This window comes from Abramis brama (genome assembly GCF_963993115.1).
Source record: "Abramis brama genome assembly, chromosome: 16".
In the NCBI taxonomy this organism is placed as follows: domain Eukaryota; kingdom Metazoa; phylum Chordata; class Actinopteri; order Cypriniformes; family Leuciscidae; genus Abramis; species Abramis brama.
The window spans coordinates 29565723-29677104 of NC_139978.1; the positions used below are offsets into that span (position 1 = coordinate 29565723).

Here is a 111382-nt window from a genome sequence, read left to right on the forward strand (position 1 = left end):
ATCGGTAACGATGTTCAAACACAAAAGCAAATATTTTTGACCAAATCAGATCATGTGGAACCCTTTAATCCTAACCCCTCTTTTATACTTGCATACAAATTAACTAAACATTTGCATTTACCATAAATGTATTTATGCATCTCACTGCATTATTCCAGTTCTTTCTTAGAACAGTGCACATACTCTGCCGGTCGGAGATCGGTTTAGTATTTTAAGTTATTTAATGTCCCATCCATCAGATTTTAATTAAAAGCTAATTGCAACTGCAATTTAAAGCAAACATGATTTTTTATTTTATTTTTGCAATATTTCTCTGTTTAAAAAATAGTAGATAGATTAAAACTATTCTACAGTGTTTGCTTTTTAAAAATGTAATTGAAAATTGCCTGTTTTACATTTCTGTTTGTATTATATTTTCCCAGCTGAATGATGAACACTTACAGGCAATCAGAATCCACCCGACCTCGAGCATTTAAAGCGCCAGACGACATAACAGCAGCGTGCATTGGTGTGTGGACGCTAATATAGTTATTTACAATGATTAAAACAGTGAGTAAAGGGGTAGATGACAATATTTATATTTTAAATGAACAATTAATTTAAACTTTACCAGCCGTTTTACTTTGTGTCAGCTTCTATATCGAATTACATTAAACTTCTGTCTAACAATGACTTTTATTTTGACATGAAGACCAAACTCCGGAAGTTTTCTCCGGAAGTCCCCGCTGAGTGCAGAGAGCGAGAGAGGGGTGCATGCAGATGTTCGAGAACAGGTTTATTTAATTGAAAAACAAAACGTATGAATTCCATTTGTGAGCTTTGCTGTGGAGACATGACTGTACCGCTTTTGCCGCGATTGAAGTGACCAATTTTAGGTATATGACAACTTTTGTTTTTAGTTTAATTTGGTAACGTTAAACGTTTCCTGTTGACGTTTGTCTATGGTCCTTCCTAATGACAAATTCACAAAATTCACAATGGTAACGATACTTTCCGAAAAATACCTTCAGTTTAACACTAGAAATATTTAATAAGTTAAACAGCATTGTTTTTAAAAGTGATTGTCTCTCTGTCATTTTGTTTATTATTTAAAGGAGCTATATGTAGAATTTAGAAACCATTATTATTGGCGACACCGGTGGCCGTTAAGCGAACTGCAGCCAACTTAAGTTAATGCTCGTGCTCTTGCACACGTAATGTACAAGAGGACTGAACGTGATCCGATATATTATACATACTGCGAAGTTGGCAACAGAGAATATTTATTCTGTACAGCTTTTTGTTTGTCTAATTTTTATGTTTTTTTTTTTTTAACAAAATGGACTGTGGAAAGTTGTCCAAAAGTAAACTTAAGCAGGGGACACACTTAACGACTGTAAGGCAGATTATGGATGTAATTTGATGTTTAAGACTGATCATGCCCAATGTGCCGAGTCAGAGACAGTTGCGTTCAGATGGTGTTCACAGTCGGTGTTTAAAATCTGCTGCAGTCGTTGGAAACAGTCTGTAAGTGTGTTCGGTTCAGTCTTAGAATGTTTTAGCTAGTCGTTAAGTGTGTCCCTGGCTTAAGGGGTAAATAGAAGTTGGAAATACCTTTGCACCTAAAATTATCAGCCAAAAACGGCATTCTCGGATTTTGGCTGAAAATATACTGCCCCTCCCCTGGGCATATTCGTCACATCCTTTACATTTTCCCGGCAAAAACGTCCCGAGTCCATTACATAATAATCAGTCAACTCAACATTCTTTCATAGAAAATATAGGATGTCGGGGAAGGTCTAGTTTTTTAAGGTTCGTTAGAAACTGTTCACACAATGGCATTAATACATGAAAATTCTTATTTATAGCCCCTTTAATTGTAGTTGTTAGTAACAAAAACTTAAGTAGCTAGGCTGTTGGATGAAGCTATTAACAATGGTAAACTTTCTTTAAAATCAATTTTATTGAACTTAAAGGACAAATCCAGTGAAAAATGAACCTAGGGGTAATTAACACATGGTTACCGAGTCGATCGTTCCCTGCGATGCATTTTCATGAAAATCGAATGTATAGAGTTTTATCTTTAAAAACAGATTAGCTCATAACACTAGTATATGGGGCACAGAGTAAGTAAAAGTAAATCGCTAGTTAATACCACTAACAAGGCTCAAAATAGCCTCACACTAACATGGTAGCATAATGAGGGTCCCTACATGCAAACCGAAGCATTGAGAACTTTGTAAGTGTACAGACAGTTTAATAAGAAGATACTTTATAAAGACAGTACATTACGCGTTTACAGACAGGCGTCATCTTGGAAAACAGTCTCGACTAATCGAGTCACGAACGCCGTGCTACGTTAGATTTCACTATGCGTAATTCCTATCGACCAGCTCACTTAGCACCAGAGCATGTGAGCGGAGTGGAGTGGTGAGAATCTCCGCTCATCGCTCACGGAACTGTTCACCTCTCCGCTCCCCCGCTCAAAGCTACATCAGGCCGCTCCGCTCATTATCGCTCAGCGCTCAACGAGGTTTGCTTCGCGCTCCACTCAAATCGCCCCCCGCTCACTCCAAAAAAGGAAAAAAATCTACATGTATATCACTTTTAGCTTAGACCACAGCCTTACCTCCTAAAGAATGAGTAACAACAACATTTTTCAAATAGAAATGTTTTATTTCAAATTACAGGCTTATGTAAGAAGGCTACACAAAAAGTCCTGTAAAATTAAACGAATAAATGGGCCTAATAATCTAAATAAAAATTATATAAACAAAAATATGATACATTTTTTAAAAGTAAATTAACTATAAGGCCAGAATTTTGATAAGTGAACTTCTGCGCAACGCGCACGATTAAAATTTAAATTGGCTTCCATACACACAAACTGCTGTAAAATTAAACGAATAAATGGGCCTAATAATATAAATATTATTACGGACGACACAGATTCGGCTAAATAAAACGAACCATTAGGTCTACTTGAATGAAAAAACGAATTTGTTTGAATATTACGCTATATTTAATTTACACTTTGTTACAAGTTACCGTATTCAATTTGCTAACCTTTTGTTTTCTTCCCAGCGTTTTCTTCCCCCATGTGTCTTTTGAGATTCCAAAATGAATCTTTGCTGACTGAAACGATGTCTCCACATTCGTTTTCTTGTACCACATTATCATTGTTAGTTAGTTATATTAATAGTACACCTGACCTGTATGACTTCTCATTTTCCTTTTTGAAGTAGCCTACTTTTTGAACTCCATTATTGAGCCGAGTTTTGACTGAAAATAGTCTACTGTTGATGACTGTGCAAGACAGATGGATCCTGGTTTAGGTTTGACTGAGCATGCTTCAGACTCGTGGTGTGAGCGGAGCGAAATTGGAGCGGGAAATAAGGCGACGCTCCGTCCTTTTAAAAATGCCGCTCTGCGCTCTGTCCAAGATCCGCCCGCTCGCTCCCGCTCCACTCCGCTCACATGCTCTGCTTAGCACGGCGTTCGTGACTCGATTAGTCGAGACTGTTTTCCAAGATGATGCCTGTCTGTAAATGTACTGTCTTAAAGTATCTTCTTATTAAACTGTCTGTACACTTACAAAGTTCTCAATGCTTCGGTTTGCATGTAGGGACCCTCATTATGCTACCGTGTTAGTGTGAGGCTATTTTGAGCCTTGTTAGTGGTATTAACTAGCGATTTACTTTTACTTACTCTGTGCCCCATATACTAGTGTTATGAGCTAATCTGTTTTTAAAGATAAAACTCTATACATTCGATTTTCATGAAAACGCATCGCAGGGAACGATCGACTCGGTAACCATGTGTTAATTACCCCTAGGTTCATTTTTCACTGGATTTGTCCTTTAAGTATTTTATGAGCTAAGGTCTTTAGTTTAAGTTTACCACCTCTGTATGTTGAGTGGGCTATTTAGCCTAGTTGTTTAGTAATAATAAAATGCAGAGACATATATATAAAAGCTCAGCAGACTGCAGTAATATGAATGCTTTATTCAACCAGTCCCACAGGTTCAAACTCTTCCGTGATTCAGCATGTCCTGCATGGAGAACATTGTTGTTTACATTCCCAAAGGAACAAGCGTCAAAAACATCCCCGTACAGTCCCTGTCCAGCTCCACGGCCAGGAAGATCCGTGTCGCTCTGTCTCAGCATGAATCAGAGAAACAGATGCCACAGACAGTCACGTGGATCTGTCCGGTTGAGCTGCGGGAAAAAGAAGTGGCTGTGGGCAAGGACAGCAGAGAAACGCTTCCACAGGGCCAGAGGCCGCTGGTCACCAAAATAACTCCAGGCCAGTTTTTTCTCCCTGTTGTGAGTTCCAGCATCACTGCCTTTAAGGTCTTAAGAACAATTTTAAAAACACATAAGTCCAAAATACAGTTTTCAGGGCTGGAGACTGAAGCGGCCCTGTTTCCCAGCATCAGGGATTCTGTTCAGCGAAATGCCATCATCGTGTTTAATGGCCAGATCTTCCTGTCAGTGAGAAAGTCACGCTACAGGCGAGTGAGACTGCAAAACACTCCCTCGACACCTTCAGGTGTGTGTCCGGTTTCTCCCAGTCAACAGCACCAGATAAACACCCCACCTAGTTGTCAAGCACAACCGCTCCCGGACCCTTCACCCAGATCACAACAGAACAAGGTGGGATATTTCACAATTCATGTTCAGTAATATTGGACTGCACTTACACTATCGGACGAGATCAAAATTTGAACTGAATTGAGCAACAACACTGACTTGGCAACATCGACACTGAACTGACTTGAGACACTATTATCTTCTCTAGAGTTGCTTTACAGCTGAATTTAACTTGTTTTATAATTGATGAACTCTAACATTATTCAGTTATTGAACTGATTTAAAGCAACATTGAACTAAATTAAGCCGGATTGTGATGAATTTTACAATATTTGCACTGTTATTTTCATCTTTAATAATGTGAAGCTGCTTTGAAACTATTTATATTGTATTAAATGCTACATAAATAAACGGAATGAAATTCTCAGATGAGGTTTCTTTAATTGTAACAAATTAACTTTAAATTTCAAAAACTATTTTTAAATTAAAACCTATTTAGATTAACTGTAGATAGTTAAAATTAAACCAGTTTATTGATACTCAAAGTAAAAAAAAACTATAAAATAAAAACAAAATTATAATTGTTCATTGATACTCGAAGAAAGAAATATTAAAAAATATGACACTCCAAAATCACTTAACCGGCTTCTTGCTGAAATATACTTGTTATAACCTCTTTCTCCGTTGTCATCACTCTTAAGATGATTTCAATTTCATGCTGCAAGGAATCTTGAAAGCAGCGTTATATAATAAAATGATGACATTTCAAAGCTGAATATGCTTTTACATTATGAAGGATCTCTTAAGAGAAAATATCAATTAGTATTCAACATCCCTTTTACATTACTTAGCTATAAAGGTTCAGAAAAATACAATATTTTGTGATTCTCTTCACTTTATATATTGAGCATTATTTGCTTTAGGTCTTTTATTTGATTTCTGATTGTTGCATGTCTCTTTCCAATCCACAGACTCAGGATGGTCAGGCTCCAGTTACAGATCTTGACATTAACCCGCACATTTCACCAAAATTGCACAAAGTCTCTGAAGAAATGCCTGAGCAATGCTGTACGGGCAAAGAGTGTCAAAAGGTCAAGCTTCAGTCTTTTATTTTACTCTGTGTAAAGTAAGTCTTGAAGATGGGCATGATAATCTTACACGATTAAAAGTGCTGCAAATGTTTTTGGTTTGAAATGCCATGCAGAAAATGCCGTGAGAACTAAAATATGACCTGAAAAACTTTTTTGGCTAATTGAAAAACAAATGTTCACTGCCTGCCTGTCAATCATTTTACCTGGCTATTTGTTGGCACCCCCTGGTAGCATTTCTTGTTTTTAAGCCAGAAAGACAGAGAAAATAGCCGATTTCATTGATGATTATTAATGAACTTTACCTTTGAATTAACAGGAAACCTCAGAGTCCAGGTCAGCGATTAGCCCACCCAAATCTCCTGAGGATCTGGAGTCCAGTCAGGAGCCCAATATCCTCCAGCAGTCCCAGATCATCCACGCATCGGCCAGCGTCACAGAGCAGCCTGAAGCAGCAGCTGGAGAAAGAGAGGCGCACGAGGATGACAATGAGTGTTTAGAGGCCGCATTGCTCCCCAGAGCTGAGAGCTGTCTTGCTTTTGACTTTGAACAGTTGGCCCAGGAGGAGAGAATCAACAACCTACGAGCTCGGCTGAGGCAGAAGGAAGCCGCCCTCAGCATCTTTAACTCAAAGCTGACGGATCAGATTTAGAGGACCAGACTTTTCTAAAGACGTCTGTTCAAGCGGTGTCAAAATTCCTCGTACATAATTTCATTTGAGCAGCAGAAGAAATGTCTAAAACTTTAAGTTCATTAATTAAAATATTGTCATTTAAATAAAATAATAGTGTCAAAAAATTGCATTTTTGTGCAATAAATACAATGAGTAATTTAGCAGTTTGCTTTGGCACAGTTATCACAAGATCTGTTTAGATTTACTTTAGCTGCTAAAATTAAAATGTCAGTCGGTTCATTGGTTGCAATAAAAAAGGTTTTGTGTCAAACTAAGAATTGGTTATTAATGTACCCACACATCTGACTGGTAACATAACGTTTTGTCTCTATTTTATCTCTAAGTGTGTACTCTGTGATTGACTGTGAATGCGTTCCTTTGTTTTATCATTTCAGTTGAAGCCCACACACTCCAAAATCACTTAACCGGCTTCTTGCTGAGATATACTTGTGATAACTTCTTTCCCTGTTGTCGTCACTCTTAAGATGGATTTCAATGTCATACTGCAGGGAATCTCTAAACCGGCGTTCTATAAGATAATGATGAAAAGTTATATATGCCTACACATATATTCAAAGTTATATATGCCTACACATAATGAAGGATCTCTAAAGGGACAATATCTGTCAGATAAATTCATGCACCAACTCCCTTTTACATTACTTAGCTATAAATGTTCAGATAGATACGTCAATTTTGATTTTGTGTTGTCTATTTATTAGATTTCTTTTTTTTAGTTCCATGCGTCTTCAGCAAAAGACAAGCTTTGCGATTATGTGTCGTCTGTGTGTAGAGGGAAGGGTAGGATGTGTGCGGGCGTGTGCTGTTGGCCCGTCCCCTCCTGGTCCTCCTATAAGAGCACACCAGAGTAAGAACGTCAGTAGCTCTTTAGAGACCAAACCATAAAAAAATAGACATGCCATCAGACGGACTTCCAGCCTGTCATCCCAGACGCCTTCAGATTTTAAGAGGATTCATGCTGAAGGTAAGACTCTTCATGCACTTACCTAGAAACACATATTGCAACGGGATGCACCAGGATCAGGCTTTCAAATTAAAGACCATTACACCTGTTGCATGTTATCTGGATGTAGAATTTAGGGGGAAAAGACCACATCATGCTGCTTTTTTGTTTCGAGATGTTTAGAAAGACTCCACTGACGGTAAGAATCCATAAAAGCTGGTCAAAATAACTTTCCTCTTTTTTTTGCGCTAAATGACTAGTTTGCATAGATGACTCAAATTACCTTTTGTGACCAACAATTACTGCCTCCAATGCAGGTTTGCATGTTAGGGAGCTATTATGACGTTGCTTTGTCGTGTGGGTTGTAGGAAAAAATAGATCCGCAATGCATGTCATCGTATCAAAAGGTCAAGATGATTAATGCTTTTGCAAAGTCATTTTCTGAGTCAGCAGATTTTTGTGTACACTTAAAAATAAATTGCCATCAATGGTTCCATGAAGAACCTTTAACATCCATGGAACTATTGTACAAAAAGTTCTTTATAGTGGAAAATGGTTCAATAGATTATTAAAATGTTGACTGAAAGATTATTTGGGGAACCCAAATTGGTTCTTCTACGCTCTTAAATATAAAGTTTCCAAAAGGGGGGCTTCACAGCGATGCCATAGAAGAACCACTTTCGGTTCCCCAAAGAACCTTTCAGTGAACAGTTCTTGAAAGAACCATTTCCATGAATGTTAGAGGTTCTTCAGGGCTTTCAATGGCACTGCCATTGTGACTTTTAGTACGTTCTCAATTCAGTATGATTTGCAGAACAAAATGCGTCACGACGTGTATTCATTGCTTTGACAAAAAGGAGTGAATCCCTCTGATAAGATGCAGCTTGCTGAGAGTTTGTTGTTTCTGTTGAAGCAGGTGCCCAGCTGGCGAAGTGTGTGCGTTCTCTACTCCCTGTACTGCGTCCTGATTCTGCCAGACGCTGGCGAAGCAGCCAAAGCACGCTGTGGACGGGAACTAGTCGCTGACCTGGAGTTTGTGTGTGGAGAGCGTGGTTTTTACAGAGGTCAGAGTCACCTACAATCTTCATCTTATGCAGAAACTAATGTTTTCAAAGATGTGTGTGCTGATCATGTGGGTCAAAGGACAAACCGTTTGGTGAGGACACAGTGATATAGAAGTAACTTGCATGTCTCTAAATCTTTAATCTCACTCACAACATCATATCATATTCATACCAATGAATATCAGTGTGTTAAAAGTGGCCTTGCCCTGAAGATACAGACAGTAGTATCAAGTCAAGCCCTTATCATTATGGTGCTGATGCAAATCACCCTAACAACCAATAGCAAACAGTAACTGTCTTCTGTTGTGGGTGGCGTGGCCTGAAGTTATAGTTATTGATATAAAACACCCCATTAATGACAATACAATTTACCACACCCACATGTACTCTTGATTTGCGGTTGTTGATATAAACATTTTTTTATTTCTACTAACTGAGGCCCTTTCACCCTGTTCCATATCCAAGGCCACCTTGATACGTTTCTTGTTCTCATTCACTCCTTTTCTCAAAAAGAACATTATGACACGGTCTCAGTGACTCTTATTTCAATAATTTCACAAAAATTGGTATTGTTTGTCAATGACTTTTCACTCCTAATTGTAGGTGAAAGTTCAATAAAATAAAGAAGAATTGATTTGATACAGAAATTTAAAAATTAAAGTCTTTACTATCATTAATTTAATGCGTATTTGCTGAGTAAAATAATTCATTTCTTTCAAAAGAAAAGTACTGACCCCAGGCAACTGATTGGTAGTGTGTGTTCACCCCATTTTAACAGTTACAACTAACTCTTATAAACATGACTGGCATTAAAACCTTTAAAATTTTCCTTTGTGTCTGTTGGTGGTTAGGCAAACCTGGAGCAGCTCGTAGCGGCGGTCCTCGCTCTCGTGGGAAAGGGATCGTCGAGCAGTGTTGCGTGCGGGGATGTGACCTCCAGCATTTGGAGTCGTACTGTGCCAAACCCAAGAGGGTGCGCCGCGACGTCCCTGCATCCCTGCAGCAGACTTTGGTGAGACTTCAACTCTATAGACGGTTAAAAAAAAACTTTGCAGACAGTCTTCAGGAGCAGGGTTGAAGACCTCTTCTCCAAGCTTACAAAGGCATACAAAAGCCTATAGAAGACTGAAGACTCGCCTACCTGAAGTTTATTTCCAACTTGCTTCAGCTCACCTGCATGTATATTTTCAAGCGATCCTGAAGACCTTGATTTGCTGCTTCAGGTGTTTGAATGAGGTTGGAACTAAACTCTGCAGGACAGTGGGTTGCCAGGACCAGGGTTGAAGACTTCTGGCTTAGAGGAATAGTTGAAAAATGAATATAGTCTTTTACTCACTAGCCAATTTGACTTACTTTCTTCTGTGAAAAGGACACATTTAAAAAAATATATACTGGTCAGTGGTCACTCTTGCCCATTAAATTACAGTGTCATTTAAATTGTTCATGTTATCTGAAGCCCATCATTAAAGTTCGATTGAGGGTGATCATCACGATATGATACTTTTATAGACTTTTTTTTTTTATTCTGGACTGGAGCTTGATAACCAGTCCTCATTTATTTTGATTGCGTTTAAGAAAAGTGTTAAAGATATAATAAAAAAATTAACCTTTTGTGTTGTATGGAAGAAAGAAACTCACATGTATTAATATTGCCGATTGTTTCAGCAAAGTAAAACCTTGCAACTTAGAAACCCAGCAAATTCCATGAAAATTATACACAATTCCTTTTTGTTTGCTGCAGGAAGATCAGTTTTGGCTGTTGTTTCAGCGGCGATACCAGAAGCTTGCAGGGATGACGAGAGATGAGGAAGCTGCCTCTCATAGACTCAGAGAGCAGACGCTCTACCGGTGGAACAACAGAGATTCAGTATTACTAAACACCAACACACTCAACCGACCCCCTTCAACACACCAACATCTTTCCACTGAGAGAATGACATCAAGACCAACATTTATCCCCCACATCCGATAGTCATGGCTCTTTTTGGGATCTGCGTGGACTCTATGAATCATCTTCCTTTTCTAAGAAAGACTTTTCCGTCCTTGCAGAAGTATAAACTGAGGACTATTTAAGAGAAACTAGAAGGCAAGATGCCATGAAAGGGAAGAGTGGTGTGTGTGTGTGTGTGTCTGAACATGGCTTGTACTAGTTTCACATTTGTCGAATTGTATTTTTTCATTTTGTTTTCAGCTTCCCTCCTAGCATTGACTTCTGGTTTGGGGTAAATGAGTTCAAAGCAAGTTGAAAGAGTTTGTATGCTACTCTTAGACTTGATAGACTCAATATGGGAACACTGATGCCTTAAGTCATTTTGAATGTAAATGTGACATGTTTTTATGAAAGATTACTGATATCAGTAAATATATTTTCTTAAATGTTTTTTATGGTTTATTTATGGTCTGTATATTACTGTATGATTAGGTTTTTATAATACTTGTGAAATATTCAAATGAAAGCAGATTTGGAAAGAAACTTTAATTAAAAAAAAATTGTGAGAACAACATGCTTTTCGTTTTATGGCAATATTTTTTTAATGGCCATCATCTCCCAACATACTCTAATCAGCTTCAGTTTAACAATGCACTAAGACAGATTCCAGGGGCGTCGTTTATAAAACGTGTGTACGCACAGATTTGATCTTAAAGTGTGCGTACGCTAAAATCCACGCCAATATTCATATTAATAAAAACGGTGTTTGATGTAAAAAAACATAGACTGGTGCTTTATGTTAATGACATTAATTAGGCAGCGTTTACAAGGTGGAGAACTGAAAACACTCAACTGCGCACAATTTTTAGGATCTTTTGCGATTTATAAATTTCACTTCTGGAAGAGAGACGTATGCATGTTTTTTGTGCGTACGTTTGTTCTCTGAATCACATGTACGCACATTTGAGAAATGATCATAAGATAAATATATGGTTTCTATGCAGCATTTTACAAATGAGGCCCTAGATCTTAGAGAGAACTGTAGAATCCTGAAAGCTGCATGTTTCTAAGGTTTTTCTAGATTACTAGATATCGTCCCAATGACCTCTAAGAAAAGAACATTATGGTGAATAAATAATATCATCACAGCCTTGGTGTGTTATCACTCTATAAACATGGAATACGTTTCTTTTTGGTATGCATTGGTGCAGTTTGGTGTTATGACTTGGATGTTCTTCACAAAGGTCTTTAGTAAGAGTGCAGTCAGAGGCATTTTTGACATTGCAGGAGAGCAGCACACAGCAACAATAAGAGAGTTAAACAAGCAAGAAGAACAAGGACAGGGCAAAAAAAAAAAGAAGATGTTTAAACAAATTCCCTTTAAGGCAAGTCATTTCACTCGGCGGCCGTCTTTGAATTAAATGTGATGACTTTACTAAATGGCAATTGGCTCTTTTATTTAGAAAGTGGGACTTATTCCACTATTACACTTTCTCCCATTCATAGTAATTTGAATGCACCATCTTTGTATATCTAAAGTCTTTGGCTTAAAACACTAATATTGCATTTGGGTTTTTGGTGGTATTACATGTTTAAGTAATATGAAGGGAACTGTGAGTGTTTTTACTCCCAGTCTACTATAAATTTGCCATCTTTTAGTATAAGAAATATATGTGCCAATTGTAATTGCACAATAAGAATATTTATATTAAGAAAAATAATTTTAGTTTTATAACACTTTCTTTCTTAAGTCTAAGAATAATGTGTTTAGAGCAAGTCTAAGGGGACGGTTAGATGACACCGTTTTCAGCTTAAAAAGGCAAAAAAATGTATGTATTTTGGCTGTTCATTTACACGACTCCGGCGTTTTGGTAGCCTACATCAAGATGTTAGGTCTGGCAACTCACCATAGACACGGCTCAATCCGAGGGGCGGGATAAATGGCTGTCTTTCAAATTCCCTCTGCACGCAATAGGACAGCGCTTCAACCAACCAGGGGTGCGTTTCCCGAAAGCATCGTTGGCCAACTATGGTCGCAAATTCATCGCAATGTCCATTGAACTCTATTGGTAACGAGGGAACTTGCGACCATAGTTGGCTAACGATGCTTTCGGGAAACGCACCCCAGAGCGTTTTCCCAACAGCGGAGCTAGTTGATAGATTCAACTTTTGCCATATCTGGTCGGCAAAACTACGAACACATCTTCCTTTTTTTTTAAGAATGAGAAAAGAGCAAAGAACGGCACTTAAGTCAAAGTAAAAATTAACTCCAAGTCCTCCAGAGTCACGGCCAAAGCCAGCAGCAGCCGTTTTGCCATTCTTTGTTTTCAAGTAGCAGGTAACCGTCACAACTCTGTCGTCATTATGTTAAGCCCGCCCCGCCTACTCTATACACGACGTGATTGGCCTGACCCAATTTAGGTTTTTGCAGCTCGAAAGTCAACGGAGAGTTGCTAGACTACCCTGGCTGCAAAATACATTTTGCTGCCGCTAGGGTGCGTCTAGATTTCTAGGCTAGCGTTTTGGGGGCCTGAAAATGCAAATTTTTAAAATCGGGTTTCAAAGTTCAAGTTTTAGAAAATGATACCGTTACTGTCTGTGTAAACTACAAAAAACATGAATTTGTGAAACCGGTGACGTCATGCGCATGCGTGTTCAGTCTATAGGTGAATAGTTATTCTTTACATCGCCAACTACTGGCCTTGCATGAATAATAATGTAAAAAGCGAGCTAGCATTCAAAAGTGATTTTAATACCCTGAATATTGATGGCAGCTCCTGATGCCTGCAAATATAATATAATTAGCCATCTATATAATTGCGAGAGAACGCAAAAGCATTGAAATATATTTTTTCCTCTCATCTCATATTTTTTTCCATCACCATGTCCCTTTAGGGGCTCCATAGAATGCATCATTTTCTGAACATAGTATTCGGCTTCAAGCACATCATTAGGTGTGTTCGACTTGAAGTGGCGCTGTCTGGACCGATTGGTGTATGACATAAAAGTACTGCGGGAGAGATTCGAAAGCAAACAGAGCGGTCTTCTCTCTAAATTATTATATTATTATAATTATTGTTATAATATAATTATATTAAGTATTATTGGTTATACACCGACTGATCAGCGCAGCGCCGCTTCAAGTTGATCACACCTAATGATTTAAGAGAAATACTAAAATCAGCTTTTACAAAGTCATCAAACAGATAAATACTGGAAAATACTGGAATTATCCCCCGATTTTTCATGCGCACAGGAGATGATGCATGTAAATACATTAAAGAGAGTAACTCAATTAATGTAACACTGCAGAGATACAAAGTTAGTCATGTATCGTTTTATGAGCTTTGTCCAGCTGAAAACGCACTTCCTCTGCCCTTGAGCGATAAGAGGGGTGCTCGAGTTTATCTGGAGTTTCACAGGTGACAAATCTGCAGCCTTTTAAGACACACACACACACACACACACTTTCTATTTGCACACATCATCTACTAAATGTATAACTGTACATTTAATATGTATCAGTTATCTTTAATTTACAGTGTCATGCCATCTGTTTAGTTTATCACTGTATGAAGTTGTTTCTTATTTGCATATCAAAGAGATTTTCATAATCTAAGAGCTCTGACATCATTTGTGTCTTGAAAATCATCACCACTGATTACTGCAGGAGATCTACCAGTCTTCTGGAGCTGAACTGGTCACTTACACTACTGGTCAAAGGTTAAAAGATATATATAATGCTTTTATGTTCACCAAGGCTGCATGTATTTGATTAATAATATAGTGAAAACAGCAATATTGTGAAATATTATTACAATTTAAAATAACTCTTTTCTATTTAAAAATATTTTAAGATCTTCTTTTCATCTTCTAAGCATCTTTCAGATTTTGATCATTCAGAAATCATCATTATAATATGATGAATTGATGCTCACAAAACATTTCTTAGTATCAATGTTAGTAAATACAATTTTCTTCCATGATTCTTTGATGAACAAAAAGCATTTATTTGACTTTTAGCGTTAATCGCTTGACCAATTTAATGCATCCTTGCTGAATAAAAGTATTAGCCTACTTTAAAATAAATATATCATGTACATGTCACTCTTGATTTGTCAGGAAGAGGCTGAAACCTGTAACTATCGGATTAGTATTTCAACAAATGTGTTTCCCAGGCCTTGACCATTTTTGCGATATCAGCATCACATTTTTTATTTTCAGATGTGCGAGGTGGAGATGGTTTTATAACGCTGAAACAAACTTACAGCTGCTTCAGTCTTAGATAAGAAAAACATTCGCATCACAATACTCAATTTTCCCTTCTGCGTCAGAGTCTGATAACCGCTCACTCTCCTGTTCTGGAGACGGACCAAATCTCCGGGCCACTGTGGTCAGGATAAACATGCCCTTTTAGCTCTGGAAAAAAATGACTGGGCAATTTTTGTTGCTCTAAGTTGACAACGTTTCTATCAGAAATGCATTTAATAATCATTAGCATTGGTGAAATGGTATTTGAAGAAAGAAACGCAAGAAAAGAAATACAAATGTTCATGACTTTGAGAAAACTTTTCAGACACAGGTGCAGGGACATAAATGGCAGATTTTTACCTGAAAACATTGGTCTGAAACATTTGAATTAATTAGCATTTTAACAATCTATTCATGTCACAACCTAGCTCCACAGGAAAAGTCAAAGCATGTAAATAGACAAAACTGACTGAAAAACCTTAACCTTGTGAGCAAATAAAAAGGAGAAATTACCTCTCAAGGTCCTTTTATAGGCCAAAAACCATTCTGAGACTCAGTTAAATGAGAAAAAGCTAAGAAAGTCACATAAATGTATCCTATCTAAGAAAATATATTTACAATGCTCTGCGCAAACAACAATATCATGGTGTTTTCGGATTTGATTGTTTAGAGCTAATGCAATAAACAACTGACTGTTCTACATTAGCTGTTTAAAACTAACATGGCCCACTTTTATTTTTTTTATCTGTTAAAGAGACTTTGGACATGTGATTTTCCGTAAATCAGTCAGATTTTGATCTGGGATCTATGTAAATACAGAATCAACATGTTAGCAAACATCTGTGTAATGATTTATCAATTATCAGTGGGAAGAAAACAGCAAGTGGACTAGACAGATCTGCCAAACAGACAGACATTTCATGAGCTTGAAGCTTCTTCCATTTGAAAGTATATCTGCGTAAGTTGTTTTTCTTTATTGCTTACAAAGAAATTTTGCTTTATATTTATTTTCCCTTTTCTTACAATACATTTATATTAGCAATTACTAATATATATATTGTACATTTATTATGAATAAAAACTGTTTGGACATGCTCTGTTCTTACTTGTAAGGTTATTCAGAGATATTGTGAATGTTTCTGAGACATGTAGGCATGGTGAACATTAAATGTGTGTGTCTTTAAATTGCAGAATTGTTTTTCTTTTCTCTCCAGGACAGAATCCAACACGATGTACCGCATCCTCCTGTTGCTCTGTGCAGGTGTAAGTTAATGACTAATATGAGGACTTTTACTCAGTATTTTTTTTTTATTAGAACAATTAAACGTTTCCATGTTTTTTTTATTTTATTTTTTTTAAATAAATTGTGATTAATCAAGTGACTATTTTTAATATTTAATTAATCAGTTGTTGGTTGCTTGGTCTATACCGGGCGGGAGCTGCTCACTGCAAAACGTCAAAAGCCAGTAGGATCATCCCATCATAATATGATATTGGATTCTTGTTGCGTAACGTAGCAAAGATAGCACACGGGATGACCCGTCGCATTCTATTTGAGATCTAGCCTTGTCCACGCGCTTCTTCCGGCCAGGGTTATTATAGTAGGTTAGTTAACTAAAACTAAAAACATGAGAAACATTTTCGTTACTTGAAAGGGGTACAGTAGTTATAGGAACTCAGTTATAGGTACTAGCCATCTGGGCGGTCCCCTGAGATCTAAATTTTCCCCAAGTGCCGTTTTCTTGGTTGCATTTCCACCGCCAGTGTGAACTCTGAAGTGACGCAAGCCATCACTTACGTCCCGCCGCTCTGGTTGTTGTGCGGGACTTTTATTTTGAAGGTGCAGAGCGGCAAAGACTCAGCACACAGCACTCCCATTCTTCGTCTTCATTGGTTTACGATCTGTTGAACAGTCATCTAATGTGTTATTATTGGATAGAACTGTTAAACAAAGAAAGTAAACTTTATATGAAAAAGTATTATAGTGTTGTATGTTGATGCCCAATGTTTCTAGCAGAGCAGAAATATAATCATGTTTCAGTTGGTCCCTTCAAAGTCGCATTGATTTCCTCAGTAAAGGTTGAGAAGTAGTTGGACTTTGGCGTCTGATCATCTGCTGTTTCCATGTTCTTGGAGTACATAGGCTATAAACGGTGTTTACCATAGATATAAACACTAGATGTCGCCTTGTATACGGCAGTTCATTGGAACGAATGCGTCAATAGAGCCGCCATCTTGGAACAGGGGAGCCCCTCCTCTTTAATGCATCAGCGTCAATGTAGGCAAAGCTCTAACGGAAATAAAATTTACCATAAATCGTTATGAATGCGATTTTCCAGTTTTTTTTGGTTCGTTCCAACGGTCAGGCAGGTATTTATCATCGAGTCCAGAGAAAATTTAAGGTTTTGATATTAAGATAATCTACTTCTTTTTCAAAATATAATGCAAAGTGCTATAGGCCTACGTTTATTAGTCATTCTTTCACTTGAGTAAACTTAGAATGAACTATCGCTACTTATATATATATATATATATATATATATATATATATATATATATATAAATTAGCAAAACTTGGCCACTAAATATTTAATATTCAATTATTTTAATGATCACAATTAAAGTTTTCATTTTATTAAATTGAACAAGCGCAAAATTTAGCATTCAATCAAATATTCTAAAAGATGTATTATTAATAATAATGTATTTTAACATAATCTCGTTATTTCGACATAATATGTGTGCGTGCAATGAGCAAGATCAATGAGCAGTTCCCGCGGTGCAAAGACATTTCATGTAAGGCTTTTTTATTGCCAACGTGTGAAAAGCTTGTAACGAAACATAAAAAACGAGACCTTCCCCGGCATCCTATGTTGTCTATGAAAGCCTGTGTAGACAAATTTTTATGTGAATTGTGAAGGAATCGGGAAATTTTTGCCGGGAAAATCAATGTTACATTTACGCGCGCTTCCGAGAGGGATCTCTTCCATTCTTATACAAGAAACGAATGCTTAATGTTGAGGACAATGCCGAAAGACTGTAACGCCAATGTGTCATGCAAAGAAAAGGGATTAATATCCAAATCTATATAGGCTAGTCTAAAAACCTATAGGCCTACTTTATTGCCAAACTAATAGTGTGATTTGAATTACCTCATCTGTCGACATGATGGCAGTAAATTGCAGAGCTGGTGCAAACATATCAACACATCGCTTTGATTAGATGATTTCTTAAATGCCGCGCTTTCTCCACGCTGTCTTTTTGTTGTGATTATTTTGTTATTGAGAGAAGTCAGTCCGCTCTCAGCAGCGTGGCCGGCGTCGGGAGGTTTATCGCTGCAAAAGTATTTCCAACTTCTTTTTACTTCTAAGTGAAGAACGAAAAATAACTTCGCAGTTAGTATATCGGGGCCTTGAATCACGTTTACTTCAGTCTCTTCACGTGTGCGAGAGTGCGAGACTTCGAGCACGAGCAGTAAGTTGCTGGCTGCAGTTCACTTAACGGCCACCGGTGTCGCTAACAAGGGTTTCTGAATTCTATATCCCCTGTGAAATAAAATAACCTTAATCTTGTAACCTCTCCTGTTTTTACAAACTAGCTTGACTTTATTCAATGGAAAATTATTACAATTTCAGCCTGTTCCTTATTGGCTTCACATGTATCACAAAAGTTTACTTTTTTATTTTTAACAACCACTTTTATCATACAGTAATGGTGATTTTACAATCTCCCCTTTCTTCAGCTTTTCCTGTCTACCTGCGACATCTCTGTCCTGCTAAACTCCAGTATTTCCCTTCCTTGTCTTCCTGACGACGCTCCTACACTGGTTGACTCTACATACACCTGGAGCTTCATGTCTGATCAGACACAGCAGCAGCACATACTGGAGGAGAAGAGTCACATCTTGAACCTCAGAAGCATAAATACCACTGACAGTGGACAGTACAAGTGTGTGCAGGAAGGCTATAAAGGAGAGGATCGTGTGAGGTTGAGCAGAACATTCACAATACGTGTGGAAGGTTAGAAGGTTTTCTTAACAGTGAAGGGAGCTTGTCAAACATCATCTCATTGATGACTTTTAATCTCAGAAGTCAATTAATAAACTAAACTCTTTTTTTCTTCTTCTCAGTGCCCCCAGTTGTTCAGGAATGGCAGGTCATCAAAGTAGAAGCTAAGAATGATGTCACGCTTCCATGCCAGGTTGCCAAATTTCTCTCTTCCAGAGAAACAAAATCACCCCCTGTTGTCTGGAAACGAGAGAAAGAAGAAGTGGTGCTTCTCAAGCCTGACAAAGACACAGACAGCCAAGGAGAGAGAGACCTGACACCTCAGAGGGTTTTCTGGGACACCAGGCCTGACGAACAGGACTGGGCGATTAAAATTAGTCAGGCCAGAGTGGAAGACGCTGGGATGTACCAGTGTGTCATAACAGATTCATCTCGGATCCTGTTTGTGGAGCTGGAAGTGCAACGTACTCCGTTTAGACATTTATTTAAAAAATATTTATAAATTCTGTCTGTTTAAATATTATTCTTGCATTTTATTTGAAATAAAATAAATTAATTTTAAAATCAATTTTATTTATAAATTTTAATATTCTTACATAACAACAATTTAAATATAATGTGTTTAAATTCTGTTTTAACATTTTATTTGAAATAAAATAAATTAATTTTAAAATCAATTTTATTTATAAGTTTTAATATTCTTACATAACAACAATTTAAATATAATGTGTTTAAATTCTGTTTTAACATTATTCTTACATTTTATTTAGGAATAAAGAAATTATTTAATTAAGAACATTTATAAAAATGTTTTATTTTTCTTACATTTTAAATTCATTTTCTCATTTTAAAATTAGTTTATTTTTGTGCGCTTTAATATTATTCTTACTATTTAGGAGTTAAAAAATAAGTTATGTAGTTAGTTAAAAAGTATAATGAGTTAAAATAGATGTTATATAAGAATATCTGTTTATAATTTATGTTTATAAACTCATATTGTATGCATGCATACAACATGAGTTTCAGAGCAGAGCGTTTAGGTTGGAATTCACATAAGCGTTATTTTTGTATCTTAAATCACATCCTTTTGGAATGAAATCACTTGTTTTTCTCATCAAGGTAACCCTTTCCCACTGTTTAATTTTTAGCCCCTCCTCCACCCCGCTGCCTTGGCCACACCGACCCATGGGAGGCCTGTTTGGATCCAGACAGCAGATCAGGGAGGGCAATCATGCAGGAATCACTCAGAGAATTCTCCACCTCTGTGTACAGCGATCTTAAAGGTTCAAAACCCAAAACCAACTTGATCTTCTCCCCAGTCAGCATTGCTGCAGCTCTTTATAACTTGCTTTTGGGTAAGAATGAACGTCATAGTCAACAAAAGGCTACACGTTGTACTTTGTTGACCTGCTGAGCCTCTTCTTTCTCTTGCCCTCTTTGCAAGGTGCTCGAGGTGAGACCAGGACACAGTTGGAAGATGCTCTCAAGCTTCCTCCAAAATTCTCCTGCTCGCATTCTGAAATAAAGAATCTGAAACAAATGATGAAGGACTCGCTGAAAATGGCCTCTGCCATGTATTATTCCCCAGGTAGACACAGAACATACTAATAGGCTACGATAAGCCCTCTCCTTGTGAAAAAGTAGCAGACTTTAGCAGACTTTTAAAGAGTGTACTTATTGCGGAAATAATATTTCTTAAGTGCAAACTGAATGTAATGTTTTCTGACACTTAATTGCATGTTATGTACAATGAAAATGTGCAATATATAGTAGTATAGTTTACATTTATATTAAATGCAATTAGTTAAAATTAAGAGTTTTGCTGACCTACTTAAGTAAGACTTAAATAAATCTTTACATTTTACACAATTCTATTGTCTTTGAAACATGCTACACCGCACTTTATTTATGGTAAACTAAAATATACTTTAACGTAATTTTTCTTGTAACTTGTATGTCATGTATTGGTATTTATGTATTATTGTAATTACTATTACTATTACAATTAGTAGTATTATTAGTAACAATTTAATACATTCAAAATGTAATAATCAAATACTTTACATGTGCTTTAGTCAACATCATAATATGTGTACTTTAAAGTAGAATAGGTTTAGGATTAGGGTTAGTTGCATGTAATTATGCTTCATTTATAGTTATAACTACATGTAACATGTAACAAGGAAACTGTAAAATAGTGGTACCAAATATACTTTAAATTACAAGTAGCCTAAGTGAACTTCTTTTTCACAAGGGTCTTTTAGGGTGATGCTTCAATAACAGCAATGCAGTAGTTAAATCAGAAACACTTATTCTGGACTTCATTTTAATACTGCCTAATATAATAGTGCAGGAAGTCATAGCAAAGCTGCATGATTGTCATGTCCATAGCCCTGAAAAGTTTTATTTCCATATAGAGCAACAGTTGGGAGAAGCTTTTATCAACCAATCACTGGAGTTCTATGATGCCATGCCACAGAAGCTGACCAATGACAGCGATCTAAACGTGAAGCTCATCAATAAATGGGTGGCAGATAAGACAAACAAGAAAATCACTGAGTTAATTACAGAGGTGGATCCCTTCACTTCATTTGTTCTGTTAAATGCCGTCTACTTTAATGGTAAGTGAGTAAACTGACTCTATTCCGGCTTCTGAATACTTTACCTATTTATTTTTTATGAGACTGTGTTAGTGTTTCTTTGTGCTTTCCAGGTAAATGGAAGACAGTATTCGAGTCCACAAACAAACGGGAAAAGTTCACTACATTTTCTGATCAGGCCAAAGATGTTTTGACTCTCTACAGCTCTAAATACAGCCTTCAAATGGGCTACTTCAAAAATTTAAAGGCTGAGGTAAGTATTGCAATGAATGCACAAGGGTCATTCTCAGGAAACGGTGCTATTTATGACCCTTTGACTTGATCCTGATATTATTAACATTATACTGCTTAACTTAATCACATTGTTTTATAGATTTACCTTGTTTAGTGTATAATGCAAAATAATAACGTTCTTTGCATTCACCATATTTTACAAATATTTATTAAAAAAAGATCAGCTTGATCATATTTCTTAACGCTGTCAAATCGATTAATCGAGAAGTCTTTATCAGTGCCCCAATCAAGCTCAATATTTCAGTGATTACATTTTCTCCGAAAATTTTTCTTTAGTAAAGAAACAATAACATTTACTAGATACTAGTGTGGTTTTCTGGAATGATATCTGCTAGTTAAGGCAGTTTTTACACTAATCGCCATATTGCTTTGTATAGTTTAATCATCAGCCACCTATAGATAAATAAAAAAATGAATGCAATTAAGAATAAAATTTAAATTTAATAATATTATAAATATATATATTTAAAAATTAATAAACAAATAATACAAATCTAAATAACAAAGGATTAAAAATAATTAATTATTTAAACATTATTTAATTTTTTATTATGATTTTTTTTTTTTTGAATAAAATTTTACATAATTTCCTGAAAATGAACAACAAGCTTATGCACTGTATTTGTACAAATACAAACACATACACTGCAGAACTATCTCTCCAGGTAGGAAAGTTCCCTCTTACAGGCAAAAACAGCCTGTACATACTGGTCCCGCCCACACCCTCAGAAAAGGAATTCTTATTGATGGAGAACAATATAAACTACAAAACTATTGAAGAAATGGTTTCCGAGATGAACAAAATGCCAATCCAAACTGCTGAGGTCACGCTGCCTGTAATTAAGCTGACAGAGACCACACCACTGGAGGATTTACTGAGGAATATGGGTAAGAATGTCGCTTTATTTACTCCAAAATGCTAGAATGTAAAAATTCTGTCATCATTTACTCATCTTCATGTCATTCCAAACCTCTCAGTAGGAGACAGTTTTACAAATATACAGTTTTATTTTCTATACAACGAAAATATTTTCATTATCAAATTATGCACTACAGGATAACTTTGTGTGAGGAAAAGACAGAAATGAGACCTGACAAGTCGTTATTAAAAAATCTTTCTCACATAGAGCTATGATCTGGCTTCAGATAACTTGGAATAGTGCAGGAATCAAATGGACCACTTTTATCATAGGTTTATGATCATTTTAGTCCTTTTCGGAGCCTGACAACAATGAACTGTCATTGTATGGAAAAATGAAGCATGTATAGCCTACTACAAAAGTTCTCATTTTGTTTTCCATGAAAAAAAAAATGAGGATGAGTAAATCATGACAGAATTCTCCTCACCTCTCCTCTCCTCAGGTTTGTCAGATCTCTTCCAAAATCCTAACTTGTGTGGAATGTTTCCGGATGAATCTGAAGCATTCATTTCAGATGTTCGTCATAGCGCTTTTCTCTCGCTCACGGAGAAGGGAGTGGAGGCCGCCGCAGCCACAAGCATTTCTTTTTCTCGCTCCTTCTCTACATTCTCGGCTTTACGGCCCTTCATTCTGATACTGTGGAACGATGAGGCTGCCATTCCTCTTTTCATGGGAAGAATTATTGATCCATAAAAAAAGAGAGAGAGAAAGACATCACAGTAGTGTTCTGCCACCAAAAAAAAATACTGAAACTTTCTGTTGTACATTCATTCATTCATTTATCACAAACAAATGCAAATGTAACAATATCATGTTATGCATAGAATAAGAATGCATGCAGAATCTCTGTCATTAAAGATGTACTTTACATCATGCGTTCATGGGTTAATATTGTTCACTCTATTTGGAACGTTTTCCATTACATGACAAGAAATCCACTGCATGAATGAAAGGTTCTAGGACTCAAACGCACAAAACTCGCTCTCATTTCCAACAGCCACTGTTGCACCAATTTATTTCTGAGACGCAGTTACAGAGACGGACACACGATGGCAGTCACATCACATGTTCCACACAGACGGTCAAGGAGGACAAGTGAGTGAGACTTGAATAATCCTCCTTCAGTTTGACCCCTCATTCATTAACGCTCCCCCTGGAGTTCCATCTTGGCTGGCAGGTGGTGCCAGTCCATTATCTAAATGCCATGCTGTTTCATCAAAGGTAGCCTAGATTGTCCCAGTTCACTGAGCAAAAACAAATACCCTTAGATGGGCTCGATGATAGATATTAGGACAAACATAAGCACTGCAGATTGGTGGTCCATCAAAGCATATGTGACATTCACTTGGCATGCAGCTGCTTATAATAACATTTGATAATTATACACCGTTTAGGCCATTCATTTGATAACCCACTTGTTAAAAAAAGCAGACCCCCAGGTCAGGAATGGCGGAGAGAGCCATGGAAGGACAGAATTAAGTTGTTGTGCAATTAAATGTCAAGACCAGATAAAAAGTAGATTCAGGTAGGTGGTAAATGATTTGAATCTAATAGCTAATAAATGCAATCACAGGGATTCCCACGCATGGCAAGAAAAGTGCATCGTTTCACAGAGCTGATGGACTACAAAGCAAGTGTATCCTTTAATTGCTAAGCTTTTTGTGTTCTGACTCTTTTGTAGACGTCCTTCGACAGGTATTTTGTCCATCAAAGGCTTTGTTTGATTGCTCATTTAACCCCTAATGGGGTGTGCAGTTGTGCATGAGGCCTGCCAGAGGCGATTCACCCTCCATACTGGAACTGTCCTGGCAGTTAGACCTCTAAACCAGTAGAGGACGCCGGAGAGAAAGCGAGAAAGTCTGTGCATCAGCGAATCTTTTTTTGTAGGAGACTGTACAAACATTCAACAGAGTTACATACAAAGACAAAAACATAGACTTGGGTCATTCACACACACACACACACACACACGCACCAACAGGCACACACATTCGCGTTGTGCAGATCATTGAGGTGACTGTCGTTTAGTTCTGCGGCAGTTCTTGAGTGATCGTTTAAATCCAGAGATTTTCTTTCATTGCATTAAAGGTCCCTTGTGCTTCTCCTGTGCATCTTGTTTTTGGCGGGCTGGAAGAGACTGTAAACGTTCATACGTAACAAATCACAAAAGGTAAATACATAGATACACATAGACAGTCAGCTGGATGTGTTGTGTTGTGCTTTGACAGTGTGCAAAATTACGGCACCACCAACTGTAACAAACACCAGGATGCTATTACACGTTTTACATGTAATAAACAATAACACTATAATATGGCATGAGCCCCTGTGGCATAGTCACAACACAGTACGATTTCACATAAGTGACGTATAGACCAGAAAAAGGGGTCGATTCTTTGTGCGTCACAATCCAGGCTTGTGATCACACTTGCTTCTTTCTCATCACAAAAGAATGTGATACTTAGCTGTACAATAGATTATTATGCTTTTTCTCACGCATTAATATTGAATGTCATCATCATCAGACAGAGCATTATTGCATTTATTTATCATTATTACTTCATTGTTTTTGTATTACTTATCAAGGAATTGTCTCGTCTGTGTTAATCACTGCTAGCGGCTCCTTGTTGTGTCAGTGTGTGCCAGTATTCCACTTTCTTTCCTTTGTATTTTAGACACTCAAACCACTGTTTCAGTCTGTCTCCTTTTGCGTTAATCCCCAATTCAACTCCACCTGAGAAAGAGAAAAATAGAGAGAGAGAGAACAATAAGATACCAAATCTATCTATCTAAAAATCTATCTATCGTTCTTTTAACTAACTTTATAAATATATTAACATTATTATTATCATTGCCTAAAATTAAAACCATAAAAAATATTTTCGTTACTTCAAATAAAATAAACCAACTGAAATAAATATAACTTTTTTTTATTTCAGCTAGTTAGCAACATTTTTCATTTTCAGTTATTATAACTCAAAAGTAAAAAAATAACTCAAACGAATAAATAAAAAAATTATTAAAAAAAATTATGGACATCATAATAATAATAATAATAATAATAATGGCAAAACCACAACAAATGGACACAAAAATAAATAAATTACAGTAAAAACAGAAAATACAAATCTAATAGTATAGTATAATAGTATCAATGATACTAGAAGTTTTTTCCCCCTGGTTATTATTGGTATTTTGGTGACTTAATTTGTATCCGGCATTTAATTCAACGTAAACTCTTATAGGTTTGTCTTGGACTGCCCTGTCACAAGAAGGAAAGACTAAGAACATTATTTAAAATAGTTTAAATCAGAAATATTTTGATACCTAGTGTACTTTTTATATTCTAATAAATGAAATAATTTTGCTTGTGAATATCCTTGTATCTCTTTATTAAGTAAAAACACATTGTTTCATTGGAACCGATCCAACCGATATAGATATCATTCCACAAAGTGATGATGTCACTGACCATTACTTGGTAACTTGCATATTACGTACTGCTGTAATATGTCATGCGGCGCCGCGTTTTCGACCAGGCAGAACAATCCTTCCATCCACCATAGATAATTTCTCGAGTTGCTTGTCTGATCTGTCTCAGCTGCTGCCTGAACCCAAACAAACAGATGAACTAGAAGAACTAACTAGCACTATGAGCACCATTCTCTCTAGAACATTGGATGTTGTTGCACCCGTTAGATTAAAAAAGGTCACAGAGAAAATTAAAGCACCATGGTACAATAATACTACGCATGTTCTAAAGAGAGAAACCCGTAATTTAGAGCGTAAATGGAAACAAACTAATTTAGAGGTCTTTAGAATCGTGTGGAAAGACAGTATGTCACGTTATAAAAAGGCCCTAAAAGCAGCCAGGGCTGAGCACCTCCGCAAACTAATAGAAAACAACCAAAACAATCCTAGGTTTTTATTTAACACCGTGGCTAGACTAACAAATAAACAGACGTCACCCGAACAAAATATCCCGTTACAGTTTAGTAGTAATGATTTCATGAACTTCTTCACTGAGAAAATAGAAAACATCAGAACCACAATTGTAAACGTTCAATCCTCAATCGCACCTTATAATTCAGCCTCAATTTTCCCCCCGCAAGAACAATTACAGTGCTTTACAACTATAGAACAAAAAGAGTTAAATAAACTTATCACTTCATCTAAAACAACAACATGTTTATTAGATCCTATACCAACTAAACTACTGAAGGAAGTGTTACCTGTAGTGGAAGAGCCTCTCCTCAATATTATTAACTCGTCTTTATCTTTAGGTCATGTTCCAAGAACATTTAAACTGGCAGTTATAAAACCTCTCATTAAGAAACCACAATTAGACCCGCATAATCTAGCAAATTATAGACCCATTTCAAATCTACCTTTTATGTCTAAAATACTAGAAAAAGTTGTGTCCACTCAACTGGGCTCTTTCTTGCAAGAAAATGATATCTATGAAAAGTTTCAGTCAGGATTCAGGCCGCATCATAGCACTGAAACTGCGCTCGTTAAAATCACAAATGATTTACTCTTAGCTTCTGACCAAGGCTGCATCTCAATACTAGTTTTACTTGATCTAAGTGCTGCGTTCGATACTATAGATCATACAATACTCTTAGATCGACTACAAAATTATACTGGTGTTCAAGGACAAGCATTAAGCTGGTTTAGATCATACTTATCAGACCGCTACCATTTTGTCTATTTAAATGGAGAAAAATCGATCATAATTCCAGTAAACTATGGAGTGCCGCAGGGATCTGTGTTGGGCCCTCTGTTATTCTCAATATATATGCTGCCACTTGGAAATATTATAAGGAAACATGGAATTAGTTTCCATTGTTATGCTGATGACACTCAAATATATATTTCATCACGGCCGGATGAAAACGCTAAATTATCCAAATTGACAGAGTGTGTTAAAGATATAAAAGATTGGATGACGCGTAATTTTCTATTATTAAATCCAGACAAGACAGAGGTAATACTTATCGGTTCAAAAAACCGCCCACAGAACCTCTCACAATACAACTTTGACATCGTAGGATGTCCTGTTACTTTATCCTCTACAGTAAAAGACCTGGGTGTTATACTCGATTGTAACCTGTCTTTTGAAAATCATATTTCGTATGTTACAAAAACAGCCTTTTTCCACCTTAGAAACATTGCTAAGCTACGTAATATGCTATCAGTTTCTGATGCAGAAAAGTTAGTTCATGCATTCATGACCTCGAGACTAGATTACTGTAATGCTTTATTAGCCGGTTGTCCTGCATCCTCAATAAACAAGCTACAGTTAGTCCAATATGCAGCCGCTAGAGTTCTTACTAGATCAAGAAAATATTATCATATAACACCGATTTTATCATCACTACATTGGCTACCTATAAAGTTCCGTATTAATTATAAGGTATTGCTACTGACTTATAAAGCCCTAAACGGCTTAGCTCCAGTCTATTTAGCGGATCTTCTATCACCCTATAATCCATCGAGCTCTTTAAGATCAATAAATTCAAGGCTTTTGGTCATACCTAGGATATCCAGATCAACCAAAGGAGGGAGAGCATTTTCACATTTGGCTCCAAAACTCTGGAATAGCCTTCCTGATACTGTTCGTTGCTCGGACTCGCTCTCCCAGTTTAAAACTAGATTAAAGACGCATCTTTTCAGCCAGGCATTCATATAATATTGTTAATCTCACAGTTTCAAACTACAATCCGGCCTCTAGTTCATAAATGCCAGAGGAGAACTGGCCCCCGACTGAGCCTGGGTTCTCCCAAGGTTTTTTTTTTTCTCCATTAGGTCACCTGATGGAGTTTTAGGACACCATTAGGCCGCTTGATGGAGTTTTTTCGGTTCCTTGCCACTGTTGCCTTTGGCTTGCTCAGTTGGGGATATTTTGGGGATATTTAATTTTATTCTATCAATCAATAAATTCCACTAGAAACAAACTTTGTTGTATTATTTTATTTTAATACTGTGAAGCTGCTTTGATACAATCTGTATTGTGAAAAGCGCTATACAAATACACTTGATTTGATTTGATTTGATTTGATTGTTTGACACCTTTTTTATTGCTAGTCCTAAAATTTTCAACTCAGCACATGTGCTCCTTGGGAAAAAAGTAAGCATCAAGCCCAGTAAACACATACATATATATACACACACACACACGCTTTGCATCTGTTGTAGTTTGACTGTGGCTCTCTTGGCTTCTGAAGTTGAGTACCTTTGTTCTAGACACTTCAGCGTGTCTCCCAGTCTAATATCTGAACTCGCTGAACCTGGACACAAGCTGCGTTTCATTTCATCAGGCCCCTCACGTACTGAGATTTTGCCCCGCTTCGATCACTCCTACACAAACACACACACCTCGCATCAATACCGCATGTTCATGGCCATGAGCAAGTCATGACAAATGAACCCTACGCATGACATCCCCGCCATGGGGAATGAAAGAAAAAGAAAGGAAATAGACAGGAGCAGGTAAAAAAAAAGTTCCAAGAAAATGTTAAATAAATTCTAAGCTTCATTGCACATGTCAATCCGAGACCTGCATCCTCCGTGTGCATTCATGCCTGGATGTCTCTCACAACCATCCGTTTATTCACATCCCTTTATTTCTTCACACTTCTCTGTTGAACCCCCCCCCCCCCATCCGTTCCTCAGCCATCCCCTCTAAATCAATCCCACTGACATCAATTACTCCCACCGTCCCGATTGTTTCAGAGCACACGTGTCATTCAATCATAAACACGTCACAACACAAAGCTCAAGAGCTTTTCTGTTATTGACTCTTCCTCTGTTTCTTTTCATTAAGGGTTAGTCCAGCCAAAAATTAAAAGGTCTGTCATCATTTACTCACCCATCATGACTTTCGAAACCTGTCTTTGTGGAGCACAAAAGCAGTAGTTTATATCAGAATGTCTGAGCTGCACTTTCATTAAAAGTGAAGAGACCACAGCTGTCAAGTGACACTTTCAGTGTTTAACAACTTCTAATTCAGTCTGTTCCTCACAGAAAGCTATCGTATGGTTCATATTGGATTACTTTTATTATCCCTTTTTTTTTGTTTTTGGAGCTTGACAGTCCTGGATGGAAAGTGGACATTCCTGCTAAACTCCTTTGATGCTCCATTTAAGGAAAAGTCATACAGGTTTAGATCTGTTCTTATTCTACTTAAACGAGAGACATACAAGCTGTAACATTCAGTTCTACAAGAGCAAAGAATCAAAACAGCCACATCTTAAAGGAAAGATCCACATCAAAATAAGTTAAGCTCTGTCCAAGGCATCTGTGGCATTTTGACCATACCAGAGACAATAATTTGACTTGATGCTCGGTTTGCATTTACTAAATTAATAACTAATGATTTTTACAACGTAAATGAAAATTAATCGCATATTTTTCTGTACATAATTCTGCACCAAACAAAGTTATTACTATATTTTTTATTATAATTTCACACTTAATCTCCAAATTAATGTAGACAGAGCCTACATTTCAAATATTTGTTTAATGGCATCTTTTTATGAAAGAAGGCATCATCGATACCAATACTGCTACTGATGTCTCTATGAAATAGATTTCCCCCCCTCAATATCAGCATTACAGTATCATTGAACGCAATACATTTTAACATTTATTAGCCTTTAAAAATAATAACAACTTAATGAACTTTAAACAATCTTCACATTAACTCATTATAATAAATGTCACATTTACCTCAATATATCAGGGCTAAAAAAAAATCTATTGGCCCAGTCAGGCCCGTTGTGATCTTTAATTGCCCCGCAACAACTTTTAAGGTGAACATATATTCTTTCATATAAACAGGTGTTATTTGAATGGTAAGGTTTTTTCATCATCCTTTCAGCATTTTTCTTCATGTACTTAAACAATTGTTTCTGTTCTACTTAAGTCAACAAACATATTTTTGCTTGTAAAACTCACCTATGAAGTCATTGCTCATGCCCAGGTCATAGTCCCAGACTGAGATCTCCAGGGTTTTCTTGGCGAGCTGATCATGTGGGACTTCATAGGAAAACTCCTGGGTTGAAGAGGACATTAATCAGTTTTGGCAGAGGGAAACATCACAACATCTATATTAACATTAAGTGAAGGTGTGGTCACATTCAGCTTTGAGCATGCAAAGTTATGAGCAACAATATATGGGGCCCTATTTTAACGATCTAAGCGCATGGTCTAAAGCGCACGGCACAAGTGCACGTAGGGCGTGTCCGAACCCACTTTTGCTAGTTTAATGACGGGAAAAATTGTCTAAAAGGGTTGTCCATATTCTCTTAATTAGTAATGGGTGTGTTTTGGGCTTTACATGCAATAAACCAATCAGAGTCTCATCTCCCATTCCTTTTAAATGGCAGTTGTGCTCGCGCCATGGCGGATTCACTATATACATGACGGAATTTGATAGTGGAAAGACCGAACGCGTCTCCAGAGCGCAAACGGAACTGCTCGTGTGCGAGGTAAAAGTGCGCAAGCAGACCATCTACGGGACAAGCCGGATTCCACCATATCTTTATGTACACAATAATAATCTTTTACATTGTAATCCTTTTATTTTTATTGGCATGTTTGTGTGCTGCTGTGCGTCCCTGTGTGTTTAATAAGCAGAGAACCCCGCCTATAGGCGCACATTACTAACGCGCTCTTTAAATAACATAATGGCGCAGTCTATTTCAGTTGCCTCAAAATAGCAACGCGCCATCAATGCGCCTGAACACACCTCGTTTTCAGACCAGCATGCTCATGGGCGCACAAATTGGCGCAAATGCATTTGCTATTTAAACAACGTGGCGCAGGACGTAAAAATGATAACTGCGTCGGGCTGAAACTAGCAAAACACACTCGCATCACGCCTGACGCTCTATTGCACCGGGTGTATGATAGGGCCCATGATATCACATTCTAGGGCTTCTGTTTTTTAATAAATCATAAAACTATAAGTAACAAAACATAATAAATTACAAATGGTCATACAGTATATAGCAACTACTCTACTTTGCCACAAAATTGCAAACCACGCTGAAGTTTTATTAAGTTATGTTTTGAGTCAAGAGATCAATCTATGACTATACAAATTCATATGTCAAAGTTCATCAAACTTAAATTTGGTATGCAGCCAATGAAGAAACCCACATTCACATGAATATGAATTTAATTGAATAGAACAGAAAGTCGAAAGTGACTAAAGGGCTGCATGGCTACGACAATGTCCTAATTCGTTAAGTATTTTCCCCATATAATTTAATTGCGATTCTTCATTTTGATTAAAAAGAAAAATCAAGACTAATTTAAACTTGCTCATAAGACCTATAGAATCTACTGAATTTAAATGCCTCTCATTTTCCACTGCATTCGCCTGTGACTCGTTGCAATGCTCAACTGCTGCAAAAAAAAATAAAAAAAATAATAATAATAAAAAAAAATGGTTCATCAGAAGTAGAATTTAAACGGAAAGGAATCAGCTTTTTTCATGATTAATTAATACAGCTTTGTGTGACTACACCTTTAATGGGAATAGCTGACCTCGTTAAACTCTGGGTTTAGAGTCTTCTTCTTCACTGAGGTTTTGTATTTTGACTTTTTTCCCATGTCAGGCTGCAAAATACTGATAAAGAGAAATAACCAGAAATGAATCATTGCTCTGCAGTGAGAATTGTATAACTTCTAAAACATCAAAGCAAATCATTAGCCTGGTTTGTCTAAAGCTCTCGAAACATCCACGACACAATCTAAACAGAAAAAAAAAAACACAGGCAAGGGTGTAAGAGCTCAATTTAGAGCATGAACAATTTTAAAGAGAGAGAGAGAGAGAGAGCAGAGAGAGAGAGACCTTGTAGAGTGAGGTAGTGACGGTGGGGTGTTGTTTTTGATTATTCATTCAATCTATTACAGACTGGGAGATGATAATCTCTAATTGAGGATGGATGGAATGAATGGATTGAGAGGGTGTCGGAGGACAGATGATGCATCCATAAGGTCTGTGGCTCATGGAGTCATCAGTGGATTATCAATCAGGACGTATAATTTATTATTCATGGAGATATCAACCTACACAACATGCTACAGAGAAGAGAGTTAGAGAGACATGTGTGAGGTGAAAAAACGCTTGGGGATATGATGCAAGAGACATTGGCATCTAAATGACGAGTTGTGAAATCTTCTTCCGAACCAAAGCAGTTACATAGTACAGTTGAATATATCTAAACAACACTTAAAGGTTGAACAACAAGATTCACTGAGAAAAATTCCGGTGTGTATTTGCACATGACATCTGCATTGTCAGAGGCAGATTAAGTAAAGGAATAAAATACATCAGGCAACTGCAATTCAATTCAATTAGCTCTATAAAATGACGAAAGCAAATTTGACTACACCGTACGTCTGGATAAATGCTGGCTGTTGTGCTTCTCAGAGGTCAACTTTTACTCAAGTTACTGTAGTAAACGCTGCACAAATGTGTCGCTCTTTACAACGTCGGAGACATAGGGGTTCTTAATATGATTTGCCTTTGGCTTGACTATGTTATCAAACAGCTAATGATGTGTTGCAAATGTTACACAAACCATGTTCCTATTCACCATCTCAGTCTGCCTTCTAAAAATCAGCATCCTTAGAAACGCTTTGAACATCATAGATTATCAGTGGAGAAAGGCATATAGTTCATCATAACATCATAATATACATCATATACATAATTCACGAGCTATTTTGCTAAATGTAACCGATTTTTCAAATCAACAGAAAAATATACTGGGAAAACCTGGCTTCTCTTGAGACTTCCCTGCATCAAAAGCACAGTTAATGAGTTATGCTAAAGCCATTTGACGTGATTGGTTACAAGGTTTGTGACGTAAGGAACACCGGTGATTTTAGACCGCGTTTTTGAGAGTATACTCAGCAATGGTGTTGACTTATGAATTTGCACATGGTTCGTATTAAAGCATATTAAAAACACCACATAGACATATAAACAACATTAAAAACTTGATTTTCACCACAGGGGATCTTTAAATAATGCAACATTAATTGTGTTAGACAAACAGCACTGAATTTTGTGAATAATATATATCAGAAAATATCTAATGTAATTATAATAATAAATCATTCTAATATAATATAACCAAACTTTATGAGTGAGTCATTTCGGAACCACGTCCCTGCAAACTATTCTTTCTATTTCTACCATAGAAAGATAAAAGTACTATGCTAGTATGTTTTTTCAGTGATTGACTAATTCAATCAACTGAATCATCCATTAATTTAACAGAAAACACTAATTCATTCAGAAACAAATTTAGTTAAAATGTTAGATTTTCAATAGACAAATTCCACCTAACATGTCCATATACACAATCTTATTCCAAATTAGGAATATATGCAGCAAAAAAATTAAATGATAAGAAACAGAAATAATTTGTTCACATCCAAAGTCCCTACTGCGTCTTTGGATCGAAGAAGATGCATTTTTGGATTGAAAGTGTTGTGCATGCGCAGTCACGACAAAATGAACGAATTCTTCTCTGAGACAACTCGTTATTCCCAAGTCATTTAAAATGAACAAATCATTCTTGAATGACTCTCACTACACAACTGTGCATTGCTTAGAGATGCGCAATGGTTCTGGTAACTATTGTGTCCTAATATCTTAATATCAACTTATTGAACGGTTAAAAGCAATACAATTAAAAGCAATATCACATTTGCAGTCGCACTGTTGGTTTCCATTATATGACAACTGGACAATATTGACGGATTATCATTTAACACCGAGTTTGTTTGGTGCCAGAAATGATTTACCACTGGATGTTAACCACTAGACTAATGACTCGCTATTGAAACTATTAATAGATGCTTGAATGGTGATTCAAAATTAGCCAATCTTTAGATATTAATTGACTGATGTGCTGGTACATGTCTGGATATCAATCAGAAATGAATCGGTAACTTTCACCTAATGACTTTTAGTCAGAATATTAATGATGTTTTATTTCTGTGTGACAAGTTTTATGTCACTGACAGGATGATTTTGCATCTCTAATGGCTTTTTAATGTGATCCTATAAATTTTTTATTGACATGTCCCATAATAAGTGTTGGATATTAATTGATCTATACAGACTCAGATTTAAATTCACTACATTTTTGGATGTGTTCCTGAACCCCAGGCCTAATGAGTAGACTACAATAGAGGACCTTATTAGGGTCCACTTCTCACAGGGCCTGGGACATGTTCCTACGTGGAAAGTTGTGATAAAGATATCATTGATTTATCATAGTGTGAAAGATTGTTATAAAGTTATAGAGTGGATAAACTTGATTTAAAAGGCAAAACTAACTGATGGTAAACATGCTAATGTTAGATGTTATTACATTAAACATGAGGCACTGTCCTTCTAAAGAAGAGCTGCAGGAAATTTCATTCTAGACACCATGGAGCTCACTTCAGATCTAACCCTAAGGAGAAAACTGTCGTCATCTGATAATTAAAAGAATAACTGTCATCTTAGAAGAGCCTGTCCACAATGACAAACGTCAATCCTGAATGAAAGAAGGAATTTAGCATGGACAGAATGTTTACGCCTACAACGAGACAGTCTTGAGTATTTGAAGTCATTGCGAAGTGAGGGCAAATTCAGAGCAATAAGAATGACATTTTCAATATGTGAACCCCCTGTCTGTTCAGTCCTAGTCTTACGGACCCACATTAATTCTTGAAGCAAGTTCAGTTCATAACAGGCATGGTGAAACATGAAAAACATTTTTTTTTTACTTCATATTTACATATTAAAGCTGAAGTGTGTAATTTGTAATTAGTGCAAGCAGCATTAAATTAGTGCGTGTAATTATCAGTTCTGTAGCAACAGTAGCAAAGCCAAGGTCATGGGTTTGAATCCATGGGCCAATGCAACTTGTGCCAAATGTAAAGGTAATTTATGTGTCCACCGAATGGAATTGTGTACAAGTTTGCCTACTACCATACTATACATTTTTTCAAAAATCATGAAATTATATCCAACTACACATTATTCATAAAATACTTGCTGAATGTTTTCTGAATGACCTACCACTAACGCCCAGATTCAGAAGTGTATATCCAGAGGATAGTTTACTCTCTGATGAGGCAATTGGAGAGTTGTAATATTTATAAATGGTGGGGAACAGTGATGCAGATGGTGGTCACATTACAATTGATGGTCACATGACAATGCCAACATGTAGTATGTACTGTAGGACATAGTATGTCCATATTGAATCCATACTACACACATGGATAATTACTTAAAACAAAAATTTTCACTACTGTACAAAAGTTTAGAGTGGGTAAGATTTTTTTAAATGTTTTTGAAAGAAGGCTCTTATGCTCACAAAGGATGCATTTATTTGATAAAAATACAGTAAAAACAGTGATATTTATTACAATTTAAAATACTTTTTCTAATTAAATATAATTTAAAATGTAATTTACTCCTGTGACGGCAAAGCTGAAGTTTCAGCATCGTTACTCCAGTCTTCAGTGTCACATGATCCTTCAGAAATCATTCTAATATGCTGATTTGTTGCTCAAGAAACATTTCTTATTAGCACAATTGAAAACGGTTGTGCTGATTATAATTTTTGTGGAAACTGTAATACAATGTTGTTATAATTCTTCGATGAATATAAAGTATAAAAGAACAGCATTTCCGTCATGACAACTCTCGGAGTGTGTGGTAATGGGTATGAAATTGTTGATATATTTGGTTTTGGCAGAATAGATCTGCTACGATGCTGCTGCTGTAGAGCAAGTACGGGACTTGCTGCTGCTGTACAATTAGGCGTCCGTGAATTACCCATAGCAGATCTATACAGGTGGAGGGTTTCTGAAAGCGTGCTGCATTGCTAAGGTAAATGCTTACCAAGTATTTGAAGGTTGAGCAAGCAAGCTCATTGGCTACTGATACAGCAGGAACCATTCAGGTGTGATTGCAAGCAGATTGAGTTAAAGGGATAGTTCACCCAAAAATGATATAATGATATAATATAATGAAATATCTTCTTTGCTCTTCCAAGCTTTACAGTATAATGGTAGTGAATAGCGGTCCTGATTTTGAAGTCCAAAAAAGTGCATCCATCCATCATAAAACTAATCCATACGACTCCAGGGGGTTAATAACGGCCTTCTGAAGCAAAGCGATGGGTTTTTGTAAGAAAAATAACCATATTTCAAACTTTAAAAACTCAAATAACTAGCTTCCAGCAGATGGCCTACGCAAGTCGACTTACCCTAAGAGTAACCCAGAAGTACAGGAAAATAATATGACTCAAGTAAGAGTAAATAAGTAGTTTGCTGAAAAACTACTCAAGTTACTAAGTTGCAAAAGTAACTTAGTAACTTGTATATTTACAAGTATATTTAGTATATACTTGTAAATATAGTATATTTTAGTATATTTTTCTATTTTTATCCAAAATGAGGCGATGTTAGCAATATGGAGCGCTAAACACTCTCATGTAATTTCTGCTTCATTCATACAGGAGGCCAAAGGGCACCCTTATAGGAAATCCCTTATATGCACATCAGATATCCCAACAGCTGAATAACATACAGATAGAGACGTTTTGACTGATGAAACATGAAGTAACAACAATAAACACACTATTTATAGTGTTCTTCAAGCCATCTCTGGTATTTTCATAAGAATGTCGTATATCTATAATGCAACGCTAATGAACATAGCCTGTATCAGATTATAGAATTTTAATAAAATTATATATTTTCTGTCTCATTCTGTTATAAGAAGTAACATGGGACCACAGAAGCAAGTTATTTCAAACATGACTGATGTGTGATTTTGGAGCAAAACATGATATTAATCTCATAAATTGAGAACTATAGCAAACATACTAGCTCTCCCTGTTGCCAAGAGCGATTGTTTTATTGCTAATTTTGAAAAGTAAGTCCTCGTAAGGTCATTTGAATGTTTTTTTTTTTAAGAAGGGCAAACGCAAAGAATGGTAAGTGAGAGGTCTCTGGAAGAAATGATGGATTAAAATAGTATGAATAAAAAAGTGCCAGTAAAACAATAAAGCAGGGTACGGGTTAACATGTTAAACAAAACGCTAGTTTTTCCCCCCGTTTTTCTACCGAAAATGTTCCAGAAGCCCACTGTTGCTATGGCAACGAGCTACACTTCTAGGTGCATCTGATTGACAGATAGGCCTAAATCATGCGATCTTATTTCACTGTTGTTGCTAATGTTGACGTTATTTCAGCTCCGAACAGAGTTTGCTTTGTACATTTAGTTTAACTGCATAGTTAAAGAGGTCAAGCTAAAGCATTAAACTCAACTGTGTGCATGCATTTTATACACTTACATTGTTCTTGCTCCATCCATGCAATAACTTAACTGCATCCTTGAGCCCCTGAGTTTTGATTGGTTTTGCATCGAAGGACTCCAGCGCAGTAGTTTAAAAAAAGCCTGTCAAATGTCAGCTTGCCCTGTTGCTCCGTCAGCACATTTGTCAAAGTACTTTGTACTTTTGGTGAAAAATAAATGTAGCGAAGTTAAATACTTTATTTTTATTCTACTCAAGTAAGAGTAAAGTACCACAATTTAATTATACTCAAGAAAGTAGAAAATTGTTAAACATCTACTCAAGTACTGTTACGAAAGTATTTGTAATTAGTTACTTTCCACCTCTGCATGCGTTAGGTCAGGGGTTACTCTTTCGCTGTAAATCGATGCGTACGGCCGTCTGTCAGAAGCTAGTTATTTTAGTTTATAACATGTTAAATATGGATATTTTTCTTACACAAACGCATTGCTTCGCTTCAGAATGCCTTTAGCCATGTGGAGTATGTTTATAATGGATGTATAATATAGAGATATAATGGATATCTCAGATTGTATTTGTATGAAATAAAGTCGTATACACCTAGAATGGCTTGGGGGTCAGTAAATCATGGGGAAATTTTCATTTTTGTGTGAACTATCCATTTAAGAACCTGTTAGCCTGCGCCATGTAGAGTTTCATGACAGAACTTTGTATTTATTAGAATTTTTTTATTTTTTTTGTAACAACCCAAGTCTTTACTGAAATTTTTGAATTTCTTAAAAAAATAAAAATAAAAAAATAAATCTTACTGACCCTAAAATTTTGAATGGTAGTGCAATTCTCATTAATGGCTGGAATATGTACTTCATTTATTAAACAACCATGTTGGATGCATTAATCAAACTGATAGTCCTGCCCCTAACCCGTGCCATTGCTTGAGCCAATGTTGCTGTGTTGGGATGCTTAGATTGATGAAACAAACAGAGAAATGTTCTGAAAGCAGAACAATGTTGACATTTTTCCTACAAATCAACATGCTATTGTTGACTCTGCATATTAAACTGAGATAGGAAAGTATTTAAACATTCAGAAAATTACACACTTCAGCTTAAATGTGCACCTGCATCCATGTATCTGTGAATTAGTCACTAATTACATTTTGACTTAATCGTTTCTGCAATTAGTGAAAAAGGCACATTCAACTCTGTGCACGACTACAGGCGTCTGAATAAACATTCGAATGCGAGCTTAAATGTCTCGCCGTCACAAGTTCAAATGAAAGCGGAACTATTGAAATTGTGTCCCGTGTAATGACATTAATTAGAGCATGTGCAATAATATCTGCATTCCCTTGTCTGTTCTAATTATGTGGTGATGCCGAGGGCCAGATGAAAATAGAGCTGAACTCTACAGGGCCTCATTCATAATAATTGCATACACACACATACACGCACGCACACAATCTGAAAAGTGGGGGCATATCTAAATCTCATCAACCTATCTAAATACACATTAGAAACATCATCAGTTTTAAATGCCTAGTTACTACGAATACACTCATGTGAAAAAGTACTTGAAAGAATAAAACTAAACTTTCCAGAAACCGCATTGTAGCGGCAGATATGATGTGAACATAAAAAAAAAACAATATGCAAAAAGGCAAAAAGATCCTTTTCTTCTCTGCTGTTGTTCATGTCTTTGCTCCTCAGGAAGTTTACATTCTGTCAGCAGCTCAGCGCAACTGTGCCAGGCGTACTTGAGTCATGAATATTAATTATGTTATGTGATGTTCACCCTAACTGATTTGCCGAAAGGCAGACATTCATGAATGCTAGCCTCAGCTGGATTACCGTTTACCGTTGGTGTGTTTGTTCACTATTAAAGCAGCCAAGTGACAGAGGCTTCTGCAACATTAGATAAGAATTGACCCTATTTACCTTTTTAATAAACATTCCTGTTCTATTTACTGGTGCATGTTATTCAAAGTAAAAAATTCATAATCTTTAAACAAATCTTTGCAGCCTAAGAAAATAAACCTATTTAAAAGTATAATCATTATCAGATAATCTCCCAAAAAGGGTATTTGTGCAATTTGTGCAAAAGTGTTTTCCTCTGCACAATAAGTACATAATCTTCTGCTGAAGATAATTAAAGGGATAGTACTCCCAAAAAATCTGTCATTAATTACTCACCCTCATGTCGTTCCAAACCTGTAAGACTTTCGTTCATCTTCAGAACACAAATGAAGATCTTTTTGATGAAATCTGAGAGATTTCTGTCCCTCCATTGACAGCTACACAACTGATACTTTGATGCTTCATAAAGAGATCGTAAAACTAATCCAAATGAATTGGGCGGTTTTGTCCAAATTTTCTTTAGAGACTCGATCGCTTTATATGATGAATAGATTTAATATAGACTTTTATTCACATATAAACATTCATCAACTCACATATCAGTTGTGGAAAACAGAAGCTCAAGCATGTTTGCTTGAATAAGAGAACCAATGATGTTCATTCTCGTGCTACGCAGCACGTTTGAGCTTCAGCAAGAATCAATGAAGTTTGTTCTCGCGCACCAAGCAGGTTCGGTTGAACTTCTGTTTATGTTCGCTGATCAATGTTTATATGTGAATAAAAGCCTAAATTGAATCTGTTCATCATATAAAGTTATCAAGTCTCTTCAGAAATTTTGGACTAAACCACTCAACTTGTATGGATTAGTTTTACGATCTCTTTATGAACGTTTTAGGGCGTCATAGTGGTAGTTGTGTAGCTGTCAATGGAGGGACAGAAATCTCTCAGATTTCATCAAAAAGATCTTCATTTGTGTTCCAAGATGAACGAATGTCTTACATGTTTGGAGCGACATGAGGGTGAGTAATTAATGACAGAATTTTCATTTTTGGGTGAACTAACCCTTTAACTAATCAATGATTGCTTTAAAAAATAATTGTATTGAACAGAAAGGCTACATCTACAAATTAGTCGCTTGGTTAATTACATTTGAAATGTTTCAAATACATCTCAGATATAGAAATGTCTTTCCTGAATTTCTCAGAAAATGTCTGTAGCCTTGCCTTCGCTACACATTGATTAAATGGTCTTCCTTCTAGCAACCTGGATATGGTGATTACATTCACATACAGAGAGCAGAGAGAGAGAGGTTTGAGTAAGCTTCCCTGCCTAAGCTTCTTCTGTTAAAACCAGACACTCTGTTGTCTGAGAAAAACATCTCAACAGAGAAAAACAAAACATGTGAACGTCAATAGTGAAGGCTTCATTTCTCTTTCCTCCTACGGAATGACTACAGTATTGATTGGCCCCCAGTTCCCCTCTACACTTAATCCCTACTTGTGTCCAGTTCCATGTTCCCTCTATTAAAGAATAAGCCAGTCCAGGACTCAACAATAACAATTGTCTGCTGACCTGGGGCCAGTCTGAGAGAGTTAGCTGACTGACCCTGATGAAGTTGAGATGACACTGAAAGAAAGACTTGACTGAAAAGCATCTGTTAAAATGTGTTAAAGTCCCCCTGTGGTGAAAATCAAGATTTTAATGTTGTGTATATGTCTATGCTGTGTTTTTAATATGCTTTAAAGGCACAATATGTAACTTTTTTGCTTTAAAAATAGCAAAAATCACTATATCTATGTTATATATTTTTTTTAGTTGTGTACTTACATTATCCCGACTGTTTCCAACAACTTTCAAACCAGGAGAAATTTGTAATTTAATTCGAAGACATGTTCCGTTTCTTTATTTCTGTTTTGTCGCCGTCAATGGCGTCATATCCGCGTTCTCCCTGGTTTCCGCTCTTACTGCCATAGCAACCAGAGCTATGAACCAGAGCCTTCTGATAGTAACCAAAGCGACAGATGTGGACAAATGTGTAGTTCGCAATGTCTATTTGCACGCTGTTGTTGTTTCGTTCAAACATTATGGACCATGGCAAGCAGACTTTGGATAAAAAAAGGAGAACTAAAACGAGAATCAATATCAGCGCAGTGTTTTCGAGATGCCTAGAGCTCCCATAGACAGTATATAAACGAGAGCTCCACGTCCGAGAATTCGACCGCTCCTACATGTACTTTATTAAACAGGTGAGCACATTTACATAAAACTAATCAATGTTATATAGTTCAACAATGATAAAATGTCAGAATATGATCTGTATGTTATTCTAATGTTGATCTAGCTTACTGCTAGTCTCATACAGACAAACTAACACATACATTTCAACACATTCAAATGCAGTTTAGTGTGATAGTGTAATGTTAGACCAAGTGAAACAGCACTGCGTTACCTCACAAGTTTAATTTGTCTAATAAAATGACCTGTGAGTTGTAATTCTGCACTTGCGTGTAGTTCGGTAGAATGAAATGTCCATATTCCTTTTATATCCGCGGGACTTGCGTCGCGTGTGGAGCTGATAGCTGTCTCTTAGCAATCCCGAACTGCTTCATATCACAGTCATGATAAAAACATCAATGTATTCAGTCATCCATAAACATGATTAGATCGGTCAGCTTGACGTTGACGACAAGATCCATAATTCTTAGCAAATGTTGTGTCATCAATCTACGCCTTTGTTATTGTAAAGAGGTTAACGACCCCTAGTGGCGAAAAATTCCATACTGTCTGTTTAAGACAAGCCATGTACAAATGCATCAGTCAACACCATTGCTGAGTATTTTCTCCTTAAAACTACAGTGATCCAAAGACCGTCTCAAAAGCGCGGTTTGAAATCGCTGATGTTTCTGACGTCGCATTGACTACAGCAGGACTTTAAAAATTACAAACCAATTAGTAATAATATTTTTTTGTAATTGTAATTGTTTTTCATAAGGAAAATGTTTAATAAAATTATAAATATAAAAAACTAATTAAAAAATATAATAAAAAAAAGTGAATTTATAGCTGTCATATACAATAATTTCCAGATATCATTTATATATACATTTTTTGTATTGTTTTTATAATTGTTTTTCAAAAGGAAAATGGTTAATAAAAATATAAATATAAATCACGTAAACATAAAAATACATAAAATGTATCTAAACTAGAAATATCGAAAAAACAAAAAACAAATCTTTATTGTTAAGCCTTACTGACCCGTTTCATAATTATATACATATACATTATATAAATGAGCTAATTAGTGATACTGAAAACACTTGTTTTTCACATTATTGATGTATTCCAATTATGCCATGTTATGTTAGTTTTCCAGAATCCATTTAATAATTACAATTAAAGCAATTAACTATTAAAAAGACAAGAGTGACTGATGCAGAAAATCCAGTCTAATAAAACGACAGTGCTGCTTCAATAAATTCAAGCTAAATCCAGCCATAACTGGAATCAACCTCAGCGGACAAAAAGACAAATAACATCTGGTCCAGCGGTCACAATGCACAAACAACCCAGCATCCAAACAAGCCTCTGCCATACTGTCATACATGTCATGAGAGAAAGAGTCAAAATCTCTACCTTAACCTAAACTATATTGACAAGTCTAGTCCTAAACAAGCGCTAAAGCACCTGTCACACACAAATGCACACGCACACTCCCAGCAGTCTATCCTGCTGTATAAAAGCAGTCCACTCTCCAACAATAGATTTCCAATGCTCTAGTGAGCCCATCAGTGCCTGTAACTGGCATGATAAACAAGGAAATCCTATCTCCTCAGAGCAGACAGCGGAAAAAAACTCCTCTCCATCACACTACGCATCAAAATACATCCTTGATAAGAATGAACAGAACCCCATCGACAGGAAAAGAGTTGTTCAAGATTTATGCATGCTTTATCAGGCTTGAGAGGAGATTGAGAGCAAGGAATGGATAGAGTCGAGAAGAAGAAGTATGGCAAATGATAAAAAAGCATTGCTGTGATGGGAAAGGGAAGGGTGGAAAGCTAAAGCTGAGAGAGGACGATTAAAAAAGAAGAAGCAAAGATCCAGTTTTTTTGGGAGACTTTCCGCTTGCCTCTTGACTCTGTTTCCTTCTCTATGCCCCATTAATTCTCTCAGCCTCCAAATAGAATCTTATTGTGTGGGTGGACTTTGAATTATTCTTTGCAAGAACCCACAGGGGGATAAATTATGATCAACCTGAGGTACAGAGAGAAATAAATCACCCTGAAATGAAATCCATGATGCTAACTAGGAGGGCGATGCCAATGAATTGAGTAATAATGCAGTTACACATACTTGCGTTCGTCTGATGCTGTGCTATGCAATGATTGTGCTTGTTAAAACATGTTTTTTTGATTGTAATAAATGTGCAAATTAAATAAAAGCTGTGAAAATGATAATCATGCCCACCGTTGACTCACTACAGGAGCCTTGGGGATTGTGCTAATTTGCTTTAACTCTATTTGAACAACATTGGCTCAGATCATCACATAAAGACCACGGGTCTCATCTCAAACTTCTGAAAAAACTAAACAAAACAACACAAAAAGACAGTCCGTTTGATGATCTGATGCATATTGCGCCCAAAGCTGGAAAGCCCTTTTTTATCTGGTTTAATCTGATTGGCTGGTTTTTTATGCAACTTTCACAATGCCAAAATAGGCATTTGTACTAAAAGCTTCCACTTTATTTTTGGCCTAGAGGGAAGTGTAACCCCATCCGCCTCTTTTATCAATTCCTGTCACTTTGCCACTGTCCATTCTGAAAAAACGTGGCAAAAAAAAAAACTAAAACAAAGACTCACATTTTGACAAAGGGGTCTGAGTAGCCATTCGAATCCATGGCGGCCAGGTGGGCACAGCGAATGATTCCCACAACCAGAGAATTCTTCTCTGTGCAGTACAGCAGAGAGACCAGGATACGGCCACGCTAGAGAAACAGAGAAAGAGATAGACAGTCTGTAATCGGCTTGCTTTCACTGATCAATATTCAGACCATCAATAATAAATTCTAAAAAACAATATATGTCAGTAGGGTACAATGGGGCTAAAACCCACAATGGTGCTGTTTTTATGGTTCTAAACTAATGATGACAGAAAAAAAAAATATATATATATATATATATTTGTATTGTATACAGATGGAGTAACAAAATGTGTGTAAAAAGAAATGATAAAAAAAGTTAATAAAAAGGACATTTTAGTGTGGAGTAAAGGCTATATTGATATGGTGTTGAAAAGTTTTAAAAACTTCAGATATGGTAAGATATTTTTGAGTAACATTAAAGTATATACTTAAACCCCTTCAGTAAGAGATGAAAACGGCAGGCAAAAATTATAAGAATGTTGTCTCAAAAAACACTAACATTCAAAAGTTTGGGGTCAGTCAGATTTCTTTATTTAGATTTATTTTTTATTTTATCTCAAAAGCAACAGTAAGACATTTATAATGAAATGTTATTTCTATTTGAAATAAATGCTGTTCTTTTGAACTTTCTATTCATCAAAGAATCCTGCAAATTTTTTTAATCAGTTTCCAGAAAAATATTAGGCAGCAGAACTGTTTTCAACATTGATAATAAAAATAAATGTTTTTTCAGCATCAAATCAGCACATTATAGTGAAATTATTGTTAACTGATTATTGTTATTGTAATTATTGTTATTGTAACACTGAAGATCGGAGTAATGATGCTGAAAATTCAGCTTTGCATCACAGGAATACGATTCATTTTACATACATTAAATTGAGAACAGTATTTTTTTTATTGTAATATTCAAATAATTGCATCCTTGCATTGAATGCAGGTGAGCATAAGGGGTCTACTTTTAAAAACATTTTAAAAAAAACTTACTGACTCCAAACTTTTAAACAGTAGTGCAAGTATATACTTAATTAAACTGTCAATGGATGTACAAATTATCTTTTATTTTTTTATTATTTAGTAGGTGAACCCTGTACACAATATTAGTACAGGCAAAAATTATAATATTTTTATCTTAAAATATAATTAAAGAAATTCTCATTAGCGACATACATATACTGTATATGAAATATATTAAAACTTATTTTAAAAGTTATTGCCTCACAATCAGCTATTTGCCACTGAATATGATAGCAGGACAGTTTATCAGTACAGAGAGACAAACAAGTGTTCAGGATAGTGCTTTGGTTAATTAGTAAATTTGAGATAATAAAAAAAAAAACAGGCCCTTTTATACTGGGGCCTTTATTCTCATTGTACCCTGATTGTGAGTGTTCTATATTCTGGTGGTCTCAAGTATGGGATGGAAATTATTGGATCTTTACCTCCTCTTCTGCAACAAGAGAACCAGGATCCACTGCCTGGCTGTTACCCTCCCGGGCCTGCAAGACCATAGAAAGGTTATTAATAATAGAGTAAATACCCAAACACTAAATTATGCATTGTACAAATTCCAACGGACGTAACCTCACAACGGCCACAATGACTCTCTCTCACACACACACACACACACACACCTGTGCAATTCTCTCAAGGCCCATGTAGTATTTCTTGCTCTCTCCCTCCTTCAGTTTCTTGAGCGCCACCCTGACTTCACCTATGAACTCATTCCGTCCTAAACGATCCATATCACACACACACAGCCTGGAAAGAGAGAGAGATATGGCACTCAGAACTCTTCAGCTCAACCTTCAAGGCAGAATGTGTTAAGCATGTTGCATGCACAGCCAGAGAGAAAGAAAATATCTCAAGAGAAGAGACTGAGCTGAGAAGAAGGTGGTATTGACTAGAGGTTGACCAAAACATCATTTTTGACCATTTAATTGGTGCTGATAAAAGATCAGATATCAGGAAAAATGAACGCTTGTATCAGTGACAAAATTAATTTAGATTCAAATGACTTCTGAATATGAACTGAGCAAATCTGCAAGATAGACTGCTGTATAAAATTAGTCGCACCATTAATTTTGAAGCAGTTCCTGCATCGCTATTCAATGGCAGAGCTACTGATTTTACAGCAACAAGACTAAATAAATCTGAGTTGTGAGTTTAATTAATAATTCAATAAAAAAAGAAATCTCATCTTGTCTTGCTAGATGCTTATAAAAACAAATAGCAAATACAGTGCAAGTCTGATTCTGAGTCTATTTGATTCAATTCAATTGACACTTATGAGCCATCTCTTTTAATGAACGAGTCCACTTTAATGAGTCAAAAGACTCCACAACTGCAGAGATTTATTTTGAATCTTTCAATCGAATCACTGAATCCACCAGATTGCTTACTGAATTAACATCCGACTCACTGAACCGCATCCCAAATTTCATTCATGTCTGACTTAAAATGAACACAGTTGTGTGACTTTAATCCTCCATAGATGGCATCATGAAATACGCGACATTTAAAAAAAGAAAATTTGTTAATGTATATAAGATAAAATAGCTATATTATTTTTTCATCAATATATTAATTTTAAAAAAACGAAGTAAATCTGAGAAAGAGGGAATTAAGGAAAAGAAACAACAACAATAACCAGAATGAAAAAAGAGGAATTTATAGTGAACAATGTAAGAAAAGACAGATGAGTTTTACGTCAGCGACAGATGCACCGGGAATAAAAAAACTGAGTAAGAACATATGAGGGAGAATAGCCAGGGTGAGGAGACAAATAGCCAAATGTAGAAGAGAAAGAACTGAAGTGTTATTGTGGGTGTCAAAGAGTGAGAAAGCAAGAGCCTGCACATAAGCAGATGACACTGACATCATGATCTTGTTGGATTCTTGCTTTCTGGATTAGTCATTCCTTCCAGCCAGGTGTGTACACATGCTAATACAAACACACACACACACGTGTGGAGGTGCATAACAGGTGATCTACACTTCCTGTTCATCATTCTTCCTGAAGCTGCTATGTATTACTCACGAGGTTGAGCTTTTCCTTATTAATGTCAGTCACCGTGATTATGTCAAGAGTTTGCAAGCATACGGAAATCATCCGGATGTCCTCTATGTAGGTGACGTGTACTATTCAATGTTTATTCAGTATTGAACTGTGAGTCTGATGAGTCATGGGCAGGCCCACGCAAAATCTGTGCCGGCAGGATTTCGCAAAAAGCTCCACAGGTTTCTGTAGAATTTGACTGCTCGTCATTCAGAGTTTCTCACATTTAAGTATTTCATATGCTAATTTGATTAATGATATCAGCTACCAATTAAAACCCAGTACACTCAGCTTCTTATTAAAGAGGACCTATTATGCTTTTTTAAAACTTTCTTTAGTGTATAATGTTGCTGTTTGAAGAATGAAGAATGTCTGCAATGTTACAAAGCACAAAGTAACTCCAAAGGGAGTTATTCTCTATATCAATAAGCACTGTTTCTGAACTCCTTGAAACACTTTGATTGTAGTCAAAGTTTTCTTCCATATAGCTCATTTAAATAATTCCCTCCCAAGGCAAATGCAAAATTAAGGGGCCAAGGCCTGGTTGAGTTGCGTAAGTACTGTGCTGTTGCCATGTCCAAGAGACAGTTTTTTCCCGCCTCGGATCTAGCACGGTTATGGAAAGGGCCACAACATTTCCAAAACATGCTGGAAGCGGATGACCAATCACAGAACATTGTGCTTTTCGGAGACAGGAGCTTCATAGAGACAGGAACTAAACAGAGTGTTAAGGCCCCGATATTCTCACAACGAAGTTCTTTTTCATTCTTCGTTTAGAAATAAAATGAAAATTGAAATACATGAGCAGTGATAAACTCTTATCGAACATCTGACGCCACCCACACTGCTGAGAGCGACGGTTAACAAATAACAAAATAACTCTCAATAAAAAAATAAACACATGACAAAATTGAGAAAAATTGAGAAAATAGCAAGGATTTATTTTTAATAAAGCATAAGAAAAGCATCTTATAGCAACGTGGATATGTTTGCACAAGCTCTACAATTCAGCACTCAAGTTACGTCACGTTTATTTATATAGCACTTTATACAATAGCTTAAAATCAAGCAGCTTTATCGTATTAAATATGAAAAACAGTCTCGGTGTCTAGTTTCATCAGAAGTACAACTTCATTTTATGAAGCAGCTCTCTAGTGTGTTTATGCTTTCACTCGCGGACGTCTCACCTCAACCAACTGAACAGGAGAAATGAACCAGAAAAGTTTTCGACGTGAAAGAAGGCGGAGCCTCCACGCATATCTACTTATTACGTAATTGCCACGGAACAATATAAGTACAAAGGTGTTTACCAGCCGCAGCGAACTTTTCCGGAAAGTTCGCTTTGGCAAGCTGTTTTCGAACTACCAAAATGAACTCCAAACGAAGTTTGTTTTGGCATGGTTTAGTTCGAAATGACATCACATCACCTATTACGCAAAATTCACTTTTACATGGTGTTTGAACATAAATGTGTGTTGGCAGTGTGTGTACACAACCACCCTATACCGATAAAAATTCACCCAGTGCTTTTTTTGAAATCCCCATAAATCATAAGCACTGTTTCAGAACAACCCGTTCTCAGATTCTAGGCAATGTGACGTACTTTTGCACAGGCCCCGCCCACAACTGTTGACGGACACTGCAGTTTGAGCATAGACCCGCCCTGAGTGAACTGTACACAGTCCACCATTGTTTCGACACCAGAGCAGCTGTAGACAAGAATGTCTCCTTAGCGATTTAGGTGTTTTGTTGTTGGATGTAAGAATGAACATAGCAGTCGTTATTTACTTCCGTTGTTACTCGAGGATGGATCTGTACCAACTGTTCGTGATCCAGCTTACAGTCTCCGGATCGATAGGCCTAACGTTACTAATCACGGCAGAAATGAGCATGCACTTTATTACAGTTCGTCAGAGTTGTTTTACGGATATAAAGTTCACCAGTTTATTAAGCACCCACTGAAAAGGCATAAAGTATGTATATATTTGTTTACTGTTAGTTGTACGAGTGTTTTTGTGTAATTCGCTGTATGTTGATGATAATGAAAGGGAAAGAGGAGTTTATGGATAAGACTTTAATGCGCACTTCTTACACTGTGTTTATTCAGCTCTTACTGTGATTTTCTGGAGTGAAACTTCATCTTTTGTGTGATGTACAATAAACTTCATAAAAATCATCAGTAAATGTTTGGCCATCATTAGGAGGCGGTCCGCTACAACAGGCTTGTACTAATAGTGGATAAAAGCAGGATGAAAAATAAGTTATAACCGTAATTAAACTAAACTATACCTGTTCTATCTTCATGCACCATATATTCTCTGGCTCTGTGGTCATTATTGTCCGACTCAGGGTCGAAATGAACACAGCTGCTGAGAGTTTCTGTTTTGATATTTTCATTCCATGAGATGAGATTGTTCTGACACTGAAGAACAAGCTTGTGAGGCTCCGCCCTCTGTGCAGAGAGCAGCTGCTCATTTGCATTTAAAGGGATACACACTAAAATGGCGCGTTTTTCTCAGCCCCAAAAAGTGACAATTTAAACATGGTGTAAAAAATGATCAGTTAGGTATTTCGAACTAAAACTTCACATACACACTCTGTGGACATCAAATACTTATTTTACATCTTGTGAAAAGGGGCATAATAGGTGCCCTTTAAAGTATATCGGGGCCATTACTGACAGACTGGGAAGGGAGGTGCTGCAAAAATGTAAAAAACAAGGTGTTTTTTTTAACATTTCAAGCATGAAAAAAAAAACCTATTCTAGAAGACCCCAAAAACAAAATAGACTTTGTATTATACTAATAATAGGTCCTCTTTAAAAAAAATTAAAATCTGCTCCGCACAATTTAACGATATAACGACAGACAGGCAGGCAGACGGACAGACATATAGATTCAATAGTGAACAGATTCAAAGATTCATTTCACTACAATGAATCAAATTCCTTCACCAAAATTAAACATGAAATTGCTCTGATTAGCTGCGATTGTTGCATCATGCTTTTTCACTTTCAGTGAGGACAGAAAAATGACACTGGAAATGTGTCACATCTGGTTAAGGTGTTTTCAAAATGTGGCAAAACAAATTTGTCAGCTAGGCTCCTAAAAGACCACAGCTCAACACACACTGTCTACTAATCAACAATGAACACACCTACTGTATGCTTCCGTGACATCCGTTATGATAATGACTCCGCTAATAGCATAGGATGCTTTTATATAATGGCACAAAAGCACTATTGATAACGCAGCCATTCTTAAAAAAAATGTCCCTGCCAACATCATTGAGAAATGACATTCACATGACAAAAGCTGATGAAAAAGGACATTTATTGACAGGGGGCCATATGGGAGGAAACACAGTAAATATGGAAATACTTGCTGTGGAATTTTATATGTAAAATATTCATCCCTGCCATCTCTCCCTGCACTGAACGACTGCAGTCAGGTTTGAGATTAGCCAGCTGTCATAGCCCAGACACAGCCACTGTGACAAGGTGCTGACGCTGCCTGTGGTGACATACTCCATCTACGCCTTGGGCTCCAACAACCTGCTCTTCAGAATGATGGTCACAGAGCGTAAAGAATCATCAAATCAAACTCATCCTTTGGGATTCAAAAGTGGTAAGAATCCATGTTCGCCACGAGAAACAGTTTGGCTTGTGTCACTTTTGGCAGAATTTATTCATCTAATTGTTTTTTTAATTTACAAGAAGCTTCTGTGTTAAACAGTTTCACTGCGGAGGCAAAAATCTCTGGATTGAAGGTATTTCTCCAGTGCTGAGGTAAATCAGGGTCGAGTTAAAAACCATTTCAGTATGAAACTAGAATTATTCACGGTCTCAACCAAAAAGTGGAACAAGGCAGGCAAACAGCTTCACTCTCTCTTTATCTCTCCCTCTCTCTCTCCCTATGAGAGCTCCTGCTAGGTTTGTTTCCCAGCTGTGGATCAGAAGGGTTTCTATTACATTTGTAGAGAAATGGCCCCATCTCACTCAGTCCTCTGAGTTTTATTGCTCAAATTGTAGTATTCCTCTACACAGAAGGTTAGACCCAAGTGTGGGTGTTACCTTAAGGCTAATGTGTGTTATTGCACCACAGAGACGTCCACTACATGCTGTCAAAGACGCGCACATTCATACATGCCCACACACAATGCGCTCCGTGTTGACTTGAGTTGACTTGACCTGAACATCATGAAGTAAAGAAATTCACACATGCACAGCACACAAATGGGGCTCAAAAATGTTCTCACTGTCATTAATAAGCTGGGATTTTACAGAAAGCCATATATTCAAAGGGTGAATTCAGCAGTGCAAGTAAAGCCAAAAATAGTTGGATGCAGGTGAGAATCATGGGGAATGGAGGTGGTACTGTACCTGAGGGTTTTAGTGGTCATGTCAGCAGCCGTAATGCCGTGATAGATGAGCGTCTCGTTCCACACTGGATTCAGTGTGTTCTTTAAAGTCTTAGTGCGCAGTTTGTTTGCCTGAAAGAGAGAGGTAGAGTGCATTAAGAACGATAATGAATTTAATTTATAGACACACTGGGTCAAAACAAGTGTGCAGAAAAGCTGCTCACGCAAAATTTCTGCTGGGTTTACAACAGCTGTGCCCGCACATAAACTTGTTCTTACCATCAGTCTAATGTTGATGAACCCAGATTAATGTAAATGAGGGAGCGTGCACACATAGTTAGTAATGAGGGATATTGCACGACCTCTCCTATGCAGCCATTCATCACTCCCCAAAAACCTTATGCTCTCTAAAGCAGGGTTGCCAACTTTTGAGTTTAGCTTGAAATGAGGGGCGGGGGTTTACACCACATTACCCCAGTACATCTTAAATGAAGAAACTGAACACTAAACTCACCACTAAACCAGAAGCACAATCATGCCCAAAATAAACATTACTTGACAATTCACGACCTAAGAGCATTTTGGGGGAAATAATTAACACCCCAAGCTCCATCTGTGCAGAAATTACCACTGCTGTATATAGTTTCTCAATTTAAAGAATCTGTTAGAATCGGCTGCTGCTCAGTCGAGCTAGTTTTGTGAAGTGGGTGGTGGTGTAGTGGTTAAGGCTTTGGGCTAGTAACTGAAAGGCTGGTTTAGTTCCTACAAGGTACAACCCACGATTCATCACTATTGTGTCCTTGAACAAAGCACTCAATCACAGGTTGCACTAGAGGATCTACGTTGATCTTGTATGAACATAAAATAAATATTTATAAATACAGTTCCGCGCATAACGGCACATTAAACATCAAATATGTTCTGAGTGGCTGTGAATTTGCACCACATTTTTGTATTCAGTGAGAGCAGCCCATTATTTTTTGTCACGGGAATCTTATCTCATTGCACCTGGCTAGGGCACAGAATAAAAATGGCACATCATTACTCATAAAAAAAAAACTACAAAGACAAAAATGCTATTTAAAAAAGTTTCAAATGGCCAAATAACACAATATAATGCTAAAAAACAATCATGCTGGTTAAAAAATATTTATGGCTGGAAATTTTCTTATTGTACCCATCACTGACAGGAGTAGTCCCTTTGTGGCCAAGGTGAGATTAGATGCAAAAAAAGAAAATCTTTTTTTTTTGCTATATAGCTAAAAAAAAATTAGACTCAGGTGCAACTAAGCTAGACAATCCAAATTTAGATATGTGAATGTGCCAGTGTTTCAGACATTATTTTACCTGCAAAATTTTAAATAATAATAATTTACAACAAATAATTTTATGTAAGTTGGATTTCAAATTTACTTCTGAATTTTAAATCTGAGAGGGCACATGCCCCCAGTTTGAATGGGCATGATGCATCTGGTTAAAGATGACAGTGGGAAAGATGAAGAGAGAGAGTCAGTCAGGGAGGACAGAGGAGGAAACATCATTTATCTCTTCTCCCTCAGGTGAAAGGCAGACATCTGCTCACCTACTTTGCAGAGGAGAGAAAGGACAGGAGGCTTTCCCCAGCTCACCTCCCTTCTGTCTTACACACACACAAAATCATCACCCCTTCTGTGTCTTACCCCAAAATCTGCTCCCCCATACTCACAAACATACACTTGTTTATGTAGCTACAGTATCTAAATGAGGACATACTATAAACCTCTACTGTGTATTTACATTTAAATAAGGCTAACCCAAAACCCTAGATAGATCAGACAGGCAGACAGACAGAACTATCAAATTATAGAATTAAAGAATGACAGACAGACAGACTGATAAACTAGACAGATAGATGATAGATTGCTAGACAGAAAATCAAACGATAGAATGAAAGAACGACAGACAGACAGATAGATAGATATCTGAAACTGTATAACTAGCACTTCTCATATTTATTGCCTCAAAGATTAATCGCTGGTTGTATTCCTCATTTGTAAGTTGCTTTGGATAAAAAAAGATGTCTGATAAATGAATAAATGTAAATGAAGATTGAATGGATGGACAGACAGAACGATCGATAGATCAAACTAAAGATAGAATGAAAGATAGAACAATAGAATGATAGATAAATAAATATAAATAATAAATAATAATACAAACCAAGTACCACAAACCATAGTTTCATGTTTTACTATCCTTGTGGGCAGAAGCATCAGGCCAATTTTAAATGCAACTTCCAAAAAATAAAATTATTTTAAAATTAAGCAAATTAAGGTTATTTTAAGTAAAAAAAGGTGTTTTGTCTAAATGTTGGCTTTTCAATCAAGTAAAAAATTCTGTCATCATTCATGTACACCCAATGTTGCTCCTAACATGCATGACTTTTTGTCCTGTAAAATAAAATGTCAAAACTGCTCTTTTCCTTCCAACGAAAATGCATGATGATCACTGGCTGTCAAGGTCAGTTGAAATTGTGCATAGTATATTAAAAAAACAACAACATCAACAACAACTACATATTAGGTCAAGTTTTGTACCCTAGTCCCCTTTCACACGACACAAAAACTGTACCACTCTTACACAAAGCACTACAAAGCAAGTTAAAAAGTGTTTTTTCCCCTTTAGTCATGTCATATCCAGCCTAGAGTACAGAGTGAGCCAGTACACCCTCAAAAACGATGCCACTGCTTGTGGGGACGTTTGCTCCACAATGTAGGCCAAATCTGACCCACCCCCACATACACACACACAGTTCATCACTCCCTCCAGTTCATCCCTAAAAATCAGCTTCAAAATACCCTGACATGCATACTAAACTCCCCAAACTGAGCAATTGCCCTCCAAAAGCTTGTTTAGTTAAACACTAGTTAAATTAGTGTTAAATCAAAGAAACGTTCTGGCTGTGAAGACACAAACACAATCTCCCAAACTGCAGACTCTCTCGCGTCCACGTCAGACCGAGTCCACGTCATTCATTGCCTGAAGAACATGTTGCTTCTCTGCATATTTCATTTCTCTCTCTCTCTCTCTCTCTCTCTCTCTCTCTGCTCTACTCTCTGCACTGCTGCATTTGACGCTGGAACCAGTCAAGCTTGGCTATCCTCTCTCTCGCCCCCTGAGGATGCTCGGCAAATGAATAAACACACTTTAATTCCAACAGACATCAGCAAAAAATACATGTAACAATTCATTAAAACAGCACCAGTTGAGCAAACAGCTACTGGGACTTGAATGAGGAAGGGATGCATCATTCAAACCGCAACTGATTTAATTGAAACGGATACTCTGGCAGTACCGTGGTACAGTGATGGCGTCAGATGGTAAGACTATGGTACTGAGCATTTAATATATCAATTTGCCTTTCAAATCAATAAAAAAGTATCAAACAGTACAAAACATTGTGTTGGGTTCGTACGGTAAAATAATATCATATAGGCCTATACATAAACTACTGTTCAAAAGTTTGGGGTCTGTAACATTTTTTTTTATGTTTTTGAAAAAAAGTTTCTTATGCTCACCAAGACTGCATTTATTTGAACAAAATACAGTAAAAATTGTAAAATTGTGAAATATGATTACAATTTTAACAACTGTTATATTAATAATATATATATATATATATATATATATGTGTGTGTGTCACGAACTGCTCAGAGACACGAAGTAGGAGATCCAAATGCAGCTTTATTTTATGGGGCAATCCAGAGGCGTAATCCAATGTACAGGCAAGGGTCATACACAGGCATGCCGTCAAAACAAAGAAACAAACAAACAAACAAAACAGGCAGGGACCAGAGGCAAGAGAGTAATCCAGGGAACAGGGCAAGATAATCAGAACCAAGAAACACGAAAACTAGGAGAATGCTCAGAAATGCAGTGAGACAAACAAGACTTCGCGGTGAGTGAATGAACAAGGTATATATAGACTGAGACTAACAGGATGATAAGACAAAGGTGAATGCAATCAGTGAATGAGGTACAGGTGAATGTGATCAGTGATAATGAGTCCAGGCAGTGAGTTCTGGGAAATGTAGTTTGAGAGTGATAATGGTCTTATGTGGAGTGCCCTCTGGTGGCTCTCAAGGGCAACTCCAGCTGGTGATGTTACATAGCCCCCCCTTTAAGGAGCGGATTCCAGACGCTCCTAAAACTGTCCAGGAGGGAGGTGGAGCGGAGGCGGACCCGGGGGCGGGACGGAGGGCCAGGCCCGTGCAGCGGAAGGGGACCTGAAGACTCTGGCAGGGCGGCAGGCCAGGGCGGAGCAGGCTGTGCAGGCGGCCGGGGCGGAGCAGGCTGTGCAGGCGGCCGGGGCGGAGCAGGCTGTGCAGGCGGCCGGGGCGGAGCAGGCTGTGCAGGCGGCCTGGGCGGAGACGACCCTTCAGGCGGCTGGGCCAGAGACGACCCTTCAGGCGGATCCAACGGTTCAGGAACATGAACGGGCTCAGGGGATGCAGTGGCCATCTTGTCCGAAGACACAGGCGTGGAGTCGGCCATCTTGTCCGAAGACACAGGCGTGGAGTCGGCCATCTTGTCCGAAGACACAGGCGTGGAGTCGGCCATCTTGTCCGAAGACACAGGCGTGGAGTCGGCCATCTTGTCCGAAGACACAGGCGTGGAGTCGGCCATCTTGTCCGAAGACACAGGCGTGGAGTCGGCCATCTTGTCCGAAGACACAGGCGTGGAGTCGGCCATCTTGTCCGAAGACACAGGCGTGGAGTCGGCCATCTTGTCCGAAGACACAGGCGTGGAGTCGGCCATCTTGTCCGAAGACACAGGCGTGGAGTCGGCCATCTTGTCCGAAGACACAGGCGTGGAGTCGGCCATCTTGTCCGAAGACACAGGCGTGGAGTCGGCCATCTTGTCCGAAGACACAGGCGTGGAGTCGGCCATCTTGTCCGAAGACACAGGCGTGGAGTCGGCCATCTTGTCCGAAGACACAGGCGTGAGTCGGCCCTCTTGTCCGAGGACACAGGCGTGGAGTCGGCCCTCTTGTCCGAGGACACAGGCGCAGAAAGAGGAAGAGGAACAGATTCAGGCTCAGGATCAGTATCAGGATCAGATTCAGGCTCAGGAACAATTTCAGTCTCGGCGGGACGAGACTCTGGACGGGCAGACGTGACCTGAAGCTCTGGCTCTGGCTCGGCAGGACTGACGTGAAGCTCTGGCTCTGGCTCGGCAGGACTGACGGGAAGCTCTGGCTCTGGCTCGGCAGGACTGACGGGAAGCTCTGGCTCTGGCTCGGCAGGACTGACGGGAAGCTCTGGCTCTGGCTCGGCAGGACTGACGGGAAGCTCTGGCTCTGGCTCGGCAGGACTGACGGGAAGCTCTGGCTCTGGCTCGGCAGGACTGACGGGAAGCTCTGGCTCTGGCTCGGCAGGACTGACGGGAAGCTCTGGCTCTGGCTCGGCAGGACTGACGGGAAGCTCTGGCTCTGGCTCGGCAGGACTGACGGGAAGCTCTGGCTCTGGCTCGGCAGGACTGACGGGAAGCTCTGGCTCTGGCTCGGCAGGACTGACGGGAAGCTCTGGCTCTGGCTCGGCAGGACTGACGGGAAGCTCTGGCTCTGGCTCGGCAGGACTGACGGGAAGCTCTGGCTCTGGCTCGGCAGGACTGACGGGAAGCTCTGGCTCGGCAGAAGTGACGGGAAGCTCTGGCTCTGGCTCGGAATCAGAGGGCTTTGAGCTGGACAGGACCAGCGGCAAAGAGGGCTTGGAGCTGGGCAGCGATGAGGGCTCTGTGCTGGGCAGCGATGAGAGCTCTGTGCTGGGCAGCGATGAGAGCTCTGTGCTGGGCAGCGATGAGAGCTCTGTGCTGGGCAGCGATGAGAGCTCTGTGCTGGGCAGCGATGAGAGCTCTGTGCTGGGCAGCGATGAGAGCTCTGTGCTGGGCAGCGATGAGAGCTCTGTGCTGGGCAGCGATGAGAGCTCTGTGCTGGGCAGCGATGAGAGCTCTGTGCTGGGCAGCGATGAGAGCTCTGTGCTGGGCAGCGATGAGAGCTCTGTGCTGGGCAGCGATGAGAGCTCTGTGCTGGGCAGCGATGAGAGCTCTGTGCTGGGCAGCGATGAGAGCTCTGTGCTGGGCAGCGATGAGAGCTCTGTGCTGGGCAGCGATGAGAGCTCTGTGCTGGGCAGCGATGAGAGCTCTGTGCTGGGCAGCGATGAGAGCTCTGTGCTGGGCAGCGATGAGAGCTCTGTGCTGGGCAGCGATGAGAGCTCTGTGCTGGGCAGCGATGAGAGCTCTGTGCTGGGCAGCGATGAGAGCTCTGTGCTGGGCAGCGATGAGAGCTCTGTGCTGGGCAGCGATGAGAGCTCTGTGCTGGGCAGCGATGAGAGCTCTGTGCTGGGCAGCGATGAGAGCTCTGTGCTGGGCAGCGATGAGAGCTCTGAACTGGACGGAACCAGCGGCGAAGAAGACTCTGAGCTGGGCGGGACCAGCGGTGAAGGCTCTGTGCTGGACGGGACCAGCGGTGAAGAGGACTCTGAGCTGGGCGGGACCAGCGGTGAAGGCTCTGGGCTGGACGGGACCAGCGGTGAAGAGGACTCTGAGCTGGGCGGGACCAGCGGTGAAGAGGGCCTTGAGCTGGGCGGGACCAGCGGCGAAGGAGACTCTGGACTGGACGGGACCAGTGGCGAAGGAGACTCTGGACTGGCGTGAAGTGCAGGCTCGGCTGGACTGGTGTGAAGCTCTGGATCGGCAGAAGTGACGTGAACAGTCTCTGGATCAGCAGAAGTGACGTGAACAGTCTCTGGATCAGCAGAAGCGACGTGAACGGTCTCTGGATCAGCAGAAGTGACGTGAACGGTCTCTGGATCAGCAGAAGTGACGTGAACGGTCTCTGGATCAGCAGAAGCGACGTGAACGGTCTCTGGATCAGCAGAAGCGACGTGAAGTGCGGGCTCAACCTCGCCCACTATGAAGGGAGACCCACAAAATAGCAAAACAAAATCTATATATTGAACCAGAGTCCATCTGGGGTCAGTCTCAAGCAAATAAAAACTCACGTCCTGATCCAGTCCCATCCAAAAGCAATCCTTGAGTTCCCCGTCGTCCAGCGGGGCCAGGTGGCAACAAGCCACAAACTCACCCACATAGTCTTCTATGGGGCGACCATCCTGGAAGATGGAGCAGAGTCTAGTTACTGGGTCCATGTTGTCATTGCTGCTGGATCTGGGTATGGCGAAGTCTTCTGTCACGAACTGCTCAGAGACACGAAGTAGGAGATCCAAATGCAGCTTTATTTTATGGGGCAATCCAGAGGCGTAATCCAATGTACAGGCAAGGGTCATACACAGGCATGCCGTCAAAACAAAGAAACAAACAAACAAACAAAACAGGCAGGGACCAGAGGCAAGAGAGTAATCCAGGGAACAGGGCAAGATAATCAGAACCAAGAAACACGAAAACTAGGAGAATGCTCAGAAATGCAGTGAGACACAAACAAGACTTCGCGGTGAATGAATGAACAAGGTATATATAGACTGAGACTAACAGGATGATAAGACAAAGGTGAATGCAATCAGTGAATGAGGTACAGGTGAATGTGATCAGTGATAATGAGTCCAGGCAGTGAGTTCTGGGAAATGTAGTTTGAGAGTGATAATGGTCTTATGTGGAGTGCCCTCTGGTGGCTCTCAAGGGCAACTCCAGCTGGTGATGTTACAGTGTGTGTGTGTGTGTGTGTGTGTGTGTGTATATATATATATATATATATATATAAACATATAATTTATTAATTTAAACATGTTGAAAAACTGCTTAATATTTTTTGTGAAGACTGTGATACTTTTTTTTCCAGGTTTCTTTAAGATTAGAAAGATCAATTTAAAGTCACCATGAAATCAAAATTGACCATTCTTATTTTCTATGGAATATTGTAGTATTTATTATAAATGATTTATCTGTGCACATCATTATTATTATTTTTTAATTGATGGGCCCTTGTAATCTTTAATCAAAAAATCTTCCCCTCCCTCTTGAAGTGACATCTCTTCTCCGATGACGTGTTTACTGGAGTGAGGGCGCAGGGCGGGACAAACTGTCTACCTACATTTTTTCTTGTTCGAGAAGCCATTTCACTGACCCCATATTTCACAGCTTTATTTCTACCTTGGAATAATGTGTATTGATGAATTATTCACAATAAGACTAGAAATGTGCATTAAGAAAGTAAATAGGGTAAACTTTATTTTCATGTTGACTGTAAGCTTCATTGATGTTAATTGGACTAAAAACATGGTCCTTTAAACAGTAAATACTGTGTTAGCCATAAAAACTAATTATTGGTTGATCACTCATGATCTGGTTTTGCCCTATAAAAGCATTTATCCAATCGACAAAAAAATGGCTAAATACCCCTGCTAGTTTTCCATCTATTTTCTCTCCAACATCCTCACTCACATCTCATCTTTGCAAAAGCATATGGTTTCACTGGTCTCTCTCTGCTCCTGCCAAATCGGTGCTATCGCATTTTATTCTAAATATTTCATCCTCATCTTCCACTTCTCTCATCCCCCTTTTCTCTCTCTCCCTCTCTCTCTCTTTCCTCCCTCCATCTGGCCCAGAGCAGTGAGATTCCCAGAGCAGCAGCTTGGGAGAGAGTGTGTGACTCAGATATCTCATTCTCCATGCTGTGTGATGACACACACATACATACACTCGACTAAGAAGGGGCCACTCACCAGCCCCACAATCTCTCCCTCTCGCTTTTTTTTCCTTCTGCTTCCTGCACTTTTTATGGGATGCTGATGGAGTGCCAGCATGAGAGGATGTTGGTTAAAGGGATAGTTCATGCAAAACTGACACATCACCATGTCGTCTTATAGCTGTGAGACTTTCTTCCGTTAAACATAAAAGGAGACGTTTTGATGAATGTTCAGGATGCTGTTTTCCATACAATGAAAGTGGATGGAGACTAGCTATTGTAATTTTTTTTTAATATATTGATTTAGATGATAAAATTTTGTATATTTTCAGTTTTCATTTTAGTTTGTTTTAGTCATTTTGTTTTGTTAATTTTGAATTTATATATATATTATAATTTGTCCCCGAAGGACAATTCTGGTTTCATACCAGGGGCGGAGCTAGGGGGTGGCCAGGGGTGTACTGATCTAAGCTTGGCCTCCACATTCACAACTGATGTTTCTGTCTCCTTTTTCTCAACAAGAATTGAGTTTATTTAGACGTAGAACCATGTCTTTCCTTTCCAGGCGCACACATCAAATTCGCTTTAGTACCTGGCATAAGTCAAAGGAGCACGGAAAAGGCACGAGTGCCGAGGGAACCTTCAGTAGATACGAGATAGTGCAACAGCTGGGTTAATACAACATGATTAAATAAGGAGATGATTAAAGACTTTGCATGTACAGTGAGGAAAATAAGTATTTGAACACCCTGCTATTTTGCAAGTTCTCCCACTTAGAAATCATGGAGGGGTCTGAAATTGTCATCGTAGGTGCATGTCCACTGTGAGAGACATAATCTAAAAAAAAATAATCCAGAAATCACAATGTATGATTTTTTAACTATTTATTTCTATGATACAGCTGCAAATAAGTATTTGAACACCTGAGAAAATCAATGTTAATATTTGGTACAGTAGCCTTTGTTTGCAATTACAGAGGTCAAACGTTTCCTGTAGTTTTTCACCAGGTTTGCACACACTACAGGAGGGATTTTGGCCCACTCCTCCACACAGATCTTCTCTAGATCAGTCAGGTTTCTGGGCTGTCGCTGAGAAACACGGAGTTTGAGCTCCCTCCAAAGATTCTCTATTGGGTTTAGGTCTGGAGACTGGCTAGGCCACGGCAGAACCTTGATATGCTTCTTACAGAGCCACTCCTTGGTTATCCTGGCTGTGTGCTTCGGGTCATTGTCATGTTGGAAGACCCAGCCTTGACCCATCTTCAATGCTCTAACTGAGGGAAGGAGGTTGTTCCCCAAAATCTCGCAATACATGGTGCAGTCGCCCTGTCCCATGTGCAGAAAAACACCCCCAAAGCATGATGCTACCACCCCCATGCTTCACAGTAGGGATGGTGTTCTTGGGATGGTACTCATCATTCTTCTTCCTCCAAACACGTTTAGTGGAATTATGACCAAAAAGTTCTATTTTGGTCTCATCTGACCACATGACTTTCTCCCATGACTCCTCTGGATCATCCAAATGGTCATTGGCAAACTTAAGACGGGCCTTGACATGTGCTGGTTTAAGCAGGGGAACCTTCCGTGCCATGCATGATTTCAAACCATGACGTCTTAGTGTATTACCAACAGTAACCTTGGAAACGGTGGTCCCAGCTCTTTTCAGGTCATTGACCAGCTCCTCCCGTGTAGTTCTGGGCTGATTTCTCACCTTTCTTAGGATCATTGAGACCCCACGAGGTGAGATCTTGCATGGAGCCCCAGTCCGAGGGAGATTGACAGTCATGTTTAGCTTCTTCCATTTTCTAATGATTGCTCCAACAGTGGACCTTTTTTCACCAAGCTGCTTGGCAATTTCCCCGTAGCCCTTTCCAGCCTTGTGGAGGTGTACAATTTTGTCTCTAGTGTCTTTGGACAGCTCTTTGGTCTTGGCCATGTTAGTAGTTGGATTCTTACTGATTGTATGGGGTGGACAGGTGTCTTTATGCAGCTAACGACCTCAAACAGGTGCATCTAATTTAGGATAATAAATGGAGTGGAGGTGGACATTTTAAAGGCAGACTAACAGGTCTTTGAGGGTCAGAATTCTAGCTGATAGACAGGTGTTCAAATACTTATTTGCAGCTGTATCATACAAATAAATAGTTAAAAAATCATATATTGTGATTTCTGGATTATAATTTTTTTGATTATGTCTCTCACAGTGGACATGCACCTACGATGACAATTTCAGACCCTTCCATGATTTCCAAGTGGGAGAACTTGCAAAATAGCAGGGTGTTCAAATACTTATTTTCCTCACTGTATGTATGTGTTTTTTATATATGCGTCATATTTAAGAACATGTCTCCAAAATGTATGGACAAAAAATATATTGTAAAGCGAGATCACAATATAAGACACAAATTGATATGTAATTTAATGCACAAATAAATGCAAACACTGTGCATTTGTACTCAAAAATTTGTGCCAATTTTGTGTTAGTTGGAAAAGTAAATGGAAATGGATCACATTTAAATGTGCATAAAATTATTAATTTTACATTATGGTATTTATGTGCTCTTGTCATTCACATTCTTGGACATGTGGTTTCAAAAGAGAACATTTTTCTTTCCTTTGTACTGTGTTCAATTTCTTTATGATAGAACTGTTGCAATTAATTTATCTTGACAACTAGTAGAATGTTAAACAATAAAGGCAGGGTAGGCGATTAGTTCTAGAATTTTTTTTTGTTATGCTGGTTGAAAGTCTCTTCACATCCTAATAGCACGATGTCCTACAATGTCAAGATTCATCAGGCTCAAGGTGTGAAAGAATGGAAATAACATCACAACATTTATTTCCATCAACAGGTGCATACATTTTTGGTTCAGATCTTGTATTGACAATGCAAGAGTCCAGCACTCTGTAAAGTCTCCTCCAGCACATCCCAAAGACTTTCAATGAATTTAAGATCTGGACTCAGAGGTGCCAGTTCATGTGCGAAAATGATTCTTCATGCTCCCTCCCAGCCATTCTTTCACAATTTGAGCTGATGCATCTTGACATTGTCATCCTAGAATATGGCCGTGATGTGTCTTCCTACATGGTTGTTTAAGAAATGAAAAGCTACACACTCCATCAATTAGGGTTAGAAGAACTGTTGCCAAACATATAACATGCTAGAAACATAATAATTACAGCAATAATGATCCAGTCATAGACTCTTAAACATTTGCCTACTTAAATAGAAACAGCGACTTTCTTTGGACGGGCAGTGTACTTTTGCACTATATTCCAAGTCTTCTGAAGCCATACACCGCTTGATGTGAGGAACAGATTGAAATTTAAGACGTGACTACTGAAAATCGTGCTAAGCAGTCATGGTCACCATTCACTTTCATTGCATGGACAAAACAGATCTTTTCATCTTCCAAAGAAGAAGGAAAGTCATACGGCAAGACATGAGGGTGAGTAAAGGACAAATTGTTCAGGAACTATTCCTTTATTAGATCACATGTGAATGCAAATGAAACCATGAAGCGTGTAAAAGGGCAAAAGGAGAGCTCTTTAAATGTCTGCACACCCACGTACTTGCATGCGTGTCTATACGTCTGAGGGGTGGATGTACGCATACACGTCCATCACCTCCGGCTCGCACACCTTTTAAAAGCCCAGAGGTGTCTGTATAATCCTCGCGGTCGATATTTACCAGGCTGGCGCATGGAAGCATACGCAAGACGTGACGCTTCTCGCTTTCTCTTTCCCTCTTGTATATATACGCTTTTCTGTTGACGTGAGTCGTGTAACAATCTGTGCTGTTTCCATGACAACAACCTGCTGCTGTCCCCCCTCATCTGTCTCTCTCTCTTTTCCATCCCTCCCTCCCATCCTGCACTCAACACTGTGTTGGTATTCCAAGGTCAAAGTGGGTCATGTTGCGATAGATAGTGGCAGAGATTTGGACGAGAGCGCGGGAGGATGGAGAAGAGTAAAAACCGCTGGAGAGAAGACAGGACGCTTCTGGATGCTCCTGTCCCAGCCTGTCCTCCTTTGAACAGATTAGAGCGCCATGCCTTTGATACATGCAGAGGAAATGAAAGCGAGAATAATTCAGTGCTGAAGCACATACTGAATCCACCAGTTTCCACCACACGTTCTTCAAATGAACAGCTTCAGTGCTCACAGGCGGCCCTGCCGGCGATGCATGCGCACATAACGCCTGTGTGTTTTGTGCAATGAAAGTGTTGAACTGTGTGTATGTGAGTGTCAGAGAATCACAACTTGTGCTGATGGTGCTGCGAGAGTTTAACCATGCTGTGTGCATGTGAGAAGGTTGCAGTGACCTTGCTTGCTCCAGGCAGGAGGTGGAGTTTCACATATGGATCAGCCAGTCCATTGGAGTCCATGGCCTTCAGTCCCTGTGGGCACAAACAAACACAAAAAAGCACATAGACTTCATGTCACATAAGATGTGTACACATGTCCTGATGGGGTAAGAGGTTAATAGATCATATCCTTCCAGTAATATGCACACTTTTGTCTCTGTCTGGGCCAGAGGGGAATCCTTGAACGCACTGATGCGTGTGACATAAGAGTCAAGACTGTTTAACTTAAGCTTTTTTGTTTATTTTTTTTGCTTACTGAAGATAAACCATGAAATAAAATATTTTATTTTCATTTGGCACATTATATGCAAGTAAATTTTGTTTTTAGTAAATTCACTGTTTAATATGGTATGAACATACATACAAATGGTTGCATAATGAGTAATATATATATATATATATATATATATATATATATATATATATATATATATATATATATATAATTACAATTGTAAGAAGTACCCTAGCACTAAATGCCACAAAATGTCAATTGTGCAAAAGGGTTTCTTCATCTAAAGGCAATTTTATGTTCCAGTTTTTGATTTAAACTTTTTTCTTTTTGTTTTATTATTTATTATTCTACTCTTTTTTTCTACTCTTTTACAAGACCAAGACTAAAATATACATTATTACATTCTACAACTACTGCATTATAATCTAAAAAATGTGAACTAATCTGTGAAAATTATGACTGCCCCTCAGTTTCCAATTCATTTTAACCACAGCAAACACTTTTCGGCTTATTTCACTTGAGGTTTTTCAAAAGCACTTGTTTGCGTTGTGAGGAAAAATTAAGTTGAAATATAAAAATATAATTTGTAATCAGAATCTTTTTATTGTGTGTAATTTCCAAACAAGCTATTAAATTTGCCATATGGTGCAAAGCGTACAAAAACATACTGTATAATGCTTTCTGGCTACAAAATTTACCATAGCAAGACAGGAGTCTGTCTATTTTTTAATGTTTCAAATGTAATTTCCACCATCAAATATTATTAAACACAATACATCATTGGAGATTTGGTTGAAAGATTCGGAAGAATAGAACAAAAAAGTAAACTTTTAGACATTATTATGAGAACGAGTGAGAGTGTGGATGTGCTTTAAGAGAGTTTATTTTTAAAAGTGCACAAGCCCAACAATGCCTATAGTTGAACAAACACCCAGTAGTGTTTGTGTGTGTGTAAACCTACCTTGGCCTTGTGGATGGTGCAGTGCAAGCAGTTATTGTCTTGGTCAAACAGCAGGTTGAACTCCAGAGTTCCCAGGTAGGCTGAAAAAAAAAAAAAAAAAAGAGAATAACTTAATACCTTGCACGCACATTAGCAAAAATAGAGGTCTATAACAACCCAAACGACTAAGCAGGGAACCAGTCTTGCCTGTAACGACCTAATCAGGGCTGTGCACATACAGAGGGCTTGTAATGTTTATGCACCATTACAGAGACTAATGAAGTATTTAACACTCCGATCGCGTACCTCAGTTATCTCACACACTCACACCAATCCGGCCAACACCACACAAAGCAATCAATACTGAACAGTGTGAGATGCAGGTCCAGGCAGATGGGAAGAGCACATGCCTCATTGGCTGCTTACTGGTGAATAAAATCAGTCAGTCAAACAAAGGGAATCCAGAAGAAGAAATGTCAATGGATTTATCTATGTGGGGAGTTATGTAATAGAGAAGCATGCAATGAAAGAAAGTGATTGGGCTGATGTGGTCTAGCGGTTAAAGCTTTGGGCTAGTAATGACACAGGTTGTAGGTTCGAAGCCAACAAGGACTCCTCCAGGTATTATTACTATTGTGTCCTTGAGAGAAGCACTTAACCCTCAGGTCGTTCCAGAGGGGTGTCAGTAGCTTTGTGAAAAATGCATCTGCAAAATGATTACTTAGAAGAAGACCGGAGCGTAAAATACACGTGCAAAGGGATACAAACGTGAAACAGTCACTAGCCACGAGGCAAACTCACTGTCATCGTCATCCGAGTCGACGAACTCTCCATTCTCCTCTTTCTCTCTCTCCCTCTTGTGGTCTTTCTCTCCATCCCCGTCTCCGTCCTTGTCTTTGTCCTTTAAAATCTGCTTCTCCCGGGGAGGAAGGGGGGTGATGGGGAAGTCGTGGAAACGAGGGAAGAAGTCTGAGATCTGTGGGATGGGGAGGATGGGGCCGGGGCACACATTGATGGCAAAGTGCTCCTGCATGGAGATCTTCACCGGGGAGGGAGGGGGAGGCACAGCGGGGCTGGGGGGACCCGCAGCGGAAGGAGGGGAGGAGGGAGAGAGGGAGGAAGAGGAGGATGGAGGCAGGGAGAGATGGGAGGAAGGGTTGCTGGGGGGGAAATGGGTTTGGGGCGGAGGTGGTTTGGAGACGCTCATCGGGACCACTGGAAAGAACTGTGGAGATTGTGAGAGAGTGAGCTTTATGCTTAAAGCATAAGGAATAATGGGTTAAAAAATTCAACCTAAAAAGAATAATAAATAAATAAATAAACTTAAAAAAATTTAAATGGTAATTTCCCTCTTCCTTTAAAATAAATGTAAAATTAAACTTTTCAAAATAAAATAAAGCAAAATAGTTAATTACCCTTAGTTAATTGCCAAAAATAGTAAATTACCCTATTCATTTCCTTTAAAATAAATGTAAAAAAAAAAAAAAAAAAAAAAATTGGTAATTTCCCTAGAATTTCATTGTGGGGAAAAAAGCAGCTTGGACAGTCTGCTAAATATTGTTTTTATGTTAAAAAAAAAACAAAAAAAAAGTACGGGTTTGGAAAGACATGAGGATGAGTAAATCATTTTTTGGGTGAAGTATGTCTTTAATTCAAAATATGTTTTATCATCTAACACAATTCCAACCAATTTTGTGGTGCCAATTTTTGTCCTAAGCAAAACTGAAATGAAATATTTGGTGTGACACGTGAAACAGAAGAATGCCCCACAGCCCCTGATCCAGACAGATAAAGACGTGTGACAGACTTTGTGCTGATAATATCTTTCATTACCAGTAATGCGGCTGTTTTGATTACACTACTTCCCTAAGGACAGAGATATAGAGTCTGTTTCATACGAGTCCTCTTCTGTGCGATCTATCTCTGTCTCACACATTCCCTTTCAATCTCTGTTTTTCACATCTTTCCCTGTAGTTCGTAAAAATCTTGTCTCATGAACTAGACCGTCTAACAAGCCAAAAATAGAATAAGCGAGATAAAATGGCACTGTTTTGAGGCAAAACAAAGTTGTTTCCCCTTTCTGTTTTGTGTGATAGCTGGCAATGCCACACTAATGAATGTTATTGTAAGTCTAAAATATCAAACACACAATGTACTACACAGTTTTACTTCGTCTCTTCAATTATTTGACTAAAATTGAAGTGTTGCACAAAAAACATCAACAATAATACAATAATATTTGTGCTTTGCACATACAGATGTCTATCTATAGTTATTTCAACACATGAGGCTAGTAAGATACAAAAAGCACTGTCACGTGCACACAAAGGCTGTCAGGCTGCATTAACATACACATGTTGGCGAGAACAAACAGACACACATCATACGCAGAGTTAAGCAGAAGTGCAGATAAACACAGCTACTAGTGCACAGTGACTTATAAACACACACATACACACAGAAATGTGTTCCAATGTACACTTATATAAAAATACACCTGCAGGCAACATACAATCACTAGCAGACACGCAGATGTGTGCATGTGCATGTGGACACAGACACACACACACTAACAGGTGGTCAAGCTGATACACAAACCTGCATTATCAAGTGGACAAAAACAAAGACATTCAGACACATATTCACACATACACACTCACCCAATGACAGTCTTCATCTGTTCCAGCACTCCATCTTGTCTCCACTCATGGTCTCTCTCACACACACTGAAGAGAAACCACTGTCGTTTTGTATCAATATACCCTCCCTCGTTCTCTGTCCTCCTCTCACACTCTCCCTCCCCTCTCACTACTCTCTCTCTCTCTCGTGCCTCGGTTGTGACGTTTTCTATAAATTCTCTGCGCACCGTGTTCACTGATCTGCCACTCTCACAGTACTGCTGAGATTTAACAATGAGAGAGTGCTCTGAGATGAGAGAGAGAGAGATAGAGAAAAAAGGAGGATGTATGTGAAAGAAAAAAGGCATAGTGAGTTTGTAAAAAGATAAGATCAAGAAAGAACTGCAGAGAAGTTACAGAACGCCGGGGCTAGTTGTCACGGAATTCTACTCAAGTGAATATTTTTTGAAGTCACTTTCTGCCATATTACCTTAAAGGAATAGTTAACCTAAAAACAAACATTTTATATTCTGACATTATTCACTCACCATGATGTTCAGAAAGGCTACATCCGAAATCGCATATAGTAGAGCGAAAAACAATATGTGACGAAGTATGATGTTCAATTTCACAGTACTCGTAAATTCTGAATTGTGCATATAATGGACACTTTACTATCCCATGAGGCCATGGGAGAGGATTTATGAATGGCAGTGAAGCAACGCAACTAACACTGGTAGGTCACATGATAATGACAACATGGCGAATGTAGTACGTCCAGATTACAGTCATACACATTCATAATATAGAACATATTTTTAGCAGTCATGTGGTAATTACTTATTCAAAATAAGTACCTACTCAAGAGAGTATGCGATTTCGGACACAGTCTAGGACTAAATGATCTGTTTTTGAATGAATCGTAATGATTCGGTTCTCGAGTTGAAAAGTTTCGGTAAAGCAATTCGGTGAAACAAAAAAATAATTCATGAAATGTTTGTTTGCCTGAGTGATTTTATTGTGTTGAGTTGTTTAAACAACAATATATGGTGATATTATTATAAGAAATTATTACATTATCATAAAATGTATTCAAATATAAATGATTATACATTTTAGCTTGCAGGATCAAATTCTAATTTCGTTTAAACTAGGTGTTTGTAACCAATAGACAAAAAAACAAACACACATTTGTGTAATTGAACTAATCCATGTGAAAACAAAGTCCCACTGTAGTCAACAATCTTATCCCTTAAAACTCCCATAAAACTCCAATCACCAAAATAACATATTTAAAAAAAAATACCTGTGAAAAAAAAGTCTTCATGCCTTAAAATAGCTTGAATGTATCTCTACACCCTTGCCTCATTTAGTATACGCGGAACCATGAAATATACCTACTCCTATTACATTAGTACCTACCTACTCCTATTACTAAATATACCTATAACTATTCAAATATTCAATATGAATAATGAACCATGAATAATGAATATTCAAATTAGCCCCACCTCCACTCCGCTCTTTACAACGTTGGACACATAACGGTAATTAATATGATTAGCCTTTTGCTTGACTATGTTATCAAATAACTAATTTTATTGATTACACATGTTAAACAATGTTACACACATTGATTACTATTGTTACACAAACCATGTTCCCGTTCGCCACCTCAGAGTCAGACAGCTGCCTTCTAAAAATCAGCATCCTTAGAAACGCTTTGAACAACTCAGAACGTCAGTGCAGAAAGGCATTTAGGGCATCATAACATCATAACCTAATATACTTCATACATCCGCCATATCGCTAAATCTACCAGATGTTTCATATCAACAGAAAAATATACCGGGATAACCTGGCTCCTCTTGAGACTCCCCTGCTACGGTAGTTCACTGTTAATAATATGCTAAAGCCCGCCGGCATGTTGACGTGATTGGTTACAAGGTAGTTTGTGACGTCACAGACACCAGCGATCTCAAACTGCGGGTTTGAGCAGTGGTGGAGGAAGTACTGAATCTCAGTACTTAAGTAAAAGTACAAATAACCAGAGACATATTTACTTTAGTAAAAGTAGAAGTACCACAATGAAAACCCTACTTAAGTAAAAAGTAAAAAGTACCTGATTTTAAATGTACTTTAAGTATTAAAAGTAAAAGTACTTGCATAACAATTTATTCTCTTAATGTCTATATTCTAATAATTAGGGCTGTACCAATATGCTATATGAATCCGAAATCGCTAAACTCAGATCTACGAACCTGTGTCGCGGTGTGAGAAGGCAGAATCGCGACACACCCCTTTTTTGAAGTTAACATTATACAATATGTAGACCTACACCACAAAACTAGTTGAGGATAAATTATTTAATATTGGGCAATTCCAGCATTATAAGCGGGACATTTGCAGTAAAAACTTGAAATATAAATTCTCAGAAAAAGCATTTAATACATATTGAAAAATATCAGTATGCGTTTTATATTTAATATGAGGGAAATAGCCTAGGCTACACATGCGTTACGGGACACAAAAAATCTTTAACTTTTAGGTAGCAAAATATTTTTTAGTAATTCTGTGAATTACACTGCGCAAACCAAAAGTAATAGGCTACCCACCGGATGAAGAAGGGTTGGCTCTCCACAGAACATAAAATATTCATTTTATTTTATTTTTCGTGTTCCCATTTATGAGGAAAAAAACAATGTTACAGACGTGACCGCTCTGAAAGCGGCACTAAAAGACTGCTTTAAAACTTTCACAGAAACCTCAAACAGAGAGCACAAAGCCTTTTTTAAAGTGAATTTCGTTTTGTATTAAAGCTGCCGTCGGCAACATTTTTTTGATCAAATTCACTGAAATTGACACTATAATCCGACAGAACAACATAAATAAGGTGGTTTTAGAAAAAAACCCGAGCTTCTAACTCCACCTAACTCCACCTGGAGCGTGTTATTTGTTTTGCAAAAATCCACCGCTCCCGTCTCATCGGGTCCAATCAGTGCAGGGGGGTGTGAGATCTGACTGTCAATCACAGGTCGTGCACACGCCACAGATAATGTGCACTCCCCCCTCGCGCACATTACAATCACATGCACACGTCTGAAGTTCGCGCAGTAACGAAGAGAGATGAGGCTATGAGGCTGACAAATTGCTATCTATGGGTATATTAGCCAGGGCAGCATACCTCCGAGTACTCCATGGTGTTGATCGATGCTTATGAGACGGGCGCGTTCACAGAAAATCTGGTGCACGCACTGGCGTGCACGAACTCGATGGGAGGGTATTCGTTGATAGTGGGGGAGGGGCATGAGAGTTGTAAACATTCAAAATTTCGGCTAAGCCCACTCAATCTTCCAGGGTTGCCGACGGCAGCTTTAATTGTATCTTAATTTTAATCAATGTTTTGTCAACCAATTGCCAGGATTTAATAAATAAGAAGTAAATATAGTAGAAAATAGATAATCACGACACGTAGGCGCCGGCGTGTAAACTGAAGCGCGTCTCATAAATGAACCGAAACTCAGCGTAGGCTATAAGGTAACCTACTTGCCTCACAGACCTGATAAATATATCTTTAGACAGCTTTAAATGTGTACTTTTAAACAGAAAATTCAAAATCCGTATGAAATGTGCATTTCTCTCTGGCGCGTTCACTACTGCGAAGATCGCGTATCAGTAGCCTATCGCCAACTTCATCTTTGCAGCCGACACAGAAAACACTTGTTTATTAATAATCAATTAAAATGTCTCCTTGCTATATTTGACATATTCATTACTTTTGCCGGTTCTTTGTGACAGCTTTTATGTGCTTTATTGGCAGCGCCACCAACGCAGCACCGAAAACATGGAGATTTTTTTCAATCTCTGTTTTGGCAGGGGAAAAACTGATCATAAAATGTAACGAAAATGTAACAAAACGTTGTAGAAATGTAGTGGAGTAGAAAGTATAATAATTGCTGCAAAAAGTAACGAAGTAAAAGTCAAAAGTATGCACTACTGATTCTACTTAAGTAAAGTACAGATACGTGAAAAATGTACTTAAGTAAAGTAACGAAGTATTTGTACTTCGTTACATTCCACCACTGGGTTTGAGACTTTTTTTTTTTTTACTGCAGTTTTAAGGAGAAAATTCTCAACAATGGTGTTGACATGAATTTGCACATGGTTTGTCTTAAAGCATATTAAAAACACCACATAGACATATAGCCTAAACAACATTAAAAAGCTGATTTTCACCACAGGGGGACTTTAAAATTATTAATCATAAATCCAATATATATATATATATATATATATATATATATATAATCTTTGTTATATCCACAAAGAAGAAAAAACATTTTGAATGCTGGTAAAGAAAAAGCAGAAGAATGTTTAGTCAGGAAAAAGTATCTATTCTAACAGAAAAACTGCACAAAAACCACCATCATCAAAGCTTTGCTGCAGCACTGACTGGAAACAATGAGAAAAAAAAAAGCATCATGGGAGCTTGTACGTGACCAGTTGGTGCTGAGATATGCTAGAGATATACTCATATTTTACTGTTCTGCCTCCTCAGGAGTTCTGTCAGAAAAATGTGTTTCATGAAAATCATTCTGCAGTTTTAGAAAGTTCCTGTCATCACAACGTACAGCCCACTCTGCACACAAAACAAGTGTTTTATTTGGCTGATTATTTTACTTTATTAAAGCATTTAATCCTATACCAATACCACCCTTAAACAAATAGCTCACTCAAAAATGTAATGTACTATACATTGTTTACAACTGGACATTTGTAAAAGAAAAAACATTCATGTTTATTGCAGATGGTGTTTTATGACTATGGCATATCTTGGCACAGTTTAGAAGAAATCTTGCTGAGGAACAAAAACAAACTCAGTCAGGTCTTGTAAACCCCTCATGACGAACTTATAGAAGGGTAAGGGAGGGACAAGAAAGATGACGCTTAGCAGTTATGCCAAAAAAAAGGAAAAACACTTTATTCTACAAACGCTAGCGAAATGAGAGATGATATGTCTGAACCCTACGTTTTTTTGGCTTAGGCGCTAATTTGTGCACTGCTGAAACCAATTTAGTAATGCGTCTGCAAAAATAATTAGCAATTAGAAAAACACTTCTGCTTTTGAGCTGAAACTGGTGAGCCGAAGGTCACCTTGTCACATGAAGGTCAACTGTCATCTCAGTACAATTGTGCAATGGGCTATGTCTCATGTCGCAGGTACCGTAACGTGGATATTAGAGCATTCAAACGTGTTCCTAAAATCCCCAGTATACAGTAATAAATGCTTGAGTATGACTCATCGCAGAAATCCAACACTGCAGTGATAAATGCACATACATAAATACAAAATAATAGAGTGTGTTAATAATGAATTATGTATGAAAATCTATTTTTGCTGTCTGACATTAGAAAACCAAACAATAAAGGATGGATCTGCTGAGGCAAAGCGATTGTCTCTCATTTAAAAGATATTTGCCTATGTGTTTGTAATTTATATCCGGTGCATATTCATCAATATTCGCAGAATATGTTAAAGACAGAAGGTAAATGAGCATACTGGAAAGAGCCGCATATGCACAAACACGATGATGGTGCATTGACTCTCTCTTACCGCATAGATAAGTAATAATCACTGGCTGATACACCAGTACAAATAACCTGTCATCCCCCATTACAAATGCTTTGGCCGAGCTAGTTTCTACATTAGCATGGGACAGAAAGAATTCACCTTGATTTACATACACAAACTGAAAAGGGTTCTCGCATAGATATATCTTGTGTGTATATATCTTGTGTGTATATATATATTTTCTCCTAATACACTGGGATGAGAATAGATGGATGTTCTACAGTTGCCCTTGCACATATGTCTCTGTCCTCAAACGTACAAGCTTGCCCACTCTTTTCTAAGGGAGGCCGGGTGGGAGTCTTGAGTGACATGACTAATGTAATCATGCCTGATTACCAAACTTTTGATTCTGTTTGACAAAATGACTAGTTTAGGTTTGTTCACTGATTTATAAACTTGATGCATCCAAAGTAGTAGTTGTAGATTTTAAAGGGGTCATGTACTGTACTGCATTGTTTCATTGTTTTACAATGTTTCCTAACGTGCACTTATAATGGTAGTATGATTTTTACATCAAAATTGTCATAATTTAGAAATAAAAGGTATTTTCCTACCTTGATTTTAGCCATCTGATTTGAACGCTCTGTTTGAAGGGGCGTGTCAGTTGTGAGACTTCAGTGTAAACGCCCACTGCTGAGATTGGCTAACATCTTTGCATGTGAAATAGCTAGTTTTACATATGGAACTCTCGAAAACTTTCAGCACGTTTTTACTATAACAGCTCTCAAGGTTAACTAATTGTGAAAATTGGTTATTATAGCATTTAGATAGTGTCATGAAAGGTTGCAGTGATGAGCATTGTAGCTGATCACAGACATGTTGAGTGCATGAATGCAGTGATCTCATCTTTGCAACTTGATTTCTGCACACTAACAAATGCTTTCATCATAACTAACAGTGCAAACACAATGTAAATAAGAGATTCGTTGATTATAACCAAATACTATAGATATAAGGGACTTTGTTATAACAGGAGTTTTGGCGAGAGTGGGCGGGGCCAAACCTGCCAGTGGGCGGGGCCAAAGTTGCAATGATGAAGTAGGCATTGATTTCTACTGAGGCGGACTTCACCTATATGCACATTCCACAATGAGTTGTTCACTGGGCTTAGTAACAATAAAAGCTGTTTTGGACTAACAAGGAAGGAACTTACTAAACAAATCCTTAAGAGAGCTTACTACCAAAAATGTTGTGTACTTGAATTAAAAGGTCCAATAAAATATGTAAAGGAATAAAATGGAATGGGGGATCTTAAGCAGAAAAGCTTGTATGACCATACGAAATCTAGTTAACACCACTTGATCAAATCTTTGGATGCATCCCAAATCACATACTGTACTATATGCTAGCACTTTGAGTTTGAGAAAGGCGCAATACAAATAAAAATGAATAATTATTATTATTATACTAGGCGACAAATTATACTTTCGAGGGAACTCTACGTTGTGTCAGTTACTGACACACTTGAGGTGCGTCCTCGCGGCACCCAGTGTCTGAGGCACGTGTAACATCAAACCATTCATTAGTGCGATGAGTGTATAAGAAGGGCGCCTGGTAACACATCATCAGCATATTTGTCTTCAGGAAGCCGCTTCTTTGTGTACTGTGTGAAGATAGCAGTGTGTGTAAAGGAAGGAGAAGGAAAGCAGAATAATAGCGAGCAGACAATTCAAACAGTGTGTCCCTCCATGCCTTCGTTTTATAACGCCTGGCAATGGTGACGAGCTGTGTGTTATCTGTCTGGGAGTGGAGCATGCACATTCAGCCCTCAAGGGGGTTGGATGCATTTATTGCTTTGATTTCTCACCGAGAAAGCTCCACTCCCGGCTGGCTCTCTTCATGAGAAAAGAGAGTCAAGCCGCTGAGCCCCGTGGCTCTAGCCCCACGTTTCCAGAGGCAGCACACAGGCTGCGATCGTGGACTCCATTGTCTTGATGCCGCTGGCTCCATTGTGGAAACTCAGTGGCTTCTTCTGCGAAAAACAAGGACTAATTGCTCACCTATGATTCTGACAAAAAAGACGTGGTGTTAGTAGAGATGTATACATCTAAAAGATACAAACACAATGAGCCAGTGGAGCTTGTGGGCAGCAGTGGTTAGAGAGTTGGACTCATAACCTAAAGGTTGCAGGTTCAGTTCTCAGTGTTCACTGTTAACTGGTTCACTGCTCCAAGTGTGTGTTAACTACTCACTGCTCCTAATGTGTATGCACTAACTTGGATGGGTTAAACGCAAAAGACAAATTCATGTCACTTCATGCCACAGCCCGAGTAAGCCTGAACGTGTCCGGTTTGAAATGCGAGACTGTAGATGATCCCTTAGAGATGAACAATGCCTGCATAGTATCTCCCTGCACACTGAGGTGTCAGATTCATGGAGACATTCATACTCTACTCGCACGGTTCATTCGGCTTTGAGTTATTCTAATGTAGAGGGGCTGGATGAACAGGGTTATGGAAGGATGCCTTGGGTGCAAAGGAGAAAGCAAATTACCTTTCCCCTGGGGACTACAGATTGAGACATCTGTGGCTTAATTTGTCAGGCATCAAGGAGTGTGATAAAGCTGTTCTCCTTGATGCCCGTCTCACCCTCTGGACTTTTTGGTACTGCCGTTGAGATGGTGGTGGACAGGTTTAGAGAGGCGAGAACGTAGTCGGCCATCTTTGGGAAGTATATCCCTCACCAGGTTCAGGTCTGAATCGTCTGCGCCCTTACCAGGAACAGAAAAGCAGAAGGCGAGTGTGGCTGCACAAGCTCCCACTCCGAGGAGTGGGGGGGGATATGCGCCATGATAGTAGAAAGCCGCACACAGATCTGAAGGCTGTGAACGCAGCGAAAAAAGAGGATTGATTGATTGATTGGAAAAGTGATTGAGCTTGGTTACTGCCCAAGCTCTAGTCCCCTTTTTGATTCTTTTCTTCTTCCTTTCTTCCAGTCTGGACAGATGTCAGTAACTGACGCAGCATTGAGTTCCCTTGAATAGGAACGTCTTGTAGCATTCTGTAGCCCCGGTTCCATGAGATAGGGAACAAGACGCTGCATTGTGTTGCCATGCTTTGGGCATACCTGCGTGTCTTCCTTCAGACAATACAAATCTGAAGAAGTGTTCTCATGCGCCTTGCAACGCCATCGCTCTGCATTGGCCAATGAATGGAGTGATGTTACACATGCCTCTCAGACACTGGGTTCCGCAGGGGCGCGTCCTCATAGCTTCAGCAACTGACGCAGCATCTCTTTCCTTTTCTCAAGGAACCAGGGTTACACACATAATCCCAAGACGTACAAATTCACAGTATTCATAAAACTGTCTGTGTAGTAACAAGATGACTTTCTACTTCTGGCAAAATCCTGAAGTGAGCATTAAATTACACTTTACTATCCCATGAGACCAATGGCATTGAAGAGATGCAACTGAAGCTGGTATTTCACATGACAATAAAAACATAGCTGATGTAGTACATCCAGATTATATTCACATTACACACATTCATACTATATATAACAAACTTTTTTAACGGTCACAAAGTAATTACTTATTCAAAAGAATTACCTAGTCAGAGAGTATGCAATTTCAGATGCAGCTGTTGACTCATGCTGCAAGTTACAGCAGTAGGTGGCGACCGTGTCAGTGAGTGAATATTAAGAAATTTAATTAACATGTATACTTTTAAAAGGGACTTCTGAAGTACTAGGGCAGTAAAGAGTTCTACCCATATTCGCTCAGCCCTACAAAAGGAAAAAAATAATTTATGTCAGAGATGAAAAGGTTTGTGTTAAGTTTACACATTACACACAGAGTACATTTAGATATTCGAGCAAGGGTTTCCTTTAATTAGCTGAATTTAAGACTTGTTTTTTTTTTTAAATGTTAAAGGAGAAGTTCACTTTCAAAAAAACTTTTGCTGATAATTTACTCACCCCCATGTCATCCAAGATGTCCATGTCTTTCTTTCTTCAGTCGCAAAGAAATTAAGGTTTTTGATGAAAACATTCCAGGATTTCCCCCCATGTAATGGATTCTATTGGGACCCAAACGGTAGAAGGTCCAAATGACAGTTTAAGTGCAGCTTCAAAGGGCTTTAAACGATACCAGACGATGAATAAGGGTCTTATCTAGCGAAACGATCGGTCATTTAAAAAATAAATAAAAAAGTTTAAGTTTTATAAGCACAAATGTTCGCCTTGATCTGTTCTGTGATGCGCGTTCGTGACGTCACGTAATACGCAATTACGTTGAAAAGGTCACGCTTGAAAAATTTCTGTCCTGAAGAAAATGTTCTTTTTGGCTTTTTAATATTAAAACACCCAGGATACGCACACGAATGGGCATTTTAAACGATAAACTGACACAAATACATTTGAAAATGTGTATATGGTCCTCCTTCCGCACATTTGTAAACACGTCAAGCGTGACCTTTTCAACGTAATTGCGTATTACGTGACGTCTTCAACGCGCATCACAGAACAGAGCAAGGCGAGCGTTTGTGCTTATAAAACTTAAACTTTTTTATTTATTTTGGAAATGACCGATCGTTTCGCTAGATAAGACCCTTATTCATCGTCTGGTATCGTTTAAAGCCCTTTGAAGCTGCACTGAAACTGTCATTTGGACCTTCTACCGTTTGGGTCCCAATAGAATCCATTACATGGGGGGAAATCCTGGAATGTTTTCATCAAAAACCTTAATTTCTTTGCGACTGAAGAAAGAAAGACATGGACATCTTGGATGACATGGGGGTGAGTAAATTATCAGCAAAAGTTTTTTTGAAAGTGAACTTCTCCTTTAATATAGTAAAAATTGTGATGAAATGGAAGTAGCAACATCTTTTCTGTATTGTGACATACATCCAAGTGTATGAATTGTTCACAATAACATGCATTTAGAAAATTTTCATGCCAACAATAATCTGTTTTATTTATACACCGACCGTCCCATTAGTTTCCCGTTTTTCCATCTCAGAAGAATCGACCTCTGTCATCGTTCACCTTCACATACTGATAAAGTATAACAGTGCCTGTCCATTTGAGACTCTTTGAATGTCCGCTTCTGCATTTCTCCCTCCTTTTTTCTCTTTCATAATAGACAGGCAGGTCCTATTAGCCCTCTGTCAGTCTCATCTGTAGTCCTGACAGCCAGTAAGCACTGCTGTGCCAAATTCTCTCTTTCCTCAGTTCAACAGACATGACTTTTCTGTTCAGCTGTGAGGGAGACAAGCTAGTTTCCAGTTACCCAACTGCCTCACAAAACACACTCTCTGAAAAGCTGAAAGCACTGTGTGGGATGCAACAACAGTCATAACTCATCAACAGCGTTCCAAATGGAAGCATAAGTGGTTTGTTGATGATGCATTGCACACATCTTGAAAAACTTCAAAGAAGGATTATGATAGATTGGTCAAGCCAAGATTCAATTAGCAAAGGGTTTGAACTATCCGTGTATCTGTGAGGTACAACATTTGGCTAATTGACATGACGTGAAATATACGGCATGCATGGTGTCATGCTATTCAAAACCATTTTCAAATGTTTCATGCACTCTTAGATGAAAGGTTTTTATAAAAGGTTAAAGTTTTCTATCAGGCGCTTCCCCTTTTAGGGGTTCCCATCATGGCACCATTTAATGAATTTAGTTTTAATTCAATTTTAATTTCAGTTTATGAATTAAACCGCTCAAAAACATACTTTTAAATAATTTAAAATAAATACATTTTTAAATAACCCATTAAACATGAAAGTATTATGCAATAATTTAAGACTTTTCTCCTTAGGCCTATATAAAATATTTTTGGAATTTTTTATTTTTTAAATCTCACAATTTGAAAGGGTTCTTCAAAACCCACTCAAGAACCCAGGGTTCTATAGAACTTATGCACCAGAGAAACACGAGGAGCCATCTTTAGAATTTTGTTTTTAAGGTAGAACTTACGGTAGCTGGTGAAGTGGATTTACTTGTAATGTTTGAAGCGGATGTTGTAACAAATATCAGTAGAGCGGGAAGATATAAAAACAAGCGGTTCATTCATAAATCAATAAGATCTTAACTTCATGCTGTGGAAAAACAGAAGACAAAACACAATGAGCGCAGTGCTGAAAAGGGGTGGGGCTATTTAGATCCTCATTGAACCTTGAAGTGTAATGTATACTATACATGTTTAATGAACTACTGAAAAATTAGAGATTTATACCAATACATGGACTATTTGTATTTTTTTTTATTGTCAAAAGATTACATTAATAAAATAATAAAAATAAGAATATTAAAATATGAAATAAAAAATATGAAATCCATGTTATCAATCAACTACTCATTCATCATTTGAGCTGATTCATGGATCAGCATTATACCAGTAGATGGCAAACAAGTGAGTGAGTATATTATGAGTGAATCAGATTCGCTCAAAAAGTTGTTCACAAACATCAACAGCTCTAATTAAAAATACAGATATTGACACTTTGGTAGTTAAACAATCATAATTAGGCTATTCAATTTATCAGTGTGACTCTTTGAAATAACAGGTAATTTATCACTAGACCGATGCAATAAAAGAGAGTTTATTAATTCAGAAAGATTACAAATGATTTATTCTTGAAAATGTTGCAAGAGCAATACTGTTTACAAAGAACAGCAATATAATTATTTTAATAGAAAATGTGTTAATTATCACTTATTATTTGGATTGATGCATGGGTCCAGAATTATGAAGATATTTTGCTCTCACTGCGGGACATTTCAGGGTCGAGGAAAATAAATAACGGAGTGGGAAGTTTCTTTTGTGGCCTTGAAGTTACATAACTCTCACGTAGCAGTGTGCAGTTATGCAGTATTTATCACAATGCATACTCTGTCTGTAAACTCTTCACTCATGGGTTTAAATTAGTCCCTCTCCAGGGATAATCCTGAGCTGGGGACTAACCAACCACAGCACTCACAGCTTGGTGCCACTTCATGTTTCCAAATGACCCAATTTCTCTCTCCCTCTTCATCTTTACCCTCTCCCCCTTGCTGCATTTTCTCTCTCTTATACATCATCCTCTTTTCCACCTTTCGTCCTTCCCTTGTTTTCTCTGATTATTCTTTCATTTTGCTGCTGTTTCTCCCTAATGGGGCCTTGCTTTTCACGCTGTTGACATGACTGATAATAGCTTAGTTTTGGCAGAGAAACTGACATGGCTGTGATTGATAGTATGCTCTGCCCCTTTTTCAAATATATACACCAGAGAGAAAAGTACATGCATGTGTATGTAGATCTACAGAATACAGGTCGGCCCTATTCAGCATTCTGCTAGAAATAAATAGAGAAATGGAGTGTGCCAGATATTACCCTTAGGGCCTTAGACCAGATCTGAAGGTGACTGTGATATAAGAAAATATAAAAATGCAAATATTAAGAGAAAAAGAACAAGAGGAAGGAAGGAAGGAAGGAAGGAAGGAAGGAAGGAAGGAAGGAAGGAAGGAAGGAAGGAGGGATAAAAATGAATAGCATATAGAGACATAAATCACCACTACAAACATACTCATTGAAAAATTACTTGCACAACATAAACAACTTGAATGTGTAAGAGAACTACACTCTTAAAGGGGTCCTATTATGATTTTTCACTTTTTCAACTTTAGTAAGTGTGTAATGTTGCTGTTTGAGCATAAAAAAGATTTGCAAGGTTACAAAGCTCAAAGTCCACTTCAAAGGGAGATATTTTATTTAACAGAATCCAATTTCCAAGAACTACAACGAACGACTCGTTTAGACTACAATACGTTTTTCCTGATCTTGTGAAGTCACAATGTTACTTATTTAAATAATATCCTTAATAATAACGCAAGAAAATGGGACGAGGCCTGATGGAGCTGCATTAGAAAAGACAGTGTTGTCGCTGTCAAAGAGACGCTGTTTTGTTCACCCCGTTTCCAAAACTCATTTGTTTGTCCTTCCTAAAGCTGACGAACATAGAGAGGTTAAAATTTATTTTAAACACTGTTCCTGAATATTTTAACATCAACGTTTATCTGTGTGCTGCAAATTTTACGGAGAACAGCTTGCAGAACCTAAGAGAGTACAATGCAGACTACGCATTAAAGCTGCTCCTGAAATGGAGCAGTTCCCACTTTGTCGGGACAATCTGTTGTTTATGGATCACAACTCATAAGTATGTTTTATTATTTCTAGTTGAGTTTTCTATTAACAGTTACAATTATAAAAGTTATGTTATTTCTAAGATGTAAACAAAGGGCAAATCTGTTTGGCTCTGCTCGCCTGCTAGCCAACATTAGTGCTGATATAGTGTATTACCATAACTCGCACTGCGTCGATACGACACTTTGGGGAATGCCCCAAACGCGAAGTTTAGAGGTCTGTAGCTATTGACTCTGCATAAAGTTGGCGATTCCTGCGCACTGTACGCCTCAGCATGCGCTGACCCCGCTCTGTGATTTTACGTGGCCTACCACTTCGTGGCTGAGTTGCTGTTGTTCCCAATTGCTTACACTTTGTTATAATACCAATAACAGTTGACCGTGGACTATTTAGTAGTGAGGAAATTTCACAAATGGACTTATTGCACAGGTGGCAACCTATCACGGTACCACGCTTGAATTTACTGAGCTCCTAATAGCGACCCATTCTTTCACAAATGTTTATAGAAGCAGTCTGCATGCCTAGGTGCTTGATTTTATACAACTGTGGCCATGGAAGTGATTGAAACACCTGAATTCAATGATTTGGAGGGGTGTCCCAATACTTTTGGCAATATAGTGTAGTGAATCCCTATGCAAATACCATGGTATGTAAAAATGGCACTCATTCATTATGATAGTATTTATTACTGATCTTTGCTCAATTGTATTGGCCCAGTATGCATTTGTAAGGAACAGGTGGAGAAAAATCCCAAAAAAGAAAACGTGTGTATGATAATAGTCTGTTTTTGAGTGTTGGACCTATTCATACATCTCACCGTGTGCGAGACCAATAGATGATGCACATGCCAGCTTGAGACATCTTATTTTTTGGTGTGTCTAGCGATTTTTAAAGCCACATTTAATGAAGCTGAATGCTGCCACTATGTGCTCATGCACCATCATTAGTTACCTCTAACATTCCGCACTATCACACCTGAACCCTAATAACAGGCCATGTTCACCGTCAGCCTGCATGGATAAACACACTGCTACCCACAAAAATGTAAACATTATCACACGCTGCGATGTATGCAGTGACAACGTGCAATGCGATGCGTGCAATGACAACTTTCTTGCATTCCGAGATTTTTGAAGAATGAATACATGGATTTTCTGAGAATCTGTCATTTTATCAGGAGTTTATGTATCAGCAGTGTGAGTTCAATTCGCTGACTCCGGTTTTGTTGCTCGGTTTTAAAAATGGCCCACACCTATTGGGAGCTCACACTAGAAAACCATTATTGCTTGACTTGCCTTTTGAAGAAAAAAAGTTGTGAGGGAAATGTGTAACGCAAAATCAGGACTTTTTAGAGCACAGTAAGCATAATCGAGCATAATAGACTGTAACAGCATCTCTCCCGGCATCCCCCCCCCCCCATTCATACATTCATAAATTCAAAAATTCATACATCTCACAGAGGCCAAGAGACTAAGAAAACAATAATTGAATAAAGTCATCAATAATGACTCTTGCTCTCTTGTCTCAGGCCTAAAATTTGATGGACAGTGTTTTGACATATTTGCAGTCCATGTCTAAGAAAGCTAATTTACTAAGACACACAGTAAGTTGCTTTCTTATGATAATTATAACGCATGACATACTGTAAACCTAAGTAAATAAGATGCTGAAAATGGTTGGCATTGTGTAAGCATGTATAATATAATCTTGAAATAATGTGAACCCATGACCTTTCTAAGAGTCATGAAAAACCATCTGGCATAATTATGCAGATGGAAATTAAGCATAATGTACAGTAGGCTACAGTACATTACTCTGTATGATATCCCACAAGTTTTTTTTGTGACATTTTCCTAGCATTTTCCTAGCCTTAGAGCTACAGAAACAGCACCGAAGAGGGGTTTGTGTTTCTTGGCCAGCTATATATTTTGCTGTGAGCACAAATTAGAAATTTAATTATGCAACTTTTCATTATAAAGCTTTATTATGAACTTTGAATTCATACCCTGACTGTATTACTATCCATTTTTCATCTTAATTAAAATTTTTAATGATTATCTTCGAGACAACAAGATGAGCCTCTGCCCTAGGGTTAAGTTCTGTGGCTTAATTAAAAGTCCATGCAATGATGTATCCAAACTGTTCCTAAATACATGATCCAAATTTGTGCCTTCATGACAGCCTTTCATTACGACCTTATTATATGCAGTAGCTTGAGCTTATTTATGTCACGATTTGGAGCTGTAATTACATTTATGAGCCTTGCAAGCTGTCACTGCCGTGTTAAGTGTTCATTCACACTTCATGAACAAAGTTGGAATCAATCTCTCAGATAAACTCGCCTGATGGACCTCTGGCTGATGTGGTCAACTGCTGTATCTGTATCAACAGTACACAGAAACAGTGTGTAGGCGAGACCAGGGCTAGGTGTCATACTTTTTTAGTCAAGATCAATTTTTATATAGACACATACATTAGAGTCTTGGCTACAAAAAATGCTATTGATCATTTCAGTCCCTGATCAGTCCCTGTTGGCCTGTTACTTGTGTGATTCTTTTTCTTTTTGTGTGTCTGTGTGTTATTCGCAGGTGATTGTCTAATGTGTGATTGTGAACACCGGTGTACTTATTTCAGTTTTTCCTTTTTAATAAATTTGCAAAGTTGTTTTTAGCAACACAAAACTGTTTTTTGCTTTGTCATTATGGTGCATGGAGTGTAGATTGATGTGAAAAAAAGTATTTAAAATAGTTTAACATAAGGCAGCAACTGAAATGTGAAAGAAAACGTAGGGGTATGAATACTTTAGCAAGGCACTGTGTGTGTGTATATATATATATATATATATATATATATATATATATATATATATATATATTAGGGATGTCACGGTACCAAAATTCCAGTAGTCGGTATCGATAGCATTAAAATTTTACGGTTCTCGGTACCAATTTCGGTACCGCAGCAAAATCTGTTGGAACTATGGCCTAGTCCACACGGACACGGGTATTTTTATAACCGGAGTTTTTCCTCCTGCGTTTTAAAAAAAAATCCCGTCCACACATGCTCGGTTTAAAAGAAATCTCCACCTACATGAAAACGCTAAAACACGCTATCAAGCGCTTTGACAACACTAAGTACCGGTACTTAGTGCATATATGCATACATGCAATCACAGACAAATGTTGAGCAATATGTCTGATTCAGACAGTCACATTCACAGAACACTTGTACAGATTAATCCAAACACATCATCAACATGCTCATCTCACATGCTAATCCAAACATATTTAGACAGATTATCACCTACTTGGATTATCAAAGGAAGGGTCACTTTCCACAGTCAATCCACACGTTCTCTCAGAGGAGGAGAAATTAATTTTAAAAGATTGACTCAAGTGGTTCTGGGCTGTACATTTTGCTCTTCTCATCCTGAAGGTAAGATGAAAATATAATGTATTAAGATTTTAGAGTCGCTTGCATAATCTCTTTCTTGCAGATTTTTTCTTTTCACAGTTGCTAAAGGGCCTAAATGACTTAAAACGCCACAGACAACATAGTATATTCAACAGTAACATATCAGGCACATGGTGACAGCCATAGCAGCAATCTTTTTCAAAAGCTTTGCTGTATTAGTACAGAAACTGACAGGAAGAGAAGCTGTCAGACCATAATTACTGAATAATTACAGTAATGTTGAGGACATGAAAGGCAGCCAAAGAGAAGTGATGAGCCATTGAATGCAGTCAGTCAGATGTAAAGTTGTGTTTTGGTGTAAACAGCAGCTACCCTAAACACAGCAACTGATAGTGGATTGTCACAGGCTGCCAGGCCGAGCAAGATAAATCCCATCGATGCGTGGTCGTAATGACAAAGGAGGGGGGCGGCCTCATTTCAGCGCCATGACACAAAATCGGTAATGGGGATCGATCGCGCCAGTCTGAACATTCCATGGGTATTGTTCAGTGGCTTGTTTTCAGATGTAACCCAGGAAAGTTCTTGCAATCTGTGATTGATCTAGAGCCAAAGGCCTTGTTTTGGATCATACGAGAAGAAGATCACAAAACATGGCAGATATAATGAACAAGGGGCTTCAACTTACCGTTTTATAATGTGCATCCTTAGCACACATGCAAAAGATTCTATTTCAATTAACTACTTTAAAACAATTTCTATTCATCAAAGAATACCGAAATTTTTTAGCATGGTTTCCACAAAAATATTAAGCAGCACAACTGTTTTCAACATTGATAATAAGAAATGTTTCTTGAGCATCAAATCAGCATATTAGAATGATTTCTGAAGGACCATGTGTCACTGAAGACGAGAGAATTTCAGCTTAGTCATCACAGGAATAAATTACATCTGAAAATATATTAACATAGAAAACAGTTATTTTGAATTGTAATAATGTTTTACAATATTACTGTATTTTATCAAATAAAAAGCTTTGGTGAGTATAAGAGACTTTAAAAAATATATATATTACTGACCTCAAACTTTTGAATGGTATAGTGTATGTATATGTTTTTCTACCATGGTGGGGACTTTCAATTGACTTCTATCGTTTTTAAAATTGATATTGATATTTTATATGCCTAGATATGCTTTCTAAACCTAAACCACACTTTTTGCTTTTTTTACATATTCATAATAAACATATAAAATGTCGTTAAGCCATTTTCCTTAAGGTTTTACTATCCGTGTGGGACATTTGGTCCCCATATCTATAGAAGCCTGTTTCCACCCCAGAGTAAAAATAAAACAAATAATTGTAATATAAAGTTTAAAATGAGAAAGAAAGTGAAATTGTGAAACAAAGTTGCTATGCAAGATTAAAAAAGCCATAATTGTGAGATATGAAGTTGTAAACATGAGAAATACAGTTGCAATTATGAGAAACAAAAATGAAATTGTAAGATATAAAGTCAAATGCAAGATATGAAGTTGAAATCATGAGAAATTAAGTTGAAATCATGAGAAATAAAGTTGCAGTTAAAAGAAATAAAGTTACAATTGCAAGATATAAAATCGAGCTGTGAGATATAAAGTTGCAATTATTAGATAAATTCACATTGCAAGATAATAAAGTCACAATTGGGAGAAATAAAATAACCATGATCAAATATAAACATTTACTTACTTTTAATAATTTTTTTATTTAATTTTTTAAAAATCCAAAATGGGCTTCCATATAGATATTATATATAAAGACAAACAAATGACTGAAATCAAAATGTAGAAATTAGATAAGACTTTCCTAGGTGAGTTTTGGTTCCTCCTAAGGTTTCTTCCCATCCATTTTAACTTCTTGGGGCGATTTCCTTGCAATTGGTTGCTTTAAATCAATATAAATTAATATTATTTGACATTACAAAAGTTTATCAAAGTTCTAACATTCTAGCATTCACCTGTCAAACAGTCAAAGACAAAGCCATTTGAAAGCCTGTATCTGATGTCCTTGGCTAGAACAGATATCTCAATGTGATTGAGTCTTTCAGGGTGTGAAAGATTTATATCTCTGAAGGTCCATGTTTGATCTAATCTGCATCCGTCAGATGCAGTCATCTTTGGAAGGCCAGCTCTGAAAGGTGGCTGCCATAAAAAAAAAAACTGTCACTTCATGAACTTTACAACAAAAAAAAACCCAAGGTGCAAGGATGTCACAGTTTGCAACATTCCAGCAAAATGTAATTTTAGAAATAATTACTTTCGGTGTATCACAACTCACATCAAAAAGGATCGGTATCTTAGCGTAATTTGCCCCAGCACAGCTTTGGCTCTCTTGGACGTTCCATAATTACCCCACCACTCCTCTGTTAAATTATTCCAATTAAAAGAATTAGGAGCTGAAATTGCTCGTGTCAACGTGCTGATTGACAGCAATTGGTCACTTAGTTTAATAACTCTTGTAGATTAGCCAGGCAGGTTTTTCCAATTGGTGAGTGTCACTAATGCACTGAAATAGATTCACCAAATTACCAAGAGCAGGAGGACCTCACGTCTTTTAGTTCATCTCATCTATTCAAATATGAATAATTTGTTTGCTGTGACTGGGCTGTGAAGACTAAAAACTAATTAGACATTTCCTAAAGTAAGCTTTTATTTAACTAGTTTCTTCAGATGTAATTTATTGAGCCAACATATTGATTTATCAAAGCCTTGCTTTTGACTCAGTTATCTAATTTAAGAGATATAATAAGCAAGTAAATAAATAAATATGTGGACATGATATATCAATTTAAATGGAAATCTGTAACCTAAATTAATTTAAAGCTCCCTCTAAGACAAAAGTCCATAATGTACAAAACAATCAGCATAGCAACATGACGAACAACGTGACAATATTACAGTGATATTAATACTAAAGGTCTCTGAGGTCATTTTTACTACAATCAACAGCAGCAAGATGGCGTAATTTGCGTTTGTATGAAATGAAAGTGTGAGTATATGGTGTGATACGAGAAACCTGAAAGTAGCGCTGGTTTCAGTTACGTGGATGTTAGGACTGATATACATTGCCATGGACAACAGCAACTATATATATATTTAATTTTCCCGTAAGTTTTTTAAAAAGTCTTTGTTAGAGTTACAAGCCACAAAGCCAACCAACTAGCTAAGAGGTAAATTACAAAATTACAAACTTTAATTTGAAGAAAAAATCGGACAAAAAGTAAAAAGTACAAGACTGTAAAACGTAATGATAGAAAGAACTGCAATCCCATGAAGCATTGTGTTTGAAAATTAAATTTAAAATGATGGAGAAATAAAAAATATTTATTTAAAGAGGTTGTTTCATGGAAGTGGGTGGGCACTAAATACTTCTTTTGACATGATTTGCTTGTAGCAATTCTCTGATTGCAGAATCACAGGTAATGTTATTTTTTCACGAGGAATTCCGCTGTTGAACATGAATATTAAAAAAGATGGCTTCAACAAAACCATATACCATCAATTAATAACCTTGTAGTAGGTTTATCTACAGGCAAAAATGTTTTTTTCATGCATCTGTCAATTTTGAGATTTTGGCCTATTTTGCTTTCCATGAAGTGTTGTTTGTTTCAAGAAAACATCCAAAATACACTTTTAATTGGTGCTTTTATTGCATTTTATCCATTTGCATATATGTAGATTTCCATTACAATACATTTCTTTAAAGGCCGTTTCTCAAAATGATTTTTTTTCTGAAATCTCAACTTCAGCAGCACTTACGTGCACCAAACTTTACAGTTTAATTCTATCCATAGAAGGTTTTTACAGAGGGGTTTGTTCATATACAATTTACCTGATTTTATTCCTAAAAAAAATGTAATATGTCAAAAGAAAAAAATTAACCTGGCTTTCAAGCTGGCGTGCAAGTTCAGGTTACGGAAGGCGTCGGCAGCGCTGCTCCCTGTTTTCGGAAAGACTCGGTACAGCGTATCTGTCTTTTATAAATCTAATAAAACTAAAGACTCTACGGATATATAGGTACTCAAGATTAACATGTAATCCCCTTTAATGTAATCAATTAAATAGGGAAGTATGGTGATATCTAGTTAATTTTTTTACCCTATTCACCTGGGGTATATTGCCTTAAGTTATCTTTAAAATTCAATTCCCCTATGGAAAAAAAGAAAGGGATTTCTGGAACCCGTCTATTCCACTCTATATATGTGGATAACACTGTCTAGCATTATTTGGTCTTGGACTAATTTGAGATATTTCTTAGATCTTTTTTAAGGATAAAAATCTGATCAGTCGCACTTTGCTCTTCGAGTAAGATCATATGGTCTAAGAGAAACAATTAAGACATTAAAGAGATTTCTTTTGGTATTTTCCTTTCTAATTGAACATTTCTTTTCCAAATGTTTAATGGAGAACAACTGATTTTTAAAGAATCAAAACACCAGGGCATTAAGAAATAAATGTTTTTGTGTGAACAATTTGCTCATTTTGAATTGATCCTTGTTGCTTGTAAGGAGCCATTGACAATTTCGGTTTAATGACTTGTTTGATGGGCAGAGGACAGACAGAGGTTTGCTGCTTTGCTTCGGCATATTAAACTGTTGATTATAATTTATAGGCTGTCTAGTGTGCCTGTCGGCCTCCATTGTAATCCAATTCAGCGCTCGGAGGAACGGTCCGTCCTCTTGGATCTGCCGCTAGCATGGGTTTGATTATGCCGTGTGTCCTTCTCTTCAAAAAGAAGCCAATCTACAAAGGGAAAACAATAGCATCAAACTGTTGCCATTTGGAACAGTCATTGTAATTCCAGCCTATGACCTTTCTAACTATTATAATGTCAGGAAGCAACCCAACGGGCATTTTTAACAGGAATTAGGCGTCTGCCCAACCACTGAACTCTAGGGTAAAACAGCAATAACTTGGCAGGAAAGCTGCTACTATGTTTTATACATGTTAATGTCAATGGACTGGGCATGGTTGCAATAATTGTTACAACAATTTCAAAGTGGACGAATTCGCAAACGAGATGGGAAAGAACAATGGTACATAAACTTCTGAATATCTAAAATTTCCCCTCTCCTTTTTATCTACTAGCATGTCTCAGAGGAGTAAAACGTCTTCAAAAGAAAGGTACGAGATGGCTCTAAATCATTGCATTGGTTGAGGTGATGTGCGGTGTGGTCACTACCTATCTTCTCTCCCTTTAGCAGCTCCTCTGGTCCTTCATCCTCATCAGATGCTCATCCTCCACGCTCTGCTCTTCGTAACTCCTCCAAAGACTCGAAAAACTCAGGTCACAGGGACTCATCTGACAGCCAAGAACGCCGCAGCAGTAGAACTTCGAGCCAGAATTCAGCTATTTCTGCGGCATATACGCAGTATCTTAATTCTCTCTTTGGACAGGTAAATCCACATCTTTAGATTTATCCTTGCTAGTTTTGTCTAGTAAATGTCTTAAATGTTTAGGATAACAAAAAAGGTACCTAATGCTACTTTTATATATATCATGGTATTTTTAATGATTACCATATTCATGTAACATGGTATTTACAGTAAATGCTACTCAAAGGTACTTCAGTGGAATAAAATAATGTGAATTTAAGTGGTCAAACTTAACTAACAAAGTTCAGGGAAGGAGGCGGACGTTAAATGTAACTTTAATCGCAAAAAAACAAAAACACATCAAAACGAAAGGAGCAGTACTATCCCAGGCTCTTGGCCCCAACCAGCCTTATTCTAACGTTAATTAAACTTTAATACATTTGCTCACCCATGAAAGAGATTACTGCCTGAATCCCGTTGGATTGCTTTCTATTGGCTCTGGAGGGGAAGACATTATTCCACGCTCACTGACAGCATCATCAAGCTACGTCTTTGTTATTGTTTTGAATAAGTGACATTTGAATCTGCTTTAATAATATTTAGTTTTAATTTTAATTTAAGTTATCAATTTTGTTGTTTTGCATTTTTATTAGTTTTTAATATAAACATTTAATTTTCTATTTAGCTTAGCTTTCATTTTTTTTATTTCAGTTTTAATTTTACCAATTTTAGTACTTAACTTAGTAGCTATCATCTCTACTTTCCAGTTAAAGTTAATTAAGTTTAAGCTTTCATCTAATATATATATATTTTTTATTTATTTATTTATTTCAGCTTTACTTCAATTATCGAAAACGATTTTTAATAGTTTTAGTTTACAATACCAACACTGATTCAGCAATCATGGTATTACCATCTGATACAATCGCTGTACCATGGTACTGGGAAAAACAATTAAACCATCCTAAGCAGGTCTGAGCTGGCTTAAGATGGTCTCCTATTCTGGCCAAGCTGGTGTTAAGCTGCATCGTTTAGCTAGTCTGACCAGTTGAAAAGCGCACAAAACCACTCTAAAACCACCCTGAGAGACCAAATAAGACCAGCAAACTAGTTTAGATTCTAGATGGTTTTAGACAGGTGAAACTTTTTTCAGGTGTCTAATGTTAGCCAGTTTGTTTGACCTATGGATTCTTCAAACACATATATCCAGGATCAATGCGTCTTTATTTAGCACAAGGTCAGGTTCATAATCTGTGATATATCTGCTGAGAAAATATTGCCGCCTGTCAACGCACCACCTTCCTCCTCAATCAGGTCAATAACAAGTGCCAAGTCAAGTTATTTTGGTACACTGAAGCCCAGACCCAAGCAAGCATCTTGTTCCTGCTGTTAAAACCGATGCTATGAATCTGTCACGATTCATTGAATCATAGTCCTTTAAACTCAGAGATGCTTGATTATATTTTCAAGAGTACGTCTGGACATCAGAGAGCCAGCGAGCAAGAAACAGCCAGAAAACAGAGAGACTGAAGAACAGTAAGAGAGAGAGATAATGGATAGAGTCTAAGAGACAAACAAGACAAAGGTGCTCCGGCACAAATTGGAAAATATACCAATGTATGCACAGTACACAGCCTAAAGCTCCATGGCTTCTGCTTGGCAGATTGGAGGGATGAATGAAATAAAAACAGATAGACAAGGGACCCTATTAGCATATATCTATGGGTAAATAGCCTGAAGCAACTCACAAGTTGCATAACTGCTCCCTCTTCCAGAGACGTCTGAGTAATGCATTATTTTTAATAATAAATAGGCCTATGTGTTTTAGGGACTTTGGTCCAAAAGTCAAATAAATGCACTGAATGAAACATTTCGAAGTGGGCCATGCCCTTGGGCACCAACTATTTCTCATTTAGCAAAGCCTTACAAATCAATTAGGCCTTATAAAAGTTGTAATATACATATACCCATTAGGCTTGCTGTGGTAGTCGGTTACCGTTATTATGGTGTTCAGCTGTACACCGATTACATCACTTGGCCACAGCGGCACCGCCTCCACTGTTGTTTTGTTTTTTTATAGAAATAAAAACCATTTAGTTCAGTTGGACAATGGACGCTACAATTATAAACTGAAAGCATCTGCTTTGCTCCATATACAGCACGAGCTGTAGAGCAGAGGTGTAAAAAATACCTGAAAACCATATACCTTACAGTGAAAAAGACTTCATTAACGAGTTACAAGTCACCAGCTCCAAAACGACTAGAGTAAAATAGGCGTGGTTTCACAAACAGGGCTTGGATTAAGCCAGGATTAGGTCTTAGTTAAAGGGTTAGTTCACCCAAAAATGAAAATTCTGTCAGTAATTACTCACCCTCATGTTGTTCCAACCCCGTAAGACCTTCGTTCATCTTCGGAACACAAATTAAGATATTTTTTATTAAATCTGAGAGCTGGATCACTCCTCCATAGGCTTCTAAGACATTATAACTTGCTGGTCCAGAAAATGTATTAAAGACATCGTTAATATAGTCCAAGTGACTACAGTGGCTCAATCATAAGTTTATAAAGCGACGAGAATACTTTTTGTGCGCAAAAAAACCCCAAAATAACGACTTTATTCCACTTTTCATTTCCTTCTCTCTGGGCCTCGAGTTTTTTCACGTAGTGTTTTAGCGCAGCGCGTCTGTGTTGCACGTCACCTAGGCTCACTATTGGCCGACGCTGGTCATGTGTGTGATGCGTGTGACGTGCAACACAGACGCTAAAACACTACGTGAAATAACTCGAGGCCCAGAGAGAAGGAAATGAATAGTGGAATAAAGTTGTTATTTTGGGGGGGTTTTCGCACAAAAAGTATTCTCGTCGCTTTATAAACTTAAGATTGAGCCACTGTAGTCACTTGGACTATATTAACGATAATACATTTTCTGGGCCAGCAAGTTATAATGTCTTAGAAGCCTATGGAGGAGTGATCCAGCTCTCAGATTTAATAAAAAATATCTTAATTTGTGTTCCGAAGATGAACGAAGGTCTTACGGGGTTGGAGCAACATGAGGGTGAGTAATTACTGACAGAATTTTCATTTTTGGGTGAACTAACCCTTTAAATTAGGACATTTAAGTAGCTTTTATAAACATGCTTTAGAAAAAATAAAACATGGTGTGCATCTTGAGACAAAACAATGGGGATGATATATTATAATAAATCAAGATCAACAAAACAGCCTCTTAAACATCTATAAACGCTGAAGTCTCAGTTAAGATTAAGTGCTCAAAAAGAACACAAGTAACCAAATATCCTTCCAAAAGGTCTCTTCAATATAACGAATAATTAAAGTATAAAGTTAAGTAAAATGAAGTCAAAGCCTACTTGACTTCATTGGCCTCATCACAGATATCCTCATCTCGAATATGAAACAGCTGGGATTCAGCTACTTCCTTCTAATGCACTCGCATTTGTGTAAAGTAGCCTTGTTGACAAGTTCGGGTGAGTAAGGGCAAAACGCATAGTACCGCATTAAGCTTATAGTACCTTCAATGCCCTATAGATGGCAAAATCGCTTCTTTTTTTAGCAGAAATAAACTGCTGCAGAAAAATTTATGGAGTTAAAATCTCCCTGCCCCTAGAAAACTAATTGAGAACGTAACAGTCATTCGATGTTAAAATACTTTATATGCAGAAATAAAAATAAGTAAGCAATTTAAAGATTATCTGTGGTGCTTTAAAAATATTAATCTGAAAACATCCAGACCAACCCGACATAGAAACACTGGCTCAACCAATAGCATGAGTTTGGGGTGGGACTATCTGTTTAATGACTAATGGAAGACAGGAAACCTGTTTCAAAACATAATTTTTGCAATTTCATTTCATGAAACTAGTGGCTCAAAAATTGCATGCTTTACCATTACGTAGTGCCAAATCATTTGTACTTCAAAGTCTAAAGTGCAAAATCTGTCAAGCCATAAACTTCATGGCAGAAGAAATTCTAATGAACTGCATTTCATTTAAAAAATAACAACATGCAACTTCATGAAAGTAATAAATGTGCATACATTCATGTGTATCCATTTCTGAAAGTGCTAGCAGATATATTTGTATTGCATTTATATATGTGTATTTGTAAGATTTAATCATATTAAAGCATGCATGTGTCCATGAACCTGAATAAAACTGCATGTGATGATATAAATTTATCAAATACAGCAATAATATTTTATAATAATAATAATTTGCAATCATTCATAAACCATTTCTCTCCTAACCTCCCCCCCCCACCCCCAACCAACCATTTATGCAGTTTATTTTTGCAAAATGATTTAATTTTTCCCCGCATCTCTCCCCGTTCTTTGTTTGTATAAGCGTTGACGTGAGGCATGGTAGGGCATGTTATGGTGTAATCCAATTATACCCCCCCCCCACACACACACACACTCCATGCGTCATTCTCAGTTATTAGTGATTAAAAATGGGCGATGTCTCTAAGGATGTTCAGCTCTCATGCTGTAATAATTTCCATATTTAGCTGTTTTTTTGTGTCACAATTTTTTTCCTCTGTCATTTTGCTCTCTCTCATCTCTGTCCTTCTAACTTTCTATCACTCTGTCTCTCTCTTTCTCTCACACATTTACCTTCACCAGGACAGAGATTTACTGCCAGAGGAACTAGATGGTACGTACAAAACATGCATATTTAATATCCGAGCCAGTGCACAGCACATAGACGGACACAATACAAATGCTGCACACACTCAGCATAAGATAAACACTGACAAAATTCAATAACATCTGACACAAATAAATTTGATTAAAAATGAATTGGTATTGTCATGAATGGTGAATGGCACACAGTGGATAGAGTAAGCAGCATTAATAATACCAGAGCAGTGAGTCAGCCTGTGCTGAAGCTGCACAGTCACATAGATTAGCCTATATAACTGGTGCAGTATGTAGCCTTTACTAATGTAAAGTTCAATAATATATATAACTAAATGACTAAAATAATTGTCCACCCCTAGTTTCAGGTGTGGTTTTTTTTTTTTTTTTTTACCTGGATGTTCTTGATGTTAAGGTTTCAGGTTTATTTAATATATTACCAAGTTGAGCATAGATTTGTTGGCATTTAAATAGTTTTTTTGTTTGTTTACATTGAAATGACACTGTCAAATTGGTGACATTATTTTTTATGTGATGCTAAAACACTGCTGTTTTCAGAAGTTTAGTGATAATCTCTTTTCCCAGAAAGAATGTGAAACATATATATTGGTTATATCATGTTCTGTTTTTAAAAATATTGAAATATGATTTAAGTTGATTTTACACACTAAAAGTATATCACATATCCATTCATTGTTTTTTTTTTCTTCAAAAATGGTCAGCGAAAGGAAAACCTTCAGATGTTGAATTTTCTATTTATTTTATTGTATATGAGTTACAAATGCAGTTTGCAAAACCCAGTCTAAACTCAGTATAAAACTCTGATTTTTAATAAACATTCAATAACTGTGTAAATTAAACATTAATAGCACATTTTAATTAATGACAAATTCTGATAAAATAATTAATTTTAGTTACTAAAATAATAAATACAATTTGGATACAGTTAAGGATACCAAGACCGCTAATATGGGACAGGCCAAAAGCACCATTTTAAGAGGGGAAAAAGATAAATGTGTTTTAAACTAGCTATCTCTTATGCTAGGATAAGTTTTATTATTATGAGAACACATCTAATATTTCTTACAATAAAACAGTGGATTTGTACACACTCACTCACTTTAAGTCTTTCTTTGAAGCCACTATAATATTATTAATATTATAATATTAATGTTTCATAAAATGTAGCCCATTACAAATAGCAGAATACTAAATCCAGTAAGTTGAAGAAAAGTTGACAATGTGATTAAATGTGATTACATTTCTTTACCCTTTAGAGCTCCATGTAGCATTCAAAGAGTTTGACTATGACCAGGATGGATATTTACACTACAAAGATGTTGCAGACTGCATGAGAACCATGGGATACATGCCAACAGAGATGGAACTGATTGAGATCATTCAGCAGATAAAAATGAAATGTGAGTGTGTAGGCTTGAAAACAGTTTCAGATGATGGCATGTGTGTGTCTATTTATACACTGCCTAAGCTCTACTCGTTCAAAAGTTTTAGGTCACTGCGTTTTTTTTTTTTGTAAAGAAATACTTTTATTTACCAAGGACACATTACATTTTTCAAAAGTGACAGTAAAGACATTTATAATATGTCTATTTCAAATAAATGCTGTTCTTTTAAACTTTTTATTTGTCAAAGAATCCTGAAAAATTAAGTATCACGGCTTCCACAATAATACTGAGTAATACAGTATTGTATTAATACTGATTAATACAACTGTTATAATAAGAAATGTTTTCAAAATCAAAATTTTCAAATCAGCATATTAGAATGATTTCTGAAGGATCATGTGACACTGAAGACTGGAGTAAAGATGCTGAAAATTCAGCTTGGCCATCACAGGAATATATATATATATATATTTAAATAGAACAGTTATTTTAAATTGTAATAATATGTCACAATATTACTGTTTTCACTGTATTTTTGATTGAATACATGCAGCCTTGGTGAGCATAAGAGACTTCTGTCAAAAACATTAAAAAATCTTACCAACTCTAAACTTTTGAACGGTAGTGTATGTCAGTTTAAATGTAAAGGTAAGTGTGTTAATGTGGCATGTGTGTGTTTGTAGGGGGTGGTCATGTGGACTTTGATGATTTCTGTGAATTAATGGGGCCCAGGATGTTGGCTGAGACTGCTCATATGGTCGGTCTAAGGGAGATGCACTGTGCATTCAAACAGGTGAGTACACACTCTAAAGTTGCCTTCAAAGGAAGCTCACTTTGAAGTGTACATTAAATAGAGAACAAAACCCCACAAACATCAAATCGTGATATACTGCATCTTTTCCCAACCTATAAATAATATTATATCTTCATGAAACTTAATATCTCTCTTAGTTTGACTGTGACGGTGATGGGCGGATCACCTTTGAGGAGCTGAAAGAGTCCACAAAGACGTTGCTCGGTGAGAAACTGAAGAAAGGAGAACTGGAAGAAATTCTGACAGACATCGACCTCAACGGAGATGGGAATGTGGACTTTGATGGTAAGGAAGGCAGAATGCTTTTGAATATGTAGGCTACTACTAGTAGCCTACATACTACTACTCTGGGAACTGATGCATGAGTTTACAGGTGAGAAGACTTTCTCTGGACCATTGAGCAGAGTAGATGAAAGCTCAAGCCATTCACTGAGCAGTGAACAAGCAAAAGAAAGGAACGTGTAACGTAACAAACATGCAAAACGATAACCAATTTAACTTAATTCACTAATATAAAAAGTAACGTTAAGTCACTAAAAACAATAGCAAGACTCTAGAGCGCCATCTAGTGTCCAGCAGATGAAACAGCAGCAGCCCTCTTTTCCCTTGAAGTAAATGTGGCTCTTGCTGAGATCTGCTTTTCTGATCTACCTCGGCAAAAATATCTTTCCAAAAAATGTCAGTAGACAACTCCAGACAACATGAGCTGAGGAAATTATGTGATCTAGGAGCTTCATACATCTTTTTACAGCAGATGCCATTGAAATCTATGATTGACACAGGACACACGGCAAGTCTATCCGTCACGCCTTTGCTTTCCTGTCATGGCGCTGCTCTGAATAAGGTCTATTATTCCCACAGGGGACGTTTGCCACAACTGTGGAGCAACAGACACCGCTCTCGACATGATGTTTATTAAAAATAAAATAAAAGTTCGGGAGGAGGTATAGCCAACCTACCTCTATCCCACGACAGTTTTCCAGCAACAATCCACTGTTAATTTCTGGGTTCGGACCTTCGGAGTCGTACCCGATTCCGAGCTTGGAGCCCTTCCCCTCGGCTCGGACAGCACGCCAAATATGCATACGTTTTCTATATCAAATGATAAGTAAGGGTTAATTCGTGAACTTTATATTTACTTTATATGAACTTCTGAAAAAGGCTAGTTTCTTTTTCACACGAATTCCGTTGATTAGTACGGATCCCCCCAAGTGACATTCCAGGGAAAAGGCCTCTTATCGTGTGCCTCGTAGTAAACTAGACAGAACCAGAGAATGAGGCAGAACCAAGATTTTATCTTAACTAGTTTTGTCTCTGTTTTCTTTCAGAGTTTGTAATGATGCTGTCTCTCCGATAGCTGAATGGATTTCCATATAAAGAGCTCAATCATGAAATCATCAAACCTGTCAGTCAAGTTGTTAAATACGGTGTGCATGAACTGCTGAGATTTATGTAGAACTGTACAGAGTATTTGTATTCAATAAAGGTCAGAAACTCTGTAAAAAATTTCTTGTTTGTTCGATCGAGGATTGTGGATGATCTAAATAGTAAGTAGTGTACGGGACAACAAATCTGGGAGTTATGAAACAGCTGTTGTTGCGCAACCAGTGACGTTGCTGCAACCTAGTGGAGAATATAGGTAACGATAATAATACTTATTTTCTGTCAAGAATAATGATGATAATATTAATAAAAATAAATTAGGCTCCAGTATCCATAGGACATGTTGTTTGGAAAATGGATAGATAATAATAATAAGCCTTGCAGACCTACATAGGCTCCAACATCCCATGACTATATGAAAAGCGGTTTGTAAAATAGATGGATGGATGGATGGATAATGTAAATAAATAAACAAAGATACAATGAAAAAGATGTGCATTTTATTTGAAAATTGACAACTTAAATATTTGAGCATAGCTGTAAAAAAAATATTTTTTTAAAACAAAATGATTTACATATAACAGCCATTAGTTGACATATTTTACACACTGAAAGGACCAAGAGGCGAATGAAGTAAATTAAACCACAGAATTAGTTCTCCGGCAACAGGAGTGCAAAAACCCAAGCGGACGCATTATACCATAGTAGCAGAATGCAACAAGGTATTATAAGGCAAAAGTTAGTTTAGTCTGCACACAACAAGCACCACACAGGTATGAGCTAGTGAGTCAGCATTCATCAATGTCAATATGCAGAATGCTTGCTGGGTCTCCTTTCAGTATGGTGCTGGTTGCAGATAATGATAGTTTGTTTTCATCTGTCAAAATATTGCAAGTTTCCCTTTGCGATTTGTTTGTGTATAAATATCTCAACCTCATTCTCAAAAATGACCTTTAAAGCATTGGACAGAGTGCAGCTTGTACCCAAAAGTGACACTTGCAATATGGAGGCATGCTGTTTTTGCTGTTTTGAAAGCAAACCCACATCAAAAATGAATGATACGTCTGAAACTAAACTATTGAGACATTTGGAAGTCTTAACTATTTCCTCAGAATGAAATAAACCTACGCTTAACAGTATCGTGCCCACCTCTGAGCTGAAAGTTTGAGACAGGACGGGACTGTGCAAGCTTCATTAACGCCCAGTACTGCAAAAGTAACAAATAAATACAAGTGCATCTTCAGAGTTTTCTCTGTCTTAGGCAACTCCATACTTGTGCGACAACAACCTCTTGTGCGTGCTTAACAGGTCAAGAAAGAAAGCACGGATGGATGCTCATAAGCAATATTTCTGCTTTTGTTTCTCCAGAGTTTTAAATGAAGAAAAGATATTCAAAATTGCCTTCTATCTTGGTGTCCACCTTTTTTTGCAGATGCTCCCTGTCCACTTCAACACACAAAGCATGATCATGTTGAAAATGTTGGAATGCTCTCCAGCAATATTTCTGCCCCGAAAGCACTGTATGGAGGCTACGGGCACCTGACATAAACAGAATTTTAAGTAGATTGTTTCTCCTAAACGAAATCTGAACAATAAATACTACAGGATGGGATGTCGTCTAACACTCATCTTGAACACAAAGTAAATCGATGGTGATTAACAGATCGGTATGAAACAACAATAAACACTTTGTTCTTATAAATCTCTGCATGAATTACATCTAAGCACACAAATGTAAATCTGTGCTCGGTTTTCAGTGGACTCTCCTTGGAATCTCATTAGTTCTTCGTCGGTCAGCACCATTGAGTGTTTGCATGTTGGCCAGCAGAGTGACAGGGAGATCTGTGTGTGTTTGTGTGGAAGCTCTAGTCCCTGGGAAGGTTCTGCAGGTAGGTGAGGATGTGTTGGATCTTAACTAGTCGTTCTTTTAGTGTTGTCATTGAGAGGACAGACAGCTGGTAGCGTGGATCAACAGGAAGAACAGCTAGCAGCCACCAACAGCACGCTGGACCATTAGGTGTGGCCTGGAATACAAAGAAAGTGTGTTTAGTGTCTTAACATCAGGCTGCTGATTTAAGTCCAATAAGGGGGTCAACATCCCTACCATGTCGGTTCTTTGCCGATTTACATTTATCTTTATCTGTTGATAATGGAAATGTATCACCCGTTATTGCATATCTAGTTATACATGCTCATTTCCTCTATTTTTACATCAAATTGTGTATACTATTATTGGAGTTATTAATATGTTGAATTAGTTTTTAGGTTTTATTTTATGTACTTGTGTCATTTTAATTAGTTTTGGTTTTTAGAAATATTTCTATTTAGTCTTAGTCATTTTAGTACTTCAACTTATTTTCTAAACTAGTATTTCTAATTTCCATTGTGTTAAGATTCTCATGTAATATTTATATTGTATTTAATTTCATTTTATTTCAATTAACAACAACTATTTTTAATAGCTTGTTTTAGTCCTAAAGGGGTCATGAAGTGCAATTTTATTTTTTTACTGCAATGATTATTTTATAATGCTTCCTGAGGTGCACTTTTAATGTCAGTATGATTTTTAGATAAAATTGTAGTACATAGAAAATAGTACATAGCTTTTTTAATTTAAAAAAGATCAAGGACAATTTGACTCATGCCCCATAAATATAATGCTTTGTTTTGAGAAGAGATAAAGGCCAGCTAAACTATATGCTGATAAAAGTCCCTTAAGTGTCTGTAAAGATCAAATTTTTATTTAGATATCAAAGGACAGGACATATAAGGACTGGCTATGTTCATGAAGCTTACACAACAGCAACCTCCCGCCATTATTATTCAAAGCTTGCCATTCCTCTTCTGAAAACACTGTGTTTGCAAAAGCTGCCAAATTCACTTCCGTTCTTTCTGACACATTTATGATGTAAATGCACTTATGCAATCGAAACCCTGAATGCACTTTGACCTACTTCCTCCCGCCCAGCCTGCTGTAGGGCAAAGAAAGGAAGGGGGGAAGGGCTTCTTTCAGTAGCAGAGATTAAGCAAGTGGGAAATACCTGGATGTCAGCCTCTCTCTCAGGCATTGGCCCAAAATGCTGCAGGATCTGGTTCCGAAAGCGGTTCTCCAGGTTCTGGAACCATTTACGGGCCTGGTCGTACACATGATCATGTAACACTTGTAGCTTTTCCAATTCTTCCTCATCATTTACCTGCCAACACACAAAACTGATAAATTCTCAATCTTTCTTTAACACTATATCTTTAATCAAAGCTTAGTTTAACTTTTGGCTAACTGGATATGGAAATAAAGTTTCCAAATAAAACAAGTCTTATCCTGCATTCCTGTACATTACAGTAATCTAAAAATCCACAGAAGTGCCTACCTTCATATCCTCCAGATACTTAATGTTGGCAATACAGTATCCATCTTTCATTCCGCGTGAGAGGACGCGAAACCTCTTTCCTCCGATTGTATCCACGACAGAGCGCCCGTCTGGGAGGAAATGCACGCTGCGGATTTGAAGCATGCAGCCGAAGTCCACAAACCTTGACATATAATAATACAGAAATCAGCAACGTAATCCAACAGACTTAATCCTCAAAGTCCAATGAGAACACATATAAGCACACGCTTACCCTTTCTGGGGGTCGCTGATGCACATGCCGAACTGACGTGTCCCAGTTTCCATGCAGCGTCGGATCATGAGACGGTATCGTGGCTCAAACACATGAAGAGGGCAAGGCACAGTGGGGTAGGCCATGGTACAAACGAAGATGGGCACATTCTTTGTTAAACTAGGGAAGACAAATAACAGAGAAGAGATTGAGTATGATTTGAAGATTAGATACTATTAGATTAGATAAGACTGTGTTGTAAGACTTTGTGTTTGACAAACATTTGTTGATTGAAAATTAAGTTTAATAGGGTAATTTTATACCATGGTAACAATACAAATCACAATCTGATATAATTTGGTGAATTAAAAACTTTACAATTGAAAGGTCCTTCATCTCATTTAATTATTTTTCTCTTTGTAATTACAACTTGATGGATTCAAACAAAAAAGATTATGCATAATAAATTAATGTTAAGTCTGGCATCAGTGGAAAAGCATCTTCACATTTATGTAACGCTTCAAAACAAAACACTCAAAACGATGAATCTGACTGAATGAGCCACAAATGAAGCAATTGTGCAAACTTACTCTGAGAGCTCTTTTGTTTCCTCTGCATGCAGTTTCAGTCTCTCTGAATGTTCCTTGGATAGATACTGCTTAATAATGTCATCCAGCACTTGTGTGATTGTGTACTTTCTAAAGGCAAGATACTGTATGAAAAACAAAGAACAGCAAGAGAGAGATGAGGAAGAGAAATACAGAAAAAATAGGAGCAATTACTAACACCCAAATAGTTTAAAATGTAATTGAATATATGAAACAGTGCATAATATGTAAAAATGTTTGATGTTGTTTACTTAAAAAAATACTATGTCAGTGCACAACAATAAGGACGACCAAATAGCCTGAGGTCAATGTGAGTCTTGGAAGCAAAAGTAAGAATTAAAATTATAAATAAATCAGTAATATTTGGACAATATGTATTATGAAAAATGTAAATACTTTTTTCATACTTATAAAACTATGCTGCTAAAACGTAAATACATTTAAATAAATTAAATGAAATACTATTTTATTAATTAATACAATTTATTTTTATATTTAATCTTTTTTTTTTTTTTTTAAATCCTTATTGTTGAGCCCTGAAAGCTATTTTAATGACTTGAATGTAACTTGCTGTCCAAATGCACAGTCTATGATGTTCATACAAACCTCTTTCAGACTTTCTTTGCAGAGAGGGCACTGGGAATTGTGGTCTAGGCAGCGCTCCAGACAGTTTTTGCAGAACGTGTGACCACAGGGTGTTGTAACGGGTTGATAAAATAATCTAGAAAAGAGATAAGAGATGATGTTGAGCTATATTAAACAGTAACTCACACTTTCAATTTTAGTGAGGTGCAAAAAAAATAAAAATCACACGGTGAAAGCAAGCACACTTTCATTGGCACATAATGAACATTATGATGTTGAACAGATGTCTGACTTCTGAGGCTTTTTTGTTTTCTCAGGGAAACAATACAGGCTACATTAATTTGCCTTCTTTACATGCACTCTTTCAAGTAATTCAAGAGAAGCTGTTCTAAGACACTGTTTACACTGTTTACATTTCAGGTCCGATCACCAATGGACAGTCATCACAATAGCAAATTAGCAGTAGTCAATACCAATAACAGTGAAATTTTGTGATTTTCGCAACCAATTAGCAGAAAGTAATTCCTTAAGTAAAATTTTAACATCATATAAAATATTAAGATTTTTTTAAAAGAATGAAATTTTAAATAATTGGGAATTTTTTCCGTAAAATATATATATATATTTTTTTCAGAAACCAATTTGCTTATTGAAATATTAATGTGTAAAACATTAAATTAAAATAAAAAAAAAACAAATACATTAAAAATATATTGAGAATCTGAAATGAATATATATATGCAATGTTTTTTTAAGAAAAATAAAAAATAAATATATATATATATTTTTTTTTATTATTATTATTATTCATTATAATGTATATATGGGAGAAACAGTCTGCTGATTATTTTCAGTTTCTCCTTTTCTTTTTCATAGGACTTTTAGTCGATTTGACTCTAAAAACATGCTCTTCCCTCACCTCATACAGAGAGAGCACTCAAAATCATTTGGGTCCAGCAGGTCTTTTGGCAGGGTTTGATAGGACTTGGTTTCCTCAGTAACCACAGGAGTAGCTGCACTGGCAGTCACTGAAGGAGAAAGGTTGAAGAGCAGAGAGATGAGGACACCGCTTTATTTAGGACAAACTCAAACTGCAGACATTTTCAAGTGACAATAGTAATGCATACTGATCACAGTGCCAGTGGAAATAAGGCAAACTCGAAAATCTTTTAAAGATCGACTAATCAGTGGGTTGCCTGAATTAAGTCGACTAATCATTCTAGGGAAGCCCTGTATAATTAGGCTGGTTTTGGATTTACTGGGGTCATTGGAAAACCACCAGCTACAATTTAGCTTTTGCAGATGTACAGTCAATACAGTATTTGCATGGCTTTTCAACATGTATGAAAATGTTTCAACATGCAGTTTTACATGTCCTTGTGTTGGCATCACGACTTACCAACTTGCTTTTTATATTTACTGCCATGGCTGTAAGCCACGCTAGGCCCTGCTTCAGACACAGACAGCTTCCTCTTTAGCAGCGTGCCTTTTTCTGGGTCACCCAACTGGGGGGCGGAGCTAACTCTTTTAAGCCCCTCCTCTACACCTCCCCCTATCCCGTGAGCACGAAGGGAGTGAGCTCTGCTCAGGCCGGAGCGTTCCAGACTTTCAGATCGACCTGGTTTCTGCAGACAAGGAAATTAGGTGTTAAAGTATTAAGAGCTGCTAATGTCGCTGTCAAACTGAGATTTATTTCTAAAGTACATGGTGCAAAGGTGCAAAGGTGACCAGCATACCTCTGAGATTTTAGAGGGAAGGTGGGCAGATGCTGCCTGAGTGTCTGACTGGTGCTGGGCTTGCAACTGGGTCTGCTGGTCTAGATTTTGGTCATCAGACACCAGGGTTTTACTGCGCAAGTGAAAGGAAGAGCCGTGGGTTGTTTCTCTCAATCCAACCTTGACATTATCACAGGCCGGAGCCAACAGGTCATGCAAGATCTGAAGATGAAGAAGAAAGATCAATTTAGAACAAAAGGGTATTTTAACAACAATGCAGCTATATATATATATATATGCACACTGTATATGACATTCAAAAATTTGGAGTCAGACTCAGTAAGATTTTTTTTCCAGAAATTACTACTTTTATTCAGAATTAAACTGGATTTTACATCAAATTAAATGTTTTAATATATCAAAAGAGTTATTTTAAATTGTAATAATATTTCACATTACTGTTTTTACTGTATTTTTGAATAAACACCGCCTTGAATAACATGAGAGACTTCTTTCAAAAACATTTTAGAAATCCTACCAACACAAATCTTTTGAACAGTAGTGCGTGCTGTACACAACTAATCTTGCAGTGTTCTGTTTAATATGAGTTTGAAATAATCTTGCTAACAAATTCAGAAAAAATGTATCACAAGAATAAGATGCTGCTAGCAAGTGTTTATGCCTCAGAACTGTTATTTAAGACACTAATCTTAGTAAATGTAATTTAGAGATCATGATTTTCCCTTTACGATTGTTCTCAGTCCTAATTTAGGCCAAAGGAAAAGCACTTAATTGCATAAGAGAATGTGTTTTAAGCCCTTCTGCACACACACACACACACACACACACACACTCTGAAAGATACACCGATTATGCAACACTCACAGCGCACTTTCCTCGTCTTTCTGTTTGCTTAGGCAGAAAGTCACATAGCTTCAATTAATAGTAATAATTATCTTACATAATTTAATTATGGTCCAGCACTGATATGAAACATCAGTTTGGCCACAGCACATTACAATAAGTTGAGCTTTCAGGACACAAATAACTAGAACTGTATCTTGAACACAAAACATTTCCAGTGAATCAATCTGAATCAATTCTATCATGAGACCATATTTAATGTGCCAAAAAATGGCTTTATATAAAATGCAGAGTCACTGTTAAGCTCATAAACCAACATGCTCCCATATTAGATGGCCTTAACCACAGCAGAGTAGCAAAACATGTTATACAGACTGCTTAATGATGCTGTAAGCAATGTTAGCCATTCTGTAACTTCCATCAGACCAGCAAACATATAATAATATGATCTAAATATAATAAAATATAATGGTATATTATATATATGCAACATAATACAATATAATTATTTGTATAATTATAGTTATATTATTATTATTATGATATACTAATATAATTATATTATTATTATTATTTATAATATAACTGGGGTTTGCTCTGTTATACTTTTATTTATTTGTTTAATCAGTCACTTGAGGATGTTTATTTGAAAATAAAATAAAAATATCAATTTAGTATCGATACTGAAATACAGGTTGGTAACATAATGAAGCCCACTTTTTATTATAATTCCAACTATGTACAAAAACAGAGAAATTAATCTCACCATTTCCACCTCTTGTTTGGCCTGATGGAAGTTTTCATCCAATGCCAAACACTGAAGGAAGACTTGCAGGGATTCATCCACATGACCCATCTCTTGGAGAAGTTTTGCTTTCCGGAAATATCCCTGCAAGAGAGGGACAGATCAGAGTGAGTTCAGCTCCCAGTAGTGCAGATGCTGTTTGGGTTAATCTGACTAGAATGGGGCTGAGAGTCTAGTCATGTTATGAATGAACGCTAATAACACAGCTAGACACTCTGTGACTCACAACAATATAAATACACACTCGAGTGGCCCACATCTCTGCCTTATCCCTACCTGTCTGTATCTCCTTATCTCACTTGTCAGCTTGGCAAACATCCTGTATACCTTAATCCTGTGCTTAACACAACTACATCCCCTCACAGGGTTTTCCAATATCAACACAACACCACAATAATTGTAGTAGAAACTGAGCTAATTTAACAAATGTAGGTCATATGCGGCGGTGCTGAAATTCAAATGAATAGCAATGATCAGAACTGAAAAAGAAAAACATTCAAACTCCTTTATGGTTAAGAAGGATGGTCCTTCTCTGTGACATAATTAAAATTGTTGTTGTGAAATCTGCTAATTAAATATGTCAACATGGTAAAATTCTATATCTGGGTAATATAGCTAGATAAGTCTTTGTTGAAATGTGAGAATAACCTGTAATAGTCTTGAAAGCATTGGTTAAAATGGTATAAATATCGTAAACAAGTCAGTTTTGCATTTTAATGTCACTGTTTTCTAGCAAAAGTGTAAATATGAATGAATGTGTTATAGCATTACATTATAGCATTATAGCTTCAAGCCATTATTGCAACTGACAATTTTTTCTAAAACAAAAGCCTCAAAATAAAAAGCTTTGAATGTAAACTTGAGCCTTGAACAAAATGCATTGATGCTTTGAATTATGGCTGTATATTGATACTTGGTAAATTGTAAACCTGAGTTTGCCAGCTGTTTTTAAAGCAACAATCCAATTACTATAACATTTGTAAAAGCATCCTGATGTACTTTGAAATGAATTAGCCATCTGTAGCAGTTGCAGGCAGTACGCATTAGGAAAATCCACAAACGTACCTCTGGGAATGGGGCAGCAATCAGGCAGGACTCCCAGTTTTCCAAAGCCTTACGGTACTGCTTCATTCCTCTTTGAGCCTCGGCATGGCACACCTGTACCCACACATTACTAGAGTCTGAGAGAAAGAGAAAGAATCAGAGACCATGACAAATCTCAAAAGCCAAGCTTTAAGTCAGTCAAACAGGCATTATTGACAATAATCATAATACTCCTGATTCCATAGATAAAAAGGAGTGCATTGAAATGCCACAATAAGAACAGGAGAGAGGATGTGACACTGCAGCACTGCCATTTTTTCACAAGGGCAAATGAGGACATGACAGAAGAAATGCGACTGCCGCACTCTGATTACGCTGTCTCTGTAATATGTACAGTGACGTTACAGATCTGGAACCAACACTTTTATCAAGATACGTATCCCTAACACAATGTGGCAAAGGATTATCAAAGAAGTAGTGTCGTCATTTTTGTGCAGAACGACTGGAAGGTTGTGTACCCATTATGTAACCAACATTATCAGATATTTCCTGTCTGTCAATAAACAAAGATGATATGGTGGTAGATTTTCAGGATTCAACAATGCAAATAAAAACACATTATAAATGTGTCATACTTAAGATTCAATCCTTTCCCACTGATTTGGGACTGTGTTTTATATATCAGGGGCCACCAGTTTTAGTGGCCCCATGAGTGACACCCACTGCTGCAAATATAGGCTAGTAAACACACTGTAACAAACCTAAAGTAATAAAATGACCACAGATTGACCTGTAGTGGTCAGATGGAATAAGAAGTCTGGATGGGACACTGAGACTTAAATGCAATATACTGTATATACTTTATTGTATGCAAGTTTCCATTGGGTCTTATTGAAAAATTTGAATAAAATAAATTAGATATAAATGACTATTTATCCCTATTATCACACACACACATATATATATATATATACACACACACACACACACACACACACACACATATATATATATATATATATATATATATATATATATATATATATATATATATATATATATATATATATATTGATTATGCAGCCGTTTCAATTCCAGCAGTTGCTTACCATTTTTTTGTATTTAGGCTACAAGACAAGACATTAGACGACCCATTGGCATCTCCCTCTTAAATAAACACCTGAAAATTATGTATATTACATACTGATCTAGTTGGTATTATAAAACTCTGTTTGCGTCAATTACAAAACACTGTGTCACGACCTGCCTTACACAACGCGTGCCGAGTGCGCATGCGCCAGCCAACACGTTTTGTAATACAGACACTCACCAGTTACATGATCGTGGAGGGCGGGGCAAATAAGTTACGGCTGTCAGTCCAAATGTTGGTCAGTTTAACTCTTTTAACCTCGCACCCTTTTAATAAATAATATAAGATGTGGCGACGGTGTTGTAATCTAGTAACCTTGCCCCTGGCATTAGTAAATATATTTAGAGAAAAGGAAGGATTTGAACTTACCAGCTTCTAATAATTGACTCGTTAGTGCAATAGCATCGTCGTACTGTTTACTCTTCAATAGGCTTTCAGCTTCCCCTATACATTTAATTCTTTTGACGTCTTCTGGGAACCACTTCTCTAAAAGTCCACATAAGATCACATTCAATCGGGGTTCCCCGGGCCTCCTCCCAATGTCTTCACTGCACAGCTTACATTTAGAAAAAGTGCTTTGTTGTAAACATCTCCTGCAGTACGTATGTCCACATGGCACCGTCACGGGATCGGCTATGAAACTATGACAACCAGGACAGTCAAATTCACAATCCTGTGTCCAGTTCGGCTCACTTTTTGCAGTCGACTCTTCTGATTTCTTCTTGAAGTTGCGTAGAACGCATCCAACTAAACCGCTCAGCTGGTCTGGCCGAACAGGGCCATATCGGAGAGCCATGGAAAACATATCGACAGCCTCTTTAAGACGATTTTCCGAAGCTAAAGCATCGGCTTTGAATAAAACAAGTTGACGGTGATCAACATGACTATCCTCGTCCCAGTCGCCTTCTGTTTCAGATGATATAAAAAACCTTCCCCTTTCCTCCAAAGCATATTCTTGGTCTAGTCTTCGCAACGACATGCTAGCGAGTGACATTCACAGATACGCCACTAATTTGACAAAAATAATAAGTAAAAATGGTCAAAGCATTCTTACAGTTCACAGTACAAGAGAACGTAGTGACTCGCGCTCCTCAACAACATACAGTCGTTTTGTCCGAGTGTTACGTAAAAAATATTATCACGTGAGCATTAGCGAGCTCGCCTATTGGCCGCTGAGGCGCATTACAAAACACGAATCTCTGAGTTTTGTAACGTGCGATTGGGTCTAAAGCGAGAAAGGGCTAATATGAAAGAATGCGTGGATTTTAATTAAAAAATGTAAGTGTGTCATCAGTTATCATCAGCTTGTTATGTGTTATTTACTTTTATGCTGCGCGTCTTAGTGAAGAAAATTAACCTTTCATGATTTTCCCTTGTGATAACATCAGGAATTGTGATTCTGTTGTTTCACTGATAATTGTTACAAGAAAGGATATGAATAATTTCCTGTCAAATGTAAACTGCGTTTTTTGTG

At 37.6% G+C, this 111382-nt stretch overlaps 6 protein-coding genes across 9 annotated transcripts; 4 read left to right on the forward strand and 2 right to left on the reverse strand.

Annotated features, from left to right (window-relative positions):
- The first annotated feature begins 705 nt into the window (after window positions 1-705).
- LOC311098314 (uncharacterized protein) lies at window positions 706-6606 on the forward strand. 2 transcript variants are annotated; one of them, XM_084138450.1, is made up of 4 exons: window positions 706-797; window positions 3995-4635; window positions 5544-5663; window positions 5980-6606. In XM_084138450.1, exons 2-4 carry the CDS (start codon window positions 4027-4029, stop codon window positions 6310-6312), a joined length of 1062 nt encoding a protein of 353 aa, XP_083994576.1. In that variant the 5' UTR covers window positions 706-797; window positions 3995-4026; the 3' UTR covers window positions 6313-6606. The 2 variants fall into 2 exon arrangements, with proteins under 2 accessions (XP_083994576.1, XP_083994575.1); XM_084138449.1 differs by having other exon boundaries at window positions 725-875.
- A 606-nt stretch (window positions 6607-7212) lies between these two features.
- igf3 (insulin-like growth factor 3) lies at window positions 7213-10858 on the forward strand. The gene is made up of 4 exons (XM_084087374.1): window positions 7213-7318; window positions 8214-8361; window positions 9213-9373; window positions 10103-10858. The coding sequence occupies exons 1-4, from the start codon at window positions 7250-7252 to the stop codon at window positions 10331-10333; spliced, it is 609 nt and encodes a 202-aa protein (XP_083943500.1). The 5' UTR covers window positions 7213-7249; the 3' UTR covers window positions 10334-10858.
- A 4496-nt stretch (window positions 10859-15354) lies between these two features.
- serping1 (serpin peptidase inhibitor, clade G (C1 inhibitor), member 1) lies at window positions 15355-23238 on the forward strand. The gene is made up of 10 exons (XM_084087371.1): window positions 15355-15500; window positions 15757-15805; window positions 18285-18561; window positions 18672-19013; window positions 19698-19904; window positions 19994-20137; window positions 20967-21170; window positions 21263-21402; window positions 22109-22331; window positions 22806-23238. The coding sequence occupies exons 1-10, from the start codon at window positions 15463-15465 to the stop codon at window positions 23054-23056; spliced, it is 1875 nt and encodes a 624-aa protein (XP_083943497.1). The 5' UTR covers window positions 15355-15462; the 3' UTR covers window positions 23057-23238.
- doc2g (double C2-like domains, gamma) lies at window positions 23094-69057 on the reverse strand. Of its 2 annotated transcripts, XM_084087372.1 has the most exons (11): window positions 68791-69057; window positions 66932-67355; window positions 66152-66231; window positions 64914-64988; window positions 51932-52041; window positions 46127-46253; window positions 45935-45991; window positions 44431-44555; window positions 31919-32000; window positions 30323-30419; window positions 23094-25097 (listed from the first exon to the last, which is right to left on the reverse strand). In XM_084087372.1, the coding sequence occupies exons 2-11, from the start codon at window positions 67335-67337 to the stop codon at window positions 24967-24969; spliced, it is 1290 nt and encodes a 429-aa protein (XP_083943498.1). In that variant the 5' UTR covers window positions 67338-67355; window positions 68791-69057; the 3' UTR covers window positions 23094-24966. The 2 variants fall into 2 exon arrangements, with proteins under 2 accessions (XP_083943498.1, XP_083943499.1); XM_084087373.1 differs by lacking the exon at window positions 31919-32000 and having other exon boundaries at window positions 68791-68928.
- A 16734-nt stretch (window positions 69058-85791) lies between these two features.
- On the forward strand, window positions 85792-99660 carry cabp4 (calcium binding protein 4). Of its 2 annotated transcripts, none has more exons than XM_084086975.1 (8): window positions 85792-85947; window positions 91051-91086; window positions 91164-91359; window positions 95920-95950; window positions 97212-97355; window positions 98024-98133; window positions 98292-98439; window positions 99483-99660. In XM_084086975.1, exons 2-8 carry the CDS (start codon window positions 91052-91054, stop codon window positions 99509-99511), a joined length of 693 nt encoding a protein of 230 aa, XP_083943101.1. In that variant the 5' UTR covers window positions 85792-85947; window position 91051; the 3' UTR covers window positions 99512-99660. The 2 variants fall into 2 exon arrangements, with proteins under 2 accessions (XP_083943101.1, XP_083943102.1); XM_084086976.1 differs by having other exon boundaries at window positions 85808-85947; window positions 91167-91359.
- A 355-nt stretch (window positions 99661-100015) lies between these two features.
- On the reverse strand, window positions 100016-111035 carry lonrf1 (LON peptidase N-terminal domain and ring finger 1). The gene is made up of 12 exons (XM_084086974.1): window positions 110278-111035; window positions 108780-108895; window positions 107676-107798; window positions 106067-106267; window positions 105730-105955; window positions 105250-105358; window positions 104352-104466; window positions 103728-103849; window positions 103159-103317; window positions 102906-103068; window positions 102579-102731; window positions 100016-101561 (listed from the first exon to the last, which is right to left on the reverse strand). The coding sequence occupies exons 1-12, from the start codon at window positions 110900-110902 to the stop codon at window positions 101403-101405; spliced, it is 2271 nt and encodes a 756-aa protein (XP_083943100.1). The 5' UTR covers window positions 110903-111035; the 3' UTR covers window positions 100016-101402.
- Window positions 111036-111382: the final 347 nt, after the last annotated feature.

Bases quoted from the DNA above. Each gene is read 5' to 3' on its own strand.
- LOC311098314 (XM_084138450.1), top strand. From the start codon at position 4,027: ATGTCCTGCATGGAGAACATTGTTGTTTACATTCCCAAAGGAACAAGC. The intron at 4,636-5,543 runs GTGGGATATTTC...TCCAATCCACAG, and splicing joins CCAGATCACAACAGAACAAG to ACTCAGGATGGTCAGGCTCC. The intron at 5,664-5,979 runs GTCAAGCTTCAG...TTGAATTAACAG, and splicing joins CGGGCAAAGAGTGTCAAAAG to GAAACCTCAGAGTCCAGGTC.
- igf3 (XM_084087374.1), top strand. From the start codon at position 7,250: ATGCCATCAGACGGACTTCCAGCCTGTCATCCCAGACGCCTTCAGATT. The intron at 8,362-9,212 runs GTCAGAGTCACC...GTTGGTGGTTAG, and splicing joins AGAGCGTGGTTTTTACAGAG to GCAAACCTGGAGCAGCTCGT. The intron at 9,374-10,102 runs GTGAGACTTCAA...TGTTTGCTGCAG, and splicing joins CATCCCTGCAGCAGACTTTG to GAAGATCAGTTTTGGCTGTT.
- serping1 (XM_084087371.1), top strand. From the start codon at position 15,463: ATGAGCTTGAAGCTTCTTCCATTTGAAAGTATATCTGC. The intron at 18,562-18,671 runs GTTAGAAGGTTT...TCTTCTTCTCAG, and splicing joins ATTCACAATACGTGTGGAAG to TGCCCCCAGTTGTTCAGGAA. The intron at 19,905-19,993 runs GTAAGAATGAAC...CCTCTTTGCAAG, and splicing joins TCTTTATAACTTGCTTTTGG to GTGCTCGAGGTGAGACCAGG.
- doc2g (XM_084087372.1), bottom strand. From the start codon at position 67,337: ATGAGCGTCTCCAAACCACCTCCGCCCCAAACCCATTTCCCCCCCAGC. The intron at 46,254-51,931 runs GTACAGTACCAC...CTCTCTTTCCAG, and splicing joins ATGACCACTAAAACCCTCAG to GCTGTGTGTGTGTGATATGG. The intron at 44,556-45,934 runs GTAAAGATCCAA...CTGTTTCTCTAG, and splicing joins CTCTTGTTGCAGAAGAGGAG to CGTGGCCGTATCCTGGTCTC.
- cabp4 (XM_084086975.1), top strand. From the start codon at position 91,052: ATGTCTCAGAGGAGTAAAACGTCTTCAAAAGAAAG. The intron at 91,360-95,919 runs GTAAATCCACAT...TACCTTCACCAG, and splicing joins TTAATTCTCTCTTTGGACAG to GACAGAGATTTACTGCCAGA. The intron at 98,440-99,482 runs GTAAGGAAGGCA...GTTTTCTTTCAG, and splicing joins TGGGAATGTGGACTTTGATG to AGTTTGTAATGATGCTGTCT.
- lonrf1 (XM_084086974.1), bottom strand. From the start codon at position 110,902: ATGTCACTCGCTAGCATGTCGTTGCGAAGACTAGACCAAGAATATGCT. The intron at 108,896-110,277 runs GTAAGTTCAAAT...TCTTTCTCTCAG, and splicing joins GAGTCAATTATTAGAAGCTG to ACTCTAGTAATGTGTGGGTA. The intron at 104,467-105,249 runs GTGAGGGAAGAG...TCTCTTTTCTAG, and splicing joins GAGTGCTCTCTCTGTATGAG to ATTATTTTATCAACCCGTTA.